General features: G+C 47.2%; 2 protein-coding genes across 10 annotated transcripts; both read right to left on the bottom strand.

Annotated features, from left to right (window-relative positions):
• Positions 1-75,731: 75,731 nt before the first annotated feature.
• On the bottom strand, positions 75,732-90,592 carry LOC139052168 (uncharacterized). Of its 7 annotated transcripts, none has more exons than XR_011509757.1 (5): positions 90,244-90,592; positions 88,213-88,473; positions 79,301-79,453; positions 76,809-76,910; positions 75,732-76,032 (listed from the first exon to the last, which is right to left on the bottom strand). XR_011509757.1 is itself a non-coding variant. In XM_070529248.1 (5 exons), exons 1-4 carry the CDS (start codon positions 90,555-90,557, stop codon positions 76,836-76,838), a joined length of 834 nt encoding a protein of 277 aa, XP_070385349.1. In that variant the 5' UTR covers positions 90,558-90,592; the 3' UTR covers positions 75,732-76,032; positions 76,809-76,835. The 7 variants fall into 7 exon arrangements, 3 of the variants coding, with proteins under 3 accessions (XP_070385349.1, XP_070385350.1, XP_070385351.1); XR_011509758.1 differs by having other exon boundaries at positions 88,213-88,419; XM_070529248.1 differs by having other exon boundaries at positions 90,213-90,592.
• A 9,689-nt stretch (positions 90,593-100,281) lies between these two features.
• On the bottom strand, positions 100,282-140,695 carry LOC139052166 (uncharacterized). Of its 3 annotated transcripts, XM_070529246.1 has the most exons (8): positions 140,311-140,695; positions 138,257-138,571; positions 128,596-128,748; positions 125,155-125,345; positions 112,748-112,954; positions 103,796-103,948; positions 101,354-101,455; positions 100,282-100,582 (listed from the first exon to the last, which is right to left on the bottom strand). In XM_070529246.1, the coding sequence occupies exons 1-5, from the start codon at positions 140,653-140,655 to the stop codon at positions 112,750-112,752; spliced, it is 1,209 nt and encodes a 402-aa protein (XP_070385347.1). In that variant the 5' UTR covers positions 140,656-140,695; the 3' UTR covers positions 100,282-100,582; positions 101,354-101,455; positions 103,796-103,948; positions 112,748-112,749. The 3 variants fall into 3 exon arrangements, 1 of the variants encoding a protein (XP_070385347.1); XR_011509754.1 differs by lacking the exons at positions 112,748-112,954; positions 125,155-125,345; positions 128,596-128,748; positions 138,257-138,571; positions 140,311-140,695 and adding an exon at positions 112,694-112,712; XR_011509755.1 differs by lacking the exons at positions 112,748-112,954; positions 125,155-125,345; positions 128,596-128,748; positions 138,257-138,571; positions 140,311-140,695 and adding an exon at positions 104,001-104,063.
• Positions 140,696-144,179: the final 3,484 nt, after the last annotated feature.

Below are 144,179 nucleotides of genomic sequence, written 5' to 3'. Positions count from 1 at the left end.
GTGAAGTTACCTGGCGTCCCGACACTGGACGTGAACTTGGACGAGCCTGACGAACGTGCGCGCCTGGCATCCGAGCCACGTGGAGGCAGCTCGTCTTCCCGGCGCCTTATCTGAGGGCGGGGATGCTGTTGTGCCATCACCACAAGCCCGGATTCCGAATCTGCAAGATGCAGAATCTATCCTGCGAGCGCCCTAATTCTCCCTTCACAAGTCAAGATGCTGAGCCGTCAGGCAGCGGGGTCCTGCGGGAGAAGCCTCGGCGAGCCGCATGTTTGGACGTGTCGGCGTGTGCCAGACAGCCCGGCGCCGCACCTCCCTTTGCCTGGAGGTCACCACGCGCGCGAACTTTGAACCGGGTGGCCAGCGCGGTCGCTGGTTGGACCCCTCGGACGACCGTCGTGTGCTGACTTTGTATTGGGCCGTTTGAGTGACAATGGTTCCTCGGGGATTATAAAAGCAGCGACGCGCTGGCTGAAAAACAGGATCCGCCGACCCACCGGGAGAGAGTGTCGCTCCCGACTGGGGTGAGATGTGTCACGCGTTTTCGCCGGACGCCGTCGTGCGGGAACAGTCGCGTTTGTGTGAGCTCTCGGCCCCAGTGCCGATCCGATCTTGTCCTGTACAATGACCTGTATATAATGTATAAAATCCCTTTCGTTATTCTCATCGACGCCTGGCTCGGAGTCTTCGCTACCAACGCTCTGTCACGAAACGGGTGACGAGCGCTACGGGACCACAAAGTCGTAATAGTGGTGCAGCGGTGCAAGTTCGTAACACTCCATAATTTCTCTCTGTCTTGTAGACACCCTGCAAGGCTTTGATCTAACTGGTTCGGTTGATGTCAGCTCTATTTCATGCGTTATTAGTTTGGTTCTACCTGGCCCATCGCTGAACCTGTCGATATATTCCCCTAACAACCCTTTTAGCTCATCTAGTTGCTCGGGTCTTAGAGCGTGCGAGCTTACTGAGTGTTCTACTACATCTTCTAGGCCGATTTCAGAGTTGGAGGTCGCCCTATACTCCTTAAACTTGGTACCAGTGCCATCCTGATCTTTGATGGTATAGTTAACGACTCCGCTCCGCTCTATATACGGCTTCATCAAACTGCAGTGATATATCCTCACCTCCTTCCTGCGACCGGGCATTCTCAAAGCATAGTTAGTTTCTGAAAGTTTGTGCAACACTTTAACGGGCCCGTCCCAGTGAACTTCAAGCTTGTTATTTCTTGAAGGTTTGAGGATCGTTACCTGGTCTCCGGCGTTAAACGTACGAAGCCTCGTGTTCTTGTCGTAATAGAATTTGGCGTTCTTTTGAGCTACTCCCATGTTCTTTCCTACTAGGTCTTGGGTTGCGCTTAGCCGTTCCAGCAAATTTAGCACATATTCAACCACTGTTGGACTCTCCCCTCTTTCCTCCCACATCTCTCTTAACATTCTCAGTGGAGAACGGAGTGTCGTCCTCCCATACACTAGTTCTGCTGGCGAGAACCCTGTCGCTTCATGTGGAACCGTTCGCAAAGCGAACAAAGTTGCCGGCAGACAGTTCTCCCAGTCCTCCTTGTGCTCGTAACAGAGCGCACGCAAAACTCGCTTAAGCACCGAATGCCACCTCTCTACACTGTTTGACTGAGGGTGATAGACAGAACTGTGTATTAACTTTACCCCGCACTTTTGCAAGAATGTGGAAGTCAGTGCGCTCGTGAATACTGACCCTTGATCTGCCTGAATTTCGGCTGGAAACCCAACTCGTGCAAACACTGTCAAAAGCGCGTCTACTACTTCGGTGGAGCTAGGCTCTTTCATGGAGATTACTCCTAGAAACTTTGTAGCCGGACACAGCATGGTAAACAAGTACCTGTAGCCCGCTTTTGTTTTTGGAAGAGGCCCTACCGTGGCTATTACAAGTCGTCTGAAAGGCTCTGTTATTAAGGGCACTACGTTCAGGGGAGATTTCCATGTCTCTCCTGGTTTACCAGAACGCTGGCAGGCATCGCATGATCTTACAAAGTCTTCTACGTCTTTAAAACAGCCAGGTCAGTAGTATTCCATAAGCAATCTTTCCTTTGATTTGTTTATGCCTAGGTGGCCGGACCATCCATTTCCATGACAGAGACTCAAACGGTCCTCCCTATACTTAGTAGGTACGACTAACTGATCTAAAATTCCACCTTTCGATCTCTGTAGTGCCGATACAACAATCCTCCTCTCTCATGTATCGTCACGTTTCGCCTACCAATGCCTTCTTTGGTTGTGTGATGTAATTTAGCTAAGCTCTCATCATTCTTTTTCTCGACTGCCAATGACTCTCTTCCACACGTAAGAGCTGATCAAAGTTCTTTGAGGCCGGTGATAATAGCGACCCTGTCTCGCTAGTGAGTGCGTCGGCTTGCTCTTCCTGCAGCCTTGAACTTTGACACTCTAGTGCTACGCTCTCATTGAACTGGTCAGCTGGCAGGCTTTCCTCAACTGCTTTTTCATCACTCGAGCCTATCTCGGATTCGATTATTGCAGTTATCTCCTTTGCTACTTCCGCTGGAGCAGCTTGTGCATTTTCGGCCGAAAGCGACGCAATTTTACGAGCTTGGCCTCGCGTCAATGCCTGTACGTACTACGCCCTCTCCCAGTTTAAGCCCTTTTTCACGCAGTAACTGATTTGAACGATTCGAAAAGATGTAAGGGTACTGCAGTGACAAAAATTTGGAAACTGCAGCCTCAGTCTCCAGCTCCCCGAATGGTCCACTGATTTTGACTTTGGCCATGGGCAGACACACGCTTTGTTCTTCTACAACCTGTTTATCCATGCTACTTCTCCTGTGAAGTCATTTACCGTCACGTAAGACGGATGGACAATGTCCATCGTGGCGGCACTGTCTCTCAGCACTCGGCATGGTTTTCCATTAACTTGCAGGTCGTGAAGCTATAGGGCCTTAAAAGTTCCATGTTCTCGTCTTTTTCCTCTACGTTCTCGTCTTTTTCCTCTACGTAGGAAAAAACTACGCTAGGCTTCCCGCAGTTTAGAGCTATAAGTCCCAGTTTCTGGCATTTACAACAGCGGATTGGCCTAAAAGGTTCGAATTTTCCTTACTGTTCTTTGTGTGCGGTTTCTCCGTTAAGTTTCTCCTCGCTCTTTTCAACAGGCTTTTCCTCCATGTCTACAGGCTCCGATCGTCTAGTCTGCGAACCCCTTTTGAACGGAAATGGTTTCCGCGGTCCATTTCGACCATCCCAGTTTCCGTCCTCGGTGTTCAACTTTCTACGCGCTGCGTACTCTTCCCCTAATTCAGCCGCCCTTTCCACAATGTTTACATTCCCTCTGTCTTGCACCCACAGTTTCACAGCTTGTGGGATGGTTTTGTAAAACTGCTCTAGACACATGCATTCTATGATCATGTCTCTGCTGTCGTACGCTTCCACGCTTTTCAGCCACTCGACTAGGTTGGGCTTTAAGCCGTATGCAAACTGCGGATACCCCTCGCTATCTTTCTTGCCTGTGCTTTTAAACCTTTGCCGAAAAGCTTCGGCTTTTCGGCAAAGGAGCTTATCGGCAAGGGAGACTAGCCTTAACTTTTGCATAATCATATGCATCCTATGCACTCAGTCTGGCGATTACTTCCGCCGCCTCACACGGCAACATAGACAGCAACCGCTGCGGCCATGTACTCGGACCGAAGTTCATCTTCTCGCAAGTCCTTTCGAAATTGCTTAGGAACAAGCCTATGTCGGTCCCGACCTCAAATGGCTTTAATAGCCTGTCCATGCGGTACGATTCTGCCTCACCTGGTCGTCCCAGAGCACCTTCACTTCCTTGAGACAACTCCGAACGTTTGCTTTCAAGTTCAAGTTGCATTTTTCTTAACTCACGATCTTTATCGCGTTCCTCTCTGTCTTGTTCTTTTCTCTCTCGTTCTTCTCTCTTTTTCAGAAGTTCAAACCCCATTTCAATTTCTTCCTCACTGGCCTGATCGGAAATTAGCTCCAATAATTCCGATTTTAGCATTTCCTTGCGTACATCTAGGCCCAGTACCTAACCAGCAATCAACAACTCGTCTCTCAGCAATGTCCTTAACTCCATGATTGCTGCTTTACTGCCTTGGTCCTGCTCGCTAAATCTAGCTAGGAAAACACAACGTAGCTAACAATCAACAATCTAGCTTCCCTACAGTTCTAAACAGAACAGCCACAAAATGAAGCCTAGAGAGTCAAAGCAAGAACCAAGCACTCACCGCAGATACAGCACCACGTCGCAAAGTCCATCTCACCGCTGTCAGCCAGTTGTTATGATTGGGGGTTCAATCCCATCGCTCGTGATCCGTTGTCCAGATTGGAGTCGGGCATGAATTAGAAGGTAGCTGGCCCTTGCCGTCGTCCAACTTATCCACGCTGAGGACGTTGATGAAGGGAAGGACTGCTTCTCATCGAGAACGAGGAATATGGGTTTATTTACAGTATTTATATCAGTCTAACATGACTGCTTGAGAGAGAGTGTCTGTCTAACATGACTGCTTAAGAAAGTGTGTTGAGCATCCGCACAACAGCGGCTTATAAGCACTCGGTCCCCCCTTGACTCCAAGGGGACGGAAAACGTTCGCCCAGTCATTTTAAACAGGCCGCCTCTCCACCGGGACGGGTTACACACACACACGCACACACACACACAAGTGAAATGACCCGGAGCTGACGTCAGAGGGGCTGCGTAGAACTCAGAGCCGTCCCGAGTAGCGTGCCCGGGTAGCACATTGTCTTGCGTCTTGGTCGGCGCGTGGCAAGGAGTGTCAGCAGACGTTCTGGCGGCTCAGTAACAATAGTTGGTCCGCCGAGCCCGTTTAGTTACAATGGCGACTTCTTCGAACTCGGCTCCAGCGACGGAGAGTCGACGACACACGTATTGTTGTTCACACACAGTCGACTTAGTCACGCCGTGGCTTGAGGTGTGCGGCGACGCTCCCGGCATGTTGCCTCCACAGTCGCAACTGGTTGGCAAAACTTGCACTGCAGCTGGCCGTTCTTAACAACGTGCAAACATTTCATTACCGAACTGCAAACGCCATCGTTGTCCCATACACCACACGACAGCCTAGGTATGTACGATTATATACCACGTAGTCACTGATGACGTCACAATCCGCGTTTCTCTCGCTTACGTTCATCAAGTGCCTATGGAGAACCCGCCAATCGGCATAGCTGTTCGTCTTTCACGAATACTGTAGACAGTCTGGTAACAATTTCGCGTCAACCCAAACCGTGCTCGGTAGCCAGCCACTAGCAAAAGGCTTCGCACAATATCGATTCCAGGAGTGCGTCGGATCTATATTTTTCGTGTTTCTTTCCGCAAATACACGGATTGCTTATTTCTACTCAGAGGGCTATCTGCCCCAGTTTATGATTGCGAATCCTGCCGGTGTTATTGGCGGCTCGTGCGAACGTTTAAAGGGTCCCTAAACCAGCTCCAATATTTTTTTTTTCAAATTTTCATGTAAACACGCCCATCGAGTTCAGATGCCGTCACGACCAATGATGCCAAACGCATCCGCGTAACGCGCCGCGGTTTCTCCACGAAATCGAAAAAGCAATCCCCTGCTCCCCTCTGTGCCTTTCCGCTAACCCCAGCGCTCGTCGTGACGTCACTAGGGTGCATCTCGTGACGTCACCAGGAGCAGACGCTGTCGACTGGTCGAAATACGACTTCCCGTTAGTCTGCTACCAGGTACGCGCGCTCCAAGTTCTCCCTCGTCGTGTCGCTTGCTCGTGAGCACTTGCTAATCGGTAACTACGGCCCGCAACGCAAGTGCCAAATCGCTCGCGTTCCAGCGCAGTCGTGCTCAGAGGTCCGCTGATCAGCTGCGCGAACAGAGTCCGACAGTGCTTTGCGAAGGCTAGAAGGCGTCCGCGTGGGGTGCTTGGCTGCAAGAGCGCCGACTGGAAGAACGAAACGACGCGGCACCGGCTGCCTCGTGATGACGACCTGCGCAATGCCTGGCTCCAGCGCATTGGAGCTGTTTCAATTAGTTAACTCAGTAGCGTTGTAATGAACGCACGCTTTGTTCACTTGTGTAACTCTTCATCCGTTTGCATGCCGAGCTCCCGGAAAGCGTAGTACGCCGTGTCGAGGACACCAGGATTCAGACATATGCTAGGAAAATATGGTTGCCGTGTAATGTAGAGATCGTTTGCTTGAGCAACTTGTGAATTCCCTGCAGGGAACCTGATGCTCTTTAGCGCAAAAAAACTAGGAAAAAAACGGTGAGATTGTTTTGCCCTAAAAAGCACCACGTTGAGTGAACACCAACTCGCCCGAGAAGAAGTTATCCTGCAGTAGACGTTCTCCCCTGCATATGCATTCGCCACGTTTGGACCGCACGCGCACCTACATTGATGATGCCATATAGCGCGAAACGGGCTAACAGCCAGTGGGCGAAAGCGTGCCTACCCGTATCGTCCCCACGATCTGGGGAAGGCGGCGACGGCGGCTGTTCATCTCCAGCGGAGCTGCTTCGGCACGGCGCGTCACCGCACGGACCCATATATGTTGGAGAACCTGTCTAGGCTTTTCCGCAACACCGGATGTGCATCGCGGCACGCTTCGCACCAGCACGGTCCGACACGCCAGCAAGAGCGGGTTGCCGAGAAACGCCGAGTAGCGGTAAGCAGAAGTGGACAGCGTCTCGCAAAGCGACGACCTACGCCACGTGACACTTGACGGATCACTCGGCGAGAAAGAGACGGAGAGGGAAGCGTAGAGTTAAACGAGCGAGCGCCACGCCCGGATCGCAGAGACAGGAATGCTTCGATCATCAAACGCGTGCAACTCCGCTATTACGGCACCATTTCGACAACAATCTCGCGGCTACGTGCTCGCTGCAGGCTCGTGCACAACTGAAAAACAGCACAACTCAATTTCGACCTCTGGGTGGTTCAGGGGCCCTTTAATAGCAAAAATAATCATATCTACAGTGTGATTGAATGATCCCTGGAAGGCTCAAACTTCGTACGTAAGCAACAGGCACCGCGCTTGCTCTGGGCGCCTCCATCTCACAGCTGCGCCTACCTTCGCAAACGTAAACCACTTCGTAAACCAGTGGCGCGATATCTGTCAGAATTTAGGCGAAACGCGAGGTATGAATGACTCTTCTCGCTGAACCGCTGGCTCGTTGCCACTCAAATGCCGTAAAAAAAATTTTTCTTTCAGTTATGGGGCTTTCCTTGCCAAAATCACGATCTCATTATGAGGCACGCTGTAGTGGGTAACTCCGGATTAATTTTGAACACGTGGGTTCTTTTCAAAGGCCGCAGCTTTACCACGGCCGCAACTACGACGCGGCCTCTTCAAATACATGTAAAACGCAAAAACGTTTTTTTCTGATATAACCCCTGGAGCGATTTTGATTAAATTTATGGCGTTTGAGAGATACAGTTAAATTCTAGTGACACTTGGAAGCGTAATTTCGATTTAGGGCCTGAATTTTGTTACAGGGATATTCAAAAAAAAGTGGCTGTGGCTTAGGTAAGGTTAAGCCCAGGATGCGAAGCATACTAGCCTTTATTTTAGTTGTTGAACCACTGTTTAGCTTGGTGAACTGCTGTTGCTTGGCTATATTTGGTTCGGCTAGACGAAGAAACAACTCATGCTTTACTCTGCTTCGCCTTGGACGCCCCGCATTGGACGCGGTGAGCGTCGAGCAACGCAGCGTTCGGCGTGGCAACGAAATGTGCGCCTGAGCAAGCGACGCACGCCTGAGCCTTAGAAACAGCTCGTTTCTAAGGCAACACCGCATTCACTAGAGGCGCTTTTGTACCGCTTTGAAGCATCGTACTCGTGGCTCAGTGGTAGCGTCTCCGTCTCACACTCCGGAGACCCTGGTTCGATTCCCACCCAGCCCATCTTGCAAGAGTTGAACCAAAGCCACTTCTCCTCTGTCGTGACGTCACGGTGTCACGTGCTTTTCAAGGCGACACCGCCGCGCCTGAGGAGCTGGGTTGAGCCCTCGTAATATGCTTCGCATAAAATTCGAAAATATAGAAGCATGAAGTTTACAAATTAATAGCTCTGCATCGAGAACTGACACCGCAGTTCTGTAAACGGAATCCATTAGATCATTCAAAGCGGAGAAACATACCACAAGTCGCCCTTAAGGTCATAGGCGACACATTGAATGAAGATCATGCAATTTTATGGTGTCCTGGCCACGAGGGTATCTCGGGAAACGAACAGGCACACACTGGAGATACGCACAACGATGAAAAAGACGATCACTGGTCCGTGATATACTGGAGCACCAGCGAAGAACCCGGCAACAGTACGCCCCGCCCCACAAACTACTCAATGTAGAGGAGGCGCAGAAATATAGAAGAATACAGAAGGATACCTACCCACTTTTGGGTAGATACCATAAAATAAACCCAACCTTGTACACAAACTCTTGCCTGTGGTGCGGGTCATGGCCTTCATTGCCTCACGTAGCATGGGAGTGCGCCAAAAGACCTCATGCCATTAATTCACCTTTGGTACTCACCTTGCTAAGGGAGCCCTGGGAGGCCATCCTCGCTCTTGCTGACCTCGAGGCCCAGAAGGGCCTCCTGGACCAAGCTGGGCGGGTCGCGATGGCCACTGGAGTCTTGGAATAGGGACCCACCCTGCACCGCTCCCTTCCACCATTTTTTTTGCCTCATCAATAAATGTTTATTCCTCCTCCTCCTCCTCAAAGCCGGCAAATTCTATATGTGATTTTATATCTTACATGAATTTGTCACGTTGTCTATAAGGGTGCTGCAAAAGCTGTATTTCCATACTACTTTTTTTCTGGAGATTCACGTGTAACATATCAATTTTGTCCGCTTTAGATGCACTATTAGATGCAATTCACAGAATTGTGATATCATTTGTCGTTGCTGAGTTACCGAGTTGTAAGCTTGATAGTATCGTTTTCTGAAAATTTGGAAATTTGCGCATTTTCAATAAAATATTGGCAGTCTAAATAAAGAATTCGAGAGGTACAGTCACTAGATTTTAAGTTTTCCTTTTAAATGAAACAAACGTCGTCAAATTTGGTATAGTGGTTGCCGAGAAAAACGAATTCTCCTTTTACATGTATTTAGACAGGAGCACCCGAGCTAAAGCTGCTTAATACCGTGTCAGAGTAGAATTTGCTGTCTCTAGACCGTCTCGCCATCTGATACTATAAAGGCGAAACAAGAGGCTTAAGGGTGCGCCCTGTTTCGCTATTACAAAGACAGAGGGAACAACTGTGGTTCCATTGTAACTCGGGTCCCTAGATGAAAAAAAAAAAAAGGCGTTATATCTAGGCACCTCAATTGTAGAAGTATACGCTCACCAAGGGTGTACAGGTGCACCAGCTGTCACATCAACTACACTATCTGCTATGCACCGAATTAAGCAACGCGCATTTCGATATATCTTGAACGACACAAGCAATAGTGCACCTAAATGTGGTACTAAAATGCGTGCACCTCGAAATGATTTCCTTGGGTAAAATTTGATCGCTAACGAGCGAGCAGTTTAATAAGGAGTGATGCATACCAGACAGTCTCACCTTGCAAAATAGTCTGTGATCTTCTATACACCACCTTTATTTCTCAGTAAAAGACTGACGGGAATGCAGTGTATAACATATTTTATTTCTGGCAGTACGTACGCTTTAATTGCGAGCAGACAATTTTGTGTCACGAACGGTGCTACCGCAAACGCTAAAGTCATGGCTATAATTAATCCTTCTATGTTTCCGACATTCGTACCCTTACGTGTACCGTGTTTACGTGCAAGCGACAGTTTCAGCAAGACGAGTGTCCGTGCTCGAGCCAGCAGCGCATGAACGCACTTAACATCACGATGACCAGCCAGTATTCAACTGGCGCACTGCTGGTTGTACGAACAGAGTGCGTAGAATGCGCGCTGCAAGTTGAAAACGAATGCTATGCTAACATACCACAAGTCCCAAACCACTGAACAACTCAGTCGTCTGCTATAAGCACCACCGATGTCTTCGCGTTCAAATAATCGGATGCTCACAAGTAGGCCTCTCGCTACAACCAAAACACAGGGCCGTTTTGTCGAAGCTTTTCCACTCACGCACTTCACGTCGCTGTCAGACCGGTACGGCACACACACGGACACACCACTGCAATTTTTGAGCTTACAGATGACAACACGTCGGCATAATTACCACGCAACGAGGTTGGAACCCCACACAGGGATGCCGCATCAGGCCCGCGTCCGCTGCTAGCATTGGTGACCTACCGACTGCGGTGCATGGAAGAGCTCCTTTGTTCCTCACATTCTCTCGTTGGGGTGGAGATGGCGTATGAAATCACCTCGCAGTGTAGCATCATGATCCCAGCGTCTTTGGCCATTGAAAGAAAACCTTCCAGTTGGGTCCAGCTCGGTGAACCGAACCCGAGGCGCAGTACAGACCGCAGCGATTTCACGACCATGTTAACAATGCTGCTAGGTCTGTTTCTCAGCGTTCCTAGCCTCGGATAGAATCATGCCGCTTCAGTAGTCGAAAAATGTCGCAGAAACACATCACGCAAAGATAACTCAGCTTGTGTTGCGCCATCTATTGCTGAAAATAAAAACAATTTGTTTCAAAACATTTGCGCCTTTATTACAAATTGTTTTTGTTTAGCAGCTTCCAGAGGATAAATTTGACGGTCCCTTGGAAAAGTATCATGCAAGTTCAACAATAATGTGTAAGAAGTGGTACAAATATTGCACTATTTCTTATATTTAACTGTTGGCCGGGTACAAACTTGCAGTAATCTAGGGAGCGTTTGATAACATAGCATTAAAACAGTGATTAATTTTGTTATTAAATTGTCCTTCAAGTCGCCCACCAAGAGCGATAAGTGCAGATCTCGGAGGCATATGGCGGGGACGGAGTGGGTGACTCACGGGCGCTGCTAGTATCAGCGTTGTTTAATTTTGAACGAGAATTGAGCATGTTCTGCTATTTTGTCCTGTTTCGTGTCAGTTGTGAAATCATAGAGACATTATATTGTCGCGACACTGAACAAAATATCTATTTACGCTGCCTGGATTTCATGAATTTGTGTATCTAATCGTACGTTGCGGCCTGCGAGTAAACTAATATATTTTTCATTTTCCAAAACAGGATACATCTCGTCTACAAATTCTTTACTGTCGCGAAACTCTTGTATGTAATATTGAACTTTAGCGTACATGCAACGCCGTTAGAATAGTAAAAAAAAAATAATGAATCTGCTTTGTGGCCAGACTTTAGCGAAATTTTTATGTTGCCAGATTTTTGAAAATTCAGAAACAAAGTCAATTTATTTTGGCGTAAATTAATCTATTATTGTCCAACACTCAAATTATTACGTATTGCAACTAATTTAATGTTATTAGAAAAATATATTTTGAGTTATCAGTGTTTGCTGACTGCTGTTTTGTGAAATTTACATTGTTGCCAAGATAGTTATTTATCAGTTGCATTTTTGGACAATTTAGAGATAGCGTCAAAGAAGATGGCGCCTATGACGTATTTTCACCTCGAAACTGCTTTTGTGCGTATATATTCTAGCGAGAGAAACCATAGTGTTCGAGATTGTTGTTGTTATTTTGTCACTTGAACAGAGCAGTCGGTGGGGCGGGGGTTTGGACACGACCTATTCGTTATATTTCAGTTTATTTCTGCGCATAATAATAGTTCCGAACTTGGGGAGCTGTTGAATGTTTATTTTAGTGCAAATGGAACGAAATAATGCTTTGGGTCATTGTGACTAGGCATTTGTTACGCGATTGACTAGCATTCTGTGAAAGCATGTTTACGCCCAACTGCTCAACATTAAAACTTTATTATATATATTTGCACAACTTACCTTCTAAGCTGTTGTGTCTAAACTCTCGGGCAGTCGAGTGAGACGAAAATAACCTAAAATACAGTTCTGGGCGTAGCGCTTAACCATTCAACTACGTTCCACGATCTCGCCCCGCGTTCTCGCCTACGGTGCTATACAGAATACCTACGTACCTACCAGTTGCTCGAGTGAATGCGGTACTGTACGTTGGACATTTGTGATCGCGTAAGCAAGACCAGGATGCGCCGTTGTGGATAGTTACCACGGAGCGCACTTGTCGAATCCTGCTGTGTACATGCGTAGCCTAGAAAACGTCGTAGACGGACAGCTGCTCGCTGCAGCTTCGTATTCGGGGTAAACTGAAGTGGTAGCGCACATGTCTTGCAAACTTTGCGTGCGTGTGTGTCTGTGTGTGTGTGTCGGGGGGGGGGGGGTATGTGTTGTGTGTGCGTGCGTGTGTGAGCAACCTATCGGGAGTGGAGATCGCTGGCGCAGCTTTTCCCCTGTAACCGATCTCGCATCGCTTCGACTTATTCAGTGAGAGAAAGCTTCCTCGCACGTTCAGACGCCTCAGGTATAACTGCACGTACCATAGCGCAATTGGTTTACGTGTGATTTATACTTTTTAGTGGCTATGCAGGTGCACATGTGGATAGGGGAAATATCAGCCGAAGTGAGTTCGTGGTTGAAAGTTCGAAAGTTCTGTTAGCATCAGCTCACTCCAACTGTTCCAGTTCCTATTTCGCACCGGTAGTTGTTCTGTCTAATTGTGGCATATGCGCAAGTCTTAATTGAAATCTTGTTGCAGAATTATTCCAGCCGGTAACGGTTATACGAATTGTTGATTAAAATAATGTAATTGCATACGATATATATGACTCTTGGCTCGCAACCCCTGTCTCTCCTTGCCAGCCGTTAGCACGACTCAAAGGGGGGCCAAATGCGAAATCACCCGTGTACTTAGATTTAGGTCCACGTTAAAAAACCCAGATGGTCCATATTTCCGGAGTCCCCCACTATGGCGTTCCTCATAATCAAATCGGGGCTTTGGCACGTGAAACCCAATAAAGAAAGCATGATTCAATGCTACACGTCCCTGCCCCAAGCATCTTTTTTTTCTTTTTGTCTTCATTTGTTCTTGTCTTTTTTTTTGCGCTTAAGCGAAAGTCATCTTCTTTTGCATTTGTTTCGCTTGTCAGGGTCTCCAAGGCACTGGCTAAAACTAAAAATTATGGAATGAACTTAGGGTCATTGCAACTGCAAGCCGAATGCTGTAAAATTGGGATTACTTTTCAGAGCTCATGTGTCTGAACGACTGGTTGACTGTACCTTCTAAAATTTATTTATTTAAATATATTTTTTAGCCTTTCTATTGCAGAACTGAGTAGTCCGGCATTCTTCAGGACGATTTCATTCGCTTTTCATAGGCTGGAAGGACGCTGGTCTAAATTACGAACGTCGCATCGTGCCGACACACACCTGTTTTGCTTTTGTCCTGCGTACACAAGGACGGTAGAATGGGGTCTCTTCAATCGCGCACGTCGATAGGAGACCATTGTCGAATGAGCTTTTTTTTTTTTTTTTGGTGTGACCGCACGCAAACAGCACAGCCGTGATTATATAAGGGCAGCTGTAGCCATTTAATACGAAAGTGTTTTATGTAGGGCAACACCGAAAATCTGTCCGATGTACGTACGTCGCGCAATTTCCGTCACGCAAATCCGCAAGATGATGATACTTTTCCGTCTTGTGTCTAAGCAATGGTCAGAAAAGTAGGCATTGAAAAGTTAGAAAGACTTCCTTTATCAAAGGAATTGTACTCTTGATTGCGCATAAGTTTTGAATGAGAATATTTAGCTGTCATCTGTTTTCATGCGTAAGCATTCTTCGGCGAGAACTCCAACAAAATCTGTTCGTCACGCGAAGAGCGTAATGCCTTGTATCTGCACTAAAATGCTTAATTTGCGAAGACATTTACTCTATATAGTAGTGAAAATTACGATGTTTGATACCTGTATAATCGAGAAGGAATAATTGAAATTGAAAAAAATTGATCAGACAATACCCATATGATCAGATTTATCTATACCCATAGGGATGCATAGCGCTCCATAGAAAATGCACAGGGAAGCCTATAGTAGATGGCGTAGCCGGGGGGGGGGGGGCGCTTAGGGGGCTCCAGCCCCCCCCCCCCCCGAATTTCTTTCGTGCTGTCATGCACCGCCGACCAAACCAACCGCGGGGCCTGAAATTATTCTGGATTTAGTCTAGAATGCATTTTTCACGCTCGAAAAGACATTTCAGCACGAACATTGTGAACTCGGGCAGGATTTCGTGGCAACGCCCATGCACCTGCCGGAGTCACATAACGCAAAGGTCCCCATTTGGGCACAAAGTTTCAAGGGCACTTCGATGGCGAGTGGCCTCGTCGCGGCATCTCGCGGAGGCCGCGGAATCTACGGACTGCATGGACTTCAATTCCGAAATTTTATGGGTATAAAGATCACATTAAGTGTTGATATAAAAGGTGCATTGACATTTCCAAAGTGGTGCTTTACATTTACGATGCCGGATCTTTGTGAGTTTAATGTTGTTATAAACATTTGACGCCAACGCTGCACTGACTTCTCTAAAGTCGTACATCCATGTCAAAACGCTAAAGCCAGCAAAGGTAATTGCGTTCGTCTTTATTTTTTTCTACCTTGAGTTTTATTCGCAAGGACACATTGAGCTTCTTCAATTTTCTTGTTATCGCTACCCGCGGGCTGCCAGAGCCAGCCAGATATCATGCGTTTTTCACGTACGTGTTGCCCTGACAACCGCGCGGCGCAATTCGGTGCGCGCGTTTGTTTTTCTCTGGCCGAGTGGATTTTGGCCTTAGAGAGGGTTGGGTGATTTCTGGGTAGCCGACAACGAAAAGAAGCAGTCGTCGCTCGCCGCCACCGTTGTGGGGACTCGACAGATTGCAACGCGTTCGCCTGAGGGCATCACCATGATTTCGATGTTACGGCAACGTGTACGGAAAGCCTTTTATCTCACCAGTGTAGGATAACAAGCAGCATGCACATGGCTCTCTGTGGACCAAGTGTCTCACGTTTTCTTCAATATTCCTTGCGTAGCTACATTAGGTGCCCCAAGTAGGCATTCGATTGTGGCCAACGTACTTTCCTTTGCGCTTCTTCATTTCCATGGCCCCGCCCCGCACACATACGCAAAAAAAAAAAAGACAATGTCGCGGCGCAGCGAATTGTCGCATGGTGAAAGTTCGATTTTGTTACTTCTTTTGCGAAAAGTAATGGGCCACGGGACTCTTCAGTTCCCTGGTACTCTTATTACGGTATATTATTGCGATAGCAATCGTACGGACACTCAAGGCGCATACCTGTCGTCGTCGTCATGTTCCGTATGAAGTCCAGGGAGGATAACATCGCCAGCGCTCGCCGCACGCTGCATGTGCGAGTGAAAGAGCCGAAAGAGCAGAGGGGGGGGGGGGGGGTGAGCCGACGACGGTGGGTCACAGTGGCGTAGCCAGACATTTCGTTCGTGGGGTGCTCACTTTGCAGCTCGGCCGCCCCTTATAATTTAGTGGAGGGATTAAAAAAAAAACATATATATATATATATATATATATATATATATATATATATATATATATATATATATATATCTGTCATTCAACAACCTTGTTTACATTTTCGTACATATGCAACGACCAGGGGATAATCTCAATGACGCTGTCCTTTGTTAGAATGTATTGAGCAGGAGCAGCTGTCACCGGTTGTGTATTGCGAGTAATTGCTCGGAAATTATAGTTAGAGAGCACATGTAAAAAGCAGGAGTTCTGCAAAACATACGAGGGCGAGTCAAATGAAAGTGAGCCAATGCGAATATATGAGAAACGGGGTACTTTATTTAAAAGTAGTCACCATGAGTATTTAGACACTTGTCCTACTAACGAGTCGCGTGATTCCTGTCTCATAACACTCCTTGGGTTGCTGCCTCAAAAATCTGTATATGACTACACGTCATCTTCCGGCACGAATGTGGTTCTCTTGAGCACTTTTTTTCAAATTTTACCAAATGTGGAAGACGCAAGGCAACAGGTCTGGGCTGCATGAGGGATGTTGCAGCGTTTCCCACTTGAACTTTGCCACTTTTGTATTAACCACATCAGCGACGTGGGAACGGGCAATGTCGTGAAGCAAGATGTTCCCAATGCTCAATTTTCCACGTCGTTTGTTCTTGATTGCGACACGCAGTCGATACGACCTTTCACAATATCTGAAACGATTTAGAGTTTCTCCAGATTTAAAAAATTCGATCAATAATGGCCCCTAACGATCTAAAAAGAAGTCAACATGACGGCCCTTGTTTTCCTTGGGAATGGGGAATTCAAATGTTTCCACTGTACGCTTTGCCATAGTGTTTCAGGCTAGTAGTAGCGGCACCACGAATCATCCCCGGTCACAATTGCAGACAAAAAGTCGTCACCCTCATCTGGGGTTCTTTGACGTGCACCTAAATCTATGTACACCGGTGTTCTCGCATTTCGCCTCCATCGAAATGCAGCCGCCGTGACCGGGATTCGATCCCGCGAACTCGTGCTCAGCAGCCCAACACCATAGCCACTGAGCAACCACGGCATTTTCAATTGTGTTGGGGGTGATTGCACGGTGGCTTAGGCCCGGCCATGGATCATCTTTGTAACTTTCATGCCCTTCTTTGAACAGTTGGCTACAACGCTTCGCAATGGCCAATGAAACGCAATGTTCAACGTATACGGCAGCCATACGGCGAATAATTTCTTTTGGGGAAACATCTTCATTTGTCAAAAACCTCATGACATCAAGCTGTTCAACTTTTGGAGTGTCCATTATGCCACGCAACCATGTTCAACCCAGTGTATGAGAGCATTAAAGAACATTTAACCTCACCTCTGCATGTCACTTGTAAATGAGATGCGTATGTGCTACGCGCATGCCTTGAAAATAATGAACCGAACCATTATTGCGCGGGGTGAAGATACAGCTTGATACAGGGCAAAAAATTGTCACTGGAAACAAAGTTCACTGCGCATACACACAAAACCTCGCAACAAGATATTTAAATATACGTATAAGTCTCCAATAAATCTACGTACCTAAGAAAAAGTCACTATATATAATGCGTCAAACAAAGCAGATAAACAGGTTGCGCAACTACAGATTCACAGATCACCCCCCCCCCCTCCCTCCACTCCCAATATGTATCGCGTGCGACGGAAGGCGGCGCGCTTCATCCCCGCTTTTCTCTCTTGCGCACACAAGACTCATCGTCGGCTCACCCCCTGCCCTTCCCCCCCACGCTTTCATTCGCACATAGAGCATGCGGCGCGTGGTCAAGATGTTATCGCCCTTGGCCTTTATTTATACGGAAAATGCGGGCAACAGCAGGAATGCGCCTGGAGTCTTCATATAGCTGCTATCGCAATAATATAATAGTATCCGGCAACTGAAGCGTCCCGTGGCCCATTACTTTCCGCAAAAGAAGTTACAAAATCGAACTTTCACCATGCGACAATTCGCTGCGCCGCAACAATGTCTTCCTTTTTTTCTTTTGTGGGGCGGGGGGCGGCGAAATGGAATAACGCCAAGGAACGCATGTTGGCTACAATCGAATGCCTACTTTGGGCACCTAGTGTGGCTACCGAAGGAATATCGAAGAAAACGTGTGACGCTTGGTCCACAGAAAACCATACGCATAATGCTCGGTATCCTACACCGGCGAGACAAAATTTTCCGGAGAGGTTGCGCTCAAGCGAACTCGTTACAATCCGTCGAGTCCCCGCAGTGCTGGCGGCGAGCGACTATGCATTGTTTCTTTTTCTCGTCTGCTAGCCAGAAAGCGTCCAAATTTCTGCCAGGCGAAAATGCAGTCGGCCAGAGAAAAGGAACGCGCATCCAAGTGCGTAGCGCGGTTGTCGATGCAGCACGAGAAAAACGCATGCGATCTGGCTGGATCGGCAGCCCGCGGTTTACGAGAACAAAAGAAAAAAAGAAGAGAAAGGGGCTCAATGTATCCTCGCGGATAAAAGTCTAGGTAGAAAAATAAATAAGAACTTAGTTACAATGATGGATTTAGTGTCTTGACATGGATGCTTTGGCGCAGGTGGAAAAAAAATGTTCATATTCTTTTCTGTGACCTGACGGCACAAATGAACCACCACAACGCTTTGTCTCATCGGACCTATCGCCACCCACACTCTCACGTGGTTCCCCGCTGACATGGGATCCATCATGGGAGGCCCCACAAACCTCAACGAGCTGGCCCACTCCAAGGCGCGAGGTCTCACTTTCCGCGACCATAGAGAACCCCAACGTCGGCCCGCAGTGGTGGAGAACAGAGATCAACCGACCACATACAACGAAATTGCGCAGCACTTTCATCTCGGCAGGAGAGACTTTCCCCTTCCACACAAGAAGTTAAATAGAGCGCAGGCATTGACCCTCAGATTATTGCAAACAGGCTCATATCCCAACCCGGCTTTATTCCACAAAATTTATCCCGACACCTATGCCACTAGTTCTTGCAGGCACTGCAATGACATCGCTAGCCTAGACCATATGCTCTGGCGTTGCCCCTCGTTACGAGGCACAGAACAAATCAACGAGGACAAGTGGCTTTCCGCTATCATGAGCCCCGATGCCGGGGCGCAACTATGGGCTGTCCAGAGGGCCCACGATGCGGCGGTCGGGCAAGGCCTGACGGTCCCAACGTGGGAGCGGCCCGCAGCGCGCTGAGTCACGTACCTCAGGACCTTATTAAAGTTTTGCATCCATCCATCCATCGGACCTCGCTGCGTGCTTTGTCAACTTGTCTGATAGTATGTTGATTTGGCTTGTCTCGTTGTATGGCCCGACGTACGACCTTAGAAAGGTCGATGCACCTTTGGCGTCAAAGGTTTACAACAGCATTAAACCCACAAAGTTCCGTAATTGAAAATCTAAAGCACGACTTCGGAAATGTCAATGCATCTTTCGCATCAAAATGTTATGATAACTTTACACCCACAAAGTTTCAGAATTGAAATCCAAGCGCTCCGTAGATTCCGCGGCCTCCGCGAGAAGCTTTGTATAAGAGCATGGCTGCATTCCGCCACCCTTCGGATACCACCACCGCACTGGGAATTGAACCAAGGTATTCGTGCTCAGTGTAGATCAGCTTAGCCACTGAGCCATTGTAAGGGGTGCGACATGCGTTGAAAGCTGGTCCTGAAAAAAAAAATATGCAGCTGTCTTTGACGAAGGAGCTTTTGACCTAATATGTACAAAAACTTCTAAAGACTACTTCTGGATGTACATTCCTCGCAAATGAATACTTTCCTACGTCAGCTCCTATTGTTTCCATAGGCTTCCGGTATTAAAATTTTGAAAGTGTTAAGAAAAGAAATTTCTGTTACCACTTATGAAATTTAGACCATACTAACCTGTACTTGCATTCGTTAGGTCATGACGCATGTACCTGCACTTCTAGCGAGACCAAGTTCCAGAGGGAGAGACCGCGGGGCCGCGGTTCTGGAGAAAATAGTTTTTTTTTTTCTGACTGGCGATTGCTTCTTTTCCTTCCTATTAATGTTGCTTGTATTTGATACTGTAGTTATCTACGTTCCTGCAGCACACCAAGCTCGACGAGCGGCTCTAGCGAGGCAACTGTCTCATGTACATAAGCACTCACCACTTCTCTTATCATCATCATCCATCCCAATACTTTCACTCCCCTTCCCTTTTCCCCAGTGCAGAGTAGCAGACTAGAGCGCACTAGCTCAGGTCGACCTCTCTGTCTTTCCTATCAATAAATTCTATTCATTCAATACGTTTAATTTATCAACATCAAGCACATCATTACGTGCGTGTCATTTGTGTGCCGCCAATTACAGCATCATCTCTGCTGAAGTTCATTGAAACGCCGCGAGTGGGCCGATCGTGATGCAATTATTATTTCTCTTTGCGAAGCACGCCTAATCAAAATTGTGCTGTCAGTATGTCAACCAAAGCTTCCTTGTTTGATTGCTTCTTGCATTTGTCATTGTGGGTCATTTGTCCTTGTCATCGCATTCGGTGCGACCAATTTCCGTCGCGAGTGTATGAGCCATGTTTTGCTGCTACAATGACAGCATTTTCTGCAGGACCTGGGCTCCCGGAGAGCCCCCAGTGTTGCAGGAGCGCCGGTGGCAATGAACACTCGGCCGCTTGCAAGTCACTCTTAAAGTAACACTTTTAAGCTTAGATGCTGTCAGTGGTTTAGGCTGAGCCTTGAGGACCTCCCGTGCCGAGTTTCAGGAAATGTTGGGCCGTTTGCTTGCGGCAACTATTATAAAGATAAATTCACTACTCAAAGCAAATTTACCAAGTGTCTGACGGAATTTTAGAAAATTTGTGCGGCATAACAGTCAATTACCGGGAATATATTTCTCTAGCATTTTTTTTTCCTAACGCGGACTTTATTCCTGCAAAGTTTCATTGTGAAAAGTTTAGTAGTTCGCAAACAACAAACGTTTTGGTCCTCCGGCAAGCATCGAAAGTTAATACAAATTTTGTAATATTCTACAGCACGTACAAAGCATACCTACGAATTTGCAATTTCTCTGACATGTTTCTCTCGAGAAACTGTAATCCTAGCAAGTTTTATCTTGATTTGCGCGATAGTTCTGTAACGAAATACCGTTGTATACTTCATGACACTCAGATGCGGAATTGGTAGAACTTTGGTGATATTCCACAAGGGTGTCTAAATTTAAGGCATACTTATGTTACTCGCACATTGCCCATAGCAGACCCAACATCCCCTCCAAATTTAGCTGCTCGATATAAGAAAATTGCTTGTATTATTTTCGTAGAGTGCTGGATCTGCTGTTTTGGAGCAGAAATTATTCACCGCATCTAATGGCCAGAATAGCAGCGTCTTTGTAAAATAAACAAGAAGAATGGAAGCAGAAGTGCACTTTATTACTGCTTGCTGCATTTTTTCTTGGCATTGCCACTAAGAACATGTGCTACTGCGAAACAACACCACGGGGTGCACATGGGGTTACGTTGCAATAGGAAACCAATAAGATGCTGCACTAATACTGGAAATTTGAATGGTGGTGGCAGGCTTGAGGCCTTGAAGTTACCATCCCACGTATTCTTTTTGTACGCACTAGCCAAGTTAGCAAATCCGAGAAAAAAAAACAAGAAAAGAACAACAGAAGGAGCCGAATTAGTCACTTTCAGGGATGGCCAATGACAGGCAGATTTGTCCCTCACGACGCCCTCGCCACATTATTCAAACAACCATCACGAGAGTCTCTTCGTCCTTCGTTGTTCGTGGCAGAACAAAACAAACAAACAAATAGAAACAACAACAAACGAGTCCTTATTTCCTCTACTTGGAATTCCGCCTTCACGTAAACAGACGAAATGATTATAGGCACGGAAGTACATTTTGTTACGTGAACGACTTTTTTCTTTAAAGCATGTCGGCTGGATCAGTAATACGGATGAACAGTGACATGCAAAAGAAGAAACAGTACTCCTACCAGAACTTCTGCCTTTACGCCTTCAGAAAACAGATTAATCACGCACAAATTGTAGAAAAATACCATTCTTTACGCCTTACAAAGCTAACAGACAACTCAGGCAATATGCCAATGAAAACATATTTTTAGAATAAATTTACAGATCGCACGCAGTGTGGGAAACCACATTAGGTGAATAATTGTGCAGGTAGCTAGCTGTCGAGCATCCTTTGCGTTTCTGCGCAGCTTCACCCGGTGGACAAACATGTTCTTGTTAACTACACAGTCCTGCGTGTGACGACAGCGGCAAGACAACGACCATAATGTGCCAACGATCGGCATGATGACTTATTTATTGTGCTTCGCCAATGAAAGGGCGGGCTCATGTGCATAGGGCATCGTGCTTCAATCGAACAATCGGACACGTAAACATTTTAAAGAGAAGCTTGCTTTGCCTGCTTGCCAGAGTTTGGCGTGGTTGCTGCGGACTGCCGCTGGGTTGATCGGAATTTTGGCGGATGTATTTGTACATATGTACATGAAGGATATGTGCGCGGCGAATGAACGCTACAGAAGACGGGCTTAAATATGGGCTATCTTTCCTTTTGTCCCACAGAAGTGCTAATGAGCGCACCTCTGTATATATATATATATATATATATTGTTGCGGTTCAACGTGCACCGAAAACAAGGAGACGTTCTTCAAGAACAACGGGACAACCTGTTCAAAAACAAACGGCACAGAGGCACGTCTTCTTCGTCCTCGCCCAATCTCAGCCACCCACTAGACGGAGTCCGTTAATGCCGCCATCGTCGCTGTCTTCTGCGTAGAAGACGCGCGTCATTAGTCCCTCCCTAAAAGAGCATCGCCCCGATGTGAAACCAGAAATGTCACTCGCGGAAGTAAAAGTATCTCGCATAGTTATTCGCTCACATGCGGCTTCATGCCCACAACGTGCACAAGTTCAGGACGGTGCGTGCGTCGCCGCGTACAATTGGGACAATCAGGGACGACCTCGTACGTGACATCACTGAGTCGGCGTAATACTCGATGTGCTCTGAAGTATCGTTTTAGCAGCTTCTCGGAGAGGCCTCGTTTCCGTATGGGTGTCCAAACCCACCCTCTGTCACCGACGTCATAGATTACCATTCGACGGTTAAGATCATAGCGCCCTGCGTCGTAGTCTTGCTGCTGGCAGATCCGCAAGCGTGCGAGCTGCCGAGCCTCTTCTGCGCGTTGCGTAAACACATCGGCGTCCGTATCAGTGTCGTCAAAGTCGTGTGGAAACATTGCATCCAACATCGTTCGTACATCCCGTCCGTGAATAAGGGTGAACGGAGTCTTGCGCGTTGTCTCTTGTTTCGCCGTGTTATATGCAAAGGTGACATAAGGTAGGATGTCGTCTTAATTTTTCTGTTCAACATTCACGTACGTGGAGAGCATGTCTTCAATTGTTTTGTTTAGGCGTTCTGGTTATCCGTTGGTTTGTGGATGGTAGGCGGCTGACATCCGATGAGCCGTTCCACTTAGCAGCAAGACGTTATCTAAAAGTGCAGCCGTGAATGTGGTTCCTCGGTCTGTTATGACGACGGTTGGTGCGCCGTGTCGTAACGCAACATGCTCAATGAAAAAACACGCCACCTCGGATGCTGTGCCGTGTTCTCTGTAATCATTCGGCGCTTTGTTAGAGGTGTCCGACCGACGCTGGACGTCCAAGCAAAACAGTCGCTGAATTTGGCCAGTAGCGTAAGAAGGCGCTCTCGTTCGTGCGGCGACAAAGCAGTGCTGACGTCAAGTACAGGAGCTGGGTTTTGCGTAGGCGCTCCTTCGAGTAGTGAACAGCAGCCGCGGACATCCGCAGCACCGTCAAAATAAGCCACAGCCGTGCCCTTCGGAAGGCGCCGTCGCTCTGTGCTAAAATTTGTTAGCAACAGGTTCGTGCGCCCGTCGGTGACATTTACGATTCCTCGTGCGGCCGAGATACCATGAGTGAACAACAACGTGCTTATTTGGTCGGCAACGTCTTCGCAATAAAACGGTACGTCACCTGCTACCGAAACAAGGGTACATGATCGAGGTGGGATGACAACGCTGTCTTCTGTTAGACGAAAGGAGTGGTGTTTCGGCGATAAGCAATAGACTAAACCAGGACTCTTATAAAACGTCTCCATGCGATGCGGGATGTTAATTACGGTGCCATATTCTTTTAGAAAATCCATTCCAATAATCAAATCCTTACAGCACACAGGCAGAACGATGAAAGTGGCCACGAAAGAAGAATCCCCAATATTAATTCTAGAAGTACATCTTCCAGTAGGCATCAGTAATTGGCCGCCTGCCGTCCTTATGGGAGGTTCCGTCCATGGCGTCTTTACTTTCTTCAGGCGGAGGACGAGTTCCTGACTCATCATAGAGAAGTCGCCACCAGTGTCGACTAACGCTGCCACTGGTTGTCCGTCCACCAAAACATCAATGTCGGCACTCACAATTTCTTCGGTTTTTATCGGGTTCACAGCGTTCTACAGCGGGAGTTTTGGGGCCTTTTTATTTTCTTGCGGCGGGCCTGCAACCTTACCCCCAGAGGTCGCCGCCTTCTGTTTCCCCTGCCTGGGCTGGGCGACCTTCGTCCTCGGAGGTCAGCAAAAGTACGTCCAGTAGGTGAAGCCATCTGACATGGAGGGGTTGGAGAACGCGACCGACGGTCGTAATCGGACCTATCATTGGGCACGGATTTGTCACTCGGGTGCGCTTTTGGCTTTCCGAAAAGTAGCGTCGTCGCGGCGCAGCATGAACTCGTAATTTGCACGTCGACCATAGGACCATGGACGATGAGGTCGAAATGATGTGTCGCGATGCCAGCAACTACGCGAAATATAGCCGGCGCCTCCGCAGAGAAAACAAAGTGGTCGCCTATCGACGGTGCGCCATTCGTCGGTTCTCCGAAATTGTGGCCGTCCGGTAGCGTCGTTTTGCGGCATTGACCAAGGGGCGGCGAACGACGGCTGCTGGTGTGACTGCAGCGCCACAATGGGTGCGCGCTTCGAAGCATCATCTTGCGGCGGCGACCAAGGAGCGGCTGTCGGAGGCTGGTGGTACGGTGGTGTGGTTGTGACGGGTGGTGGACATCGGACAGCAGCGTCGTATGTCATGGGACGCTGGTGATCTTGAAGATCGGCTGCCGGGAACGCCTGCCTGATTTCGTCGCGCACCACTTTATTTATTTATTTATTGGTACCTCAAATACCCCATTTGGGGTTTTACATGAGGGGTGGGCATATTTACATAATATTTTCAATAAATGCCTTGAACGATGAATGACTGGAGTGGTGCACCGCTTCAGCAGGCAGATGATTCCAGTCTTTCGCTGTTTGAATGAAGAAAGAGTTAAGATGAGCGGAGGTGCGAGCTGGAGGGGGATAAACAGCCTTTGAATGGCCATGACGGGATGAAGTGCGATGCGCAGGCGTGATGTCGGTCTGATGAAGTAGTGAGTGATAAAATTTGTAAAAGAGGCACAGTCTTGTTGTTTTGCGGCGCTGCTCGAGGGTTGGAAGTTTCAGAGATGATTTAAGTTTAGTAACGCTAGTGTGGTAAGAGTAGTCAGAATGAATGAACCTTGCTGCACGATTCTGTATGGATTCTAGTGCTGTTGCCAGGTTAGATTGGTGTGGGTCCCACACTGAGCATGCGTATTCTAGTTTGAGTCGAACGATTGTTAAGTATGCGAGTAGTTTTACTGAGTGCGGAACAAGACGTAGATTACGGCGCAGGTAGTTTAGTACACGATTGGCATCATTGCTAATGTTGCAAATGTGTGAGGACCAACTGAGGTTATTGGACAAGTTAACGCCTAGGTATTTATATGAAGTTACAGCACATATTTCCGAACCGGCGATAGTGTAATTAGCTGACATAAATGATTGGCGACGATGGAAAGTAAGTAGTGACGTTTTGTTGATGTTGAGGGACATTAGCCAATTATTACACCATGTTTCAATGACGTTAAGGTCGGACTGGAGGGCGCGAGAATCAGCGTCGTTAGTAATAGGACGATAGATTACACAGTCATCGGCAAATAAACGAATTTTGGAAGAACAACCTATAGGTAAGTCGTTAATGTATATTAAGAAGAGTAGTGGTCCCAGGACTGTGCCTTGTGGCACGCCAGAGATAACGGGTGATAAGGTAGACGAGCATTGGTTAGCGTAAACGAACTGTTGACGGTTAGTGAGAAAGTTGCGTATCCATTGAAGAACATGAGGGTTAAGATTAAGACATGATAGTTTTAGAAAGAGCCGTTCATGAGGAACCTTGTCGAAAGCCTTTTGGAAATCTAGGAAGAGGGCGTCTATGGGTATGTTTTGATCAAGATGCGAGCTGATGTCATTAACGAATAGGGCTAGCTGAGTCTCGCAGGACATGCCTTTCTTAAAACCGTGTTGATTTGGATTAAAGAAATTAGCGGATGTTAGGAAGTTTACAATATGAGAATAAATTATATGCTCCATTAGTTTAGAACAAACACTGATGAGGGAAATTGGACGGTAATTGTGGCACGATGATGATGATCCTTTTTTTTGGTACTGGAATTATCTTACCTATTTTCCAGTCTTGCGGCACCACTCCAGATGATAATGATTGCTGAAAGATATGACACAAAAATACACTAGAGATGTGCGCGGTGTTCTTAAGCATTTTGGAATTGATGCCGTCGATGCCGGCTGAGGATGTTAATTTGAGGGATTCGATTAGCTTCGTTATACCATGTGCTTCGATTGTTATGTCAGGCATCGTTGGGTTGTTGAGGTAAGGACAGTCTGGGAGGTCAGTGTTAGGTTCAGAAGTGAACACGGAAGAGAAGACAGAGTTTAGTACTTCAGATACTTTATGGTCTGGAACACGGTTATTATCGTTATCACATAATAGTAATGGTTTACGGTTATTTGGGTTAATGTATTTCCAGAATTGTTTGGGATTGTTTTGCAGCAAGTTAGGGAGTGTAGTTGAGTAGAAGGTTCGTTTAGCTGTTGCGGCCAAGGAATCAAACTCCTTTTCAGTGACGTAATATTTTTCCCAGGCCGGAGCGGTATTGGAACGCTTGGCTTTACGAAATAATCTTTTCTTTTTATTATTTAGTCGTTTTAATGTTTTGTTGAACCATGGGGACGAAGGTCGCTCTGTTAAAATGATGGTTGGTATGTAAGTCGTAGTGAGTTCGATCATTTTATTTTTAAAAAGCGTCCAGTTGGCGTCTACTGTGCGCTTCGGGAAATCTATAATTAACCAGTTGTAAAACTCGGTTAGTGCATTGTTGATGCTGATGTAATCACCTTTATCGTAGAGTGTTATTTTCTTTTTTGATTTTTTGCAATGAGGTAGCTGCCAGGATAATTCTGCATGTAGTACCGAGTGATCACTTAGTTCTGGTAGATGTGTTATAGAAGAAACACTGTCGGGATGGGATGTTAAGATAAGGTCGAGTATGTTAGAGCACTGTTCGTTTTTCCGCGTTGGGTAGATACTAGCTGTGTCAAACCAAAGGTGAGGCATGTGTTAAGAAAATTACATTCAAGGTTATTTTTAGACAGTGTTATGGCTGGTTCGGACCATGTTATATCAGGAAAGTTAAAGTCACCTAAGAGGAGTAGTTGCGCATGATTAAATGACTTAGTAACAGTTTGCAGTGCCTCGTGGAAGTGAATAGTGAAGGAAGCATCTGCATCGGGGGGTCGATAGCATACACCGATAATAGTTTGTAGGTATGAAGAACTGCACAATACGAATAATATTTCCAGAGGTGAAGTGATATTGATAATGGAGCAACAAAGGCTACGATGGGCAGCTATCAGAACACCTCCTCCGCGTTTGCCTACACGATCTCGCCTAAAAATGTCAAAATCAGGAAGGAAAGAATTAAGCTCTGTGTTATCGACGGTAGAATTCAGCCACGTTTCTGTTAGTACAAGAAGCTTACAATCAGAGGAATCGATAAGGCTACAGAGTGCTTCGCGTTTGGGCAACAAGCTTCTAATGTTAGTATAAACGAATGATACAGGGGTGGTATATGGTTTTGCGATAGCGCGTGATGGTAGCTATGAAGTTGAGGTAACTCTATTTGTAGTGTTATCATACTTGTAAGTTCTGTTATCCACGATTAGTTTATCGTACCGGAGTTTGAAAGGTTTCTGTTGCGACTTGCCGAACTCGATTAGTTGTTTACGTGCATGCCGGGTGTTAGCTGAGTAGTCTTCCGATATGCTGTAGCTGGACCCTCTAAGTTGTTTAGCATTTGAAAGAATGTGTTGTTTTACTTTGAAATGAGCTAATTTGATAATTATGGGTCTGTTTCTATTAGAGCTATATCTGCCAATTCTATGAGCGCGCTCAATATCTAAGGGATCCAACTTGACATTAAGGTTAGAAGCACAAAGTTCCACAATTTTCTTCTCAGATTCTTGCCACGTTTGACGCTCAGTATCAGATACCCCAAAAAACACAAGGTTAGAACGACGAGCCCTATCTTCTGAATCGTTTAGTCTTGATGAAATGTCGGAAATGGCTTTAGTGTTTGTATCGACCACTGTCCTGATGCAATTAACTTCGGTTTTTAGTGCAGTTATGGCGGAAACATCACCTTCTATTTTTGTTAGTCGCCTTTTAATGTCGTCAAACATTTTGTCGTTCTGCGATAGTTTATTTCGAATTGATTTCATTTCACTTAGAAGGGATGCCTGACCTGAGTTTATTTCCTCCAATGCAGCCATTATGTCACAGGATGCCTGCGTAGAAGTGGAACGGGTGTTAGGGCCGGGATTTGATTCTATGTCGCCAGAGAGAGAAAGAAGTTGTAAGATGACATGCGTGCAGTCGCGAACAATGGTAATGCAGCAGCCTGGGCTTGGCAGCACTAGCAAAGCGGCATAGCGGGAACGACGCGCATAAATAGCGTAATTGGTTGTTACCTGTAATGCGAAGAGGCGTCGGGCGTCAGTAAACCGCATTGTCGGAGTGCTGCCAAGCCCACTGATGAGAGCGAGGGGGTGACGTGTTTTATGCGTGAAGGTTGATGTCTGTTTCGATGCGTCGGCTGAGGCAAGGTTGTATGAAAACGATAGATGCGATGAATTTCCGTTCAGGGGCGGTGCGGCGCAGTAGTCAACGGCGCTTGCGTCGTTTTCGGAGCACTGGAGGGTAGACGAAGTTGGCCCGTCTGTAACACCAGCGCGCTCAGGGTAGGGCAAGCCTACACCACGCACGAAGGCATACAGCAGACTGTAGACGTGAGGTGGCGCTGAACGTCGGTCGGCATTGGCATTCCCGGGCAGACGGTAGAGGATGCTCCGCCAGGTAAGTGTATCCCGCAAGCCAACACACCGTAAGCCGGGCGTGCCCGCAGGCCTCGTGACGGCACCAGGAGAACAGCAGGTGCCAATGGGGAAGCAGAAGCCTGTGAGCACCTGTAATGCGAAGAGGCGTCGGGCGTCAGTAAACCGCATTGTCGGAGTGCTGCCAAGCCCACTCCTCCACTTCGGTGATTGATGCTACACGTCTATCCAATGTCGGTGTCAGAATCTTTTGCACTTCCTCTCTGACAAGCTCTCTGATCAATTCACGCAAGGAATTCTGATACTCGGTAGTCCTCGCGGCGACATTGATTGCAGTGCTGGTGGACAGTCGATCGTACTGCCTCTACCGTCGATGAAGGGCCCGCTCAATAGCCGTAGCCTCTTTGATAAAGTCAGCGACAGTGACTGGTGGATTCCGCACAAGCCCCGCGAACAACTGCTCTTTTACACCTCGCATTAGGTAGAGCAACTTCCTATTGTCGGTCATGTTCGGGTCAGCTCTACGAAAGAGGCGGGTCATGTCCTCGGCGAACATTTTGACCGACTCATGGGTTGTTGCACCCGTAGCTCCATCATCTGCTGGGCGCGGTCGCGTTGGTCGACACTTGCAAAAGTATCAGTTTCAGCCGAAAGTCATTCCATGTCGTCAAGTTAGCTTCACGGTTCTCGTACCAAGTGCGGCCACTATCATCAGTCAACTGGTTAATCTGTGCGACGCGTTCATACTTGTCAAGCCAGTCTTCAATGTCTTCGAAGACTGCATTGCGACAACGCTCGGGAACCAGTGGATGCAGAACGGTTACCTGTTGTGGACTGGGAAACCAGGTACTTTGGGGTGCTTGCGGTGAGCTGGTTTCGGCCATTGCGAGATGTGTGCAGCTCCCGGAGAGAGGGGGTTGCAGAGGGGAAAACTCCGGGGCAAAGCCTAGCAGTTGACGACTAAAGCGATGCACGGGTGTCGTAAGTGGAGACAATGCGTCCGGGCTAGATGAACGACTCCCGGAGCATCAAGCGAACTCCGTACCCAGCGCCTCCACTAGTGTCGCGGTACAACGCGGACAGAAGACAGGGAGACGTTCTTCAAGAACAACAGGGCAACCTGTTCAAAAACAAACGGCACATACGCACGTCTTTTTCGTCCTCACCCAATCTAGGCCACCCGCTAGACGGATTCCTTTAAAGCCCCCATCGTCGTTGTCTTCTGCCTAGAAGACACACGTCAATATATATATATATATTGCTAAGAGATTTATTAGCAACGGGCGCGAACGGGTAGCTGTCACAAGCGTTCGGCGAAAGACAGCAACCACGAGCTCATGCCGGTAGCGATGGTGCTGTGGCGCAGGCGGCTACTCTTCTTCGTTACAATCGCCCTCCGCAGAAAAAGGCGCCATCCTGGCGGCTCAAGGCGAAGAGACTACTATTGGGTCGTAGTACGGCTTAAGGCGAGAGACGTGGACAAGTTCGCGGCCGCGATGGCGTAGGTCCGTCGATGGCGTGAGGGGCTCTACGATGTAATTGACGGAGGACGTTTGCTCGAGAACGCGGTAGGGTCCTATGTACTTTGCGACAAGTTTTGAGGAGAGGCCGGGTGTAGTAGCGGGTACCCGAAGCCATACGAGAGAGCCAGGCAAAAAAGTTGGTGCAGAACGGCCGGCAGGTTGACGGGATTGCTGCTGCCACTGGTCCTCGGTGGAAAAAGAGCGGGCAAGCTGGCGGCATTCCTCAGCATGACGAGCAGCTTCAGATAGCGGAGTACTTTCGGACGCGTCAGGTGTATATGACAGAATAGTATCGAGAGTAGTAGAAGGTTCTCGTCCGTATAGGAGAAAGTAAGGGGAAAAACCAGTAGTTGCTTGGGTCGCAGTATTGTACGCATACGTCACGAAAGGGAGAACTTGGTCCCAGTTTGAATGATCAGAGGCGACGTACATGGAGAGCATATCGCCAAGAGTACGGTTGAAGCGCTCGGTCATGCCGTTAGTTTGCGGATGGTACGCTGTACTGGAGCGGTGAACGATTCGGCATTCGTCGAGTAGTGCCTTCAAAGCATCGGAAAGAAAGGCGCGGCCTCTGTCGCTCAGAAGTTCGCGAGGGGCACCGTGGCGAAGAACGAAATGTCGTAACAGAAACGAGGCAACGTCGCGGGTGGTGGCAGTCGGCAGAGCAGCTGTTTCAGCATAGCGGGTTAAGTGATCCTCTGCAACAATAATCCAGCGGTTGCCTGCTGGTGTGGAGGGTAGCGGTCCGTAGATGTCTATGCCAACACGATCAAAAGGCCGACGAGGGCAGGGAAGGGGTTGTGACGGGTAGACTTGTCCGGGAGGTAATTTTCGGCGTTGGCACGGAGCGCAGGAGCGAATGAACTTTCTGACGTAGTTATACATGCCTCGCCAATAAAATCGGATGCGTAGTCGAGCATAGGTCTTGAAGAGGCCGGCATGTGCGCACTGAGGGTCTTCGTGGAAAGCGTCGCAGATAAGGTCACGGAGATGGCGGGGTATCACGAGAAGCCACTTGCGACCGTCAGAGAGGTAATTACGACGATAAAGAAGGCCGTCGCGAATGCAGAAGTGGGTAGCCTGGCGGCGAAGAGCGCGCGATGGTGATGAGGTGGATGGATCAGAAAGGATGCTGATGAGAGCACTGATCCAGGGATCCTTGCGCTGCTCCGACGGCATGTTGTGCAATGCATGAGATGGAACTGTGGGCTCAAGGGCGGATAGGCAAGCGCAGTCAGCGGAGACCGGTGAGCGAGAAAGGGCGTCAGCGTCCGTGTGTTTGCGGCCGGAACGGTAGAGGACGCGGATGTCGTACTCCTGTAGCTTAAGGGCCCAGCGAGCAAGTCGGCCAGATGGGTCCTTAAGGGTAGACAGCCAACAAAGGGCGTGATGGTCAGTGATGACATCGAAAGGGTGACCATACAAATAAGGACGGAATTTTCCAAGGGCCCAAATAATGGCTAAACACTCTTTCTCTGTAACAGAGTAATTAGCCTCGGCCTTTGTCAGAGTTCGGCTCGCGTAGGCAACGACATATTCATCAAAGCCCGCTTTTCGTTGTGCGAGTACGGCGCCAAGTCCGATGCCGCTGGCATCGGTGTGGACCTCTGTGGGCGCTGCAGGATCGAAGTGGCGGAGGATAGGTGGCGAGGTTAGCAGGCGGCGTAATTTCGTGAAGGCGTCATCACAGGCGGGCGACCAAGCGGAAAGTGCTTTGTCGCCACTTAGAAGGGCTGTCAAGGGTGCACTTATGGAAGCGAAATTTCTAATGAAACGTCGGAAGTATGAGCATAAACCAAGAAAACTTTGAAGCTCTTTTAACTTCTTTGGTTGCGGAAAGTCGGTGACAGCGCGGAGCTTGGCTGGATCCGGAAGGACGCCGTCTCGTGATACAACATGGCCAAGAATAGGGAGCTTTCGGGCACCAAAACGACATTTTTTTAAGTTAAGTTGAAGTCCCGCGACAGTAAGGCATTTGAGAACTTGCTCGAGACGGCTGAGATGGGTTTGGAAATCAGCGGAAAAGACAACTACGTCATCCAGGTAGCATAAACATGTGTTCCATTTGAGGCCGCGTAAAATATTATCCATCATTCTCTCAAAAGTGGCGGGAGCATTGCACAGGCCGAAAGGCATTACGATGAATTCGTACAATCCGTCAGGTGTCACAAATGCTGTTTTAGGTCGATCAGATGGTGCCAAGGGGACTTGCCAGTATCCGGAACGTAAATCCAGCGAAGAAAAGAATTCAGCTCCCTGCAAACAGTCGAGGGCGTCGTCGATGCGCGGTAACGGGTAAACGTCCTTGCGCGTTATCTTGTTCAGACGTCGGTAGTCGACGCAGAATCGAATAGAGCCATCCTTTTTCTTAACGAGGACGACCGGTGATGCCCAGGGACTGTTGGAAGGCTGCACAACGCCACGCTTGAGCATGTCAGCAACCTGGTGGTCAATGACACGGCGCTCAGAGGCGGAAACTCGGTAAGGGCGCTGCCGTAAAGGTGCGTGACTGCCGGTATCTATTTGGTGAAAAACGGTCGATGTGCGGCCCAAACCGGAAGCATGGCTGTCGAAAGAAGCGCGGAACCTCTGCAGGAGAGCAATAAGCTGGCTTCGTTCTGAAGATGACGTGCCATCGTCGATGGAGCAGTGGAAAGCGTCGAGGAGTGACTGATCAACCGCAGAGTCACAAGTAAGTGCGCCAAGGCCCGCAGAAGTAGAAACGGCAGGAGTGTCAAAGATGCAAAAGGTGTCGACTGGTTGAACAAGGCCTAGGCATTCACCATGAGATAAAGCTAAAGGGCAGGCTGTGGAATTGTCGACGACCATTTTCGTGACGCCATTGCGAAGAGTAAGGAGAGCAAAGGGCAGCGGAGAACATCGGCGGCGAATGAACAGCTCAGAGGGCGTAAAGAAAACAGTGGCATCAGAAATAGCGGCGCACGACACAGGCACAAGCAGGGAAGAGCGTGGAGGGACGGAATTGTCTTCGGAAACAAACAGTTTAACACTGGAAGGGTCGTTGTCGATAGGCTCGACGTCTGGAAGTGCAGAAAGTTCGAGTTCGGCGTGACAACAGTCAATAACGGCGTTATTATTTGCAAGGAAGTCCCAGCCTAATATGATGTCATGGGAACAAGTGGGCAGCACGACGAATTCGACGGTATACAGTAGACCTTGAATGAAGACGCGAGCAGTACAGGCAGCGAGAGGCGTTATATTTTGAGCGTTCGCGGTTCGAAGGGAGAAGTCGGAGAGAGGCGTCAAAACCTTTCGTAGTGTGCGGCAGAGTTCGGCGGAAATTACGGATACGGCGGCTCCTGTATCTACAAGCGCCAGGACGGCGATTCCTTCGACAGAGACTTTGATGACGTTGGCTGGAGAGGGACGAGGACTTGGGCATTGCGACGTGGACGCAGTTCGTGCCTCGGGAACTGCGGCCATCAGTTTTCCTGCTCGGTGGACACGGGACGACGCCGCATCGGAGAAAGCGAGCGACGGCGGGGAGATGGTGAGCGGCGAGTAGAGGCGGTTGGGCGGTCAGGGGAAAAGGAAGAAGTAGGAAGGCTGGAAGGCGACGAGGAAAACGGAGCGGGGAAAGGTGGCGCCCGCCGGATGTTCTGAAGAGGAGGCAGGCCACGACGACAATGGCGCGCCACGTGACCAGCACCACCGCAAGCAAAACATATTGGGCGGTCATCGAAGGTGCGCCACTGGTGGGGGTAAGGTCCGAGTCGCGGTTGAGGATTCGGAAAAGGCTGTCGGTCGGGCAGCGGCATAGGAGGAAAATGCCGGCGGTCGTGAAGCGGCATAGATGGCGGCAAAAATGTCGGTGGTCGATGCATAGAGGGCGGCAGGGGCGCTTGTGGACGAGATCGGGAAACTGCTTCAGCGTAAGTGAGAGGAGCCGTGACTGGTGGCTGCTCAACGGCTGGAGGAACGGCTTGAGAGACTTGTTCTTGAATGAAGTCGCGGATCGTAGGATGCAAAGCAGGGGGTGGTTCCTGGACAGAAGATATCAACGATAGCTGGCGGGCGACCTCTGCGCGAACGAATTCCTGGATTTTTATGAAGAGAGTAGCATGGTTGTAGTCGTCGACCCCAAGGCTGGATAGAGAGTCGGCGGGCGGGGTGGGACGTCGGGTGTGAAGCCGTTGCCTGCGCAACTCGTCGTAACTCTGGCACAATTCGATGACTTCAGCGACAGAGTGAGGACTCTTCGATAATAACATTTGAAATGCGTCGTCCTGAATACCCTTCATTATATGTTTGATCTTCTCCTCCTCTGACATTGACGCATTCACCCGTTTGCAAAGGTCGACAATGTCCTCAATGTAGCTCGTGAAGTTTTCTCCGGTCTCTTGGGAACGTGTGCGCAAACGTTGTTCTGCACGAAGCTTTCTTACTGCAGGCCGACCAAAAACTTGGGTAAAGTTGGTCTTGAAGACCAACCACGAAGTGAGGTCGGCTTCATGGTTGAGAAACCATAGTTTCGCAACGTCCGTAAGATAAAAGGCGACGTTTCTTAACTTGGTAACGTCGTCCCACTGGTTATGGGCACTCACTCGCTCATAAGACGAGATCCAATCTTCAACGTCTTTGTCATCTGTGCCGGAGAAGATAGGGGGATCTCGCTGACGCAAGGCACCGGCACAAACCAAGGTGGCCGGCGCCGTTGGAGGAGCTGGAGGAGTGCGTGCGTCGTCGGGCATGATGGGGGGTAGAGTGCGACTCCGAAGTTCCAGGGTGGTCGAAACCCCGCACCTCCACCACTTGCTAAGAGATTTATTAGCAACGGGCGCGAACGGGTAGCTGTCACAAGCGTTCGGCGAAAGACAGCAACCACGAGCTCATGCCGGTAGCGATGGTGCTGTGGCGCAGGCGGCTACTCTTCTTCGTTACAATATATATATATATATATATATATATATATATATATATATATATATATATATATATATATATAGTATATATATATATATATATATATATATATATATATATATATATATATATATATATATTGACGCGCGTCTTCTAGGCAGAAGACAACGACGATGGGGATGTATTATATGTTACGGTGATTATTATGATGGTCATTGTGATGGTTCTGATGATGGAAATAACAAGACAGAGACAGACACAAAGCAGTAATATCTGCTTGCAGACTGTTTAATAAGGAGGTAGACGTAACATTGACACGTGTACTTATCTTTATCGGGCGACCACGTTTCGCTGCTTAACAACTGTAATCGCACAGCGAGGGACGCGCCTGCATGTATCCGACGTTTCTGGAAAGTTATCGATGCTTCTACCCGGCTGTCTGTTGTCGCAGATCCTTGTGTTATCTGATTTCATCGCGTAACGCTTTGTGGAAGGCACGCGGGTCCGAACGATTAGTCTGGAACATTCGACGACTGCTCTATAAAAGCCGACGCGCTTGACCCGCTGATCAGATTTACGACGATCGCCGACTGTGTTCGCCGCTCTCGTTGTGCTTTAAGTGTAGCCTGTTTTGTGGACACAGGTTCACCCAATAAAAGCTAGTTTTTGCCTTTCGCAGTATTGCTACTGTGTTCTTTGACGTCACGACCACGTGACATCTGGTGGAGGTGCTTTGCGTTCACGTACCGGATGCCCCCACAAAGCCGTGACCCAAGCCGTCACTCGGAAGACACCAACGTCGCCAAGAACCAGCGAGGTAGCCGCAGGCTGCAAGGACTGCCCCCGGAGCACGGACTTTTCCCTGAGACGACTAGGAAGATCGCCACCAAGTTCACCCCAATGCCAGCCCCAGCGTCACCCGCCGGACTGCAGCAGCCCAGGGAGCCTCCGACGTTCCGCGGTTCAACTTTCGAGGACCCGGAAAGCTGGCTTGAGACGTACGAGAGAGTCGCTACCTTTAACCACTGGAACAGCGACGACAAACTGCGATATGTCTTCTTCGCTTTGGAAGACGCGGCCAGGACGTGGTCCGAGAACCGAGAAGCCACCTTAACGACCTGGGAACTTTTCCGAAGCGGCTTCCTGCAGCCATTCGCAAGCGTGGTATGCCGAGAACGAGCCCGAGCGCTATTAGAAACACGGGTGCAGCTACCTAATGAGACGACCGTGATCTACACGGAAGAAATGAGCCGTCTCTTCCGCCACGCCGACCCTGAAGTACCCGAGGAGAAGAAAGTCCGCCTGCTGATGCGTGGTGTGAAGGAGGAACTTTTTGCCGGAATGGTACGAAGCCCACCGAAGACGGTCGACGACTTTCTTCGCGAGGCCACCAGCATCGAGAAGACACTCGAGATGAGAAACCGGCAATTCGACCGCCGCCGAACTCGACAAACTACGCCGGAGTTCAATCACCGGCCACCGACGACCTGCGCGAGACTATCCGAGCGGTCGTGCGGGAGGAGCTACAAAAGCTGTTCCCACCATCACAGCCTCAAGTGGCTTCGCTTGCCGACGCCGTGCGTGAGGAGCTCCAACAACAACTTGGAGTAGCCCCTGAATCGCCCCAAGCCTGAGCCGCAAGCGATGACCTACGCCGCCGTCGCACGCCGTCAAGGGCCCCCTCCGCGACCACGCCAGGGCCCTGTCACGCCGCAGTTCCGTCGTCCGCCGCCGCCACCGCCAGCACCACCACCCGTCGCCCAGCGCACCTACGCGAGGAAGACGGACATTTGGCATGCTCCTGACCACCGCCCACTCTGCTACCACTGCGGAGAAGCGGGTCACGTCTACCGACGATGTCCATACCGGGAGATGGGACTGCGAGGTTTCGCCGTGAACGCTCCGCGCCCGCAGCAAGGTGAACGCCCCCGCGATATCGCCGATTACCTCGCCGCTACTCAGTGGAGCTCTCGACGACCATCGCGTTCGCCATCACCAGGCCGCTACCTGTCGCCGCAGCGCCGACCATACACTGGCCCAGCCCGGGGCCGGTCAGCGAGCCCACATCCGGAAAACTAAAAGCAGCAACCGATGGAGGTGCGGTTGCTGTTCGTCGAACTGACGAAGATCCTCCGCCGCCGACGAAGACACCGAAGAAACTACCTCGACGACATATACCGCCGTGCCGACGAAATCAGGAAGCCAAGACTACACCGATGAAAGACGACTTGACGACGCGACGTTCTAGCTTCAGTTCAACGCGACGCAGCCGTGATCCGACGCCAAGACCTAACTGCAACGCCAGACAAAGGACCACCGACCTCGACGTACTTCTCGACGGCCACGCAGTGACTGCCTTAGTCGACACAGGGGCCGATTACTCCGTAATGAGTGGACACATCGTCCCAGTTAAAGAAGGTTAAGAAGGGAGGGGCCCCAAATTCGGACCGCTGGAGGACACCTCAATACGCCGACTGGAATCTGCACGGCAAGAATTACCGTTCATGACCGGACTTACCCTGCCACCTTTGTTGTCCTCCAACAGTGTTAACGAGACGTCATTCTCGGCATGGACTTCCTGAATCAACATGGCGCAGTCATCGACCTGAAGTCGAAATCGATAAGGCTGTCACAAGATCAAGCGATACCGCCGGACAGCTGTCGTAGTCACCACGCCTTGAGTGCGCTCGAAGATCAAGTGAGCATCCCGCCGCGCTCCAGCATTATTATTTCCGTCGGCACTGAAACACCCGCTGACGTAGAAGGCGTCATCGAGGGCGACCAACATTTACTGGTCGACCGTGAAATTTGCGTCGCAAGAGGGATCGCTCGACTCCACGGTGGGCAACTGGAAACTGGAAGTTATGCTAACCAACTTCAGCGAAGAGTTCAAGCACAATAAAAAGGGCGCGACAATCGCATACATCGAGGAAATTGTGGAAACCAGCAATGCCTTTGTCCTCTCGGATTCAGCCGCATCTACCCCGATGAGCATTGTCCCCGAACCATACTTCGACGTGAATCCAAGTCCTCCTATGAGTAAGCAGCAACAGATCAGAAGCCTTCTCCGACGATACAAGGACTGCTTTTCGACGTCATCGAAGATTCGACAAACACCAGTTGCAAAGCATCGCATAATAACCGAAGAGAGCGCTCGACCACTCCGCCAGAGCCCTTACCGAGTTTCGACGCGAGAACGTGAAGCTATTAGGCAACAAGTCGACGAAATGCTGCGCGACGACATCATCCAGCCGTCGAAAAGCCAGTGGGCCTCTCCTGTAGTCCTGGTAAAGAAAAAGGACGGAACCCTACGCTTCTGCGTCGATTATCGTCGACTGAACAAGATCACGAAGAAGGATGTGTACCCCCTTCCACGGATAGGCGATGCATTGGATCGGCTCTGCAACGCTAAATACTTCTCGTCGATGGACCTCAAGTCTGGCTACTGGCAAATAGAAGTCGACGAGAGAGATCGCGAAAAGACTGCCTTCATCACGCCAGATGGCCTCTACGAGTTCAAGGTCATGCCATTCGGACTATGCTCGGCGCCTGCAACGTTTCAGCCCGTCATGGACACGGTGTTAGCCGGACTGAAGTGGCAGACGTGCCTTGTTTACCTAGATGACGTCGTTGTCTTCGCCGGAAATTTCGACGATCACCTTAGGCGGCTTGCGACAGTGTTAGAAGCCATCAAGTCATCAGGGCTCACTCTGAAGCCGGAAAAGTGCCCTTTCGCTTACGATGAGCTTTTGTTCCTAGGCCACGTGATCAACAAATCAGAGGTACGCCCCGACCCACAGAAGACAGCTGCCATCGCAAAGTTCCCGCAGCCAACTGACAAGAAGGCAGTGCGCAGATTCCTTGGCATGTGTGCCTACTATAGGCGCTTTGTCAAGGACTTTTCACGCATCGCGGAGCCGCTAACACATCTAACCAAATCTGATGTCGCGTTCAAGTGGGAATCGCCGCAGGCCAAGGCATTTCAAGAACTCAAACGACGCATGCAGTCGCCGCCGGTACTTGCACACTTCGACGAGGACGCCGATACCGAAATCCACACTGACGCCAGTAGCCTAGGCCTCGGTGCCGTCCTAGTCCAGAGTAAAAAAGGACTTGAAAGGGTGATATCGTATGCTAGCCGGTCGCTGTCAATAGCGGAAAGCAACTATTCTACGACTGAAAAGGAATACCTCGCCATCATTTGGACTACAGCTAAATTCCGCCCTTACCTCTATGGCAGGCCATTCAAAGTCGTCAGTGACCATCACGCATTGTGTTGGCTAGCTAACTTAAAGGACCCTTCAGGACCGCTGGCGCGGTGGAGCCTCAGACTACAAGAATATGACGTCACGGTAATCATATCCAGCTTTCCTGGACACGTACCAACTAGCGCCCCAAGCGGTCCCGGCACGAAGCTAGCGCGTTTTCAATGGAACGAGCGGGTTTTTCGCGAATAACAAAAGCTGCAGGTCGATTATCAAAAAACGCAGGTGACAGACGTGTTCTGGAAGACAATCCACACGAGCCAAATGCAGTGATCACTCTATGGCACGTAAGAATTTTGTTCCCACAGCGGTTAAAGATTTAGCAATGGAAGCCTATGGAAACGACGAAAATTTGTACTCCATTTTCGAGGCAAGAACCGTGGCTGTGATTACACTACGGTGTCTATCGTAATACGCAGTGCAGCGCATGTAGTCCGGAGACTCAGCGTTCGATTGATGCCTAGCTCGACTCTCCACACATGGCGTAACATTGTTCCCAAAAGCGTTTTTTGTAACACTGTCGTGAAAATTCACGTGGTATCTATAAAAAGATGTTCTATAAAAGATGTTATAAAAAGATGGCCTAAGCGAATCATCTGGAGACCTGTTCGCGGACATGTTACGTAGCAAAAGATTGGCTACCGCTGAGCTGAAGCTACCCGAGCACTTCCCCGCTCCGGATCTAAAGCTCAAAAATCTATGCGCTGCCCGTAGAAGAGCGGAACGGAGGCTGATGAGGACGAAGGGCGACCCACCAATGAAGACTATATATAACAGGATTAACGCAGTAATTCGACGTTATACAAGGAAACTAAGAAGAGATCAATGGGCATCATTTTGTGCAAGCTTATCTGTCTTCACGCCAGTTCCACGGATATGGTGGGTCGTTAATAACCTTGCTGGCACCTTTCGACCAAACAAGCCCTTTGAAGCCCTAGCATTGAGGTTAGGCAAGACACTCGCTTGTCTTGCGAATGCCTTCGCTGAAATATACTCTTCCGGAAGGTCAGCCGGCACAACCAACCTACCCCCGCTGCTATCGTCGTCTCTAATGGATGCTCCTTTCACACTCAGAGAGCTGGAACTAGCTATGAGCAGCCTACGACGTCGCTGTGTGGTGGGACCTGACCTTATCAGTAATCAGATGCTGACTAACCTGCCGGTTGAGAGACGGCGTGATTTGCTGGCATTATTTAACCAAGTCTGGGCCAGTGGGGCTATTCCACATTTATGGAAGGTAGCATGGGTGGTACCGGTTCTGAAGCCTGGAAAGAATCCTGCAGCTCTGGACTCATACAGACCGGTATCACTGACCTCGTGTGCAGCGAAGCTAATGGAGAAGATGGCGTGCACAAGACTCACTTGGTATGTCGAGCAGGGTCGAAAACTACCATCGTGCATGACTGGGTTTCGGCAGCGTCTAAGCGCTCAAGACAATGTGCTGGACCTGCTAAGCCACATAGAACATTACAGTGCGGATGGCCTGTCGACACTTGCTGTTTTCATGGATGTTTCTAAGGCTTACGACTACGTGTCCCAAGGAGCCATCATCAGCGAGTTGCAAGTTATAGGCGTCACGGGGCATCTCTTGCGCTTTATACATACGTTCCTCAATGATCGTCGCATCAGAGTTCGTCTTGGCGACACTTTGAGTGATGAAATACGTATATTTCGCGGTGTGCCACAGGGGAGTGTTTTATCTCCCTTATTATTTAACATTGCCATGAGTAGCCTCCCAAGAGTACTAAACCATCGAACACCAGTGAAGATATCCATATATGCCGATGATATCTGCATATGGGTCTCCGGCTACCAGCATCGCCGCCTTGCACGAATAGCCCAGGGAGCAGTAAAAGCCATTCAGGGCCACTTGGCAACGATTGGGTTATCACTATCAGCAGAGAAATCATCATTCGTACTGTTTCCTGGAGTGAAAAGAAAATCTACACGCTTGACGCTGAATTTGGACGGATACCAGATTCGACAAGTCACCAACGTCCGATTTCTGGGCGTTACCTTAGACCACAGGCTACTCTGGCGCCGCGGTGTTGACCACGTTGTGGCGTCATCGTCACCCAGGCTACACGTGCTCAAGCGAGTCGCTGGCATACGCTGGGGCAACCACCCGACGTCGATGCTACGACTACATACAGCGTTGGTTACCAGTCGAATCCTATATCAGCTACCTCTGATGTCACCCTCAGACAGCCAATACGAGCGCTTAGAAGCCATCCACAGAAAAGGTATCCGACTTTGCCTTGGAGTCCCTCAGCCAGCGTCAAACGAGAAAGTGCTCTACGAAGCTGAGACACGCCCTCTACGACTTCAGGCTTCCCAGGCTCCGATGATCCAGCTCCTACGATTGAGTGAGTCTACGCCCGGTAGAGCCCTCTTAAGACGTATAGGTAACAGGCCACGCTCACATTTTTATGCAGCATTGAACACGCTTCGCGTATTAGGATTGCGCTGCTCGAGACAGAGGGAAAGGATAGAACCACCCTGGACATTCGAGGACATCACATGCAACTTAGGTGTACCACGATTGCAATCAAAGAGCTGCATTCCATCTGCAGAAGCCAAGTCATTGGTCCTGGAGCACCTGAGCACGCTTTACCCGAATCACCTACAAGTATACACAGATGGCTCTGTCAAGGCAGACGAAGACCGCTGTGCAGCTGCATTCTATATTCCCTCTCTAAGATATACGTGGTCTGGCCGTCTGGACTGTATAGCCTCGTCGACAGTTGTGGAAGGCGTAGCAATCGCTTCTGCTCTGCGCAAACTAAAGACTTTGCCTCCACAGAATGTGGTGGTCCTTACGGACTCAAAGGCCGCATTAGAGCAAATATACCGTGGTTTGCTATCCCTCAAGTTCCCACGCAAATCACTAGCCATCGTGAGAGAACTCAACAACAAAGGCTTCACCGTAAAGTTTCAGTGGATTCCTTCCCACATTGGCATCTCAGGAAACGAAAAAGCTGATGCGCTTGCATACGCAGCACTCTATCATCCTCCCAAAATCAAGGCTCCAAAGAGTAATCAAGTGCAAAAATCTGACGTTCGAAATCACTTTGCGTCGCTTTGGATTCCACCGCATATGCCCTGCGTAACCAAGAGATTGCACCGAGAGGAAGCCACACTTCTATATAGAATAAGGACAGGATCTGCTTATACACCGGCCTGGTTATTTAAAACGGGGCGAATCAATTCTCCGAACTGTACGGCATGCAACGAGACAGGAGACATTGAGCACTTTTTGTGGTCCTGCCAGCAATTCCAAGATGAAAGAGACACTCTCCTGAAAAATCTGCAAAACAAGGACCTTCCGCATGCACGCCTGCAAGACCTTATATTTCCTGAGGGATCAGTTATAGCCCGCAAAGAAACTTCACGTCTCCTCATCGACTTTTTAAGGGAGACCGGTCTGATGGACCTTTGGTGAAACCCTTCAGCGGTATTGTGCGAGACGCTCGGGCGGAGCAATTGCCGGCCTTGTTCGCCAGGCTAAACCCGCCTGTTGCTACAATTCACCACCACCACCACCACCACCACCACCACCACCACCACCACCACCACCACCACCACCACCACCACCACCACCACCACCACCACCACCACCACCACCACCACCACCACCACCACCACCACCACCACCACCACCACCACCACCACCACCACCACCACCACCACCACCACCACCACCACCACCACCACCACCACCACCACCACCACCACCACCACCACCACCACCACCACCACCACCACCACCACCACCACCACCACCACCACCACCACCACCACCACCACCACCACCACCACCACCACCACCACCACCACCACCACCACCACCACCACCACCACCACCACCACCACCACCACCACCACCACCACCACCACCACCACCACCACCACCACCACCACCACCACCACCACCACCACCACCACCACCACCACCACCACCACCACCACCACCACCACCACCACCACCACCACCACCACCACCACCACCACCACCACCACCACCACCACCACCACCACCACCACCACCACCACCACCACCACCACCACCACCACCACCACCACCACCACCACCACCACCACCACCACCACCACCACCACCACCACCACCACCACCACCACCACCACCACCACCACCACCACCACCACCACCACCACCACCACCACCACCACCACCACCACCACCACCACCACCACCACCACCACCACCACCACCACCACCACCACCACCACCACCACCACCACCACCACCACCACCACCACCACCACCACCACCACCACCACCACCACCACCACCACCACCACCACCACCACCACCACCACCACCACCACCACCACCACCACCACCACCACCACCACCACCACCACCACCACCACCACCACCACCACCACCACCACCACCACCACCACCACCACCACCACCACCACCACCACCACCACCACCACCACCACCACCACCACCACCACCACCACCACAGATGTTCGTACCGTTGCGCGAACCCTCGGAAGCCGTGGCCGAGCGGTAGAATTGCGCGCACCTTTAGTCACGCTCCGCGGTGGCCGAGGTTCGATTCTCGCTTCGGACTTTTTTTTTTTAGCCGCATAGGACCTACTTTTGTAGTCTCTCACTAGATGGCAGAAACACAAAACCCAACATTTGCTTTCGGTTCTGATTTTTCAGCGGCGCAGTTTTTTTTTTACAGCCGCATTGGACTTAGTTTTATAGTCTCCCACCAGATGGAAGAAACACAAAACTCATGATTTGCTTTCGGTTCTGGTTTTCCAATCGTGGTCTTGAAATCTTATCTTTTCTATTTTTCCTTCCTAAAACACAACAATGTCGTGTTCATTTGTTAAGTCATCGCATTTATGAAGGTTTTATTCACGAGACATCCTAACTAGAAGCTTGCGCAAAGCTTTGTGCTATGCAAAAAAAAAACTTTCGTGCTTTGTAGCGTGGAACCTGGGAGAACAAAATGGCTATTCTTATTGCGTCCTTCTGGAAGGTGCGTTTTCTTCGACTTTCCCCTGTCCTTAATGGCACATACTCCGAGCGAATGAGGTCCACCTGGGCCACAATGCCACCCGGTGGCCGGTGCCATTCCTATGCAACATACGTGCGGAACAAAGTGTCTGCTAAGCTGAGTCGCTGCCCGAACGTTAATTATTTTTAAAAATTCATCCAATTAAGAAATGCACCAAATAGGAGAAGATGTGCAGCGTGTGGATTCATAGCTACTGGTAATGTGTTCCCTACAGCCAAGTGGTATGAATCCGTAAGTGTGGCCGTAAAAAAACAATTTGAATAAATGTCCCGTGCTGTGTCTACCCCGGTCGCTCTACAGAGAAGCTAGCTTGGCTAGCCGTCAGTATTTAGGATCAACATATGGCGTCGCTCGTTCGGTGCAGTTGCTTTTAATGCGAAGCATACTTTGGTGAGTGCCCCAGTGATCTGGTAGCAAAATCGTGCGAAAGCGTGTCTGTAACGCCAAAAATCTTAACGCATTTCCCATATGAATACATAGGTCTTTATAAAAAGGGGTGGGGTGGCCAACTTGAAATTGGAAGTGGCGTCAGCATAAATTTGGCCGTGATACATGGATTGGTCAAGTTGAATGTGGTAGTGATATGGGAGTGGCCCAACCTAAATTTGGGGTGAAATGGTACTGAGCCAAGCTGAATTTGAGGCTGCTATGAGGGTGGCTCAACCTAAATTTGAGGTGATATAGGGGTGGGTAAGCCTAAGTTTGGGGGAATATGGGGGGTGGGCCATTCTGGATTTGGGGAGGATACGGGGGTGGGAGAACCTAAATTTGGGAGGGATATGGGGGGTGGGCCACCCTAACTATGGGGCTGATATGGGGCTGGGCGAAGCTGAATCGGGGGTGCTACGGGGGTGGGCTAACCTAAATGTGGGAGTGATTTGCGGTGGGCCATCCTAAATTTGAGGTGATTGAGGGGTGGGCTAGGCTAAGTTTGGGGCTGATATGGGGGTGGGCGAACCTGGATTTGGGGATGATATGGCGGTGGGCCAACCTAAATTTGGGGCTGACATGGGGACGGGCTAACCTAACCATGGGGGTGATGCGCGGCTGAGCCAAGCTGAATTGGAGTGTGGTATATGGGTGGACTAACCTTAGTTGGTGGGCGATTTGCGGTGGGCCATCCTAAATTTGAGGTGATCAAGGGGTGCGCCAGCGTTAGTTTGGGGCGGATATGGGGGAGGGTCAACCTCGAGTTGCAGGTGGTATTGGAGTGGGCCAACCTAAATTTGGATGTGTTGTGGAGGCGGGCCAATCTGTATTTGGGGGTGATATGGGATTGGTCCTACCTAAATATGGGAACAATCTCGGGGTCGGCCAATCTGAATTTGGGGGCGATATAGGGGTGGGGCAACGTAAATTTTGGGGTGCGTCGGCTCGAAATTTGGAGGACGATTTATGGAAATTCGTCTGTGGACCAACTTGAAAATTAGGGGTGGCCCAATTGAAATTCGGGGTTGTGCCAACTTGAAGTTTAAGGCTGGGCAAAAAGAAAATCGGGCGTGGCCGACATTGAATTTGGGGGTGGGCCAATTTAAATTTGAGGGCGTGCCAACTTGAAATTTGGGGGTGGGCCTACTTAATGTTTGAGGTGGGCCAATTGAAATTTGGGGGCCTGTTAACGAATAGTTAGACAACACCAGTGGTATTTCTGCATATTTTTCATCATCGCAAAGTACGTATATCAATAATTGTTACCTATATCTCTCAAGATGAGCTACCACTCGAGCCTTCCCAGCCCACTGAGCTAATGATGTCACGGGAGTGCTCTCATCGTGACGACTGCGACGTTCAATGTAGAGATCCACAAAAACAAATCGCAGACCGAGCTGACCATTTTCACACCAATGACATCGCTAACACTACTCGCTCATGCTAGACGCAACACAAGCTTACAACGATCATAATTCAACTTTCAATCACACGCTAGTCGACACGTTCTCAGTGCAGAATTTCGTCAATCATCTGGATAGAAACCATGCTGGATGTTTTACTGTTATGTTCGGCTGTTTTTCACGAAAGCCTTCTCCCACAAAGACAATACATGTTTGAGATTGACGAGGCAAGCTAGTACATAACTCATACGAAGCAAACGTATAAAGGGTTATAGTGATTTCTCAAAAAATGTGTTAGGTAAATAAGATTTCAGACGGTATTGTTTCGACCGGGCACGACAACGATTTCTTCCCGCCTGTCACAGCGCTTTCACCGAAAACCTCATCATTTTGCTCAAACGCGTTGCCCCAATACTACATGTGCTGAATGTGCAAAAGTGCGGTGGGTGGTCACAGCTTCAAAGCCAGTCTATTTTGTGTACTGTTGTTGATATTGAAGTAATGTGGAGTTTTCCTCTTCATAAGAGCACAAAAAAAATATTACAGATAGTAGCTGAGCGCAAAGTACATTGGAAGATCTGAAACCAGCAATTATATTTAATTTGCGGGTTGGTCTTCTCTGCTGGTAGATCGCTGTCCGATCACTTCAACGAATTTTGTTTGTGTGCAACTGCAGCAAAAACAAAGATACTACTATTTCATTGCGAGGACCTTTATGTCATTCACACGCACAATAAGGACACCAGATAAATGGCACTATCAGTTTATAAACTGATATTGTTTTGCTAATTTCAGTGTATCGTGGTGTCTGCGAACAGAGAATTTTCTTAGTATCAGTCCAGTGTTAGCAGTGAGAAGCAGTTCGGTCTATCATCTCCGTGAGGCGATACTAGCCATTGTAGCGCTTTACTCTAGGCCAAGTGCTAAAAACTTGGTGTGTTTCGTCCTTTCCGCAGGTCGTCCATCCATTCTGTTATGGTGGCCATCAACGTTGCGACCGTCAGGCCTCCTCCTCATTTTAGCTTCACGATCGCGAGAGTGGGCAGAGAAAGGAAGCTTTCTTCACAATCAGCCCCAGCGGGGTTCCACCACTCGTAAATGCTGCAATTTGCATTAAGTGGCTGGGCATGCTAACTACATCCTTAGTTTCACAATGGCTAGCGCGCGCAAAAAAAGTAGAGCTGTGGTCGCTATCACTACCACGAACCCATGTCAATGCAGATGTAAGTACGTGGAGGGGCTGGGCATGCTAACTTCTGTGCTACGACCTGCCGCCACCACCTCAGATTTTCTATGCATACCTGCTTCTTGTTTCTATCGCACACGCATGCAGGACAAACGCGGATAAGTAATTGGATTAGATTGGGAAAACGTTTATTGAGCCCGCAGTAAAGCGCGAAGGCGCGCTTCGGACGTGGCCTACGTCGTCATCGTGTCGGTGTTAGGAATGGCCGTACGGGGTGGCAACGTGCCAGCTTTCAGGCCGCAGCACGTGTTCCAATCCCACCAGACGGGGCGCAATTCAGAGAACTGCGGATGACCGGCAGCCACGTGGCGCGCGGTCAACTCAGGAATGTGGTACTCGGCTGCGCCACCCGAGACAAAGCAGAGTTCTACGAAGCCCTCTGACGTCGGCTCCGGACCCTTTTCCACTGTGCGTGTGTGTGGCACGTGTTTGTGAGCCCTCCGCCAGAAGGGCTGGTCCACGGGGACATCGAACGGTGACGTCGAACGATGACGTCGAACTATGACGTCGAGCGGAGAGCTTATAAACAGCGTTTACCGGCTGCTAGAGCGTGCTCGTCGTCGGGAGCTGAGTGCTCGTTGTCATGCTAGAAATGTACCAGTGAGCTGTGTGCTCGTAAGCTGTTTGCTGTATGATAGTCTTGCGGGCTCCATATGAGAGTCGCGCTAAACTGCCAATGTATCTTGCTTAAAATGTTAATATGTAAATAAACCCTGCTCGCCTAGTCCTGTCGCCACAAGGTCCTCCGTACAGCTACGACTGCCAACTCTTACAGCGGGTGCTCTGCGAGGATCCCCGCTCGCCGTTGCCGGTTCGCCAGGCTCCTGCCTAGCCATCGCCTCGATGATCTGCTGGACGGCCTGTAGTTGTTTTTCTTGGTCTTCGCTCCACGTTGCTTCCTCAAGCTGCGGCGGTATATGTCCTGAGTTAGCTTGGCTTGGATGTTTGGAGCAATCCCATAGCATGTGCTCGAATGTGGCCTTCTCCCTGCAGCACGCTCTGCACTTGTCATGGGGGTTCGATTCTGGGTACATCCTATGCAATAGCGCCGGGCTTGGAAGTGTTCTCGTTTGTAGTTACCTGAACAGCACGGCCTGCGACCTGCTCAGCCCTTTGCAGGGCGGCGGGAGAAGTCTACGGGCCAGCCGAAAGTCTTGGTAAGTTCGTTATAGGTGGTCATCCGGTCTTTGGCGCTGAAACACAGCGGGCAGCCATTGCCTTGGGCGCGGTCGGTTAAGCCTCGCGCTCGGGTGTGTGCCGTTTTGTTGCGATTGGCATGCTTCTCCGACGCTTGTCCTGCGTGCTCCGGGAACCACTTGATTCGAGTCCTCTTGTCGCGGTGTGGCTGTCGGAGCAGGACGCGTGCCGACGTTGGGGCAATTCTTCCTTTGGCGTAGTTCTTCACCGCCTGTCTGGAGTCGCTGAGGATCATGTGGTATTCTCAGGCTACGATGGCCAGGGCGATGGCTATTTCTTCTGCTTCCTCCACTTGCTTGCTCGATGTGCTGGTAGTCGCCCGCACGGAGTCGACCACCGCGATCGCGAAGCAGTTGCGGCCGGCATATTCGGCTGCATCCACGTATCTGGCACCGGTGTCTTCCACGTGCAGGTCCGTCAGTGCCTTGGCTATAGCGCGTCTTCTGCCTTCGTTGAATTCCGGGTGCATGTTCTTCGGCAAGGGGTCAACCCGCACGTTTCATCGTACGTGGTCGGGGACGGGGCATTTTTGTTCCTGCTGTTCGTGATAACCGATGCCTAGACTGCACAGGATCGTTCTGCCGGCCTTTGTTGATGACAATCTTTCCAACTGAGCGGCTCTTTGCGCTTCGAAGATCTCGTTGAGCGTGTTGTGTATGCCCAGCTGGAGGAGACGTTTCGTGTTGGTAGTTTCAGGTAGACCGAGGGGTGTCTTGTAAGCCCTCCGGATTAGGATGTCTAGCTTGTTCTTTTCGCTTTTCACCCACTTGTGGAAGGCTGCCACGTACACTGGCAGAGTACGAAGGAGTGTATAAGCCTGATGAAGTTTTCCTCCTTCATGACTCCCTTCTTGGTGGTAACGCGCTTGAGCAGTCTGCTGGTATTGGACGCCTTACACATGATGCGGGTGATGGTGTCTCCGTTCCTGCCGAGCGCTTCGATCATACCCAGGACTCGCATATTGCTGACCGTCGGTATTGTGTTACCATCCCTGGTGCGCATCTTGATCTTTTCGTGTTTCCTTTACTTCTTGATTCTGTGCGTTTTGATCGGTTGGTAAAGCAGGAGCCCCAACTTACTTGGGGAGCAACGCAGTCCCGTACCTTCCAAGCTTTCTTCGATCGTGTCGACTGCCGTCTGTGGTGTGGATTTTGTGCGGGCATCACTGCCCCCGTCCACCCACAGCGTAATGTCGTCCGCGTATATCGTGTGCTTCAGTCCTTCAAGCTGGCATAGTCTTTTGGCAACTTGAATCATAACAAGATTAAATAGCATGGGTGAGATGACGGAGCCTTGGGAAGTGCCCTGGCTCCCTAATGTCATCTCGTCCGTCTTCAGGTCGCCGGGTCTGAGCTCCGCCATCTGCCGGTGAGGAAGCCTTTGAAATATTCGTACGACCTGTCGGATGGCAGACTGCGTAACCTTGTCGAAGGCGCTTTCTAGGTGGAGCCCGAGGACGGCTTTGGTGTCCCTGGTTTCGCCGTCGATGACCTGATGTTTGATAAGTAAAAAATCTCAGTGCCCTCCCACTCTGTGAAGAAAGATGACCAGCAGAGCTGTGTATGTGGGCCCCTTAATGGCAAACTGCACGTCCGTCGTATGTGGGCACCGCGTTGCACGGCCTTCGGGATCGGCCCACGTATGGGGAGTGCTTAATGCCTGCTTCACCTCCGCCGCTGGTCGGCCTGGCATGGCGTTACATTCGGGATCAGCCCACGTATGTGGAGAGCTGAACGCTTGCCGCACCTCTGCTGCGAGTCAGGCCGGTATTACGCTATCTTCGGGATTTTGCTCTATACGCTGTTAGGAATGGCCGTACGGGGTGGCAACGTGCCAGCTTTCAGCCCGCTGCACGTGTTCCAAGCACCTCCCCCTCAGTCGAGGCGCCTTCCGAGAACTGCGTATGACCGCAAGCCACGTGGCGCGCGGTCAGCTCTGGAATGTGGTACGCCGCCGCGCCACCCGGGACGGAGCACAGTTCTACGAGGCCCTCGGTCGACGACACCGCGAGCTATGCTGTACCGAGAGTTCTACAAAGCCTTCTGACGTCGACTCCGGAGCCTTGGTGTGTGGGCTCGAACTTGTGTGCATTAGTGTGTGTGGGCCAAACGGCGGGGCGCTGGCAAGTTTACAATGATTGGACGAACATTCCCGACCACTCGTGCTCCATCCATGCTGAACGATGACGTCAAGCGGAGGCTTATAAGCAGCGTTTGCCGGCTGCTAGAGTGTGCTCGTGTGGTGCTCGTCGTTGGGAGCTGAGTGCTCGTTGTTATGCTCAAAATGTAGTAGTGAGCTGTGTGCTCGAATGCTGTTTGCAGAATGTTAATCTTGCGGGCTCCATATGGGAGTCGCGCTAGACTGCCTTTGTATGTCTTGTCTTAAAATATGTTAATCTGTAAATAAATCCTGTTCACCGAATTCATCTTTACGACCTTCGACTCCTTCAAATGGTGGCAGCGGCGAGGTAGTCCGACGACTCCTACATCTGCTTGACAGCCGTAGGATCGTCCGACGAATCTAATAACGCGGACGCGATAGTGGGGAAAGTAGCCCTTAAGAGGAACCTTTAGCTCTGGTGGTCCTATATAAATACATGTAAAAGGAGAATTCGTTTTCCTCCACAACCACTGCATCAAATTTTACAAGGTTTGTTGTACTTAAAAGAAATACTTAAAATCTAGTGATTGTTGGTTTAGAATTTTTTATTTAGGTCATCATTTGTTTATTCAAAACTGGCAAAAATCACAAATTTTCAGAAAACGAAACCATCAGTTTACAACTCTGTCTTTCGGCAATGAAAACTGATATCACAATTCTGTACATTGCATCTAACAGCACATCTAAAGCGGACAAAATTGATATATTACGCATGAATCTAAAAAAATTTAGTAATGTGGAAATACAGCTTTTCCACAACCCTTGTTCACAACGTAACGACTTCACGTAAGATATAAATCGGCATATTGTATTTGTCCGCTTTGAATTGTCTAAAGGATTCTGTTTACATAACCGCGATATCAGTTCTTGATGCGGAGTTATTATTTTTGTAAACTTCGTGCTTCTGTATTTTTCGCACTTTCGAATTTTTGAAAATCTTTTACCAGAATTCAAGCCCTAAATAGAAATTCCGCTTCCAATAGTCACTAGAATTTACCTTTCTCTCCCGAATCCAGCAAAATTTAATAAAATCGGCCCAGGGGTTATCTCAGAAAATCGTTTCGGCGTTTTACATTTATGTGAATAAGCCACGTCGGAGTTGGGCCCGAGGTAAAGCATGCTCTTAACGACTTCGTTGTAAAAAAAAAGGAATAAATGAAAAAAAATCGCCTCAGCCGTTAATATCACCGCCTCAGACTTTGTCATGATGGCGCCGCCACCATCGGCACGGCTCCCTGAGCAGCTACCAGGCTGTTCACTTTCGTCATCTTCCTTCCCTCAGCGGCAGTGCACTGTCTTGATGGCGACGACACGCTAAATATGCCCCATCATTCCGTCATGCATCGCTTCTGCGACCAAGCAAGCTTTCGGCGGCACACGTTCACTGCCGTATTGACATTAATGGTATCTTCGACTGGTCGCCTGTATGCCCCGAAGCAGAGGCGGGTAGATCGCGCGTTTCCCGAGCTCAAGGGTAGAGGACAAGCGCGCAAGCCGAACGTGCGACTCACTCTCGGAGGAGGAAATTGCCGATGCGAAACCACGTGACTACTGCCAACGTCCGATGATTCGCCTATCCAAAGCTCCCGGCGCTGCCGGAAAAGCCGGTGGACGTGCCGGCGGGACGAGCGTTCGTCGAGACGCCAGCATGCAGTGGCCTAGGTTGCCAAGGTTACGGTGGGCCGTCGCCAACAGCAGCGACGCGGCGCTGCGATGACGTTTCAATCTCGATGCCTGCTCCGACGACAGGGCTCTGAGCGCCTCGGAGCGCTCCAAGATGGAGGAGAGCAATCGAGAAGAACCAGCCGGACGCAGGGCGCGCACCCTCTTTCAACCAGCCGAAGACAACGCCGCTCGCGAGAGCGCTCTATAGCGCTCAGAAACGACCAGCCGAAGATAGCATAAAACTTTAAAATGCTTGCCTTCGAGAAAGCAGCGTGAATAAAAATGGAACGCGACTATGTGACCATGGGGAACATGTTCACGGGGCCATACTATTGATGACAGCATCACAAAAGGCTAGATGTGGTCAGGTTGACTTTACAGGTTTGGAAGGAATGACTGACGGGCTAGTTGCTTCATTATCACATAAAGAACAGCGCTTAATGTTAGCGCAGTTTGTGTGTGGTTCCCCCTGTGTGTGTCCCGTCGTCAAGTGCTGTTCTTTCTTTGACTTTACAGATGTTCTTTTCCTGCGTCAGTTACGTCTTCCAACAGTGTTTACTTGGAAAATTTTTGTTCGCCTTGCTCTTACAGAAGCATACTTAGTCAAAATTTGTTCGCTTGGCTATTTAATCTCGAGAACGGGCTCCAAACTGCTCTTTTCTTTAACCACGTAAAATCCATTACTGAAAATTTAATTAACATAGCTTTGTTAATTACGCAAACAACTTCTCAACTTACTCAGGATCTAGAGGTTACCGATCTGAAAACTTGAATGATAAAATGATGTTAACATTGTTTGCATCGTTCGAATAGTTTTGTTTCGTGCAGTTAAAAGCAGCCGGTATATTGATGGTGCTGTAGACTTCTTATAAAGTAAGTGTGAAAGTTTGGACAGGTTATCTTGGCACAAATCAACTTCATGAGCTTAAGCACATGACCCAACCTTGCACGTCTGTCTTTACAACCGATTCTCATACATTATACAAGAAGCACCTCAGCGCTACGGTACATCCCTCAAGGTGTGCGAGGACATTGTGCGCGCTCCCGATTAGGTTTCTGAGCGTTGGTGGCATCAGACTCGGTTTCCTGGCATCATAAGGAATAAAAACAGCTTCCTGGAGGAAAGCATTGGGTACATTTTCAGCACTTTGTAACATATAGATCGGCACGGATATGTACGTTAGAACGAAAAGTACTGAAATATTAGGGTGAGGGTTTCGCTGCATGTATTTTGGCTGTCTAATGTTAAGATCTAAAGAAAGAATGCTTTGATTTTGTGACAAATAATGCTGACATGAAATATGAGCTCCGACACAGTACCCGTGGTAGAACTGGCCCCTGGAATACAGGGATACATTAAACCACGATATGCTGGTTTGATAAATACCAGTAATTGTAAAGGGGTTCGCTCTTGAATTTCCTGTATGTCTATCGGCGCCGCTGTGCAGTGTTGGGGGCCCTTTTTATACCACCAGCACTATGTTTCAGCTAATATTGAAAGCAACTGTATTCTTTCCTTTAAGGGGGGGCGAGGGGGGCTTTTTTTTGGCGTCTAACCACAGTTCCAAAGTCATCAGTTAGCTCAAGATGCGCCTGCATGTGTTTCTAATATCTAGTATGTTGGCACGGATTCAATAGCGAAAGTGCGCTATCTTATCAGATTGCGCGCGTGAAGCGAATACTGGCGTACATTCTCCATCACATATGCCGACCCGACATTGCGCTGCGATGTACGAGCATTCCAATCTGACGAACCGACGCCTTGATTCGTAGATCGGAATCAGAGGAAGCACTTTGCGCGCAGCCATCGGTATCCTTGAGTGTTATTTTCTTTTCCAGCGCAAGCTCATCTTATAATGAGTAACATTCGTGACTTACTCTTTTGGAAGTGTTTTGTTCTTGACATTACTACAACGTGAGACTATAGAGGTGCTCCATCTTTATTGAGAGAATACTGGGAAATGGACTAGGCCTTTTATTGCGTCTGCGTTTGCACATTTACCGCACCAATTTATTTTACATAACTCACGTTTTAATTTAGGAGGCTGTAAAGCACGGCAACCTTTTACTAACAGGATGTTTTAATAACACAGAAAATTTAAATGCTTATTAGTCTGCTTTCACTTCATGGTAAGGAATTTCAATAAAGATCTACTTACGATAATTAAAAGCCTATCCGTTTGACAACGTTTCATCTGAGTTCCCCTTTGCAAGGTGATACGGACTTGCAGATTGTTCGTATTGGGCACCTTCGACATATGCCCAACCGCCAAACAAATGGTTATTCCGAATGTTTCATTTCAGGAAGGCGTGTTACCCTCCTGTCTTTCCTTCCCGTTCGCAAACACGCATAAGACGAAAGTGCTGCGTGAAGAGCGTCGTTAGTCCAAGCCAACTAGCTACCGTAACTCACCTCGCCTATATCGCTGTCATTTAGGCTTAGATAAGAAATATTATTTTAAACCGACGCATCACGAATCCAAAAAGAGCTGCGCGCGACCAGCCCAGCTAGGTTTCTTTCATTTCGTACATCGTAGAAGCGGCTAATAGTAGCTCACGAAGCAGAGCACTGAGTGTGGATATGGCAGAGAAGGTGTTCTATATAATGTCTCGTCACCCACCGAAAATTGCCGGTCGTGCTACTGGCCATTCCTAGAAAATTGTATATGTGACGCCCAGCCATTTGGAACACAGCAACTTTGTTTTGCGATGGGAGAGTCCAGGTGAGAGACAGTGTGGTTATGGAGATAAAGACACGCTATTTTCTGCACTTAGGCATGCATGGATGAATGCCTTTATTTATTGTGAAAAAGGAGGAGCAAGCATCAGTGGAAGCACGTCTCAGCAGACTGGGAAAGAAGCGGGGGACAAAGAGGAAAAGCTGGGGCCTGGGTGGCAGGCGAAGTCGCAGCTTAGAGGCGAGAGAATATAAGCAAGATTTGGCGAAACCAGTTGAATTCCAGTGCACATGTGTGATGTGCCGAGTAAATGATTGGAGTCACCGCCCAGCATCCGTCCTTTGCGGCAGTATAAGCTCCCACCGTTCTTAGAACAAACCTTTACTGAAAACCAATCTTCGCAATTACTTATTCATCAGCCATGCCTAGCCACGTATTCCTTAGTGGCAAGGTCTGTGGATTACAACTACGCTGTCCCGACAAGTTACGACCATAACGTGGCGCTTGCAGTTACGGATGCCATACTCGTGACTCTTACTATACTACTACTATACTGCGCGAATACTATAAACATGGGTTTACTGCACAAGTTAGTGAACAGACATTTTAGAACCGCGTTTTTCGCCTTACATACGCCCAACGCAAGCACCATTGTAGCATGTTACGGTGTGAGTCCCTTCAAGACAGAGACGCGAACGCAAACATAAGAACATGTTAGAAGGCAGGGTCTTGGGCCTCGTGCCAAACATATCCAAGCCAACAATATGTTAACGATCATGCCGTGGTTTCTTTGCAAAGAGGTTGTGTATTTAAACTTCTGGAGTGACAGTCCAATCCGCCACCTACGGGAGCGCGTGAAGCCGAAGAGGGCCACATTGTTAGAGGTAAAGGAGTGCGGCCACATTACGTGGCTGCGGTATACGCGCGACGCAACCTGTGCTTGCGGTTCTGCGATGAAAAACTAAAATTAAACCCCTTTAGGAAGTATATCAGTCCGCCATATTGTGTCGCAGTTGTCAAAAATAAAATATCATGGTGGTGGGTGCCTTGTGTTCTGTGTACAATATTGTTACGAGGAGTTGCGAAGATATGGTATTATTTACAGGAGAATTGGACGATGATGGTGGCGTGATCGTAGCGCAGCCCGGCCTCTCTAACTCCTCGCTTTCTTCATCCTCTCTTTCTTCTCTTCTTGTCCGTGCCTTCGTATCTGTTACATTTCCCCACATACAGACGAAGCCCGTGGGGCGAGTCAGGATGTACAAGCAGGGTAGAAAGGCTGAGCAATATGAGTCAGCTGAGTTCTGCTTGATCACCGACCATTGCATAGGAGGCGAGCTATGACGTAAGTGAGTTCGCTCAGGTGGTCCACAACTACAAATGGGCCTGAATATTGTGACAAGAAGTTTTGGCGAAATCCACGCTTGCGTTGTGGTGTCCAAAGGAGGAATAAGTCACCTTTTTGCAGCAATACTTGTACGTGACGGTTGTCGTATCCGTCTTTCGAACGACTTTGCGAGGCCAGAGTACAAAGACGAGCTATTCGACGCGCTTCTTCGGCGAGACATAAAGTCTTCCAAACAGAATCATCACTGTGCAGAACGAAGGGTAAGGAAGTGTCGAGAGGGCTTTGCGGTAACCTTGCATACAGGAGATAAAATGGGCTATAGTTTGTGGTTTCCTGCTTCGCCGTGTTGTATACATTAGTGATGAAGGGCAGCACGTCGTCCCAGTTCTTATGATTGGAGGAAACGTACATGGCAAGCATGTTAGTCAGCGTTCTGTTTGTCCTTTCAACGAGGCCATTTGTCTGTGGATGATACGGCGTGGAATGACGGAACTGTGAAGTGCAGAAACGAAGTAACTAACTTCAATGGCATCAGCCGTGAACTGGCGACCACGGTCGCTGATGATGACACGTGGTGGGCCATGACAAAGGACCACGGAACGGAGCAGGAAGGCCGCCACGCAAGCAGCGGTGGAAGACGGTATGGCTGCAGTTTCTGCATACCATGTAAGATGGTCTACGCAGACAGTTATCCAGTGGTTCCTGTTGTTAGATAACGGGAATGGACCCAAAAGGTCAATGCCTACTTGCTCGAACGGCGTACTGGGTGGTGTCAATGGCCGAAGGGGACCCGGGGCTGCGGTGGTCGGTCGCTTGTGACGTTGGCACGTTTCACAACTAGCGACATAGCGCTTGGTTGTTTCGTACATCTTGGGCCAGTAAAAGCGCTCCTGCATGCGGTGCAGCGTTCGTACGAAGCCGAAATGGCCGGATGTCACATCGTCGTGCATGGCGCGTTGAACGTCGGAGCGGAGACTCTCGGGGACAAGAAGCAGAAAACGCGCTCCATGCCCGGAGTAATTAGTTTTGTACAGCAATTTATCACGGGCAGGAAAGCGACCGCTGCCTTTAGAAGTACGGGCGGCGACAAAAAGCGGATCAAGGGAAACATCATCCCGTTGCTCTCGCTGAAAGTCTGCCGCCTCAGGGAACGTAGGAGTAACAGCAGCGAGATACTCGTCAAAATTCTCAGCATCGCAGTCGGTAGTCGCAAGAGGAATCCTAGAGAGGCAGCCTGCGTCAGCGTGACGACGGCCACTCTTGTACGATACCACAAAGTCGTATTCCTGGAGGCGCAGCGCCCAATGTGCGAGGCGACCAGAGGGATCACGCAAACCGACCAGCCAGCATAAAGAATGATGGTCGTTGATAATCTTGAATGGTCTAGCGTAAAGATAACATCGAAACTTTTGTACGGCGAAAATGGCTGCGAGGCATTCCTGTTCCGTAACCGTATAATTGCGTTCAGATTTGCTCAGACAACGGCTGGCATATGCGACAACATGTTCTGCGCCACTGTGACGTTGTACAAGCACCACTCCTATCCCGATTCCACTCGCATCAGTATGAACTTCAGTCGGGCGAGATGGTTCAAAGTAACGCAAGAGGACTGCTGACGTTAGTATAAATTTCAGTTGAGAGAATGATGCGTCATACTCTGGTGTCCAATTGAAGGATGCATTTTGTCGCAAAATACTTGTCAAGGGGTAAACGATGTCGGCAAACCGGGGAAGAAAACGACGAAAGTACGAACATAGGCCAATGAATGAGCGGAGTTCTCGTGCTGACTGCAGTGGCGTGAAGGAGCTCACTGTTTCAATCTTACAAGGATCGGGTCTGACGCCATCCTTGTCGACTAAGTGTCCCAGGACCAGTGTTTGACGTTCGCCGAACCGACACTTTTTTGAGTTTAGGACCAGTCCAGCTTTCTCAATGCAGTCGAGAACGAGGCTGAGGCGTTCGTTATGTTCTTCAAGCGTGCGGTCAAATATTACAACATCATCGAGGTAACACATGCATATCTCCCACTTTAGACCACGTAGTACTGTGTCCATGAATCTTTCAATGGTGGCAGGAGCATCGCAAAGGCCAAAAGGCATAACACTAAATTCCAATAGGTCATCTGGAGTCACGAAAGCGATCTTTTCGTTGTCGGCAGGGTCCATAGGTATATGCCAGTACCCCGATCGCAAATCAAGTGTTGAGAAGTAAGAAGCAGCGTGTAAGCAATCAATGACGTCATCGATTCGCGGTAGTGGATAGACATCCTTCGTCGTCACTGCGTTTAGATCTCTGTAATCCACGCAGAATCTCTAGGAGCCATGTTTTCTTTCGGACCAGGATTACTGGGGCTGCCCATGGACTAGATAACTCTTGAACGACACCTTTGTTCATCATCTCCTTGACTTGCTCGGCAATAACTTTGCTCTCGGACGATGACACTCGGTAGGGCTTCTGGCGGATGGGGTGTGCTGAGCCGGTATCTATTCTGTGACGAGCGCGGGACGGCGGTAAATGAAGTGGTACATCTCCATGCGTGAAGTCGAATGCGGCCTCATGCCTGGCAAGGACTTGTACCAGTGCTTGCCGTTCCGATGTACCGAGAGCCTTGCTGATCATGCCAAGCATTAGCTCTTCAGAATGGCGATTATCGCAAGGAAAGCAAGCTGTAGAGACGTCCGTAGTTAGTGCCGCCATTGAACTACATGCGACTTCATAGAAAAGAGCGATTTTCATACCGCGAGGAAGGACAACCGGCGTGGCGGAACAGTTCAGCGCCCACAATGTGGCGACTCCTTTCGTCATTCACACGACAGAGCAGGGCACAAGAATATTTTTTAGCACAGTTTATGCGGAGAGGCCTAACTACAAGGTCAACACAATCAGCATCAACAGCAGTTGTAGAAACACGAACGGGCGTCAGGCACCACGATGGTACAATCACTTCATCAAGAACACTGAGTGTGTCTGTGTCCCCGTCTTCAAAACCCAAGCTTTGTTCGGAATGTGCTGATATAAATAACTTGTTCAATGAGATTTCGCCACAACCACAGTCCACGGAAGCGCCACACTGTTCAAGAAAATCGATACCAAGAATAATGTCGTACGAACAACGAGAAAGAACAAGGAATTCCGACACAAACACTTTCCCAGCCAACAAAACACTCACAGCACAAACACCAAGGGGGTGAAGCCACTCGCCGCTTACTCCACGAAAGGTAATGCCGTCGTTCCAAGAAAACATAACTTTGTGGCCTAGCCGGTTTTTGAAAGCGAGGCTCATCACAGACACAGTCGCCCCAGTATCAACTAACGCCATGGTCGGCATTCCGTCAATCGAGACATTCACTGTGTTTTTGAACATCACAACAGGCAGAGGTATTTCTTGCAAAGACCGTCCGGCGACCACACATCCACTGGCCGCGGATGCTAGTTTCCCGGGGGCGGTGAGGAAGAACGGCGCCGAGGGGACGGAGAGCGACGAGGATGGCTATTTGGTGGCGTCAAACTCCGCTCAAATTCTGGCGAATCACTGCGTCTGGTTTCGTGTGAGAAGTGATCCCTTGGAAGCAAATCGGTCGTCCGCAGGTCATATGAAGTACGGGTTCTGGGTGGCGAGAACATCGATGGCCTCCTACGTGATTGACGGGCTTGGCGACAATACCGAGCTATATGGCCTGTGGAACCGCAGTTCAAGCACGCGGGAGGGTCGCGGTTCACAGCGTCTTCCTCGAAACGAATGGTAGACGGCTGCGGGCGACGAGAAAGTTCGTGGTCATGTGGATAACGTGTCTCTGGTGCTTGCTGAAATCCGTTATATCTTTCATAAGTCGCGTCGTGGTAGTAGGGTCGGTGCTGTTCTTGTCGTGGCCTGACAGATGTCGCAGGGCCTCGGGGGTAAAAACGCGGCTGCTCTCGTTGTGGCCGAGCGTTATAAGTAGGGCCTCTGTGGTAGAGACGTGACTGCTGTCGGGGCGCGAGTTCATAATCCTCAGTGCCCCTTGCCGCAGGATAGGGGGAGAAGGATGCCACGTTTGGCTCAAAATCTGGTGGTAGGCGGCAGCTATGAGTGCCTGGATGTGTCACTTGCGCGGGCAGGCCGAGTTCTTCTCGAACTATTTGTCGGATCGTTGATTCAAGATCAAGGGGCTGGTTGCTGTGCACGCTTGCAACTGTTGTTACAATGGCTAGCCTGCCAAACTTCGGCGTTATGCGCCTCGTCTTTAGTTGCTCGAAAGTACGACAGTGCCGAATGATGTCAGTGACGGAAGCCAGGTTGTCTTTTGTGACGAGGAAGTTATAAACATCCTCGGCAATTCCTTTTAGAAGGTGCCCGACTTTGTCTTCCGCGGACATTCCAGAGTCCACCATCCTACACAGTTTTATTACTGCCTCCATGTAGGTCGTGCAGGTTTCGCCTGGCACTTGCGTACGTTGCAGTAGCGTCTGTTCTGCCCTTTTCTTTTTCGTCGCGGAGTCGCCTAATCGCTCTTTGATTTCCGAAACAAATCTTCCCCATGTTGTGAAGGTTTCCTCGTGGTTATCGAACCACACCAACGCAGTATCCGTTAGTAAGGAGGACACGCCGTTCGAAAGCTGAGTAGCGCTGTTCCACCTGTTGACGGCACTCACCCGGTGATAATGGATGAGCCATTCCTCGACGTCTTCGTCCGATCTTCCGGCGAAGGGACGCGCATCTTTCAGTTGCAGAACAGAACTTGTTGGGGCAGCAGTTGGAAAGGGCTGTTGTTCTTCTGCGCCGTGGGACATGTTCAGCTCCGGTGAATTCGGTGGGAGTCCAGCAAGGCGACGGCTCCGTCGAAGAACTTGTGGTTCAGCCTCCGTCTTCGGGTGTCGATTACGCAGCACCTTCCGCCACAACTGTTACGAGGAGTTGCGAAGAAATGGTTTTATTTACAGGAGAATAGGACGATGATGGTAGCGTGATCGTAGCGCAGCCCGGCCTCTCTAACTCTTCGTTTTCTTCGTCCTCTCTTTCTTCTCTTCTTGTCCGTGCCTTTCGTATCTGTTACAATATGTTGCGAGAACTGAAAAACAGTCGCTTCCTGTTTTCTTCATTCTGTAACCTGCCGCGTGCATCGGCACTGTGATGCCCTTTCGTCGATATGTGGTGCCGGCCCGTATTGACACAACGACATGACCTCGAAATGTAGTATTCTTATGCCATTTCTTAAAAAGATCACTATTTGTGTAAATCAGCGTTTTTGGTTGAAACCAAGAAAACAAGAAAAAATATTCAACGGTAGGTATCATTTTTGTCCGGCATTTGAGTTCTAGCTGAAAAGAGTCGGTGAAAGCAAATTTACAATAAAGCTAAGGTGACCCACAATCTGCACACAGCCGCAAGCCTACATGCGCTCCAATGAGAATAACCTGCCAAAGTTAAGGTCATGTGTCAGCTGGCCGCTCAAGCAATCTTTACTTTTTTTTCGTTTCTGCATCCATTCTGCCTGCGTCTGCGGCAAAAACGTGAAGTGGGATGGTGGTGGTGGTGGTGAATTGTAGCAGCAGGCGGGTTTAGCCTGGCGAACAAGTCCGGCAATTGCTCCAGGCAGATAGATAAACAGAAATTGGTGGAGGCAGGTAGTAGCGTAATGGTTAGCGTGCCCATTTCCCAAATGCAAGATGGAGCATTTGGGAGATGGGCTCGAATCTCGGTGGTTTGTTTGTGAAGACAGCTTTCTGTGCTCTGTGGTGACTGCGAAGCTCAGAATGAGGTGGCATCCTGAAGACAATGGTCACCGTCAACGTAACAGAATAAGCGGGCTTGCAAGGTCCCACTTAAAGCCTAAAGCACATTCAGAGGAAATACACTATACTCTTGCCGACGAAAAAACGTGATGAGTAACGAGCGGTGTTGTTGAGCAAGGCTGTGGACGGATAATGTCACCATAGACAGGACAACACTCCAATACCGGTGCTCCGCGGAAATATACGTCGACAGTGTGCCAACTAGCGTGTAATTGATACTTCATTAAGGTCGTTGCGTGTTTTTGTTATGTCTAGCAGAAGCGACTAGTGTAAGAGATGACACTGGAGAGAAGGCGGTGAGCGAAGTCCGCGAAAAGTAATCGAGGGCAGCCATATCGAACGTCGACGCCATCTTGGATAAAGTCTGCGACTTCAGTTGCTCAGCTGCCAGAAACTTAAGGCTTGTGTCGTGGCATACCGGTGGGCATATTTGGTATCCACAGCGATAAACACACATTTTGCAGAAGTAAACAGAGGAAAGGGACGTAGCGAGTTGGCCGCCCTTTTCGAGCTCTGGCATAGTTTTAAAAATGAATGTGGTGAAGTAGGACGCACAAAATAGTATATGTCAACCCAAACGAATCAGCGTGGTCATACTTGCGCGACACGCCATGGTGGCCTGCCACCAATACATCATGAACTTGCAGCGATGAGAGTTTTCATTGCGTACTTGAGAATATAAACGAGCACATCAGAGACGTCCGAGTGACATGTCTAGGGTACAAGAGCACAACGCCCCCCCCCCCCCAAAAAAAAAATCACGTATATAAGCTTACGAATATGGGCGTCGTAAGATCGAGCACTACGGCGCTTGTTGATCTTGTTTAGGATCACGTCAGCATTTCATTCAGCGTTGATTTCTGAGAAAAAGAGTTGAAGGCGCCCGTTTATTTGCATAACATAGGCAGGCGTAATCAGGCAAACATTGGCAGCATTTCATTAGAGAGTGACTGTCTACTCTGTGGAGATTACGCATGACAATGACAACAAACGCACAAAGCTTTGCTTACATCGATTCGCACATACATAGGATTCGCATAATTTTTTCACTCATTGAATACAGTGCATAGTACGGTGTAATTCTTGGACAGATGGTACCCATTCTCGCGCAATGAGGATGCGAACAAATTGTCTCACATGCCGGCTGTCACCTTCCTCCTACTGCCAACATTCCTTCCCCTCCGTAGTTGCTTAGCTTTTATTGGGTTCGGCTGCTAATCACGAGGTCTCGAGACTGAATCACAACCACGGCAGTGGTATTTCAATGGGTGTGAATTGCGAAAACCCGCGTACTTAGGGTTAGGCACACGTTAAAAAATCCCAAGTGGTCTAAATTATTCTCGAATCCTCCACTACGGCGTGCCTCATAATGAAATCGTGGTTTGGGCAAGTAAAACCTCATAATGTGTTATGTAACATTCGTTAAGGATGTCCTAGGCAGTCGCACAACTCTTGAATACAATTAATCGTCAGGAGTTGTGCGCGAGGTCTTTGAGTGTGTGGATAGCCTTTATGGCGTTCGATAGCTGCTACTCTACATTGCGGCTATATAATAAAGGCGGAACGGCAACATGGTAGAGAATGTGGAGAACACACAAATCCCGCATATATTACTGCACAATAATTTTAAATATCGTTCTTGCTTCACGCACGTGGACAACCGCCATAGGAGACTACTTTGTAAACTAACTGCAAGTGCTGTATATGTCGTACCCAATGGTGTACCTGGCCTAGTGGCCAGTAAATGGAGGCGTAATATTGCGAACAGCTTCGGCTATAGCATGCTAACGGACGACGACACAAACTGAAGTGACAAGTGCAGGAGTGGACAGGGAACACTAAAGACGCTACAAGGACAAGCGCCCAGTTGGGTGTTTGCGCTTATCCTTGTCGCCTCTAGTGTCCCGTGTCCACTCTTGCGCTATTCACTTTAGCGTGGAATACCAACTAGCCCGGTCTCACACCCTGCGACGACACAGGGACAGTTTGCTCAACTCTTGTATCGTGACTTTTGTATTAAAGTGAAAAACCAACTTATCCATGTTTATGTCTTAATGCTTAAGCACATCTAGATTTGCAGCTGCGGCGGTAGCCCATGAGTGCGCATTGCATATGTCGCTAGTGAAATAATTGTGCGCACCTTAACGAATTCGATAGTGGAAAAGCAAAATCCGTCCTCGACGGCGTCTGTAGTAGACGCTGTGCGATGTGCGGACGTTAACTATGTGTGCCGACTGCAGAAAGGCTGCCCCGAAGTACTTCTGAGGATTAGGCTAGCTTCTTTACTCCGTAGAATGAAAAAAAAGAAAAAGAAAAGGAAAAGAAAAAAAGAAAATAAAAGAACCGCATCAAAAGCCCAGAATCAACCATGCTCGTCGCGACTAAATACTCTTGGGATGACGAGTAATTTCTAGGCGACGAGCGAATACGCTTGATCAAGAACACTGATAACACCGGCGGGACAAGCATTGTGGCGAAGTTCAATGCGCAGGGATAGCTTTTTTTTTTGGTTGACGTCATCACGCGTCACCGCGGGAAGTTTGAAAAGTTTAAGGTTTAGTACGCCACGTGGTGGCACTCACGCGAACTAAACCCTCATGTCCAGAAAAGCTGGATGCGCACATGTTAGTGGACGCAAAAGTCAGCCAATGTCATTCCCCCTAAATAAAAGCGTGTTGTTTCCCCAGGTGTAAACCTGCAGGCACCTTCAAAGTGACATTAAAATAAAAGCAGCGCAAGTAGTCCTACATATGAAGTGAGAACCAGATTTCCTTGTAAAAGTTCGGATGCGATTTATATGCTTTAATGTTCCTTCTATTAGAAGGAACATTAGCCGATATCCTGGTAGCTGAAGCTAACAAAGAAAAATTCCCTCACGACATAAACATTCATTTCTTACTTTAAAAAAAAGAAAAAAAAACGTGTCTGTGTTGCTTCTTGTATGCTTTTTTTTTCTTTTTTAGAATTATTTACTTGGTGTAAACTTGACCCTTCGTTGTGTTTTTATTAACAAAGCATTGTATAATTGTATAATTTTGCATAATTGATTGCTCTTTATACTGTGTCAATTTTTCCCCCCTTACCCAATGCCCATTCTTCGGGCCTGTAAGGTATTTTGAATAAATGAATAAATAAATTAGTATATCGGTGAAACGGGACTACCAATGAACGTCAGATTAAACGGACATCGCGCTGACACAGCTAAAGAGCTTCCCAAAGCCGTTGCCGAGCATTTCAACCAACCAGATCAAAACTTTGATGAACTTAATATCTACACCTTATGGTCAAATTTCCGTTCTGAACGAGAAAAAAAATAGAGAGAATCCTACCTAAACTCATAAGTTCAAGACATTGGAACCAATAGTCATAAATGTTTCAAAGGGAGCTTTAGAATCTATTCGATATGCTGAATTTCAAGCTATAGGCAACAATACTTAGTTTGGTTGCATAGTGGTTCTTGCTATATTCTTTTATTTATTATTTATTCTATTTCAGTAATTTTTGTATAATTTTTTTTCGCGCGAACTGTTTTCTGCCGCTCCTTATATTATCTCTTTCAGAGACACGATAGCCCACGACCACCAGCGAACCATGTAATAGAGAGTTGCTGCGCAGACGGCCGTGTCACCGGCCTTGTGCACAGCACTCCTTTGTTCCCAATTCCACACCCTCGCCACTAACACACCTTCGGTCGTTGCCGCACCCACCCGCCGTACCGCCTCTCCCCGTTAGAAGAACCCTACCTAATATATATGCTGTCCCGAGGAAGACATATGTCACCTTGAAAAAGACACGTGCACTTGTCGAAAAGTTGGCCCCTTCTTTTACTTTGTTCTCGTTTTGCTCTTGAATTTCCATCTCCCGCCTTACTCATGTTTTAGCTGAAATCATTATCTCAAGGCGCTCTAACTAAACGGGACGTGTAGATGCAAATGGTAAATTCACACGCAAAAATTCTACGTAAGTTTAATTGCCGGTGACCTTGAGAAGTGGTGGAACGCTTCTTCGAACAAAAATGGAAAACTAACAGCAACGCGGCGACAACAGTAACGAATGAAAGTCGGACGCAAAAAAGGGTGTGCGTCTTGTGGCAGGGCTAAAAGCGCGCGCAGTTGCTCGCACGCACGCACACACGCACACACACACACACACACACACACACACACACACACACACACACACACACACACACACACACACACATCAATTCATATTACGAGTTAATCAGAGAGAACAGAGGCATGTATGCCAATCTGACAGCGCTTGTACTTGTTTTGGCCTAACTTGCCGCAGCTCTTGTCGAATATATCGCTTCTCTTTCACTGCGAGAAAAATTGAAGGGTTGCTGACGTCACCGTTGTACGTCTCCACTCGCCATGGCTTCCATTATTTCAATTGACAGGTGACCTTTGTTACGAGCGAAGAAAACACTTGGTGCTATGAAAATGGAATTGGAATTTGCACTGTCATACATGGCTAGACAAATGGCCCGCCGAATCTGACCTTACTTATAAACTGCGTGCTGGCTAGCTCGTTCATTAAAGACATTACGGTTTGTGCAAATGTGAGTTTTACCATACGACAAAAGGTGTCCGGTAAACGACGCCTCAATGACAGGACGTAAAAACTTGTCTGCGCGCTTTCTTGCAAGTTTATTGCGCAAGAGCATTTGCCAGATGGTCTTTATTGCCAGCATTCCAGAGCCTCCCTGCCTGCCCTCCTCTTGCCGACTGATGACTTCTTGATTGCAGACGACACAATTTTAACAGGGCTATTTGAGCTAGAGCTTGCTAAGGTACGACTGAGACCGAAAGGGAAGAGAAGACGGAAACGTGTAAACTCTGCTATAGAAAAATAGAGAAATTCGTATAAGAATAAAAATGGCAGTAACTTTCTCACCTGTGATCGACACGTCGACCAAATCTTCATCCCGTCAAATTCCGTGAACCAGAACTCCATCCCGTCATCGCCATTCAAAGGCTGTTTATCCCCCTCCAGCTCGCACCACCGCTCATCTTAACTCTCCCTTCGTTCAAACAGCCAAAGACTGGGATCATCTATCCGATGAAGCGGCGCACCACTCCGGAAACCCAAGAGCTGGTGGGATGAGGTGGTTAAGAAGGCCATAGAGAAAGGTCAGGAGGCATCCAGGGAACATAGATATTCTAAGCAGAGTGGTGAACAAGAACCTGATACCGACATAAAATGGCATAACTTCTTAAACTGTAGAAGGGAAGAATCCCATTTGATCAATGAGAAAATTAGAAGAAAGAGCACCCAATGGTTGTCGGAAGTAAACAAGAAGAATAGAAAAGCAGCTAAGAAATCCTTCAGTAATGAAACAAACTAGCCTACATGAGCAGCTCAAGGTGTTTGGATAGAAGGAGAAGCAATTGAACATAAAAGAACAATGGTGAGAGAAAAGTTTAAAGGACAACGAAATGGTGTGTGTACTCTCAGAGACGAGGACAGAACGATTAGTTCAGTGGCTCCACTTGAATAAAGTGAATGGGAAAGGGCAGCGAACAGGGTTCCTAGTAGCACGTCGAGAGGACCTGATGGTTTCCCAATTATATTAATAAAGACACTGGGCCCAAAATCTATGCAAGCATTAAGAGAGGTAGTGAGCAAAACGATGGCGGCCGGCCAGGCCGCAATTGGAATACGAACCTGGCAACGTTTAACGCTAGAACGTTATCTAGTGAGGCGAGTCTAGCAATGCTGTTGGAGGAATTAAAGGGCAGTAAATGGGATATGATAGGGCTCAGTGATGTTAGGAGGACAAAAAAAAGCATATATATAGCTAAAAAGCGAGCAAGTTCTCTGCTACCGGGGCTTAGCGGAGAGACGAGAACTAGGAGTCGGATTCCTGATTAATAATCATGTAGCTGGTAACATACGGGAATTCTATATCATTAACGAGAGGGTGGCAGGTCTTGTTGTGAAACTTAATAAGAGGTACAAATTGAAGGTCGTACAGGTCTACGCCCCTACATCCAGTCATGATGACCAGGAAGTCGAAAGCTTCTATGAAGACGTGGAATCGGCGTTGGGTAGAGTCAAAACAACATACACGATACTGATGGGCGACTTCAATGCCAGGGTAGGCAAGAAGCACACTGGAGACAAGTCAGTGGGGGAATATGGCATAGGCTCTATGAATAGCAGGGGAGAGTTGTTAGTTTGGTTTGGAGAGCAGAATAATATGCGGATAATCAATACCTTCTTCCGCAATCGGGATAGCCGAAAGTGGACGTGGAGGAGCCCGAATCTCGAGACAAGAAATAAAATAGACTTTATACTCTGCGCTAACCCTGGCATCATACAAGATGTGGATGGGCTCAGCAAGGTGCGCTGCAGTGACCATATGATGGTAAGAACTCGAATTAGCCTAAACTTGAGGATGCAACGGAAGAAACGGGTACATAAGAAGTCGATCAATGAGATAGCGGTAAGAGGGAAAATAGAGGATTCCGTATCAAGCTACAGAACAGCTATTCAGCTTTAGCTCAGGAAGATGACCTTAGTGTTGAAGATATCAACAACAATCTAATGGGCATCATTAAGGAGTGTGCAATAGAAGTCGGTGGTAACTCTGTTAGACAGGATACCAGTAAGCTATCGGAGCAGTCGAAAGATCTGATCAAGATACCCAAATGTATGAAAGCCTCTAACCCTACAGCTATAATAGAACTGGCAGAATTTTTCCAAGTTAATCAACAAGCGTAAGACAGCTGACATAAGGAAGTATAATATGGATAGAATTGAACATGCTCTCAGGAACAGAGGAAGCCGAAAAACAGTGAAGAAGAAACTAGGAATAGGCAAGAATCAGATGTATGCGTTAAGAGACAAAGCCGGCAGTATCATTACTAATATGGATGAGATAGCTCAAGTGGCTGAGGAGTTCTACAGAGATTTATAAAGTACCAGTGGCACCCACGACGATAATGTGAGAGAGAATAGTCTAGAAGAATTTGAAATCCCACAATTAACGCCGGAAGAAGTAAAGAAAGCCTTGGGAGCTATGCAAAGGGGAAGGCAGCTGGGGAGGACTAGGTAACAGCCGATTTGTTGAAGGATGGTGCGCAGATTGTTCTAGAAAAACGGGCAACCCTGTATACGCACTGTCTATTGACTTCGAGCTTATCGGAATCTTGGAATAACGCTTACATAATCCTAATCCATAAGAAAGGGGACACCAAAGACTTGAAAATCTATACGCCAATCAGCGTATCGTCCGTTGCCTACAAAGTATTTACTAAGGTAATCACAATTGCAATCAGGAACACCTTAGACTTCTGTCAACCAAAGGACCAGGCAGGATTCCGTAAAGGCTACTCAACAATAGACCATATTTACACTATTACGCAGGTTATAGAGAAATGTGCGGAATACAACCAACCCTTATATATAGCTTTCATTGATTACGAGAAAGGGTTTGATTCAGTCAAAACCTCAGCAGTCAATAAGGCATTACGGAATTAGGGTTAGACGAGTTGTATGTAAAAATGCTGAAAGATATCTATAGCGGCTCCACAACCACCGTAGTCCTCCATAAAGAAAGCAACAAAATCCCAATAAAGAAAGGCGTCATGCAGGGAGATACAATCTCTCCAATGCTATTCACAGCGTGTTTACAGGAGGTATTCAGAGACCTGGATTGGGAAGAGCTGGGGATAAGAATTGATGGAAAATACTTTAGTAAGTTGCCATTCGCTGATGATATTGGCTTGCTTGGTAACTCAGGGGACCATTTGCAATGCATGCTCACTGACCTGGAGAGGCAAAGCAGAAGGTTGGGTTTCAAAATTAATCTGCAGGAAACTAATGTTTAACAGTCTCGGGAAGAAAACAGCAGTTAAGCATAGGTAGCGAGACACTGGAAGTTGTAAGGGAATACATCTACTTAGGACAGGTAGTGACTGCGGATCCGGATCATGAGACTGAAATAATCAGAAGAATGGGCTGGGTTCCATTTGGCAGGCATTCTCACATCATGAACAGCAGGTTGCCATTATTTTTCAAGAGGAAAGTGTTTAAAAGATGTGTCTTACCAGTACTCACGTACGGGGCAGAAGCGTGGTGGCTTATGAAAAGGGTTGTACTTACAATTCAGGACGACGCAACGAGCTGTGCAAAGAAGAATGATGGATGTAATGTTAAAGGATAAGAAAAGAGCAGATAGGGTGAGGGAACAAACGCGAGTTAATGACATCTTAGTTGAAATCAAGAAAAAGAAATGGGCATGGGCAGGACATGTAATGAGGAGGGAAGATAACCGGTGCTCATTAAGTGTTACGGACTCGACTCGAAGGGAAGGGAAGCGTAGCAAGGGGTGGCAGAAAGTTAGGGTGGCGGATGAGATTAAGGAGTTTGGAGGCACAACACTGCTACAAATGGTACGTTATCGGTGTAGTTGGAGAAGTATGGGAGAGGCCTTTGCCCTGCAGTGGGCGCAACCAGGCTGATGATGACCTGGTAGTTGAAGTATGGGAGAGGCCTTTGCCCTTCAGTGGGCGTAACCAGGCTGATGATGATGATGAGCAAAACGATAATGGACGGTAATGCCCCCGATGTGTGGAGGCAAAGCAGGATGAACATGACATATATAGGGGAAAGGGGGACAAAGCCGACATAGACAACTACCATCCCATAACAGTGATGTCAGTGATTTACAGGGTGGTGATGTAGATTGTAAAGAACAGACTGCAGGAATGGGTGGAGAGCGAGTAGGTTCTGAGGTAAATACAAAACTGGGTCCGGAAAGAAAGGAGGTTAGAGGACAATCTGTGCACATCGACGCAATGTGTTTAAATAGCAGAAAATGGGCACAAGCTCCTATGACTAGCATTTCTTGATATCAAAGGAGCCTGTGACAGTGCAATCCAAGATCATATGGGGGACATAATGGGCAGACTAGTTGTGGAAGATAGAGCAAGTAATCTTTTAAAAGATACCAATAAAAGTAGCAAGGCGCTTGTAAAGTGGCAAAAAAAGATGTCTGAGCGTACAGAGATACAGCGGCGGCTTAGGTAAGGGTGCCCCCTGTCGCCTTTGTTGTTCATGTTGTATATACAAGGATTAGAGACCAAAGCAGAGATGAGTGGATTTGGCTTCACCGTTTCTTTTTACAGGCAAGGAGAAGGTATTGAACAGTAAATACCAGGACTGATGTAAGCGGATGGCATTGCACTTAGGGCAGAAAACATGGAAGATTTGCACGGGTTGATAGACACTTGCAGTAAAGAGTGACATAAGTTAGGTTTAAAGTTTAGAAAAGAAAATCGACAGTCATGATTTATAATGATAATCAGGACAGCCAGCATAGGATACAGGAAGTTGCACTCGAGGTAGTGGATAAGTATAATTATCTGAACGTATGGACAAACAACGAGGTGGAGTAGCTATTGAAACATGGATAATATGCAACAACTAAAGTTAGCTGGAATGCAGCTGCAATGAAGAATAGCGCGCTGTGGAACTACAATAGGTACGAGGTGGTTAGAGGGATCTGTAAAGGGGCGATGGTGGCTAGCGGGAATTCCGGCTTTGCGGTCTTGTGCATGAGATCAGAGGTTCGAGCAAAGTTGGAAATTAAGCAACAATGGTTAGGTAGGCATTCTTTGAGAGCACACGGAAATACACAAAATCAACGGGTGCAGGGTGACATGGGATGGACATCATTCGAGATCAGGGAAGCTAGCAGCAAGATTGAATTGGAGGAGCGATTGAGAGAAATGGCAGGAAAGCCGTGGGCAAGGAAAGTTTTCAGTTATTTGTACATGATAAAAGTTGACATACAATTGAGGAAGCGAACCAGAAAATTGTCAGGCAAATATTTGGATAACCACAGGGAAGCATGCCAAAAAACATCGTTGAAGAGAAAGGTTAAAGGTAGAAAAAGGGTTTTCTCCCTCGCCGCCGCTCAACGGAGTGGTTGCAAGGGAGAAAACACCCTTTGCTGACGGCGTGGTGGCCGTAGATATGCTTGGAGAGATGCGCATTTCACTTCGTGGACGTGGTGAAGATCAGACGATCGTTGGCCCAAAGATGTATTATCAGCTAGAGGAAGCTGCACGAGAATCGAGGTAAGTGGTTATATATTTTTATGTCGGCTTTACACACCGGGCGTTTCTCTGTAGCGTAGTACGATCGAGATGCAGCTAAGGCAGAGGCAGGCTGTTTACGAGACTTTGTGTGGCACATTGCATATGCCTTGAGATGTGGTATTCGGCCGAGTGAGTGGATGGTGCACCTAAGCGCTTTCCCATACTACGCTTGTCATTTTTTTGCGCTCGCTTTTCCTTACAAACAAACGCATTTCATCTCCGTCGTCACTGCATGGCTACGTTCTCAGGCCGAGCGCTAAATTCACAGACGTCTTCATGTACAGACATCATCGTCGTAATAACTACTTTGCAGTGAATTTTATCCGGCCTGATGTGCCACCCAAATAAATTTATTTGGGGCGCTCGCACGCATGTCAGTTATCCATTCTGAAATTCCCTCTGCATCGGTGGTTCTAAAGCGACTTTTATTAAAGCCTCGTACAGCTCAGTCTGTCCCTTGGAAGTGTTGCTGCTGAAGGCCCTCTGCGACTCGCATATATGGTGACTTGCGACAAGTGATTTGTTTTTACAATCTGTCCTGAGTTGCCGCGTGTGATTTACCGTATTTTTCAGAAGTACGCCGTACTGCTGCGTGCCGTGCTCTAAATCGAGCACCAAGAAAAAGGTTAGTCTAAACTTTCACTAGTTTCCAGCGGATGAAACTCTCCGGCAAAGATGGCTTAAAGCCATATCCAGGGCAAACATTTATTTCCCGACGAAGGGTGCGCCAGTAACGTCGTCTCCTCAGTAAACCCTCTCCTTGAGCACTGACTGCAATTCCGAGTCCGCAAATTAGAACCGGCGCCTGAATGTCCCTAGAGTTTTTCCTGGCTACCAGTGCTATACGCAGTCACAGATACCACAAATCATACACAAATGTGTGCGGGCCGAAGATATTCTAAAAAGAACACACACACACACACACACACACACACACACACACACACACACACACACACACACACACACACACACACACACACACACACACACACACACACACACACACACACGCACACACACACACACACACATACATGCACACACGCACACACATAGTATGACGATATAAAGGAAGCCGACAACGAAGCCAAGGAAAGCAACGGGGAAATTAGCTGTGGCTGGAATTAGGCCAGAATTTTAGCCCTCTATTTGTGATTTTATGACACTGTTATAGTTAAAGTGAACTTCAGATATGTTCCAGAATTTATTCCGTGTAATGCAGTATTTAGCCATTGTAGTGATGTGTAAACACATACTGAAAATAACGAATAACACAGCATGCCTTCTTATAATTGTCTGGTACTGTATGTAGTACAATCTCACTGCAACCTCGGAATGGATTCCTGCTCCCGGCCACTATTCTTCAACAGTTTTCACCGCTCTTTCGTGTTGTCTGAAGTTTTGAGCCATGTGAATCGTTAAAGCTTTTTTGGTTTAAGTAACCTTAAGTTAATCTCCCCATTAAGTGCCCTCATAATTTCATGCACCCGTGGCTTTTGACTTCTCCTGTAGGAAACACGATGGAAATGTAGTTTTTAATTAGCTTTCTAGCATCGTTATTCAACCAAGGCTTTTCTTGACGCCTATTTCGTGTTATGACTTTAGAAGGGACAAAAGCGTTTTTGAACGAAATGAATGTATTTGTCAAAGCAGTCACATGCTATGGCAATCTCTGGAACATTCTGTATTCAAGAACTTAGGGAAATACAATGTAAATTCGCATGTTAATGGTGCAGATGGTTCTCTGTCTTCATTATCATAAAGATAAACCTTCCTGGGCCCTCTATATATGGTGCTCTGGCGGCGAAATGCGTACTCACTAGTTAGTGAGTACAATAATGTCCCCTATGTTTGCCTTGGTGTAACCGTTTCTGCGCTACTCATGCTATGATTACCCGTATGTAGCTTATCATAGTGAAGCTGTAATGACGCCTCCCCCTTCCCCCACCCCCCCTGTTCCTCCGGTGCTGCAGCAGCTTTGACCGTGCATGCCGAACACAAGGGGGGAAATCTTCGCGTATCACTTATTGCGACACTTTCAACTTCCGCCTTCAGACACAACAAGCATTACTAATCTTTGTATTGAATAATACCATAATCACTGGTCCATTCTTATTTCCGCCGAACTTTCGCCCTGTGCGCATGCTCAATTCTGCCTTGAGGAAAATATTCGCCTAATTCCTTCTGGAAAAAGGTCAGGTCTTTATTTCCAGAGTTAGTCCAACTTTCGGTCGCGCCATTGGGTAGGCCGAAAATACATTTTTCCGTAACCTATTGCTATTATCAAGCGACGCTTTTATTTCGCTTCAGTCACGAGCGAGTGATTTGTTTTTTGCACTTTTAGCGGCACCATGTTTAACTATGAGTAAAGCCCCTTGCTGAAGGATTATTCTGCGCAACACACTTTGCGTTTACGATTGTTTACCAACGTTTGCGTATGCACCTTGCTGTAATGGTACCCGATGGCAGAGACTTTACCTTCGCTTGACCGCGTAACGGGCCGTCGCTTCATGCTCAGATGATGCTTCCCACAGATGTCCATCACATTCACATAACACGCGACGCAACCCTCAACGTGCTTTCTTTTATTGCACATTCGACCTGACGCATAATATAGCATTCACACAATGGCATGTAGGGAACGCAGAAACGCAAATGAAAAGCATGCCTCGTGATAGGCGAGTCTATTCTCTGTACGCATGTCAAAAGTGCGGAACCTTAACGGACTCACTTAGAAACTGCAGCGGTTTGAGCGCGTTATTGGAGGTTTATGTTTTAAACTATACGGTACGTTTTTAAAAGATGCCTGCGGCGTTTTAACGCAATTCCACTTCTTCAACTGGAAAAATGGAAGAGCCTGATATCTGCGCGAGAAATGTAATTCCGTAACTGTCTCATTACCCAAAAAATCCATAAGGAAGTTTTTAACGGACTGATTCAAGCGGCACATATTCAGTTTAAGAATGGTTGCTAGCGCTTTTGCAAGGAATATTCATTTTGATCGAATACTAAGGGTGGCACCGTTTTCCAGATATCCACCGCAAAAGTTGCGCTATGACACCTGTGTTGCTCTTGCTCTTACTTTTTTAACACCGTTTGATGCATTTAAGTACAAGACTACCAGAACATCGCCGTACACGTACACGACCGCGAAGCACACTGTAATCATTTCAGTAGTTCACTCACTATTCGTGAGCGTTGATAGTAAGGGCAAGAGATACTTAGGCACACCTTGTATTCATCTCTTCTCGGATCCGAAACGACAGCTTTTTAGCATAGACCTCACGCGAGTAGACAATCAAAGCCATTTTTATTGATATATTACAGAAGTAATAGAACAAAAAGTGACTAATCACGAAAGCAAAAGCGTTAACATAAACGTGCTGACCACGCGCGCGGACTCTTTCTGCGGAACCAGTAGCCCACGTGACCCCGCTCGGCAATACTGGATCGCTGGAGGCGCAGCAGCTGCAGCATGCAATGCACGTGGCGATGCCAGCGCTGCTCGTGGCGGTGCTGCTGCGTGCGATTCTCCGGCATCGAGCAGCCACCGCAGCGTCGCCGAAGGGCAGCACGCCGGCAGGTCGGGGCACTGCGAGGGTCAAATGTTAGCCAATCACCCCTGTGGGTCTCACATTTAGTAAAACAATATAAAAACCGCTGTTCGTTGGATTACAATCTCGCTCAAGGACGGTGACGAGGGTCGAAGTGCGCAGGCCAGTTGCAACAAAATTGGGCCGAGAAAACTCACCGATTTTTTCCGCATGCAGGTAACCGGGCATGCGCGCATGGTCGTTAACGAGCAACATGTCGTTCTAGCAGTTGACTACAATTCTCCCTCGCCTACCATTGTTACTTAGTGTCTATGGTATTGGGCTGCTAAGCACGAGGTCGCGCGACCGAATCCCGGCCACGGCGGCCGCGCATTACGAAGGGGACGAAATGCGAAAACGCCTGTGTACTTAGATTTGGGTGCACGTTAAAGAACCCCAGCTGGTCAAAATTTCGGGAGTCCCCTCGTACGGCTTGCATCATAATCAGATCGTGTTTTTCGCACCTAAAACCCTGCATTACATTTTTTCAATGATTCTCCCTCAGTCTTGCGACCCTTGCTGCCTCATGTCTTCCTCTACTGTAGAATGTGTTACTCGGAAGCAGTCGTTTCCGAAACATGACCGCGACCTATCCCAATGGCAACGCTTCCAAAAGGAATTGGACAAACGTTCTACATTTCCCATCTTGGTTTGCAAAGGTTAATCGTAAAATGTCATTAAATTCTGCTGAAACACTCACACGCCAAATAATGGATAAGTTAGTTCTAACGTTCGATTCGCAGTAGAATGTCGCCAATGGCCGATGTGCACATACCATACATCACCTCCTGCGTGATGCCAGTTATGCTGCAGCGTGCGATTCTCGGGCGTCGATCAGTTTCTGCAGCTTCGCCGAAGCACAGCGTGGCCACTGGTCCTGGCACCGTGAGGGCAGAAAACAAGCCCTTTGTAATCCTTGCGTGGCACTTGTATTGTGTGACAAATCCACTAACATTGCCCAGGCTGACTCGAAGTGCTCTACAGAGGCAGGTATGAAATTATCAGCTCCGGGGCAGTCGGGCGACGGCAAGAAAATATTTCCTAGTGAAATAATCCAATTTAAACAAGAACACGTCCACCATGAACACCAAAACTCCTACTTTATTCCTGTTGCGTCCAGCGTTCCTCAAGGGAGTGTGCTTTGTGCTTTGCTTTTTAAAGTCTGTATTATTTCTTTGCCTGACTGCATGTCGTCCCGAATAAGATGGTTCACCGATGATTCAGCAATTTTCCGTAAAATTTCTACTGAGCCTAACCGTGAAGCGTTGCAACCACACCTAAACGCTTTGAGTACATGGTGTTCAGACTGGCAAATGGTCTTTAATTATGCTAAAGCTAAGTGCATGTCATTTTCACGCTCCTCGTTTCGTATTGCAACGTCATAATCTCTTGATAAAAAGATTGTTGAGGAGTCAATTTTCAATGGGATCCAATATGTTCATCATCAAATCAACGTTACACTTGCATCTGTTACCCGCAAATTTGAAATAATAGGACACAGACTAAACAAAGCGTTTTTACACTTAAAGAAAGATCTAGCATATATACCGCATTAGTCATACCTCAAAGTCGAATATGCATGCGCCACCTGGGGTCCGAACCAGGACTCCATCGTGAGTAACCTTGAATCCTTGTAAGCCACGCTGCTTGCTTTATCTTTACAGATTATCCCCCGCACTAGTGCTGCGTGTTTAAAGAATCGTGCCGAATTGCATCCGCTATCACTACGCCGCCAACACGCGCGCCTATCGCTCTTTCATAAACTTCACCATCACGAGCGTTTGCATTGATGACTTCTTTCACTCACGCTCTGTCATTTTCTCTCGCCGAGATCACCCTCTCTAAGTCAAAGCCCGGCGTGTATCACTCAGATCTTTGCGCCCAGTCATTTATACCCAGATTCATACTTCGCTAGAATAATCTACCATCAGGCATTGCCTACTGAAGTTCACCCCGACAAATTTCAACAAATCCTGCGTACGTATGTCATAATGGGATGTCTCTGTGCAATGTGGAAGTTTTTTTTCTATTCTTTTTGAATGAGATACATTCTATGTTGTGTTCCTTCGGTACCTTTGCCATCCGGTAGATTTTGTTTTCGAATTATCCTCTTTGATTGCCTTTTATGTATTCTGAGTTCTAGGTGCTTCAATGTTTGAATTTATTCTAATATACCTTTAATTTCGTTTTATCCATCTTTGATTTTACTACACATACGGTCGTGTCGGCGTATTTAGTCGCGTATTTAGGCGCGTTTGTTGTATTCTTTAGAAATTGTTATGACTGTATACTCGTGTGCCCCCTCCCGCAATTCTAATACCCTCTTCTGCAGGGCGTTTATGGGTGTTCTTTAATAAATAAATAAATAAATAAATAAATAAATAAATAAATAAATAAATAAATAAATAAATAAATAAATAAAGGTCATTTACACTATATTTCTTTTCGTACTTACACGTAAGAATTCCTTAGGGACTCTAAGTCACTGTTCAACTGTTTGGCTGAAACAGCGCAGCCTTCATCAGCTGCTATTCGAAATTCTATTGTTCGTGGGCGAAGTTGTGATTACGCTTCCATACACTGTTTCAATTGACGCAACAAAAACGTGAAAACTGCCTCAACTGGTTTTGTTTTTTTCTCGCGGGTAACATGTGAAAAGTGGTTCCGGTGATTTCACAAATGATCGTTCACACACAATACCACGACCGAAGAAGCGCGTGCTGTTGAATGAGCGGCCATGGCTGAATACAATGAGGTGGCGCCACTAGCAATTTCCCCGACGTTGTACAGTTTCCGCTATACGGAAAATAATGAGTTGTGCACACATTTGCTGTGCTGGTACAATGTACTGTATTTTGAACTGTGCTATACGCTACGTCAAGGGATGGGGGAATAATTTACGTATAAAAATTGAAAAGAACACACCGTGGAACGGTGCCCTTTGGTACACTCATTTTTTGTTGTATTTAGTGCTGAGGAAGTGAAGTCTTTCGTTGTAACACGTTACCGTCTGTTTGAAAGGCAAAGCGTAATCCTACACTTTGGATGATTCTCTGTAAGAATGTCATAACAAACCGTGTCAGTTTATTTATATCGATAAATATTAGGACTGCAATTCGTCTGTAGTGGAGTTCTTGTTCTCTGGGTGAGAAGAAGATCAGCTTTAGCAGTTTGCCTGCTGGTGGGTAGTGCTGATGTTATGCCTAATTGCAAAGCCTTTTATATATGTACAGAATACTTCCTCGAAAATCTGATAGAATTGATCACCTTTGATGGAAGCCAGCGGGGCGATGGCTTAGAGAGCAGAGGAACAATGGGCGCTGTCGTCAGCGCCATCTCGGGGGATCGCGTTGCACCAGCAGGACGCGCCCAACAGCAGAGCCGCCGTCCCCACCGTCGACCACGCACAGGCGGACCGGGCTGCAAAGTTAGGAAGTTAGGAACATGTTCAAGGCGTGCCTATCTTTGTCACCTTCCTTATCTTGCTGCCCTCAGAACATCATGTAAGTGCTTGAACCATGCCACTGCAGGCCACCTCTGAATCCTTGTGGTAGAAAACCAGACGGCAGCACAAGGCCATCGCTCTCTGGGCTGGAACGGCTTCTTTTGACTAGTGGCCATTCTTAATGAGTAACGCGCTTCACCGGAGTAAACTTTTTCAGTGCTTCGCAGCTGCCCAATGGTAATGACATGGCTGAAGAATGCGGCAGCGGTTACGAAGGACAATTACCGATGCTTCAGTACACAGGTTGATGGTAGCCCACAATAAGTCAAAGTTTAATGGTAATTTTTTTCGCTGGTCAACCAGACGCCCCTGTTTTTCATTAGTCAGCAATGTCCCGTGTTACTATAGTTCGGAACAATTTTCAAGAGGCTTGTCTTTCTCTCGCGAGGAACGCAAAGCGTGAGTCTCGGGAGCGGCAGTTAGGCAAGACATGGCCTCAGAGATCGAACCCTCTTGCTCCGCTACGATCAGGGAGACTGTGGACAACCCTGACCGCGTGCTGCAGGTGCCAAGCCATGCACTATGAAGCGGATCAGCTCGCAACATTTTCTTTCGTGTTTCACGCTTCTTACTTGCTTAGAGTCTTCCAATACTGCTGAAATACTCTCCCATTGTAAACCAAGGTGTAATGCGTTCGCCTTCCATTTCGGGCAGGAAAATTAAGCATGTGCGAAGGACTCCCGTTGAAAACGGCAAGAAAGCTGAAGGCATCACTGGCGATCGAATGAAGAGGCTAGTGGGCTTCAATGACACACACATCCTGTGTTTTTCTTTTTCTTTCTCGCGCTGCGTTTCCGCTTCTAGGCACACACTGAAGTTGGATTAAAGTGACGGAACAAATTGTGCTGACGAGCATTAGGTGACTCTGTGTTGCCCAATCACTGCGCACACAAGTACGAAGCAGATAAGCAGCTGGCGGAACAGTTCGTTGCGGCTCAGTCACGTGATGCTTGTCAGAGGGTTTTGCTGCGTTGTGTGAAGCCAGCTTGACTCGCTGGCGAAGAGAGGAATCCTAGTAAATAAAGATGTCACCGTGTAGGTGGTCGCGGACAGATTCGTTTAATGGTCACTACGTGCGCGAGTGAGTAATGCCGGCAGTGTAGCTACACTGGTGGACAAGCTGGATAGTTTGAACACGGTCGTTTGCCGAGTCTGTTGACAGGGCGACTTACGATGGCATACAGTGCGAAAAAATGACTGAAATAAGGATGACAGATGACACGGGCCACGGAGATTGTATTTCCGTGTATTGTGGCCAAATCCTTCGGCGTGTATGATTCCGAGAACCGGGAATGGAAACAATTATCGGTCCCTTTTGTGAAAGCGCGCTATAATCCGAGGCACAAAAACCATCACTTTTCCTTCCGATGATATTCCTTATATGTTGTGGAGGTTGATGATGTCTAGAGGAAGGGACAAAGTGTTAGGAAGTAACACTTTGTCCAAAGAATTAACAAAGTGTTAGGTGTTATGAGATAAAGCCGGAGTGGCAGACAACCCTACAGGAAGGCTACAGGAAGGCGCGACTCGACGGAAATGTGCGCGCGAAAGGAAGGGGGCATCACCGCCTATCACGTCAACCTCGCTCTCGCTCTCGGAAGACTGTGTTATCAGCGCGTTCCTTGGCCGCGGAAGCTGTCGCCTGCGTCCTAACTTCATTTCGGTAATCGCTATGAAGAAATTAAAACAAGAAAACAGAATAAAGTAGAAAGGAAACACATTGGTTGTGTTTAGTTTCGAACGTACGAACCCACGTTCAGAAGCCGCGCGTGTTACCCACTGGGCGGTTCCTAGGCCTTTGTACTCTGCCTCATGAAATCATGATTGCCAAGCCCGGAGTGACGAATGCAACGACATCAACATCACCGTGACTTACTCGAGAGCGTCTCCATTAGATTCCATGGCAGGGGGGCAAGATAGCATTATGTCACGGATCAAAGTCCACCAGCCTTGTGCTAGGCCATGCGTCTTAACGCGCTCGCCTTAAAGCTCATGAAGTGCTCATAACTGGAAGGACTACTCAGCGGTGTTCAATTGTACTTTAATGTTGCGCATTGGCAACTCCTAAATGCTTAGGTGCGCTAAGATTTTTTACGGTGATGTTGCTAAGGGTTAGTTCCCCAAGGTTCGTATCCGTGTGTTAAGAGAAAACTATCGTCATCAGGATTGGTTCCAGTGTCATCGCCGTCTTCCACAGCTGGCTCGTTAGCGTCCGTTGGCGCTGCCGTATGAACGCGCTCGTGCGACTCCTTCCGCGTTCGTAGTCCCCATTAATTATTTCGTTATTAATTAAAAACAACAAGACGTAACCAATTTTTCAGCGAATTATACCGAAGCTCTTTACGGCTAGTTCCCCCAGCATCGTGTCCGTGTGTAGATAGAAAACTCCGATTACGCTGTACGATCCCGAAGATAGTGCAATGCCGGACCGACCCGGGCGTAGGCGTAGTTCGCCATTAAACGGCCCACATACACAACCTCGCTGGTCATACTTCTTCACAGAGTGGAAGCACACCGAGCCTTTGTTGTTGATGGTTTCAACACAAATGGAGTCCTAGCTGTTCCTAATACTCATCGACCACTGAGGTAAGACGACAGTTGAGAATAGCGCACTTTCATTATACTTGCTTTAGAAGGACATCACATATGGCCGAATATTTGATTTAGTCGTATATTTTTTTTTATTCTTATGCGGCGAGGATGTCTTTTTATGCATTTCACTTAACTTATGCGTTCAGCTATCTCAGACGTTGTTGAAATACGACTGTATCATGTTGAAATTCCGAGTTTTCTAGGAAGTTGCTAATCATAGCGAAGTTATTGCTTATAATGGATTGCGTGCAGAATACCCACAGTGTACATTTGCTGGTAATTAACGCTTACAAAACCATCGGAGCAAAACTCCCGCAACACATTGGTGGCACGTTGGCCGTCAGAGATTAGAACGCTTAGGGATGTGTGCGCGCCACCACTTTAGTCTTGGCTGCTTTACTGCATGCTTAAATGATTTGAGTGCCCCGACGAGCACGTCATAAAATGAGAAGTGCTGCTGGTAAATTTAGTCAGACTGTGCAACCACAGCAGAGTACATCCGTTTTCAGAGAATTCCTCTGGTATTCGACTAAATTACGTTTGTGTCCGTTGCGCAGTCTTTTTTTTTAAATTCAATTCGGCCATTTTACCAGCCAAATCTACGATATTATTATGAGTCACGCCGTAGCGAGCGTCCTTCGGAGTATATTTCAACCCGGTGGGGTTCTTCATCGCGCACCCAAGTGACGGCATGCGTGGCCGTTCTTGCATTCCGCCCTACTTCGGAAAGCGTCCGCCTCTGCGAGGATCGAACCGGCGACCTCGCACTCAGCAGTGCAACCCCTTAGCCACTGGACAACCACTGCGGGTAATTATTTTTTTATTTAACACATAGTGCAAGCCTCCATACGGAGGCAGTTATTGGACATCGGGCAATACATTGCATCGAAGTATGAAGGACAAGCTTATACACTTGTTAATATTATACGCGTAGTTAAACAGTACACTTAAGGGTTGTGACCTTCCTGGGCCAGCACTTAAAATGAACAACAATAAAGTAGCAGGAAATGAACCACAAGAAGTACATCGAAACCAATTCACACTCAATACTACTCGCTGACAACTATTCTGTGGCACGAAGCGAAGGCTACGGGTTTTCAGTTTTCTGCACGTGTATTTGTATGCAGCGGAGTCCCGGCGATTGAGTGTGGCACAGTCTTCGGCTTTGATTTCTTCCGACGTTGCATGACTCCTTCATTTCAGTTCTGGGAGATACCATTATCTCGGCGTAAATTTCAGACGCTAATCGATATTTATACAGTCGATATCTATCGATTTCTGAGCAGGCAGTCAAGCAGCCTGTACCCGAGCCGCGAAGTGACCGTATGATGTCGAACGCGCAACCGACGCCGGCGTCGACGGTTGTGAATCCCAGACGGGTTGACCTGGTTTCCGCGTGGATGGTGTAAAACCTTGTTTTGTTCGCCTGCACAGTATTTTGTTTTTCATGTTGGTCATCAGTCTCTCTCCGTAAGGTCAGAGGCGGAATAAATGAATTCTGGGGTTTTACGTGCCAAAACTTCGATTTGGTTATGAGGCACGCCGTAGTGGCAGACACTCCAGATTCATTTTGACTACCGGGGAAGATATTAATAATCGGGGCAGAAGCGACGAACAGACAACAGAAGGCACCACCGCAATTTTGCGTTTGACAATTTGACTTTGACTGACGCCCAAATGGGCTCTTTTCTCGGGCATGGGAGAACTGAACAAGGCGAACTAACTTTGTATCGATAATACTACGTATATTTACGACAGTTCTGATTCTGTAGTACCTGCTCGATAGCTAGTTGCCGATGTGCGCAGTGCTAAAGTCCAGCGGATATCAACTACACGTGCACCTTCACTTTCAGTATGATTTACTAACATCCGCAGTCTGTTGCCAAAACCTGTCCTGCTTGAATCATATCTTGGAGATAGCATGTCTGATGCTGTATTGCTAACCGAGACCTGGCTTAATGCAGATGTAGGTGACTCCGAGTTATTTCGTTCTTCTAATCAGTACGCCATTTATCGCCATGATCGTCCACATAAGAAGGGGGGTGGCGTGTTGGTGGCCATCAATAAAACTATTCCTTCTTTTCTCGTTGACACTGACACGGCTCTTGAGGTAGTTTGGGTGGCTTGTCCTACTTTATACGGGAAGTTACTGATGGGTGTTTGTTGTCGCCCACCTGCCGCTGACCGCTTGTTCGTGTCCGATCTTCATAAAAGTAGTACCAGGGCCTTTGAACAGTTTCCCACTAATAAAATCTACCTATTTGGGTATTTTAATTTCCCTGATAGTAATTGGTCTCGCTTGTCTTGATGGAGCATTGATTCAGGTGATTTTATTGAGCTGTGTTTAGAGTTCAACCTTACGCAAATCGTCTCTGAGCCTACCCGTGGTACCAACATATTAGACCTTATTCTCGCAACAGAGCCACATAGCATAAGCCCTGTCATGCAACTTGATGGTTTTAATGACCATAATCTACTGCAGTTCTCAATTGAAATTCGCTGGTGCTGAACGTAAGGATATCAGGGATTATAGCAAAGCAAATTACGAACAAATGAACAATGAACTTGAGGTTTTCGTTCTGAAAACGTTTCTTCCATCATTTACAAATAAGTCTGTTGAAGCGAATTGGAATTCATTTAGAAATATTATGTCACTCCTAGTAGACAACTTTGTGCGACTAGTCACTGTATCTAATGACAAACGTAACCCATGGTTTAATAAATCACTTAGATCACTCTGAAATAAAAAGAAAAGGTTATACCCTGCTGCTGCTAAACGGCTATCATGTCCCTCGGCATGGTCTAAATATAAGGATTGTTTAAAATTTTACTGCCTAGCAATATGTGAAGCCAAAAAGAAGTATTTTTCCAAAGATCTGTCCTCACTTCTACACACTAACCCTAGAAAGTTTTCGCAAGCTATCTCTCCTGACCGTGACGGTAATACAGTAACTTACCTGACGCTGACAATGTTCCTGTCCCTACATCTGAGTATGCTTCAACTTTCAATTCGTTCTTTAGCTCGGTCTTCACCAATGAAGACTGCTCCTCCGTTCCCTGTGTCTCCGATTTTCATTACCGCTTCATGTCCCCTATAAATATTAGTGTTGAAGGCATTTCATAACTAATACGCGATCTAAAGCTGTCTACCTCATGTGGCATTGACAATATTAATTCTAAAATTCTAAAAAACACGTCAGCTATATCCAGTCAGATGTTGTACTACATCTTTCAGCAGTCTTTATCAAGAGCTCTTCTTCCTGCTGAATGGAAGATAGCCAAAGTTATTCCTATATTCAAAGATGGAAACAGACACTCACCTAGTAAATACCGCCCCATTTCACTAACATGCATTCGTTGTAAGCTTCTCGAGCACAGCACTGCCTCCCATTAATCCCACCATCTTGAATCTAATAACTTTTTCTTTCAATATCAACATGGTTTCCGTAAAGCGTTGTCTTGTGACACCCAACAATTAGAATTTACGTCAGATTTACATTATGGTATGAATAATAGCAAAATTATTGATTGCATCCTTCTCGGCTATGCAAAAGCCTTTGACAGAGTTGCTCACTGCCGTCTAATAGCTAAATTAACTGCTCTTAGGATCGGCTCATTAACATTATCTTGGCTTCGCAATTTCTTGTCTAATCCGCACCAGTTCGTATCTGTGAATAACTTTAGCTCCTCCACGTCTGTTGTGTAACGTCAGGTGTACCCCAAGGTAGTGTGCTAGGCCCTCTTCTTTTCCTAATTTTTATAAATGACTTACCGAGCAACATTTCCTCCTGCATACGACTTTTTGCGGATGACTGCGTCATTTACTGAACGATTAACTGTCATGATGATCACCTATTTTACAAAATGACCTTCACCTAGTTAATCAGTGGTGCGACCGTTGGCAAATGACACTTAACACGTCTAAGTGCTGCGTTCTTTCCTTCACTCGTACGAAATCATATACTAAGTTTCCTTACAAAATCTGCTCGTCGGAAGTTCCCCGTGACTCTACTTACAAATATCTTGGCGTTTATTTTTGTACTAACCTAGCCTGGGGCTTTCACAACGAGAAGATATGCGCTAAAGATAACAGAACTTTACGGTTTTTACGTCGTCATCTGCACCTCTCGCCATCTACCATCCGTCAACAGGCCTACCAAACTTTTGTACGCCCTCAACTTGAATATGCCTCATCCATCTGGTCTCCTCATCAACAATACCTAATAGATAAATTGGAATCCATCCAAAATCGTGCTGCTCGCTTTATAAGTTCTAACTACAGTCGTCAATCTAGCATTATCAAAATTAAACGCCATGTTCCCCTGCCGGACATGGATTCCCGCCGCTCTGTTGCTCTCCTATGCCTCTTTCATAAATACTACAATAACTCATGGTCCAGCCGCTTGTCGCTTGAAACTCCTTCTCGCACATCTACTCGACTTCATAATCATCTCAGCTTTAGGCGCATTTTTGGCCGCACACAGTCATTCAATAACTCTGCATTACCGCACGCCATCGCACTATGGAATAGCCTGCCAAATAATGTGTCAATAAAAGATCCTGCCAAGTTTCGTGAACATTTGGAACTTCACATGTTCACTTGACTTTGTTGTACGACTTTGTATTGTATTCGCCTTTGTATTGTTTTTGGACTTTGTTTTCCGTTGTATTCCCTTGAATTTGTATGTATTTTTTCCAATGTTCAACAGTGTTCCTTTTTTTCCAATGTACAAACTTATTTGTTTCTCTTATTATGTAGTTCCCTTTCTGCGTTAAATATTTGTCATTTTTCTGTAACCCCCCCCTCCCCCCTACTCAATACTCCCCCGAGCCTCTAAGGTAAACTAAATATATAAATAAATAAATAAATAAAATAAATAAATAAATAAACAAATAAATAAAGACAGTAAAATATCAGTCGCTTACTGTTGGCTTTTACACATTGTTCCAATTTTATGCTTTGAAAGAACAAGACAGTGTTTTCCGAACATAAGAAAACGTCAGCAGTACTGCGGGACTTCTTGCTGCGGCGGTGCAAAAGTCGCGATTTGGTTCTGTAGCCTTCGTTTTAAGTTGTCGACAAAGATAAATATGCTAGCATTATTAATTTTTTTTTCTTATCGTGCAGACCGACCTTCATTCAATGGAAGAAAGATATGTAAAGAAGGCGTATAATATTGACTGGACAAACAGGTACTTTTTCTATTTAAGGTTCCTTTGTCCAACCGTGATAATGACTTATACATTCTCTCTGTAACCCGCCGTAGTTGCTTAGTGGCTATGGTATTGCGTTGCAAAGCAGGAAGTCGCGGGAACGAATCCCGACCATGGTGGGCGCATTTGGATGGGTGCGAAACGCGAAAAAAACCCAACTGTTAGGCTTAGCTGCACGTCAAAGACCACCAGCAGCTGAAAACTTTTGCGGAGTCCCACACTACGGCATGCGTCATAATCATATGTTGGTTCTGGCATGTAAAACGCCATAATAAAAAAACATAATGAATGTTCTCTAACGAAAGCACCAAATTCTAAAAATATACTTGAACGCTTGAAATGCCTCTCAGTTTTTCCTGGTAAGTAGAGGCCTTTTAATCCAAATAGTTTAAGGAAAATAGGCCAACAAGGTGCCTCTTAAGGTTTACTCGACTGGTTCCTACGGCGCCCCAAGTCGGCTTACAGCGATACTAGAAATAGTATACTGCTAATTAATATACTAATAGTAAACAGTAGAAATACTGCCCCAGCAGGACGTGCTAACTTCTGCCACAGCCATCAGAGTAGCCGCGTGATGGAGGTTCTTTCGGATATCGGTCGCGCTCTCAGGTTCAAGGCATACAGCAGTGCGTCCTAACGCTCTCTGCTGGAGCGCGGCGCTCTGAATAGACCACGCGAATGTGTTCAGTACGCCTGATTTCGACCAGCCGAATGCAAACTGCATCCCGAGAGCGCCCCAAACAGACCACTACCCTGTAAATTCGATATAGAAATATCACGTGACGCACTGTACTATGGGCGCCTATCAAATCACCTTGACGGCAGCACAGCTACTGCCACTGATGGCGAATGAAGAAACACGACTTGCCATCACTCGGCAGGGGCAGGGACTTTCGAGCCGGAGCCAGATGCACGGCAGGATGCTGGAGTTGCCGCCTGCTGCTCCTGCTGATCCCAGAGGGCAGCCCGACATGGCGTCATGGTGGCAGTTGCGCTGGCAGACGTGGCCAGGAGACCTGCCACAGTCCTTGTGGCACCCGGGCAGCCGGAGAGAAAACTGGTCGGTTGATGCCCGCTGGGTAACCCCGCCCGCATAAAGTCGCCTTCTATGTTTGGTGAGTTTGCGCAACTGCATAATGAAACAGCCAATTACACAAAATTATTTTGTCGTTCATCTAAATGATTCAGTTAGCTACCAGGGGTGCTATAACGTAAAATTATCCGAAACATTTCTAATCCAATTCTGAAATCAGTCCTCCGCGATCGGTCAAACACTTTTTTGGACCACCCCCGCTTCACCTGTCTGTCACGCGACTTCACGAAAACCGCGGATTGCTCCCCATCTCATATGACGTGTACACAGTGATTATGCATGATTGAGCGAACAAAAGAAAAATTGTAACTTCCGATTCGACGACTTTTCGCTATTAGCACTCGGCTATTCGACAAAACTGTTCGGGCTGCACCCTCTTCACCTGCTTGTCACGCGGCGTCAAGAAACCGCAAGAACTCACCGCGTCAAAGTGACGCGTACGTGTTAAAGATGCATTAATATGCCGAACAAGTCTGAATTTTCTTCTGAATAGCCGCAGCCTGCCCCGTTGCCAAAGGAATAAAAGATGGCTGCCGCCGATCCTTCAGGCACTGGCTACTCGCACCTGCCAGAGAGCATGGTTTTTTTCGCGTATAATAAACTGCTTGCGTGGTCGTGTAACGTTTTTGAGCACTTTCGGACGTTAACGATCGCGCTGTTCCAACTCTTCTTTGCTGAGGATTCGTTTTAGCGGCATTCTTAATCTTCCGTTGCACGACGTCGCGATTTTCGACCAGCCACCGCAAGCTAAGCAAGAGAAAGCGGACCAATCACAAACGCCGACACCACCCTCTTCATCTGGTTATTTCTTCCAGTGCGGTGGCTCGGTCCCATTGAAGCGCTGTCCACTTGAGCGTGCTCCTCGCCTCCTGGCAGCCAATTACAAGTGAAACACACTTCAACGTAGACAATGATATTCATTTCGAAAGCAAAGAAAAGTAGGAGTGTTTGATTGGGCTCTTCAGGCAGCGCCGCGAGTCACCGCGTGATGCTTGCGTCGGCGGTTGCGCAAACTTGACCTCAGAAGATTGCAATAAAAACGTATTGGAAACGTTTTACGTTATAGGGCGCCACGTCTTTTCTTTTTTTTTGCGTGGGTTGGGCGGGAGTTAGTTGTCGGAACTGCAATTCAATGATGAGTCGCACTACTCTGGTAATAATATTACCGCCGCGGTTATTTACCGTGCTCCGAATCCATCTTGCACGAGCGTTTTTGATGCCACCCCCGATAGGAATTTTTACCCCCCCCCCCTCCCCGTCCTTTCTAGGACCTAACACATGACGTGGACCTCTAGAGAGTGACAGGATGGCTACTGGGCTCCCATGACTGCTTATTACCTCATCAAATTTTAGTTTCTACTATTATTCACTCTTTATTAAAAACATGGAACAGCGGCCACTGCGTGGATAAAATATACGCACAAAAAATATGGATACAAGGGTGCACACAGAGGCACTTCGAATATACGTTTCTTGTGATTTAATATTTCTAAAACTTATATCTGTAAAACGTACTTACAATTGCCTACGCGAGGACTCCAACGTTAGCATTAAAATGAATAAACAAAAATACAGGAGAGACCGTTCCATTCTTACTGATGAATATTGTGAGGAGGTTTTCAATCCAGACTGATAAAGGACAGAAAGGCAGCATGGCCCATCTTATACTCAGTATGAAGATATCTCGAGACGTAGCGTGCTATCTGCGTGTATGAAATAATACTGATGGCCGGGCAGCTAGATACACTCACGGCGAATGAATAAACATCACTTGCCAGGGCTCTGCAGGCGCGTAGCCTTTCGTACCGGAGGCAGAAGCACGGTAGGAGGCTGCAGTTGCCAGGTGCTGCTGCTGTCCCCACAGCGCAGCCCGACATGGCGTCATAGCGGCACTTGCGCTGGAAGACGCGGCGAGGGGACCTGCTGCAGTCCTTGTGGCGCCCAGGCAGCCGGACAGATAATTGGTCGGTCGAAGCCCGCTGCGCAGCCCCGCCAGCGCGACGTCGGATGCCGAGTGAGACCGGACGGCGGACCCGATTAATGCGCCGTTGACGTCTTGCGTGAGGGTGCCTTGGCATCCGGGAACGCGTTGAGAACTTCAGAGCGGCTGAAGGGGCCATCGTCACCGACGTGCTCGCTCGGTTGGCTGGTTGATCTCGTGCAGCGTCTCGTGCAGCATCGAACGGAGAAGGGCGCTTCGTCTTCGTCTTTTACTCGCGCGTGATCCTCGCACACAGGCGACGGGCATCGCTATGAATATGCTTCTGAATACGAAAATGCAATGTGTTTATTGTCACGAACATCCGCTCAGAGGTACGATAGTTCTATACCCACTTGTAGAAAAGTGGCACTTTCGGGGACTCAACTGATATATGCCGGCCGGCTTTCTTAAACGATGTTCATATTTTTACGCTTGCGCGCCGCAGCGTGAGGGAACAGTATTTTACAAGTACGGTCCTTTCATCGACAGTCGTGGTGGCGTTTTTTGTCATTGAATTGACCAGCTCTTCCGCTTAGGTTTAATTCGTAAAGAAGCAAAAAGAAAGGAATCTGTAAAAAAAAATATAATCAAGCTGGAAGCCAGAATAAAGGAGACGACATACAGGGAACGTAATACGTGGCAGAATTCAATCATTGTCTCCGCCTCTGCTGCCGATGTATTACGACCGTGCGCAAGAGATGTTGGTAATCAGACAATGATGTTGCTGTCATTCCAGAAAGGCAATGCTACTTAGAGAATATGTTGACAATATTTTAAAATATCTTCTAGTGCATCTCATGTGCACCGCTTTCATGCTTTAATTGCTTCGAATTATCCTTAACATATGAGACCGAAAAATAATGAAAGAAAAATCCGGCAGAACCTTTTTATTTATTTATTTTTTTATAGTAAGCGTTTAGGGCTACAGACAACGGCAGAGCGGGGCGAGTGCGAGCACCACCACCAACAACAACAGTCTTCTTCCTCTTCTGCTGGCGCCCATATTTCTCACTGCATTCACTCCCCGCCGAAAAAGGAGCCGTCCTGGCGACCTCGGGAACAGGCAGCACTGGTGGGTCGTAGTGCGGCTTCAGTCGGCGGACACGAACAGTTTCGCGTCCGCGATGCCGCTCGTTCGCAGATGGCTCCACAGACTCATTGACGTGACCGGGGACGTCTGCTGTGGAACCCGGTAAGGGCCGTAATATTTTGAGCTGAACTGTGTGGAAAGGCCAGGAGTAGAGGAAGGAACACGCAGCCATACCAACGTTCCTGGTGAATATGAAGGCAAAGTCAAGCTTGTGTCACGGCCGTGTTTCTGGCTGGCATGAGTTTGCGCGGTAAGTGGGCGAGCGATCTGACGAAATTCTGCGGCATAAGTGGTGGCTTCAGGTAGAGTCGTAAATTCGAAAGCGTTGGGGCGATACAAAATAATTTTGTCCATAAACGAGGACCGTCTTGTCTTGTATTATCTTGTATCCTAAAGAGCGGCGCATACCCGCTATGGGATTGGCCAAGAAGCAGGCGGTTTTCCGCATGCTTAGAAATTAAGCAGAAGTAGTTTTGAATAGTAGAGCGTGGCACTATACAACTGTAATTTTGAAGTGCAATAAAAATATGGGTAAGAATTTTAATAAAATAAATAACATAAAGAAATAAAGTAATAGCCATAATCAACAACCGCCTTTTTGCTCTTCGTCTTCTGCTGGCGCCCGTATTTCTCTCTACCAATTATTTATTTATTTATTTATTTATTTATTTATTTAGTATGCGTCAAAAGTCCCTAAACAGTACATTACATGAGGGTTGGTCACATATTGAAAAATGATAAATATCTACGTTAATGTGATTAGCGTTCAAACTATCGCTTTGAGCTACTAAGCTGGTATATTGAGCACCGGAGAGACATTCAATGGCGCGTTTCATGCTGGAACTTTGGTGTCAGACTTTCATGACAGTTTTAAAGGGACAAATAGAGAAGCAAAATAAGGTTGGATATGTTTATTTCACCATAAATAATTAATGCAGGTCTGGCGGAAAATCCCGATGATACAGATTTTAATCGGGAGGGAGCATGGGGCAATTTTCAATGACGGAAAGATGAAGAGGTCGGCCTGAGGGAAGTGCCTCTAGTCTGCTACTCCCCACTGCTGAAGGATTTTGTCTGAATGACAGAGTTGGGATGTGAAATGGAAGGAAGGCGGTTGTGTGCTGAAGATGATGATGATGGGAGCTGCACAGCATACTGTTGCTGTGCTACGGGTACATGCATACTTCACAGCGAAACCCACACGTCTTCGCGGACAGCCGTAGAGGATACGGCAATGTGGTTAGGGGAATGTCTATAGCTTGCATGATTTTTGCAGCTCTTGGAGCCGCTGGAATGTTAAAACCAGACTGGAGCGGCTGTAGGATGTCGAATATTTGTCGCAGCATGACATTGATGCGAGAGCTCTGTGGTGATTTTTCGTTGCACTGCCGTTCCTGGCGCTCACAGTCCAAGCCCCTGTGCGTGGCAGCAGGCGTGCCCATACATTCGATTCCAGGCTTGTGCTGCTCGCTTGAAGCAATGTGGCTTGGAGAGGCCCACCGATGACGATTCAAATACCTTGCACTGGAACTGGGGGATGAGAGCCACGGAGATCTCGGTTGGACCGGCAGCTTGTTCATGTCGACGACGCGATAGTCTCCTCCGGTGCTCCGCTTTCGCTGCTGTACCTTTGTGTGACATACTTCTCTTGCTCGTTTGGTTCAATATTTTTATCTTCTCTTTCTGTTGAGGACAATCTCTGAAATTTACCTCGTGTGGTCCGTTCTAAATCAAGCACTTCATTTTTTTCCTACCGTGCATAAAGACATGTCGTGGCTGCCTGCGAAGTGAAGTCATGCCGTCTGACATATGAACGCAGCGCTGGCATGACCAAGCTTTTGGGACTTGCGACATCACAGTGGTTGGGGCACGTAGGGACCCACAGAGTGTCTCGCATAACCCACCTTGACGTGATCAGGTATCGTGTGTCCCTCGAAAAGAAGCTTGAAGCTCGTCAATGGCCTTCACTGTTGAAGACAGAAGCTCTTGGAATACTTCATCGGCGATGTCAATGACGACATCGTAATTAACGCTTGCGTTTTTCTTAGCGTTGAAAGCTACCTCATTAACTCCTTTCAGAGCCACATTAACCAAGGTAGGTCTTGAGAATCTGTTTTCAGGCACAAACGCAACATTGTAACTTGCGAGTAGACGGTCCTTTGGGGCCGTGCTCACTCACGTCCTTAGTTGTCTTGCGGCATTTGCTCTTCAATCGCTTCACCTCCACGATGGTGTAGTTGTTGTACGAGTCCATGGATATACTGTTGGAGAAGCAGGAGCCGGACGTCTCCACATCCATGTGATGAGTGTTGCACAAATATCGCTGGGCGCCAAAGTGCAAAGAGGGGTGCCCGGCACAAGTGATGGCGAGCCGTCTGTCATCGCCTCGGACGGCTTTTCGTCCAGGAAGCACAATTAGGCCTCAACTGTAACAAAAATCTCAGCAAACTTTAAAAGCTACGATAGCTCAGCTCTTGCAGTTAATCAACCTACCCGTGACAATAAAAAAACGGGCTCCGTATAATACCCTTGAACATATCGCTTTCCTTCACATACCTGAAGAAAGGTGCATGATAAACGTGAATGCACGGACCCTATAGATAGACGTCCACCGCAGCCCGGCTAAACCTGAAAGACCCGAGTCTTTGAGTGGTGGAAACAGGTTATTCGAACCAAGATTTCTACAAAATATGGAGATAATTCGCATTCGATAAAAATTGCAGGACGCTTAAGCTTCGTTTACAAGAGTGGAATGCGATAGCGTTATCGCACGCCGTTCGCGCCGCCCACTCATTCGCTCGGCATGCAATTGACGAGACGAAGGAGAGAAGCGCACGTGGGGTGCGCCAGCTGTCGGTTCCGCGCCGTACATTGCGAGGAGGGGGTCTACTGTGTTTGCCGCAAGATGGCTCTACGTGTGCGCCAAACGTAGAAGAAATGTAGGGGAAACGTACTTAGCTACTCGTTTAACTGCGACTACTGTAATTTAAATGCCCATAATTACCGTGATACCGCAATATAACTTTCTACGGCACATTTCTAAGGCAACAACGCATTCACTAGAGGCGCTTTTGTCCTGCTTTGTACCATCGAACTCATGGCTGAGTGGTAGCGTCTCCGTCTCAGACTCCGGCGACCCTGTTTCGATTCCCACCCAGCCCATCTTGCAAGTTGCTTTTATTTATGAATTGCATTTCGGAATTTTTCGCTCACCGACAACGCCACCGACGCCGACGACACCGGCTTTTCTACGACACGAGCTCCTCAACGCTGTCTCATTAAAAAGAACAAATTTGAACGGTTGCTCGTGTGTCCCGTACACCCCATTTGATGTCTCAGTGCGACGTTCTGCTTTTTAGCTCGAAGACGCGTGTTAGGTTCCCTTCCGCAGGGGCGGAAGCCGGATGAGGTTTGAATCAATAAGGCACCAGCCTTTTCAATGTGCCAGTGGCGTGTTCGAAATGGAAAACGAAGTGTTGAAATTACTGAGCAACCATTCCTCATGTCACCTCTCGCACCCCCTTCGTTCTTCGACAGTTGAAACTGGCAGGTTGAACGAAAGCGTCCGCATGTGCTTGCTTCCGCCATTTCTGCCTCTGATCTCTTCGTAACGTTTACCATTACCAATATCCTCGTTTTAATTCCTTTTAAAAAAACGCTCGCGCACAAAAAAAAAATGCGCTGGGCCTGTCCCCCTCCACCTCCGCAGTGAAACTACTCAAAATTGCAGTTCACTACACGTAGGAAGAGCTCGTGGAAGCGCACAACGTCAACCACCTAGAGAGACTATAGCTAACAAAAACGGTAAGAGCTCTGGTCCAAGATCTGGGCTACCAAGTCAAGGATGGGAGACACCAACCTGAGCGAAACCCACACGAGATCAGAGACAAGCTACACATAAGTACCATTCCCAGAAACATGCATCCCGAGTACGACAAGGAAAGGAGACAGGCGAGAGTACGGGCGCTCAAGCGCATAATGGAATGCACCAACGGCGAGGAAGAAAATGTGAGATACTCGGACGCTGCCGCGTACAAAACAAACGACTGATTTTCAATCAGCGTGGTCGAATAGAAGGGCGAACAACTTACATCCACATCCATACGTGATAAGGACGCGAGCACAGCGGAAGAGCTGGGCGTAGCCCTGGCCATCGCAACGTGCAAGAAGACCCTGCTTACCGTGATGACGGACTGGCAAGAAGCATACAGAAGGTATATGAACAGAAGGATCGGAAAGGCAGCACTCCAAATCCTGCCCAACACCGAGATAGAAACAGGACAAATCCTCTGGACAGCGGAACATGAGTCTCTCGCGGGGAACCAGGCGGCGCACGCCGCGGCTCGAGATCATGCACGTTGAGCCAACTCCGACACGCAGAGAACACGGATAAAACGAAAGAAAAACACATTATAGAGGGATTTGAACTTCCGACTACGGCAGCCGAACATTCAACATAGCTCAGTCAGATAATCCCATAGGCACCGAGGCTACCTTATCACCGACAAGTACAGCCCAGAGGGTCCTACATGCCTAAAAACTTCTTTGATTTATTGCGATCGATGTATTTTCCTGATCGCGATGAGTAACTAAATATGGAACGACTTCTAAACGGTTCTGGTCTCGTAGTTGCGGAATCGCAGATGGCCGTGAACTAGGCTAGGCAAACCCTACAGGTGCACCGACGACCATTCACAGTTCCGAATACATGCTCGTGATAAACAGGGGTACAAATGAAACCCGCGAGAACGAATATAAAGGCAAATGTAGAAGAAACAGCGGGACGCAAACTACGACTTCTTTTTTACTTGATGAAAATCGGTATGTGAACTTCGCAACTGTTGACGTTACGTTTTTTATTTCTTATTGTTTACCACTGCAATTTTTGTTTTTCCTTTGGAAAGTCAGCACTAGGCATGCAGCTATAGTCAGTTTAAGTCATTTAGTATATCTCAAATGCCTGAAAACATGCTTGAATTATCCGCGGTATTCGGGTTTTGATGATCGCAGCAGGTGACACGGAATAGTATTTCCGAATGATTCTAACATCGTCATTTCGGAGTCTCCCGTACGCAAGCGGCCATGAACGCGTCTGAACAGCATTGAAATGAAGAGCACGTAAAAGTAGTGTGGAAAACAAAGAAGATTAGAAAATGAAAAAAAATTTCAGCGCTTACCGTGAATTCACTGGTCGCGTCTGGAGGGATTTAATAAAATCAACACTATCCAAGTGTCGATGCTAAAATAAAAGACAAGGTCGGCCTATGAGGTGCTTCAAATGATAAGATGAAATAATGCTGAATAAACTGCGCATCTCTATTCTGTCTCTTTCTGTCTATTTTTCGTGTTCGTCATACTTTCATATCGCAAATTATTCGTATCGTATTTCGCGCGCATTTGCGTCCACAAGGGTGGCGATGTGGGCTTGGCGTTGCATCTTGACTAAAGATGGTTGAGCTCAGGAAAACACGAGGATAAAAGAAGGCGCATTGCACGCAGGCGCATGTGCGTCCAATCTACCTTCTGTTATCATTGTGTTCGCATGCGCTCAACTACCTTTAGTCAATTAACCGGTAACAGCGGAGGTTGCGTGCCGGTTAATGTGCCGTATTGGCAATGGCTAGTTAGGAAAATTTATAGCTCGGTGGCTGTCCTTTTTAAATCAATCTGTTTCTAGGAATAGAAACATTAAACGAACGTTAAAACAAAACGCTAAATCAGTTTAGGCAGATAAAGTGTTCTTAGGTTTATGATTAGCAGATAAAAAGGTGAAGGTTTCAGTTTTTGAACTCCGCACCGAATCGCCAAAGCCTATACATCAACGTAACGTGAATTTTATCCGGCCTGATGTGCCACCCAAATAAATATATTTGGGGCGCTCGCACGCATGTCAGTTATCCATTCTGAAATTCCCTCTGCATCGGTGGTTCTAAAGCGACTTTTATTAAAGCCTCGTACAGCTCAGTCTGTCCCTTGGAAGTGTTGCTGCTGAAGGCCCTCTGCGACTCGCATGTATGGTGACTTGCGGCAAGTGATTTGTTTTTATAATCTGTCCTGAGTTGCCGCGTGTGATTTACCGTATTTTTCAGAAGTACGCCGTACTGCTGCGTGCCGTGCTCTAAATCGAGCACCAAGAAAAAGGTTGGTCTAAACTTTCACTAGTTTCCAGCGGATGAAACTCTCCGGCAAAGATGGCTTAAAGCCATATCCAGGGCAAACATTTATTTCCCGACGAAGGGTGCGCCAGTAACGTCGTCTCCTCAGTAAACCCTCTCCTTGAGCACTGACTGCAGTTCCGAGTCCGTAAATTAGAACCGGCGCCTGAATGTCCCTAGAGTTTTTCCTGGCTACCAGTGCTAAGATATTCTAAAAAGAACACACACACACACGCACGCACGCACGCACGCACGCACGCACGCACGCACGCACACACACACACACACACACACACACACACACACACACGCACGCACGCACGCACGCACGCACACACACACACACACACACACACACACACATGCACACACGCACACACATAGTATGACGATATAAAGGAAGCAGACAACGAAGCCAAGGAAAGCAACGGGGAAATTAGCTGTGGCTGGAATTAGGCCAGAATTTTAGCCCTCTATTTGTGATTTTATGACACTGTTATAGTTAAAGTGAACTTCAGATATGTTCCAGAATTTATTCCGTGTAATGCAGTATTTAGCCATTGTAGTGCTGTGTAAACACATACTGAAAATAACGAATAACACAGCATGCCTTCTTATAATTGTCTGGTACTGTATGTAGTACAATCTCACTGCAACCTCGGAATGGATTCCTGCTCCCGGCCACTATTCTTCAACAGTTTTCACCGCTCTTTCGTGTTGTCTGAAGTTTTGAGCCATGTGAATCGTTAAAACTTTTTTGGTTTAAGTAACCTTAAGTTAATCTCCCCATTAAGTGCCCTCATAATTTCATGCACCCGTGGCTTTTGACTTCTCCTGTAGGAAACACGATGGAAATGTAGTTTTTAATTAGCTTTCTAGCATCGTTATTCAACCAAGGCTTTTCTTGACGCCTATTTCGTGTTATGACTTTAGAAGGGACAAAAGCGTTTTTGAACGAAATGAATGTGTTTGTCAAAGCAGTCACATGCTATGGCAATCTCTGGAATATTCTGTATTCAAGAACTTAGGGAAATACAGTGTAAATTCGCATGTTAATGGTGCAGATGGTTCTCTGTCTTCATTATCATAAAGATAAACCTTCCTGGGCCCTCTATATATGGTGCTCTGGCGGCGAAATGCGTACTCACTAGTTAGTGAGTACAACAATGTCCCCTATGTTTGCCTTGGTGTAACCGTTTCTGCGCTACTCATGCTATGATTACCCGTATGTAGCTTATCATAGTGAAGCTGTAATGACGCCTCCCCCCTCCCCCCCCCCCCTGTTCCTCCGGTGCTGCAGCAGCTTTGATCGTGCATGCCGAACACAAGGGGTGAAATCTTCGCGTATCACTTATTGCGACACTTTCAACTTCCGCCTTCAGACACAACAAGCATTACTAATCTTTGTATTGAATACTACCATAATCACTGGTCCATTCTTATTTCCGCCGAACTTTCGCCCTGTGCGCATGCTCAATTCTGCCTTGAGGAAAATATTCGCCTAATTCCTTCTGGAAAAAGGTCAGGTCTTTATTTCCAGAGTTAGTCCAACTTTCGGTCGCGCCTTTGGGTAGGCCGAAAATACATTTTTCCGTAACCTATTGCTATTATCAAGCGACGCTTTCATTTCGCTTCAGTCACGAGCGAGTGATTTGTTTTTTGCACTTTTAGCGGCACCATGTTTAACTACGAGTAAAGCCCCTTGCTGAAGGATTACTCTGCGCAACACACTTTGCGTTTACGATTGTTTACCAACGTTTGCGTATGCACCTTGCTGTAATGGTACCCGATGGCAGAGACTTTACCTTCGCTTGACCGCGTAACGGGCCGTCGCTTCATGCTCAAATGATGCTTCCCACAGATGTCCATCACATTCACATAACACGCGACGCAACCCTCAACGTGCTTTCTTTTATTGCACATTCGACCTGACGCATAATATAGCATTCACACAATGGCATGTAGGGAACGCAGAAACGCAAATGAAAAGCATGCCTCGTGATAGGCGAGTCTATTCTCTGCACGCATGTCAAAAGTGCGGAACCTTAACGGACTCACTTAGAAACTGCCGCGGTTTGAACGCGTTATTGGAGGTTTATGTTTTAAACTATACGGTACGTTTTTAAAAGATGCCTGCGGCGTTTGAACGCAATTCCACTTCTTCAACTGGAAGAATGGAAGAGCCTGATATCTGCGCGAGAAATGTAATTCCGTAACTGTCTCATTACCCAAAAAATCCATAACGAAGTTTTTAACGGACTGATTCAAGCGGCACATATTTAGTTTAAGAATGGTTGCTAGCGCTTTTGCAAGGAATATTCATTTTGATCGAATACTAAGGGTGGCACCGTTTTCCAGATATCCACCATAAAAGTTGCGCTATGACACCTGTGTTGCTCTTGCTCTTACTTTTTTAACACCGTTTGATGCATTTAAGTACAAGACTACCAGAACATCGCCGTACACGTACACGACCGCGAAGCACACTGTAATCATTTCAGTAGTTCACTCACTTTTCGCGAGCGTTGATAGTAAGGGCAAGAGATACTTAGGCACACCTTGTATTCATCTCTTCTCGAATCCGAAACGACAGCTTTTTAGCAAAGACCTCACGCGAGTAGACAATCAAAGCCATATTTATTGATATATTACAGAAGCAATAGAACAAAAAGTGACTATTCACGAAAGCAAAAGCGTTAACATAAACGTGCTGACCACGCGCGCGGACTCTTTCTGCGGAACCAGTAGCCCACGTGACCCCGCTCGGCAATACTGGATCGCTGGAGGCGCAGCAGCTGCAGCATGCAATGCACGTGGCGATGCCAGCGCTGCTCGTGGCGGTGCTGCTGCGTGCGATTCTCCGGCATCGAGCAGCCACCGCAGCGTCGCCGAAGGGCAGCACGCCGGCAGGTCGGGGCACTGCGAGGGTCAAATGTTAGCCAATCACCCCTGTGGGTCTCACATTTAGTAAAACAATATAAAAACCGCTGTTCGTTGGATTACAATCTCGCTCAAGGACGGTGACGAGGGTCAAAGTGCGCAGGCCAGTTGCAACAAAATTGGGCCGAGAAAACTCACCGATTTTTTCCGCATGCAGGTAACCGGGCATGCGCGCATGGTCGTTAACGAGCAACATGTCGTTCTAGCAGTTGACTACAATTCTCCCTCGCCTACCATTGTTACTTAGTGTCTATGGTATTGGGCTGCTAAGCACGAGGTCGCGCGACCGAATCCCGGCCACGGCGGCCGCGCATTACGAAGGGGACGAAATGCGAAAACACCTGTGTACTTAGATTTGGGTGCACGTTACCCCAGCTGGTCCAAATTTCGGGAGTCCCCTCGTACGGCTTGCATCATAATCAGATCGTGGTTTTCGCACCTAAAACCCTGCATTACATTTTTTCAATGATTCTCCCTCAGTCTTGCGACCCTTGCTGCCTCATGTCTTCCTCTACTGTAGAATGTGTTACTCGGAAGCAGTCGTTTCCGAAACATGACCGCGACCTATCCCAATGGCAACGCTTCCAAAAGGAATTGGACAAACGTGCTACATTTCCCATCTTGGTTTGCAAAGGTTAATCGTAAAATGTCATTAAATTCTGCTGAAACACTCACACGCCAAATAATGGATAAGTTAGTTCTAACGTTCGATTCGCAGTAGAATGTCGCCAATGGCCGATGTGCACATACCATACATCACCTCCTGCGTGATGCCAGTTATGCTGCAGCGTGCGATTCTCGGGCGTCGATCAGTTTCTGCAGCTTCGCCGAAGCACAGCGTGGCCACTGGTCCTGGCACCGTGAGGGCAGAAAACAAGCCCTTTGTAATCCTTGCGTGGCACTTGTATTGTGTGACAAATCCACTAACATTGCCCAGGCTGACTCGAAGTGCTCTACAGAGGCAGGTATGAAATTATCAGCTCCGGGGCAGTCGGGCGACGGCAAGAAAATATTTCCTAGTGAAATAATCCAATTTAAACAAGAACACGTCCACCATGAACACCAAAACTCCTACTTTATTCCTGTTGCGTCCAGCGTTCCTCAAGGGAGTGTGCTTTGTGCTTTGCTTTTTAAAGTCTGTATTATTTCTTTGCCTGACTGCATGTCGTCCCGAATAAGATGGTTCGCCGATGATTCAGCAATTTTCCGTAAAATTTCTACTGAGCCAAACCGTGAAGCGTTGCAACCACACCTAAACGCTTTGAGTACATGGTGTTCAGACTGGCAAATGGTCTTTAATTATGCTAAAGCTAAGTGCATGTCATTTTCACGCTCCTCGTTTCGTATTGCAACGTCATAACCTCTTGATAAAAAGATTGTTGAGGAGTCAATTTTCAATGGGATCCAATATCTTCATCATCACATCAACGTTACACTTTCATCTGTTACCCGCAAATTTGAAATAATAGGACACAGACTAAACAAAGCGTTTTTACACTTAAAGAAAGATCTAGCATATATACCGCATTAGTCGTACCTCAAAGTCGAATATGCATGCGCCACCTGGGGTCCGAACCAAGACTCCATCGTGAGTAACCTTGAATCCTTGTAAGCCACGCTGCTTGCTTTATCTTTACAGATTATCCCCCGCACTAGTGCTGCGTGTTTAAAGAATCGTGCCGAATTGCATCCGCTATCACTACGCCGCCAACACGCGCGCCTATCGCTCTTTCATAAACTTCACCATCACGAGCGTTTGCATTGATGACTTCTTTCACTCACGCTCTGTTATTTTCTCTCGCCGAGATCACCCTCTCTAAGTCAAAGCCCGGCGTGTATCACTCAGATCTTTGCGCCCAGTCATTTATACCCAGATTCATACTTCGCTAGAATAATCTACCATCAGGCATTGCCTACTGAAGTTCACCCCGACAAATTTCAACAAATCCTGCGTACGTATGTCATAATGGGATGTCTCTGTGCAATGTGAAAGTTTTTTTTTTCTATTCTTTTTGAATGAGATACATTCTATGTTGTGTTCCTTCGGTACCTTTGCCATCCGGTAGATTTTGTTTTCGAATTATCCTCTTTGATTGCCTTTTATGTATTCTGAGTTCTAGGTGCTTCAATGTTTGAATTTATTCTAATATACCTTTAATTTCGTTTTATCCATCTTTGATTTTACTACACATACGGTCGTGTCGGCGTAATTAGTCGCGTATTTAGGCGCGTTTGTTGTATTCTTTAGAAATTGTTATGACTGTATACTCGTGTGCCCCCTCCCGCAATTCTAATACCCTCTTCTGCAGGGCGTTTATGGGTGTTCTTTAATAAATAAATAAATAAAGGTCATTTACACTATATTTCTTTTCGTACTTACACGTAAGAATTCCTTAGGGACTCTAAGTCACTGTTCAACTGTTTGGCTGAAGCAGCGCAGCCTTCATCAGCTGCTATTCGAAATTCTATTTTTCGTGGGCGAAGTTGTGATTACGCTTCCATACACTGTTTCAATTGACGCAACAAAAACGTGAAAACTGCCTCAACTGGTTTTGTTTTTTTCTCGCGGGTAACATGTGAAAAGTGGTCCCGGTGATTTCACAAATGATCGTTCACACACAATACCACGACCGAAGAAGCGCGTGCTGTTGAATGAGCGGCCATGGCTGAATACAATGAGGTGGCGCCACTAGCAATTTCCCCGACGTTGTACAGTTTCCGCTATACGGAAAATAATGAGTTGTGCACACATTTGCTGTGCTGGTACAATGTACTGTATTTTGAACTGTGCTATACGCTACGTCAAGGGATGGGGGAATAATTTACGTATAAAAATTGAAAAGAACACACCGTGGAACGGTGCCCGTTGGTACACTCATTTTTTGTTGTATTTAGTGCTGAGGAAGTGAAGTCTTTCGTTGTAACACGTTACCGTCTGTTTGAAAGGCAAAGCGTAATCCTACACTTTGGATGATTCTCTGTAAGAATGTCATAACAAACCGTGTCAGTTTATTTATATCGATAAATATTAGGACTGCAATTCGTCTGTAGTGGAGTTCTTGTTCTCTGGGTGAGAAGAAGATCAGCTTTAGCAGTTTGCCTGCTGGTGGGTAGTGCTGATGTTATGCCTAATTGCAAAGCCTTTTATATATGTACAGAATACTTCCTCGAAAATCTGATAGAATTGATCACCTTTGATGGAAGCCAGCGGGGCGATGGCTTAGAGAGCAGAGGAACAATGGGCGCTGTCGTCAGCGCCATCTCGGGGGATCGCGTTGCACCAGCAGGACGCGCCCAACAGCAGAGCCGCCGTCCCCACCGTCGACCACGCACAGGCGGACCGGGCTGCAAAGTTAGGAAGTTAGGAACATGTTCAAGGCGTGCCTATCTTTGTCACCTTCCTTATCTTGCTGCCCTCAGAACATCATGTAAGTGCTTGAACCATGCCACTGCAGGCCACATCTGAATCCTTGTGGTAGAAAACCAGACGGCAGCACAAGGCCATCGCTCTCTGGGCTGGAACGGCTTCTTTTGACTAGTGGCCATTCTTAATGAGTAACGCGCTTCACCGGAGTAAACTTTTTCAGTGCTTCGCAGCTGCCCAATGCAAATGACATGGCTGAAGATTGCGGCAGCGGTTACGAAGGACAATTACCGATGCTTCAGTACACAGGTTTATGGTAGCCCACAATAAGTCAAAGTTTAATGGTAATTTTTTTCGCTGGTCAACCAGACGCCCCTGTTTTTCATTAGTCAGCAATGTCCCGTGTTACTATAGTTCGGAACAATTTTCAAGTGGCTTGTCTTTCTCTCGCGAGGAACGCAAAGCGCGAGTCTCGGGAGCGGCAGTTAGGCAGCACGCTGCCTCAGAGATCGAACCCTCTTGCTCCGTTACGATCTGGGAGACTGTGGACAACCCTGACCGCGTGCTGCAGGTGCCAAGCCATGCACTATGAAGCGGATCAGCTCGCAACATTTTCTTTCGTGTTTCACGCTTCTTACTTGCTTAGAGTCTTCCAATACTGCTGAAATACTCTCCCATTGTAAACCAAGGTGTAATGCGTTCGCCTTCCATTTCGGGCAGGAAAATTAAGCATGTGCGAAGGACTCCCGTTGAAAACGGCAAGAAAGCTGAAGGCATCACTGGCGATCTAATGAAGAGGCTAGTGGGCTTCAATGACACACACATCCTGTGTTTTTCTTTTTCTTTCTCGCGCTGCGTTTCCGCTTCTAGGCACACACTCAAGTTGGATTAAAGTGACGGAACAAATTGTGCTGACGAGCATTAGGTGACTCTGTGTTGCCCAATCACTGCGCACACAAGTACGAAGCAGATAAGCAGCTGGCGGAACAGTTCGTTGCGGCTCAGTCACGTGATGCTTGTCAGAGGGTTTTGCTGCGTTGTGTGAAGCCAGCTTGACTCGCTGGCGAAGAGAGGAATCCTAGTAAATAAAGATGTCACCGTGTAGGTGGTCGCGGACAGATTCGTTTAATGGTCACTACGTGCGCGAGTGAGTAATGCCGGCAGTGTAGCTACACTGGTGGACAAGCTGGATAGTTTGAACACGGTCGTTTGCCGAGTCTGTTGACAGGGCGACTTACGATGGCATACAGTGCGAAAACATGACTGAAATAAGGATGACAGATGACACGGGCCACGGAGATTGTATTTCCGTGTATTGTGGCCAAATCCTTCAGCGTGTATGATTCCGAGAACCGGGAATGGAAACAATTATCGGTCCCTTTTGTGAAAGCGCGCTATAATCCGAGGCACAAAAACCATTACTTTTCCTTCCGATGATATTCCTTATATGTTGTGGAGGTTGATGATGTCTAGAGGAAGGGACAAAGTGTTAGGAATTAACACTTTGTCCAAAGAATTAACAAAGTGTTAGGTGTTATGAGATAAAGTCGGAGTGGCAGACAACCCTAGAGGAAGGCTACAGGAAGGCGCGACTCGACGGAAATGTGCGCGCGAAAGGAAGGGGGCATCACCGCCTATCACGTCAACCTCGCTCTCGCTCTCGGAAGACTGTGTTATCAGCGCGTTCCTTGGCCGCGGAAGCTGTCGCCTGCGTCCTAACTTCATTTCGGTAATCGCTATGAAGTAATTAAAACAAGAAAACAGAATAAAGTAGAAAGGAAACACATTGGTTGTGTTTAGTTTCGAACGTACGAACCCACGTTCAGAAGCCGCGCGTGTTACCCACTGGGCGGTTCCTAGGCCTTTGTACTCTGCCTCATGAAATCATGATTGCCAAACCCGGAGTGACGAATGCAACGACATCAACATCACCGTGACTTACTCGAGAGCGTCTCCATTAGATTCCATGGCAGGGGGGCAAGATAGCATTATGTCACGGATCAAAGTCCACCAGCCTTGTGCTAGGCCATGCGTCTTAACGCGCTCGCCTTAAAGCTCATGAAGTGCTCATTACTGGAAGGACTACTCAGCGGTGTTCAATTGTACTTTAATGTTGCGCATTGACAACTCCTAAATGCTTAGGTGCGCTAAGATTTTTTACGGCGATGTTGCTAAGGGCTAGTTCCCCAAGGTTCGTATCCGTGTGTTAAGAGAAAACTATCGTCATCAGGATTGGTTCCAGCGTCATCGCCGTCTTCCACAGCTGGCTCGTTAGCGTCCGTTGGCGCTGCCGCATGAACGCGCTCGTGCGACTCCTTCCGCGTTCGTAGTCCCCATTAATTATTTCGTTATTAATTAAAAACAACAAGACGTAACCAATTTTTCAGCGAATTATACCGAAGCTCTTTACGGCTAGTTCCCCCAGCATCGTGTCCGTGTGTAGATAGAAAACTCCGATTACGCTGTACGATCCCGAAGATAGTGCAATGCCGGACCGACCCGGGCGTAGGCGTAGTTCGTCATTAAACGGCCCACATACACAACCTCGCTGGTCATACTTCTTCACAGAGTGGAAGCACACTGAGCCTTTGTTGTTGATGGTTTCAACACAAATGGAGTCCTAGCTGTTCCTAATACTCATCGACCACTGAGGTAAGACGACAGTTGAGAATAGCGCACTTTCATTATACTTGCTTTAGAAGGACATCACATATGGCCGAATATTTGATTAAGTCGTATATTTTTTTTATTCTTATGCGGCGAGGATCTCTTTTTATGCATTTCACTTAACTTATGCGTTCAGCTATCTCACACGTTGTTGAAATACGACTGTATCATGTTGAAATTCCGAGTTTTCTAGGAAGTTGCTAATGATAGCGAAGTTATTGCTTATAATGGATTGCGTGTAGAATACCCACAGTGTACATTTGCTGGTAATTAACGCTTACAAAACCATCGGAGCAAAACTCCCGCAACACATTGGTGGCACGTTGGCCGTCAGAGATTAGAACGCTTAGGGATGTGTGCACGCCACCACTTTAGTCTTGGCTGCTTTACTGCATGCTTAAATGATTTGAGTGCCCCGACGAGCACGTCATAAAATGAGAAGAAGTGCTGCTGGTAAATTTAGTCAGACTGTGCAACCACAGCAGAGTACATCCGTTTTCAGAGAATTCCTCTGGTATTCGACTAAATTATGTTTGTGTCCGTTGCGCAGTCTTTTTTTTTTAATTCAATTCGGCCATTTTACCAGCCAAATCTACGATATTATTATGAGTCACGCCGTAGCGAGCGTCCTTCGGAGTATATTTCAACCCGGTGGGGTTCTTCATCGCGCACCCAAGTGACGGCATGCGTGGCCGTTCTTGCATTCCGCCCTACTTCGGAAAGCGTCCGCCTCTGCGAGGATCGAACCGGCGACCTCGCACTCAGCAGTGCAACCCCTTAGCCACTGGACAACCACTGCGGGTAATTATTTTTTTATTTAACACATAGTGCAAGCCTCCATACGGAGGCAGTTATTGGACATCGGGCAATACATTGCATCGAAATATGAAGGACAAGCTTATACACTTGTTAATATTATACGCGTAGTTAAACAGTACACTTAAGGGTTGTGACCTTCCTGGGCCAGCACTTAAAATGAACAACAATAAAGTAGCAGGAAATGAACCACAAGAAGTACATCGAAACCAATCCACACTCAATACTCGCTGACAACTATTCTGTGGCACGAAGCGAAGGCTACGGGTTTTCAGTTTTCTGCACGTGTATTTGTATGCAGCGGAGTCCCGGCGATTGAGTGTGGCACAGTCTTCGGCTTTGATTTCTTCCGACGTTGCATGACTCCTTCATTTCAGTTCTGGGAGATACCATTATCTCGGCGTAAATTTCAGACGCTAATCGATATTTATACAGTCGATATCTATCGATTTCTGAGCAGGCAGTCAAGCAGCCTGTACCCGAGCCGCGAAGTGACCGTATGATGTCGAACGCGCAACCGACGCCGGCGTCGACGGTTGTGAATCCCAGACGGGTTGACCTGGTTTCCGCGTGGATGGTGTAAAAACTTGTTTTATTCGCCTGCACAGTATTTTATTTTTCATGTTGGTCATCAGTCTCTCTCCGTAAGGTCAGAGGCGGAATAAATGAATTCTGGGGTTTTACGTGCCAAAATTTCGATTTGGTTATGAGGCACGCCATAGTGGCAGACACTCCAGATTCATTTTGACTACCAGGGAAGATATTAATAATCGGGGCAGAAGCGACGAACAGACAACAGAAGGCACCACCGCAATTTTGCGTTTGACAATTTGACTTTGACTGACGCCCAAATGGGCTCTTTTCTCGGGCATGGGAGAACTGAACAAGGCGAACTAACTTTGTATCGATAATACTACGTATATTTACGACAGTTCTGATTCTGTAGTACCTGCTCGATAGCTAGTTGCCGATGTGCGCAGTGCTAAAGTCCAGCGGATATCAACTACACGTGCACCTTCACTTTCAGTATGATTTACTAACATCCGCAGTCTGTTGCCAAAACGTGTCCTGCTTGAATCATATCTTGGAGATAGCATGTCTGATGCTGTATTGCTAACCGAGACCTGGCTTAATGCAGATGTAGGTGACTCCGAGTTATTTAATACTTCTAATCAGTACGCCATTTATCGCCATGATCGTCCACATAAGAAGGGGGGCGGCGTGTTGGTGGCCATCAATAAAACTATTCCTTCTTTTCTCGTTGACACTGACACGGCTCTTGAGGTAGTTTGGGTGGCTTGTCCTACTTTATACGGGAAGTTACTGATGGGCGTTTGTTGTCGCCCACCTGCCGCTGACCGCTTGTTCGTGTCCGATCTTCATAAAAGTAGTACCAGGGCCCTTGAACAGTTTCCCACTAATAAGATCTACCTATTTGGGTATTTTAATTTCCCTGATAGTAATTGGTCTCGCTTGTCTTGATGGAGCATTGATTCAGGTGATTTTATTGAGCTGTGTTTAGAGTTCAACCTTACGCAAATCGTTTCTGAGCCTACCCGTGGTACCAACATATTAGACCTTATTCTCGCAACAGAGCCACATAGCATAAGCCCTGTCATGCAACTTGATGGTTTTAATGACCATAATCTACTGCAGTTCTCAATTGAAATTCGCTGGTGCTGAACGTAAGGATATCAGGGATTATAGCAAAGCAAATTACGAACAAATGAACAATGAACTTGAGGTTTTCGTTCTGAAAACGTTTCTTCCATCATTTACAAATAAGTCTGTTGAAGCGAATTGGAATTCATTTAGAAATATTATGTCACTCCTAGTAGACAACTTTGTGCGACTAGTCACTGTATCTAATGACAAACGTAACCCATGGTTTAATAAATCACTTAGATCACTCTGAAATAAAAAGAAAAGGTTATACCCTGCTGCTGCTAAACGGCTATCATGTCCCTCGGCATGGTCTAAATATAAGGATTGTTTCAAATTTTACTGCCTAGCAATATGTGAAGCCAAAAAGAAGTATTTTTCCAAAGATCTGTCCTCACTTCTACACACTAACCCTAGAAAGTTTTCGCAAGCTATCTCTCCTGACCGTGACGGTAATACAGTAACTTACCTGACGCTGACAATGTTCCTGTCCCTACATCTGAGTATGCTTCAACTTTCAATTCGTTCTTTAGCTCGGTCTTCACCAATGAAGACTGCTCCTCCGTTCCCTGTGTCTCCGATTTTCATTACCGCTTCATGTCCCCTATAAATATTAGTGTTGAAGGCATTTCATAACTAATACGCGATCTAAAGCTGTCTACCTCATGTGGCATTGACAATATTAATTCTAAAATTCTAAAAAACACGTCAGCTATATCCAGTCAGATTTTGTACTACATCTTTCAGCAGTCTTTATCAAGGGCTCTTCTTCCTGCTGACTGGAAGATAGCCAAAGTTATTCCTATATTCAAAGATGGAAACAGACACTCACCTGGTAAATACCGCCCCATTTCACTAACATGCATTCGTTGTAAGCTTCTCGAGCACAGCACTGCCTCCCATTAATCCCACCATCTTGAATCTAATAACTTTTTCTTTCAATATCAACATGGTTTCCGTAAAGCGTTGTCTTGTGACACCCAACAATTAGAATTTACGTCAGATTTACATTATGGTATGAATAACAGCAAAATTATTGATTGCATCCTTCTCGGCTATGCAAAAGCCTTTGACAGAGTTGCTCACTGCCGTCTAATAGCTAAATTAACTGCTCTTAGGATCGGCTCATTAACATTATCTTGGCTTCGCAATTTCTTGTCTAATCCGCACCAGTTCGTATCTGTGAATAACTTTAGCTCCTCCACGTCTGTTGTGTAACGTCAGGTGTACCCCAGGGTAGTGTGCTAGGCCCTCTTCTTTTCCTAATTTTTATAAATGACTTACCGAGCAACATTTCCTCCTGCATACGACTTTTTGCGGATGACTGCGTCATTTACAGAACGATTAACTGTCATGATGATCCCCTATTTTACAAAATGACCTTCACCTAGTTAATCAGTGGTGCGACCGTCGGCAAATGACACTTAACACGTCTAAGTGCTGCCTTCTTTCCTTCACTCGTACGAAATCATATACTAAGTTTCCTTACAAAATCTGCTCGTCGGAAGTTCCCCGTGACTCTACTTACAAATATCTTGGCGTTTATTTTTGTACTAACCTAGCCTGGGGCTTTCACAACGAGAAGATATGCGCTAAAGATAACAGAACTTTACGGTTTTTACGTCGTCATCTGCACCTCTCGCCATCTACCATCCGTCAACAGGCCTACCAAACTTTTGTACGCCCTCAACTTGAATATGCCTCATCGATCTGGTCTCCTCATCAACAATACCTAATAGATAAATTGGAATCCATCCAAAATCGTGCTGCTCGCTTTATAAGTTCTAACTACAGTCGTCAATCTAGCATTATCAAAATTAAACGCCATGTTCCCCTGCCGGACATGGATTCCCGCCGCTCTGTTGCTCTCCTATGCCTCTTTCATAAATACTACAATAACTCATGGTCCAGCCGCTTGTCGCTTGAAACTACTTCTCGCACATCTACTCGACTTCATAATCATCTCAGCTTCAGGCTCATTTTTGGCCGCACACAGTCATTCAATAACTCTGCATTACCGCACGCCATCGCACTATGGAATAGCCTGCCAAATAATGTGTCAATAAAAGATCCTGCCAAGTTTCGTGAACATTTGGAACTTCACATGTTCACTTGACTTTGTTGTACGACTTTGTATTGTATTCGCCTTTGTATTGTTTTTGGACTTTGTTTTCCATTGTATTCCCTTGAATTTGTATGTATTTTTTCCAATGTTCAACAGTGTTCCTTTTTTTCCAATGTACAAACTTATTTGTTTCTCTTATTATGTAGTTCCCTTTCTGCGTTAAATATTTGTCATTTTTCTGTAACCCCCCCCCTCCCCCCTACTCAATACTCCCCCGAGCCTCTAAGGTAAACTAAATAAATAAATAAATAAATAAATAAAATAAATAAATAAATAAATAAATAAATAAATAAATAAATAAATAAATAAATAAATAAATAAATAAATAAAGACAGTAAAATATCAGTCGCTTACTGTTGGCTTTTACACATTGTTCCAATTTTATGCTTTGAAAGAACAAGACAGTGTTTTCCGAACATAAGAAAACGTCAGCAGTACTGCGGGACTTCTTGCTGCGGCGGTGCAAAAGTCGCGATTTGGTTCTGTAGCCTTCGTTTTAAGTTGTCGACAAAGATAAATATGCTAGCATTATTCATTTTTTTTTCTTATCGTGCAGACCGACCTTCATTCAATTGAAGAAAGATATGTAAAGAAGGCGTATAATATTGACTGGACAAACAGGTACTTTTTCTATTTAAGGTTCCTTTGTCCAACCGTGATAATGACTTATACATTCTCTCTGTAACCCGCCGTAGTTGCTTAGTGGCTATGGTATTGCGTTGCAAAGCAGGAAGTCGCGGGAACGAATCCCGACCATGGTGGGCGCATTTGGATGGGTGCGAAACGCGAAAAAAACCCAACTGTTAGGCTTAGCTGCACGTCAAAGACCACCAGCAGCTGAAAACTTTTGCGGAGTCCCACACTACGGCATGCGTCATAATCAGATGTTGGTTCTGGCATGTAAAACGCCATAATAAAAAAACATAATGAATGTTCTCTAACGAAAGCACCAAATTCTAAAAATATACTTGAACGCTTGAAATGCCTCTCAGTTTTTCCTGGTAAGTAGAGGCCTTTTAATCCAAATAGTTTAAGGAAAATAGGCCAACAAGGTGCCTCTTAAGGTTTACTCGACTGCTTCCTACGGCGCCCCAAGTCGGCTTACAGCGATACTAGAAATAGTATACTGCTAATTAATATACTAATAGTAAACAGTAGAAATACTGCCCCAGCAGGACGTGCTAACTTCTGCCACAGCCATCAGAGTAGCCGCGTGATGGAGGTTCTTTCGGATATCGGTCGCGCTCTCAGGTTCAAGGCATACAGCAGTGCGTCCTAACGCTCTCTGCTGGAGCGCGGCGCTCTGAATAGACCACGCGAATGTGTTCAGTACGCCTGATTTCGACCAGCCGAATGCAAACTGCATCCCGAGAGCGCCCCAAACAGACCACTACCCTGTAAATTCGATATAGAAATATCACGTGACGCACTGTACTATGGGCGCCTATCAAATCACCTTGACGGCAGCACAGCTACTGCCACTGATGGCGAATGAAGAAACACGACTTGCCATCACTCGGCAGGGGCAGGGACTTTCGAGCCGGAGCCAGATGCACGGCAGGATGCTGGAGTTGCCGGCTGCTGCTCCTGCTGATCCCAGAGGGCAGCCCGACATGGCGTCATGGTGGCAGTTGCGCTGGCAGACGTGGCCAGGAGACCTGCCACAGTCCTTGTGGCACCCGGGCAGCCGGAGAGAAAACTGGTCGGTTGATGCCCGCTGGGTAACCCCGCCCGCATAAAGTCGCCTTCTATGTTTGGTGAGTTTGCGCAACTGCATAATGAAACAGCCAATTACACAAAATTATTTTGTCGTTCATCTAAATGATTCAGTTAGCTACAAGGGGTGCTATAACGTAAAATTATCCGAAACTTTTCTAATCCAATTCTGAAATCAGTCCTCCGCGATCGGTCAAACACTTTTTTGGACCACCCCCGCTTCACCTGTCTGTCACGCGACTTCACGAAAACCGCGGATTGCTCCCCATCTCATATGACGTGTACACACTGATTATGCATGATTTGAGCGAACAAAAGAAAAATTGTAACTTCCGATTCGACGACTTTTCGCTATTAGCACTCGGCTATTCGACAAAACTGTTCGGGCTGCACCCTCTTCACCTGCTTGTCACGCGGCGTCAAGAAACCGCAAGAACTCACCGCGTCAAAGTGACGCGTACGTGTTAAAGATGCATTAATATGCCGAACAAGTCTGAATTTTCTTCTGAATAGCCGCAGCCTGCCCCGTTCCCAAAGGAATAAAAGATGGCTGCCGCCGATCCTTCAGGCACTGGCTACTCGCACCTGCCAGAGAGCATGGTTTTTTTCGCGTATAATACACTGCTTGCGTGGTCGTGTAACGTTTTTGAGCACTTTCGGACGTTAACGATCGCGCTGTTCCAACTCTTCTTTGCTGAGGATTCGTTTTAGCGGCATTCTTAATCTTCCGTTGCACGACGTCGCGATTTTCGACCAGCCACCGCAAGCTAAGCAAGAGAAAGCGGACCAATCACAAACGCCGACACCACCCTCTTCATCTGGTTATTTCTTTCAGTGCGGTGGCTCGGTCCCATTGAAGCGCTGTCCACTTGAGCGTGCTCCTCGCCTCCTGGCAGCCAATTACAAGTGAAACACACTTCAACGTAGACAATGATATTCATTTCGAAAGCAAAGAAAAGTAGGAGTGTTTGATTGGGCTCTTCAGGCAGCGCCGCGAGTCACCGCGTGATGCTTGCGTCGGCGGTTGCGCAAACTTGACCTCAGAAGATTGCAATAAAAACGTATTGGAAACGTTTTACGTTATAGGGCGCCACGTCTTTTCTTTTTTTTTGCGTGGGTTGGGGGGGAGTTAGTTGTCGGAACTGCAATTCAATGATGAGTCGCACTACTCTGGCAATAATATTACCGCCGCGGTTATTTACCGTGCTCCGAATCCATCTTGCACGAGCGTTTTTGATGCCACCCCCGATAGGAATTTTTACCCCCCCCCCCCTCCCCGACCTTTCTAGGACCTAACACATGACGTCGACCTCTAGAGAGTGACAGGATGGCTACTGGGTTCCCATGACTGGTTATTACCTCATCAAATTTTAGTTTCTACTATTATTCAGTCGTTATTAAAAACGTGGAACAGCGGCCACTGCGTGGACAAAATATACGCACAAAAAATGGATACAAGGGTGCACACAGAGGCACTTCGAATATACGTTTCTTGTGATTTAATATTTCTAAAACTTATATCTGTAAAACGTACTTACAATTGCCTACGCGAGGACTCCAACGTTAGCATTAAAATGAATAAACAAAAATACAGGAGAGACCGTTCCATTCTTACTGATGAATATTGTGAGGAGGTTTTCAATCCAGACTGATAAAGGACAGAAAGGCAGCATGGCCCATCTTATACTCAGTATGAAGATATCTCGAGACGTAGCGTGCTATCTGCGTGTATGAAATAATACTGATGGCCGGGCAGCTAGATACACTCACGGCGAATGAATAAACATCACTTGCCAGGGCTCTGCAGGCGTGTAGCCTTTCGTACCGGAGGAAGAAGCACGGTAGGAGGCTGCAGTTGCCAGGTGCTGCTGCTGTCCCCACAGCGCAGCCCGACATGGCGTCATAGCGGCACTTGCGCTGGAAGACGCGGCGAGGGGACCTGCTGCAGTCCTTGTGGCGCCCAGGCAGCCGGACAGATAATTGGTCGGTCGAAGCCCGCTGCGCAGCCCCGCCAGCGCGACGTCGGATGCCTAGTGAGACCGGACGGCGGACCCGATTAATGCGCCGTTGACGTCTTGCGTGAGGGTGCCTTGGCATCCGGGAACGCGTTGAGAACTTCAGAGCGGCTGAAGGGGCCATCGTCACCGACGTGCTCGCTCGGTTGGCTGGTTGCTCTCGTGCAGCGTCTCGTGCAGCATCGAACGGAGAAGGGCGCTTCGTCTTCGTCTTTTACTCGCGCGTGATCCTCGCACACAGGCGACGGGCATCGCTATGAATATGCTTCTTGGCGTTGGCAGGTGATGGTTCTCGAGGTGAACAGTGGTGGCAGCGAATGCTGCACAGTGAAGTGCTGGCGGACCAACTCAGGGCTGTCCAGAGGGCCCGTGTGATAGCAGAGGGGCTCGGCCTCTCTGTACCGACGTGGGAGTAGCCCGCATCAGTCCCAGACTGATCCCTCAGGACCTAAATAAAGTTCTTCATACCATACCATACGAAAATGCAATGTGTTTATAGTCACGAACATCCGCACAGAGGTACGATAGTTCTATACCCACTTGTAGAAAAGTGGCACTTTCGCGGACTCAACTGATATATGCCGGCCCGCTTTTCTAAACGATGTTCATATTTTTACGCTTGCGCGCCGCAGCGTGAGGGAACAGTATTTTACAAGTACGGTCCTTTCATCGACAGTCGTGGTGGCGTTTTTTGTCATTGAATTGACCAGCTCTTCCGCTTAGGTTTAATTCGAAAAGAAGCAAAAAGAAAGGAATCTGTAAAAAAAAATATAATCAAGCTGGAAGCCAGAATAAAGGAGACGACATACAGGGAACGTAATACGTGGCAGAATTCAATCATTGTCTCCGCCTCTGCTGCCGATGTATTACGACCGTGCGCAAGAGATGTTGGTAATCAGACAATGATGTTGCTGTCATTCCAGAAAGGCAATGCTACTTAGAGAATATGTTGACAATATTTTAAAATATCTTCTAGTGCATCTCATGTGCACCGCTTTCATGCTTTACTTGCTTCGAATTTTCCTTAACATATGAGACAGAAAAATAATGAAAGAAAAATACGGCAGAACCTATTTATTTATTTATTTATTTATTTATTTATAGTACGCGTTTAGGGCTACAGACAACGGCAGAGCGGGGCGAGTGCGAGCACCACCACCAACAACAACAGTCTTCTTCCTCTTCTGCTGGCGCCCATATTTCTCACTGCATTCACTCCCCGCCGAAAAAGGAGCCGTCCTGGCGACCTCGGGAACAGGCAGCACTGGTGGGTCGTAGTGCGGCTTCAGTCGGCGGACACGAACAGTTTCGCGTCCGCGATGCCGCTCGTTCGCAGATGGCTCCACAGACTCATTGACGTGACCGGGGACGTCTGCTGTGGAACCCGGTAAGGGCCGTAATATTTTGAGCTGAACTGTGTGGAAAGGCCAGGAGTAGAGGAAGGAACACGCAGCCATACCAACGTTCCTGGTGAATATGAAGGCAAAGTCAAGCTTGTGTCACGGCCATGTTTCTGGCTGGCATGAGTTTGCGCGGTAAGTGGGCGAGCGATCTGACGAAATTCTGCGGCATAAGTGGTGGCTTCAGGTAGAGTCGTAAATTCGAAAGCGTTGGGGCGATACAAAATAATTTTGTCCATAAACGAGGACCGTCTTGTCTTGTATTATCTTGTATCCTAAAGAGCGGCGCATACCCGCCATAGGGGATTGGCCAAGAAGCAGGCGGTTTTCCGCATGCTTAGAAATTAAGCAGAAGTAGTTTTGAATAGTAGAGCGTGGCACTATACAACTGTAATTTTGAAGTGCAATAAAAATATGGGTAAGAATTTTAATAAAATAAATAACGTAAAGAAATAAAGTAATAGCCATAATCAACAACCGCCTTTTTGCTCTTCGTCTTCTGCTGGCGCCCGTATTTCTCTCTACCAATTATTTATTTATTTATTTAGTGTGCGTCAAAAGTCCCTAAACAGTACATTACATGAGGGTTGGTCACATATTGAAAAATGATAAATATCTACGTTAATGTGATTAGCGTTCAAACTATCGCTTTGAGCTACTAAGCTGGTATATTGAGCACCGGAGAGACATTCAATGGCGCCTTTCATGCTGGAACTTTGGTGTCAGACTTTCATGACAGTTGTTAAAGGGACAAATAGAGAAGCAAAATAAGGTTGGATATGTTTATTTCACCATAAATAATTAATGCAAGTCTGGCGGAAAATCCCGATGATACAGATTTTAACCGGGAGGCAGCATGGGGCAATTTTCAATGACGGAAAGATGAAGAGGTCGGCCTGAGGGAAGTGCCTCTAATCTGCTACTCCCCACTGCTGAAGGATTTTGTCTGAATGACAGAGTTGGGATGTGAAATGGAAGGAAGGCGGTTGTGTGCTGAAGATGATGAGGATGGGAGCTGCACAGCATACTGTTCCTGTGCTACGGGTATACATGCATACTTCACAGCGAAACCCACACGTCTTCGCGGACAGACGTAGAGGATACGGCAATGTGGTTAGGGGAACGTCTATAGCTTGCATGATTTTTGCAGCTCTTGGAGCCTTTGGAATGTTAAAACCAGACTGGAGCGGCTGTAGGATGTCGATTATTTGTCGCAGCATGACATTGATGCGAGAGCTCTATGGTGATTTTTCGTTGCACTGCCGTTCCTGGCGCTCACAGTCCAAGCCCCTGTGCGTGGCAGCAGGCGTGCCCATACATTCGATTCCAGGCTTGTGCTGCTCGCTTGAAGCAATGTGGCTTGGAGAGGCCCACCGATGACGATTCAAATACCTTCCACTGGAACTGGGGGATGAGAGCCACGGAGATCTCGGTTGGACCGGCAGCTTGTTCATGTCGACGACGCGATAGTCTCCTCCGGTGCTCCGCTTTCGCTGCTGTACCTTTGTGTGACATACTTCTCTTGCTCGTTTGGTTCAATATTTTTATCTTCTCTTTCTGTTGGGGACAATCTCTGAAATTTACCTCGTGTGGTCCGTTGTAAATCAAGCACTTCATTTTTTTCCTACCGTGCATAACGACATGTCGTGGCTGCCTGCGAAGTGAAGTCATGCCGTCTGACATATGAACGCAGCGCTGGCATGACCAAGCTTTTGGGACTTGCGACATCACAGTGGTTGGGGCACGTAGGGACCCACAGAGTGTCTCGCATAACCCACCTTGACGTGATCAGGTATCGTGTGTCCCTCGAAAAGAAGCTTGAAGCTCGTCAATGGCCTTCACTGTTGAAGACAGAAGCTCTTGGAATACTTCATCGGTGATGTCAATGACGACATCGTAATTAACGCTTGCTGTTTTCTTAGCGTTGAAAGCTACCTCATTAACTCCTTTCAGAGCCACATTAACCAAGGTAGGTCTTGAGAATCTGTTTTCAGGCACAAACGCAACATTGTAACTTGCGAGTAGGCGGTCCTTTGGGGCCGTGCTCACTCACGTCCTTAGTTGTCTTGCGGCATTTGCTCTTCAATCGCTTCACCTCCACGATGGTGTAGTTGTTGTACGAGTCCATGGATATACTGTTGGAGAAGCAGGAGCCGGATGTCTCCACACCGATGTGATGAGTGTTGCACAAATATCGCTGGGTGCCAAAGTGCAAAGAGGGGTGCCCGGCACAAGTGATGGCGAGCCGTCTGTCATCGCCTCGGACGGCTTTTCGTCCAGGAAGCACAATTAGGCCTCAACTGTAACAAAAATCTCAGCAAACTTTAAAAGCTACGATAGCTCAGCTCTTGCAGTTAATCAACCTACCCGTGACAATAAAAAAACGGGCTCCGTATTATACCCTTGAACATCTCGCTTTCCTTCACATACCTGAAGAAAGGTGCATGATAAACGTGAATGCACGGACCCTATAGATAGACGTCCACCGCAGCCCGGCTAAACCTGAAAGACCCGAGCCTTTGAGTGGTGGAAACAGGTTATTCGAACCAAGATTTCTACAAAATATGGAGATAATTCGCATTCGATAAAAATTGCAGGACGCTTAAGCTTCGTTTACAAGAGTGGAATGCGATAGCGTTATCGCACGCCGTTCGCGCCGCCCACTCATTCGCTCGGCATGCAATTGACTAGACGATGGAGAGAAGCGCACGTGGGGTGCGCCAGCTGTCGGTTCCGCGCCGTACATTGCGAGGAGGGGGTCTACTGTGTTTGCCGCAAGATGGCTCAACGTGTGCGCCAAACGTAGAAGAAATGTAGGGGAAACGTACTTAGCTACTCGTTTAACTGCGACTACTGTAATTTAAATGCTCATAATTACCGTGATACCGCAGTATAACTTTCTACGGCACATTTCTAAGGCAACAACGCATTCACTAGAGGCGCTTTTGTCCTGCTTTGTACCATCGAACTCATGGCTGAGTGGTAGCGTCTCCGTCTCAGACTCCGGCGACCCTGTTTCGATTCCCACCCAGCCCATCTTGCAAGTTGCGTTTATTTATGAATTGCCTTTCGGAATTTTTCGCTCCTCAACGCTGTCTCATTAAAAAGAACAAATTTGAACGGTTGTTCGTGTGTCCCGTACACCCCATTTGATGTCTCAGTGCGACGTTCTGCTTCTTAGCTCGAAGACGCGTGTTAGGTTCCCTTCCGCAGGGGCGGAAGCCGGATGAGGGTTGAATCAATAAGGCACCAGCCTTTTCAATGTGCCAGTGGCGTGTTCGAAATGGAAAACGAAGTGTTGAAATTACTGAGCAACCATTCCTCATGTCACCTCTCGCACGGGCCCCTTCGTTCTTCGACAGTTGAAACTGGCAGGTTGAACGAAAGCGTCCGCATGTGCTTGCTTCCGCCATTTCTGCCTCTGATCTCTTCGTAACGTTTACCATTACCAATATCCTCGTTTTAATTCCTTTTAAAAAAACGCTCGCGCACAAAAAAAAAATGCGCTGGGCCTGTCCCCCTCCACCTCCGCAGTGAAACTACTCAAAATTGCAGTTCACTACACTTAGGAAGAGCTCGTGGAAGCGCACAACGTCAACCACCTAGAGAGACTATAACTAACAAAAACGGTAAGAGCTCTGGTCCAAGATCTGGGCTACCAAGTCAAGGATGGGAGACACCAACCTGAGCGTATCCCACACGAGATCAGAGACAAGCTACACATAAGTACCATTCCCAGAAACATGCATCCCGAGTACGACAAGGATAGGAGACAGGCGAGAATACGGGCGCTCAAGCGCATACTGGAATGCACCAACGGCGAGGAAGAAAATGTGAGATACAGGGACGCTGCTGCGTACAAAACAAACGACTGATTTTCAATCAGCGTGGTCGAATAGAAGGGCGAACAACTTACATCCATACGTGATAAGGACGCGAGCACAGCGGAAGAGCTGGGCATAGCCCTGGCCATCGCGACGTGCAAGAAGACCCTGCTTACCGTGATGACGGACTGGCAAGAAGCATACAGAAGGTATATGAACAGAAGGATCGGAAAGGCAGCCCTCCAAATCCTGACCAACACCGAGATAGGAACAGGACAAATCATCCGGACAGCGGAACACGAGTCTCTCGCGGGGAACCAGGTGGCGCACGCCGCGGCTCGCGATCATGCACGTTGAGCCAACTCCGACACGCAGCGAACACGGATAAAACGAAAGAAAAACGCATTATAGAGGGATTTGAACTTCCGACTACGGCAGCCGAACATTCAACATAGCTCAGTCAGATAATCCCATAGGCACCGAGGCTACCTTATCACCGACAAGTACAGCCCAGAGGGTCCTACATGCCTAAAAACTTCTTTGATTTATTGCGATCGATGTATTTTCCTGATCGCGATGAGTAACTAAATATAGAACGACTTCTAAACGGTTCTGGTCTCGTAGTTGCGGAATCGCAGATGGCCGTGAACTAGGCTAGGCAAACCCTACAGGTGCACCGACGACCATTCACAGTTCCGAATACATGCTCGTGATCTACAGGGGTACAAATGAAACCCGCGAGAACGAATATAAAGGCAAAAGTAGAAGAAACAGCGGGACGCAAACTACGACTTCTTTTTTACTTGATGAAAATCGGTATGTGAACTTCGCAACTGTTGACGTTACGTTTTTTATTTCTTATTGTTTACCACTGCAATTTTTGTTTTTCCTTTGGAAAGTCAGCACTAGGCATGCAGCTATAGTCAGTTTAAGTCATTTACTATATCTCAAATGCCTGAAAACATGCTTGAATTATCCGCGGTATTCGGGTTTTGATGATCGCAGCAGGTGACACGGAATAGTATTTCCGAATGATTCAAACATCGTCATTTCGGAGTCTCCCGTACGCAAGCGGCCATGAACGCGTCTGAACAGCATTGAATTGAACAGCATTGAATTGAACAGCACGGAAAAGTAGTGTGGAAAACAAAGATTAGAAAATGAAAAAAAATTTCAGCGCTTACCGCGAATTCACTGGTCGCGTCTGGAGGGATTTAATAAAATCAACACTATCCAAGTGTCGATGCTAAAATAAATGACAAGGTCGGCCTATGAGGTGCTTGAAATGATAAGATGAAATAATTCTGAATAAACTGCGCATCTCTATTCTGTCTCTTTCTGTCTATTTTTCGTGTTCATCATACTTTCATATCGCAAATTATTCGTATCGTATTTCGCGCGCATTTGCGTCCACAAGGGTGGCGCTGTGGGCTTGGCGTTGCATCTTGACTAAAGATGGTTGAGCTCAGGAAAACACGAGGATAAAAGAAGGCGCATTGCATGCAGGCGCATGTGCGTCCAATCTACCTTCTGTTATCATTGTGTTCGCATGCGCTCAACTACCTTTAGTCAATTAACCGGTAACAGCGGAGGTTACCGGTTAATGTGCCGTATTGGCAATGGCTAGTTAGGAAAATTTATAGCTCGGTGGCTGTCCTTTATAAATCAATCTGTTTCTAGGAATAGAAACATTAAACGAACGTTAAAACAAAACGCTAAATCAGTTTAGGCAGATAAAGTGTTCTTAGGTTTATGATTAGCAGATAAAAAGGTGAAGGTTTCAGTTTTTGAACTCCGCACCGAATCGCCAAAGCCTATACATCAACGTGACGTGAATTTTATCCGGCCTGATGTGCCACCCAAATAAATTTATTTGGGGCGCTCGCACGCATGTCAGTTATCCATTCTGAAATTCCCTCTGCATCGGTGGTTCTAAAGCGACTTTTATTAAAGCCTCGTACAGCTCAGTCTGTCCCTTGGAAGTGTTGCTGCTGACGGCCCTCTGCGACTCGCATAAATGGTGACTTGCGGAAAGTGATTTGTTTTTATAATCTGTCCTGAGTTGCCGCGTGTGATTTACCTTATTTTTCAGAAGTACGCTGTACTGCTGCGTGCCGTGCTCTAAATCGAGCACCAAGAAAAAGGTTGGTCTAAACTTTCACTAGTTTCCAGCGGATGAAACTCTCCGGCAAAGATGGCTTAAAGCCATATCCAGGGCAAACATTTTTTTCCCGACGAAGGGTGCGCCAGTAACGTCGTCTCCTCAGTAAACCCTCTCCTTGAGCACTGACTGCAATTCCGAGTCCGCAAATTAGAACCGGCGCCTGAATGTCCCTAGAGTTTTTCCTGGCTACCAGTGCTATACGCAGTCACAGATACCACAAATCATACACAAATGTGTGCGGGCCGAAGATATTCTAAAAAGAACACACACACACACACACACACACACACACACACACACACACACACACACACACACACACACACACACACACACACACGCACACACATACACACACACGCACGCACACACACACACACACGCACACGCACACACGCACACGCACACGCACACACACACACACATACATGCACACACGCACACACATAGTATGACGATATAAAGGAAGCAGACAACGAAGCCAAGGAAAGCAACGGGGAAATTAGCTGTGGCTGGAATTAGGCCAGAATTTTAGCCCTCTATTTGTGATTTTATGACACTGTTATAGTTAAAGTGAACTTCAGATATATGTTCCAGAATTTATTCCGTGTAATGCAGTATTTAGCCATTGTAGTGCTGTCTAAACACATACTGAAAATAACGAATAACACAGCATGCCTTCTTATAATTGACTGGTACTGTATGTAGTATAATCTGACTGCAACCTCGGAATGGATTCCTGCTCCCGGCCACTATTCTTCAACAGTTTTCAGCGCTCTTTCGTGTTGTCTGAAGTTTTGAGCCATGTGAATCGTTAAAGCTTTTTTTGGTTTAAGTAACCTTAAGTTAATCTCCCCATTAAGTGCCCTCATAATTTCATGCACCCGTGGCTTTTGACTTCTCCTGTAGGAAACACGATGGAAATGTAGTTTTTAATTAGCTTTCTAGCATCGTTATTCAACCAAGGCTTTTCTTGACGCCTATTTCGTGTTATGACTTTAGAAGGGACAAAAGCGTTTTTGAACGAAATGAATGTATTTGTCAAAGCAGTCACATGCTATGGCAATCTCTGGAATATTCTGTATTCAAGAACTTAGGGAAATACAATGTAAATTCGCATGTTAATCGTGCAGATGGTTCTCTGTCTTCATTATCATAAAGATAAACCTTCCTGGGCCCTCTATATATGGTGCTCTGGCGGCGAAATGCGTACTCACTAGTTAGTGAGTACAACAATGTCCCCTATGTTTGCCCTTGTGTAACCGTTTCTGCGCTACTCATGCTATGATTACCCGTATGTAGCTTATCATAGTGAAGCTGTAATGACACCTCCCCCCTCCCCCACCCCCCCTGTTCCTCCGGTGCTGCAGCAGCTTTGATCGTGCATGCCGAACACAAGGGGTGAAATCTTCGCGTATCACTTATTGCGACACTTTCAACTTCCGCCTTCAGACACAACAAGCATTACTAATCTTTGTATTGAATAATACCATAATCACTGGTGCATTCTTATTTCCGCCGAACTTTCGCCCTGTGCGCATGCTCAATTCTGCCTTGGGGAAAATATTCGCCTAATTCCTTCTGGAAAAAGGTCAGGTCTTTATTTCCAGAGTTAGTCCAACTTTCGGTCGCGCCTTTGGGTAGGCCGAAAATACATTTTTCCGTAACCTATTGCTATTATCAAGCGACGCTTTCATTTCGCTTCAGTCACGAGCGAGTGATTTGTTTTTTGCACTTTTAGCGGCACCATGTTTAACTACGAGTAAAGCCCCTTGCTGAAGGATTACTCTGCGCAACACACTTTGCGTTTACGATTGTTTACCAACGTTTGCGTATGCACCTTGCTGTAATGGTACCCGATGGCAGAGACTTTACCTTCGCTTGACCGCGTAACGGGCCGTCGCTTCATGCTCAAATGATGCTTCCCACAGATGTCCATCACATTCACATAACACGCGACGCAACCCTCAACGTGCTTTCTTTTATTGCACATTCGACCTGACGCATAATATAGCATTCACACAATGGCATGTAGGGAACGCAGAAACGCAAATGAAAAGCATGCCTCGTGATAGGCGAGTCTATTCTCTGCACGCATGTCAAAAGTGCGGAACCTTAACGGACTCACTTAGAAACTGCAGCGGTTTGAGCGCGTTATTGGAGGTTTATGTTTTAAACTATACGGTACGTTTTTAAAAGATGCCTGCGGCGTTTTAACGCAATTCCACTTCTTCAACTGGAAGAATGGAAGAGCCTGATATCTGCGCGAGAAATGTAATTCCGTAACTGTCTCATTACCAAAAAAATCCATAACGAAGTTTTTAACGGACTGATTCAAGCGGCACATATTTAGTTTAAGAATGGTTGCTAGCGCTTTTGCAAGGAATATTCATTTTGATCGAATACTAAGGGTGGCACCGTTTTCCAGATATCCACCATAAAAGTTGCGCTATGACACCTGTGTTGCTCTTGCTCTTACTTTTTTAACACCGTTTGATGCATTTAAGTACAAGACTACCAGAACATCGCCGTACACGAACACGACCGCGAAGCACACTGTAATCATTTCAGTAGTTCACTCACTTTTCGCGAGCGTTGATAGTAAGGGCAAGAGATACTTAGGCACACCTTGTATTCATCTCTTCTCGGATCCGAAACGACAGCTTTTTAGCATAGACCTCACGCGAGTAGACAATCAAAGCCATATTTAATGATATATTACAGAAGTAATAGAACAAAAAGTGACTAATCACGAAAGCAAAAGCGTTAACATAAACGTGCTGACCACGCGCGCGGACTCTTTCTGCGGAACCAGTAGCCCACGTGACCCCGCTCGGCAATACTGGATCGCTGGAGGCGCAGCAGCTGCAGCATGCAATGCACGTGGCGATGCCAGCGCTGCTCGTGGCGGTGCTGCTGCGTGCGATTCTCCGGCATCGAGCAGCCACCGCAGCGTCGCCGAAGGGCAGCACGCCGGCAGGTCGGGGCACTGCGAGGGTCAAATGTTAGCCAATCACCCCTGTGGGTCTCACATTTAGTAAAACAATATAAAAACTGCTGTTCGTTGGATTACAATCTCGCTCAAGGACGGTGACGAGGGTCGAAGTGCGCAGGCCAGTTGCAACAAAATTGGGCCGAGAAAACTCACCGATTTTTTCCGCATGCAGGTAACCGGGCATGCGTGCATGGTCGTTAACGAGCAACATGTCGTTCTAGCAGTTGACTACAATTCTCCCTCGCCTACCATTGTTACTTAGTGTCTATGGTATTGGGCTGCTAAGCACGAGGTCGCGCGACCGAATACCGGCCATGGCGGCCGCGCATTACGAAGGGGACGAAATGCGAAAACACCTGTGTACTTAGATTTGGGTGCACGTTACCCCAGCTGGTCCAAATTTCGGGAGTCCCCTCGTACGGCTTGCATCATAATCAGATCGTGGTTTTCGCACCTAAAACCCTGCATTGCATTTTTTCAATGATTCTCCCTCAGTCTTGCCACCCTTGCTGCCTCATGTCTTCCTCTACTGTAGAATGTGTGACTCGGAACCAGTCGTTTCCGAAACATGACCGCGACCTATCCCAATGGCAACGCTTCCAAAAGGAATTGGACAAACGTGCTGCATTTCCCATCTTGGTTTGCAAAGGTTAATCGTAAAATGTCATTAAATTCTGCTGAAACATTCACACGCCAAATAATGGATAAGTTAGTTCTAACGTTCGATTCGCAGTGGAATGTCGCCAATGGCCGATGTTCACGTACCATACATTGCCTCCTGCGTGATGCCAGTTATGCTGCTGCGTGCGATTCTCGGGCGTCGATCAGTTTCTGCAGCTTCGCCGAAGCACAGCGTGGCCACTGGTCCTGGCACCGTGAGGGCAGAAAACAAGCCCTTTGTAATCGTTGCGTGGCACTTGTATTTTGTGACAAAATCCACTAACATTGCCCACGCTGACTCGAAGTGCTCTACAGAGGCAGGTATGAAATTATCAGCTCCGGGGCAGTCGGGCGACGGCAAGAAAATATTTCCTAGTGAAATAATCCAATTTAAACAAGAACACGTCCACCATGAACACCAAAACTCCTACTTTATTCCTGTTGCGTCCAGCGTTCCTCAAGGGAGTGTACTTTGTGCTTTGCTTTTTAAAGTCTGTATTATTTCTTTGCCTGACTGCATGTCGTCCCGAATAAGATGTTTCGCCGATGATTCAGCAATTTTCCGTAAAATTTCTACTGAGCCTAACCGTGAAGCGTTGCAACCACACCTAAACGCTTTGAGTACATGGTGTTCAGACTGGCAAATGGTCTTTAATTATGCTAAAGCTAAGTGCATGTCATTTTCACGCTCCTCGTTTCGTATTGCAACGTCATAATCTCTTGATAAAAAGATTGTTGAAGGTCAATTTTCAGTGGGATCCAATATCTTCATCATCACATCAACGTTACACTTGCATCTGTTACCCGCAAATTTGAAATAATAGGACACAGACTAAACAAAGCGTTTTTACACTTAAAGAAAGATCTAGCATATATACCGCATTAGTCATACCTCAAAGTCGAATATGCATGCGCCACCTGGGGTCCGAACCAGGACTCCATCGTGAGTAACCTTGAATCCTTGTAAGCCACGCTGCTTGCTTTATCTTTACAGATTATCCCCCGCACTAGTGCTGCGTGTTTAAAGAATCGTGCCGAATTGCATCCGCTATCACTACGCCGCCAACACGCGCGCCTATCGCTCTTTCATAAACTTCACCATCACGAGCGTTTGCATTGATGACTTCTTTCACCCACGCTCTGTCATTTTCTCTCGCCGAGATCACCCTCTCTAAGTCAAAGCCCGGCGTGTATCACTCAGATCTTTGCGCCCAGTCATTTATACCCAGATTCATACTTCGCTAGAATAATCTACCATCAGGCATTGCCTACTGAAGTTCACCCCGACAAATTTCAACAAATCCTGCGTACGTATGTCATAATGGGATGTCTCTGTGCAATGTGAAAGTTTTTTTTTCTATTCTTTTTGAATGAGATACATTCTATGTTGTGTTCCTTCGGTACCTTTGCCATCCGGTAGATTGTGTTTTCGAATTATCCTCTTTGATTGCCTTTTGTGTATTCTGAGTTCAAGGTGCTTCAATGTTTGAATTTATTCTAATATACCTTTAATTTCGTTTTATCCATCTTTGATTTTGCTACACATAGTCGTGTCTGCGTATTTAGTCGCGTATTTAGGCGCGTTTGTTGTATTCTTTAGAAATTATTATGACTGTATACTCGTGTGCCCCCTCCCGCAATTCTAATACCCTCTTCTGCAGGGCGTTTATGGGTGTTCTTTAATAAATAAATAAATAAATAAATAAATAAATAAATAAATAAATAAATAAATAAATAAAGGTCATTTACACTATATTTCTTTTCGTACTTACACGTAATAATTCCTTAGGGACTCTAAGTCACTGTTCAACTGTTTGGCTGAAGCAGCGCAGCCTTCATCAGCTGCTATTCGAAATTCTATTGTTCGTGGGCGAAGTTGTGATTTCGCTTCCATACACTGTTTCAATTGACGCAACAAAAACGTGAAAACTGCCTCAACTGGTTTTGTTTTTTTCTCGCGGGTAACATGTGAAAAGTGGTTCCGGTGATTTCACAAATGATCGTTCACACACAATACCACGACCGAAGAAGCGCGTGCTGTTGAATGAGCGGCCATGGCTGAATACAATGAGGTGGCGCCACTAGCAATTTCCCCGACGTTGTACAGTTTCCGCTATACGGAAAATAATGAGTTGTGCACACATTTGCTGTGCTGGTACAATGTACTGTATTTTGAACTGTGCTATACGCTACGTCAAGGGATGGGGGAATAATTTACGTATAAAAATTGAAAAGAACACACCGTGGAACGGTGCCCTTTGGTACACTCATTTTTTGTTGTATTTAGTGCTGAGGAAGTGAAGTCTTTCGTTGTAACACGTTACCGTCTGTTTGAAAGGCAAAGCGTAATCCTACACTTTGGATGATTCTCTGTAAGAATGTCATAACAAACCGTGTCAGTTTATTTATATCGATAAATATTAGGACTGCAATTCGTCTGTAGTGGAGTTCTTGTTCTCTGGGTGAGAAGAAGATCAGCTTTAGCAGTTTGCCTGCTGGTGGGTAGTGCTGATGTTATGCCTAATTGCAAAGCCTTTTATATATGTACAGAATACTTCCTCGAAAATCTGATAGAATTGATCACCTTTGATGGAAGCCAGCGGGGCGATGGCTTAGAGAGCAGAGGAACAATGGGCGCTGTCGTCAGCGCCATCTCGGGGGATCGCGTTGCACCAGCAGGACGCGCCCAACAGCAGAGCCGCCGTCCCCACCGTCGACCACGCACAGGCGGACCGGGCTGCAAAGTTAGGAAGTTAGGAACATGTTCAAGGCGTGCCTATCTTTGTCACCTTCCTTATCTTGCTGCCCTCAGAACATCATGTAAGTGCTTGAACCATGCCACTGCAGGCCACCTCTGAATCCTTGTGGTAGAAAACCAGACGGCAGCACAAGGCCATCGCTCTCTGGGCTGGAACGGCTTCTTTTGACTAGTGGCCATTCTTAATGAGTAACGCGCTTCACCGGAGTAAACTTTTTCAGTGCTTCGCAGCTGCCCAATGCAAATGACATGGCTGAAGATTGCGGCAGCGGTTACGAAGGACAATTACCGATGCTTCAGTACACAGGTTTATGGTAGCCCACAATAAGTCAAAGTTTAATGGTAATTTTTTTCGCTGGTCAACCAGACGCCCCTGTTTTTCATTAGTCAGCAATGTCCCGTGTTACTATAGTTCGGAACAATTTTCAAGTGGCTTGTCTTTCTCTCGCGAGGAACGCAAAGCGCGAGTCTCGGGAGCGGCAGTTAGGCAGCACGATGCCTCAGAGATCGAACCCTCTTGCTCCGTTACGATCTGGGAGACTGTGGACAACCCTGACCGCGTGCTGCAGGTGCCAAGCCATGCACTATGAAGCGGATCAGCTCGCAACATTTTCTTTCGTGTTTCACGCTTCTTACTTGCTTAGAGTCTTCCAATACTGCTGAAATACTCTCCCATTTTAAACCAAGGTTTAACGCGTTCGCCTTCCATTTAGTGCAGGAAAATTAAACATATGAGAAGGATTCGCGTTGAAAACGGCAAGAAAGCTGAAGGCATCACTGGCGATCGAATGAAGAGGCCAGTGGGCTTCAATGACACACACATCCTGTGTTTTTCTTTTTCTTTCTCGCGCTGCGTTTCCGCTTCTAGGCACACACTCAAGTTGGATTAAAGTGACGGAACAAATTGTGCTGACGAGCAAAATAGGTGACTCTGTGTTGCCCAATCACTGCGCACACAAGTACGAAGCAGATAAGCAGCTGGCGGAGCAGTTCGTTGCGGCTCAGTCACGTGATGCTTGTCAGAGGGTTTTGCTGCGTTGTGTGAAGCCAGCTTGACTCGCTGGCGAAGAGAGGAATCCTAGTAAATAAAGATGTCACCGTGTAGGTGGTCGCGGACAGATTCGTTTAATGGTCACTACGTGCGCGAGTGAGTAATGCCGGCAGTGTAGCTACACTGGTGGACAAGCTGGATAGTTTGAACACGGTCGTTTGCCGAGTCTGTTGACAGGGCGACTTACGATGGCATACAGTGCGAAAACATGACTGAAATAAGGATGACAGATGACACGGGCCACGGAGATTGTATTTCCGTGTATTGTGGCCAAATCCTTCAGCGTGTATGATTCCGAGAACCGGGAATGGAAACAATTGTCGGTCCCTTTTGTGAAAGCGCGCTATAATCCGAGGCACAAAAACCATCACTTTTCCTTCCGATGATATTCCTTATATGTTGTGGAGGTTGATGATGTCTAGAGGAAGGGACAAAGTGTTAGGAAGTAACACTTTGTCCAAAGAATTAACAAAGTGTTAGGTGTTATGAGATAAAGCCGGAGTGGCAGACAACCCTACAGGAAGGCTACAGGAAGGCGCGACTCGACGGAAATGTGCGCGCGAAAGGAAGGGGGCATCACCGCCTATCACGTCAACCTCGCTCTCGCTCTCGGAAGACTGTGTTATGAGCGCGTTCCTTGGCCGCGGAAGCTGTCGCCTGCGTCCTAACTTCATTTCGGTAATCGCTATGAAGAAATTAAAACAAGAAAACAGAATAAAGTAGAAAGGAAACACATTGGTTGTGTTTAGTTTCGAACGTACGAACCCACGTTCAGAAGCCGCGCGTGTTACCCACTGGGCGGTTCCTAGGCCTTTGTACTCTGCCTCATGAAATCATGATTGCCAAGCCCGGAGTGACGAATGCAACGACATCAACATCACCGTGACTTACTCGAGAGCGTCTCCATTAGATTCCATGGCAGGGGGGCAAGATAGCATTATGTCACGGATCAAAGTCCACCAGCCTTGTGCTAGGCCATGCGTCTTAACGCGCTCGCCTTAAAGCTCATGAAGTGCTCATTACTGGAAGGACTACTCAGCGGTGTTCAATTGTACTTTAATGTTGCGCATTGACAACTCCTAAATGCTTAGGTGCGCTAAGATTTTTTACGGCGATGTTGCTAAGGGCTAGTTCCCCAAGGTTCGTATCCGTGTGTTAAGAGAAAACTATCGTCATCAGGATTGGTTCCAGTGTCATCGCCGTCTTCCACAGCTGGCTCGTTAGCGTCCGTTGGCGCTGCCGCATGAACGCGCTCGTGCGACTCCTTCCGCGTTCGTAGTCCCCATTAATTATTTCGTTATTAATTAAAAACAACAAGACGTAACCAATTTTTCAGCGAATTATACCGCAGCTCTTGACGGCTAGTTCCCCCAGCATCGTGTCCGTGTGTAGATAGAAAACTCCGATTACGCTGTACGATCCCGAAGATAGTGCAATGCCGGACCGACCCGGGCGTAGGCGTAGTTCGCCATTAAACGGCCCACATACACAACCTCGCTGGTCATACTTCTTCACAGAGTGGAAGCACACTGAGCCTTTGTTGTTGATGGTTTCAACACAAATGGAGTCCTAGCTGTTCCTAATACTCATCGACCACTGAGGTAAGACGACAGTTGAGAATAGCGCACTTTCATTATACTTGCTTTAGAAGGACATCACATATGGCCGAATATTTGATTTAGTCGTATATTTTTTTTTATTCTTATGCGGCGAGGATCTCTTTTTATGCATTTCACTTAACTTATGCGTTCAGCTATCTCAGACGTTGTTGAAATACGACTGTATTATGTTGAAATTCCGAGTTTTCTAGGAAGTTGCTAATCATAGCGAAGTTATTGCTTATAATGGATTGCGTGCAGAATACCCACAGTGTACATTTGCTGGTAATTAACGCTTACAAAACCATCGGAGCAAAACTCCCGCAACACATTGGTGGCACGTTGGCCGTCAGAGATTAGAACGCTTAGGGATGTGTGCGCGCCACCACTTTAGTCTTGGCTGCTTTACTGCATGCTTAAATGATTTGAGTGCCCCGACGAGCACGTCATAAAATGAGAAGTGCTGCTGGTAAATTTAGTCAGACTGTGCAACCACAGCAGAGTACATCCGTTTTCAGAGAATTCCTCTGGTATTCGACTAAATTACGTTTGTGTCCGTTGCGCAGTCTTTTTTTTTAAATTCAATTCGGCCATTTTACCAGCCAAATCTACGATATTATTATGAGTCACGCCGTAGCGAGCGTCCTTCGGAGTATATTTCAACCCGGTGGGGTTCTTCATCGCGCACCCAAGTGACGGCATGCGTGGCCGTTCTTGCATTCCGCCCTACTTCGGAAAGCGTCCGCCTCTGCGAGGATCGAACCGGCGACCTCGCACTCAGCAGTGCAACCCCTTAGCCACTGGACAACCACTGCGGGTAATTATTTTTTTATTTAACACATAGTGCAAGCCTCCATACGGAGGCAGTTATTGGACATCGGGCAATACATTGCATCGAAGTATGAAGGACAAGCTTATACACTTGTTAATATTATACGCGTAGTTAAACAGTACACTTAAGGGTTGTGACCTTCCTGGGCCAGCACTTAAAATGAACAACAATAAAGTAGCAGGAAATGAACCACAAGAAGTACATCGAAACCAATTCACACTCAATACTCGCTGACAACTATTCTGTGGCACGAAGCGAAGGCTACGGGTTTTCAGTTTTCTGCACGTGTATTTGTATGCAGCGGAGTCCCGGCGATTGAGTGTGGCACAGTCTTCGGCTTTGATTTCTTCCGAAGTTGCATGACTCCTTCATTTCAGTTCTGGGAGATACCATTATCTCGGCGTAAATTTCAGACGCTAATCGATATTTATACAGTCGATATCTATCGATTTCTGAGCAGGCAGTCAAGCAGCCTGTACCCGAGCCGCGAAGTGACCGTATGATGTCGAACGCGCAACCGACGCCGGCGTCGACGGTTGTGAATCCCAGACGGGTTGACCTGGTTTCCGCGTGGATGGTGTAAAAACTTGTTTTGTTCGCCTGCACAGTATTTTGTTTTTCATGTTGGTCATCAGTCTCTCTCCGTAAGGTCAGAGGTGGAATAAATGAATTCTGGGGTTTTACGTGCCAAAACTTCGATTTGGTTATGAGGCACGCCGTAGTGGCAGACACTCCAGATTCATTTTGACTACCGGGGAAGATATTAATAATCGGGGCAGAAGCGACGAACAGACAACAGAAGGCACCGCCGCAATTTTGCGTTTGACAATTTGACTTTGACTGACGCCCAAATGGGCTCTTTTCTCGGGCATGGGAGAACTGAACAAGGCGAACTAACTTTGTATCGATAATACTACGTATATTTACGACAGTTCTGATTCTGTAGTACCTGCTCGATAGCTAGTTGCCGATGTGCGCAGTGCTAAAGTCCAGCGGATATCAACTACACGTGCACCTTCACTTTCAGTATGATTTACTAACATCCGCAGTCTGTTGCCAAAACGTGTCCTGCTTGAATCATATCTTGGAGATAGCATGTCTGATGCTGTATTGCTAACCGAGACCTGGCTTAATGCAGATGTAGGTGACTCCGAGTTATTTCGTTCTTCTAATCAGTACGCCATTTATCGCCATGATCGTCCACATAAGAAGGGGGGTGGCGTGTTGGTGGCCATCAATAAAACTATTCCTTCTTTTCTCGCTGACACTGACACGGCTCTTGAGGTAGTTTGGGTGGCTTGTCCTACTTTATACGGGAAGTTACTGATGGGCGTTTGTTGTCGCCCACCTGCCGCTGACCGCTTGTTCGTGTCCGATCTTCATAAAAGTAGTACCAGGGCCTTTGAACAGTTTCCCACTAATAAAATCTACCTATTTGGGTATTTTATTTCCCTGATAGTAATTGGTCTCGCTTGTCTTGATGGAGCATTGATTCAGGTGATTTTATTGAGCTGTGTTTAGAGTTCAACCTTACGCAAATCGTCTCTGAGCCTACCCGTGGTACCAACATATTAGACCTTATTCTCGCAACAGGGGCGCGATCGGAGATATTTTGTTCGCTGCGCGTTCTGTCCAGTTGCTGCAACGTCACAAAGTTGCAGTATGCAAAATTTGTGACAGCGGGGCGGAGAGAGCAGCCAATCAGGAAGCGGTGACCTCCCCGGAAGTTTACTTCCGTCGTTTCTCGTCTGCTTGCAAGCAGTATACTACAAAACCAAATGTTTCTCGTCTTCCAAATGAATTAAATCTTTATCTAAAAAAATCTATTTTTCTTCTCAAGCCCAAACACGTTTTCAAATAGTAGTACGTGTGACTACTGCAATTTATAACTACAAGGTTCTTTGCGTCGTCCCTAGGGGGTGTCGCGCACAGCGAGAAGGAAAAAGAAAAAAAAAACGACGGGAAGAGTGGCGCACTTTTCAAGAGGCAGCGACAACATCCCAGTGGCTCGCTGGCACCGATGACGTTGTCGATTTCTCTGTGCAACCAACGAATTATTTGTTTCGAGAAAGAAAAACGACGCCGGAATTCACTTTCTGTCATTTCTTCAAACGCGTTTCGCAAACGTGCCATTCTGCAGCCGCAAAGGCCGCCTGTTGGATCCAATCCAATCCACCAGACGCGCCATGCGAAGCCGTATGATCGCTCCAAACTTCTCAACTCCCGTCGCGTTCGGACGAAATGCTCGGTGGGCGGATGATTGACAGGAGCGTGTCGTCATTTTGACGTCACCAAAAACGGGGCGGCGCCCCGCGGCTGGCGACGTCGGCGCGGAGTAGGCCAATCGCGCGCGCCGGTAACCGAACGAACGCGCCGAACAACCATCTCCGATCGCACCCCAGAGCCACATAGCATAAGCCCTGTCATGCAACTTGATGGTTTTAATGACCATAATCTACTGCAGTTGTCAATTGAAATTCGCTGGTGCTGAACGTAAGGATATCAGGGATTATAGCAAAGCAAATTACGAACAAATGAACAATGAACTTGAGGTTTTCGTTCTGAAAACGTTTCTTCCATCATTTACAAATAAGTCTGTTGAAGCGAATTGGAATTCATTTAGAAATATTATGTCACTCCTAGTAGACAACTTTGTGCGACTAGTCACTGTATCTAATGACAAACGTAACCCATGGTTTAATAAATCACTTAGATCACTCTGAAATAAAAAGAAAAGGTTATACCCTGCTGCTGCTAAACGGCTATCATGTCCCTCGGCATGGTCTAAATATAAGGATTGTTTAAAATTTTACTGCCTAGCAATATGTGAAGCCAAAAAGAAGTATTTTTCCAAAGATCTGTCCTCACTTCTACACACTAACCCTAGAAAGTTTTCGCAAGCTATCTCTCCTGACCGTGACGGTAAAACAGTAACTTACCTGACGCTGACAATGTTCCTGTCCCTACATCTGAGTATGCTTCAACTTTCAATTCGTTCTTTAGCTCGGTCTTCACCAATGCAGACTGCTCCTACGTTCCCTGTGTCTCCGATTTTCATTACCGCTTCATGTCCCCTATAAATATTAGTGTTGAAGGCATTTCATAACTAATACGCGATCTAAAGCTGTCTACCTCATGTGGCATTGACAATATTAATTCTAAAATTCTAAAAAACACGTCAGCTATATCCAGTCAGATGTTGTACTACATCTTTCAGCAGTCTTTATCAAGAGCTCTTCTTCCTGCTGACTGGAAGATAGCCAAAGTTATTCCTATATTCAAAGATGGAAACAGACACTCACCTGGTAAATACCGCCCCATTTCACTAACATGCATTCGTTGTAAGCTTCTCGAGCACAGCACTGCCTCCCATTAATCCCACCATCTTGAATCTAATAACTTTTTCTTTCAATATCAACATGGTTTCCGTAAAGCGTTGTCTTGTGACACCCAACAATTAGAATTTACGTCAGATTTACATTATGGTATGAATAACAGCAAAATTATTGATTGCATCCTTCTCGGCTATGCAAAAGCCTTTGACAGAGTTGCTCACTGCCGTCTAATAGCTAAATTAACTGCTCTTAGGATCGGCTCATTAACATTATCTTGGCTTCGCAATTTCTTGTCTAATCCGCACCAGTTCGTATCTGTGAATAACTTTAGCTCCTCCACGTCTGTTGTGTAACGTCAGGTGTACCCCAAGGTAGTGTGCTAGGCCCTCTTCTTTTCCTAATTTTTATAAATGACTTACCGAGCAACATTTCCTCCTGCATACGACTTTTTGCGGATGACTGCGTCATTTACTGAACGATTAACTGTCATGATGATCACCTATTTTACAAAATGACCTTCACCTAGTTAATCAGTGGTGCGACCGTTGGCAAATGACACTTAACACGTCTAAGTGCTGCGTTCTTTCCTTCACTCGTACGAAATCATATACTAAGTTTCCTTACAAAATCTGCTCGTCGGAAGTTCCCCGTGACTCTACTTACAAATATCTTGGCGTTTATTTTTGTACTAACCTAGCCTGGGGCTTTCACAACGAGAAGATATGCGCTAAAGATAACAGAACTTTACGGTTTTTACGTCGTCATCTGCACCTCTCGCCATCTACCATCCGTCAACAGGCCTACCAAACTTTTGTACGCCCTCAACTTGAATATGCCTCATCCATCTGGTCTCCTCATCAACAATACCTAATAGATAAATTGGAATCCATCCAAAATCGTGCTGCTCGCTTTATAAGTTCTAACTACAGTCGTCAATCTAGCATTATCAAAATTAAACGCCATGTTCCCCTGCCGGACATGGATTCCCGCCGCTCTGTTGCTCTCCTATGCCTCTTTCATAAATACTACAATAACTCATGGTCCAGCCGCTTGTCGCTTGAAACTCCTTCTCGCACATCTACTCGACTTCATAATCATCTCAGCTTTAGGCGCATTTTTGGCCGCACACAGTCATTCAATAACTCTGCATTACCGCACGCCATCGCACTATGGAATAGCCTGCCAAATAATGTGTCAATAAAAGATCCTGCCAAGTTTCGTGAACATTTGGAACTTCACATGTTCACTTGACTTTGTTGTACGACTTTGTATTGTATTCGCCTTTGTATTGTTTTTGGACTTTGTTTTCCGTTGTATTCCCTTGAATTTGTATGTATTTTTTCCAATGTTCAACAGTGTTCCTTTTTTTCCAATGTACAAACTTATTTGTTTCTCTTATTATGTAGTTCCCTTTCTGCGTTAAATATTTGTCATTTTTCTGTAACCCCCCCCTCCCCCCTACTCAATACTCCCCCGAGCCTCTAAGGTAAACTAAATATATAAATAAATAAATAAATAAAATAAATAAATAAATAAATAAATAAAGACAGTAAAATATCAGTCGCTTACTGTTGGCTTTTACACATTGTTCCAATTTTATGCTTTGAAAGAACAAGACAGTGTTTTCCGAACATAAGAAAACGTCAGCAGTACTGCGGGACTTCTTGCTGCGGCGGTGCAAAAGTCGCGATTTGGTTCTGTAGCCTTCGTTTTAAGTTGTCGACAAAGATAAATATGCTAGCATTATTAATTTTTTTTTCTTATCGTGCAGACCGACCTTCATTCAATTGAAGAAAGATATGTAAAGAAGGCGTATAATATTGACTGGACAAACAGGTACTTTTTCTATTTAAGGTTCCTTTGTCCAACCGTGATAATGACTTATACATTCTCTCTGTAACCCGCCGTAGTTGCTTAGTGGCTATGGTATTGCGTTGCAAAGCAGGAAGTCGCGGGAACGAATCCCGACCATGGTGGGCGCATTTGGATGGGTGCGAAACGCGAAAAAAACCCAACTGTTAGGCTTAGCTGCACGTCAAAGACCACCAGCAGCTGAAAACTTTTGCGGAGTCCCACACTACGGCATGCGTCATAATCAGATGTTGGTTCTGGCATGTAAAACGCCATAATAAAAAAACATAATGAATGTTCTCTAACGAAAGCACCAAATTCTAAAAATATACTTGAACGCTTGAAATGCCTCTCAGTTTTTCCTGGTAAGTAGAGGCCTTTTAATCCAAATAGTTTAAGGAAAATAGGCCAACAAGGTGCCTCTTAAGGTTTACTCGACTGGTTCCTACGGCGCCCCAAGTCGGCTTACAGCGATACTAGAAATAGTATACTGCTAATTAATATACTAATAGTAAACAGTAGAAATACTGCCCCAGCAGGACGTGCTAACTTCTGCCACAGCCATCAGAGTAGCCGCGTGATGGAGGTTCTTTCGGATATCGGTCGCGCTCTCAGGTTCAAGGCATACAGCAGTGCGTCCTAACGCTCTCTGCTGGAGCGCGGCGCTCTGAATAGACCACGCGAATGTGTTCAGTACGCCTGATTTCGACCAGCCGAATGCAAACTGCATCCCGAGAGCGCCCCAAACAGACCACTACCCTGTAAATTCGATATAGAAATATCACGTGACGCACTGTACTATGGGCGCCTATCAAATCACCTTGACGGCAGCACAGCTACTGCCACTGATGGCGAATGAAGAAACACGACTTGCCATCACTCGGCAGGGGCAGGGACTTTCGAGCCGGAGCCAGATGCACGGCAGGATGCTGGAGTTGCCGCCTGCTGCTCCTGCTGATCCCAGAGGGCAGCCCGACATGGCGTCATGGTGGCAGTTGCGCTGGCAGACGTGGCCAGGAGACCTGCCACAGTCCTTGTGGCACCCGGGCAGCCGGAGAGAAAACTGGTCGGTTGATGCCCGCTGGGTAACCCCGCCCGCATAAAGTCGCCTTCTATGTTTGGTGAGTTTGCGCAACTGCATAATGAAACAGCCAATTACACAAAATTATTTTGTCGTTCATCTAAATGATTCAGTTAGCTACCAGGGGTGCTATAACGTAAAATTATCCGAAACATTTCTAATCCAATTCTGAAATCAGTCCTCCGCGATCGGTCAAACACTTTTTTGGACCACCCCCGCTTCACCTGTCTGTCACGCGACTTCACGAAAACCGCGGATTGCTCCCCATCTCATATGACGTGTACACACTGATTATGCATGATTTGAGCGAACAAAAGAAAAATTGTAACTTCCGATTCGACGACTTTTCGCTATTAGCACTCGGCTATTCGACAAAACTGTTCGGGCTGCACCCTCTTCACCTGCTTGTCACGCGGCGTCAAGAAACCGCAAGAACTCACCGCGTCAAAGTGACGCGTACGTGTTAAAGATGCATTAATATGCCGAACAAGTCTGAATTTTCTTCTGAATAGCCGCAGCCTGCCCCGTTGCCAAAGGAATAAAAGATGGCTGCCGCCGATCCTTCAGGCACTGGCTACTCGCACCTGCCAGAGAGCATGATTTTTTTCGCGTATAATAAACTGCTTGCGTGGTCGTGTAACGTTTTCGAGCACTTTCGGACGTTAACGATCGCGCTGTTCCAACTCTTCTTTGCTGAGGATTCGTTTTAGCGGCATTCTTAATCTTCCGTTGCACGACGTCGCGATTTTCGACCAGCCACTGCAAGCTAAGCAAGAGAAAGCGGACCAATCACAAACGCCGACACCACCCTCTTCATCTGGTTATTTCTTCCAGTGCGGTGGCTCGGTCCCATTGAAGCGCTGTCCACTTGAGCGTGCTCCTCGCCTCCTGCAGCCAATTACAAGTGAAACACACTTCAACGTAGACAATGATATTCATTTCGAAAGCAAAGAAAAGTAGGAGTGTTTGATTGGGCTCTTCAGGCAGCGCCGCGAGTCACCGCGTGATGCTTGCGTCGGCGGTTGCGCAAACTTGACGTCAGAAGTTTGCAATAAAAACGTATTGGAAACGTTTTACGTTATAGGGCGCCACGTCTTTTCTTTTTTTTTTGCGTGGGTTGGGCGGGAGTTAGTTGTCGGAACTGCAATTCAATGATGAGTCGCACTACTCTGGTAATAATATTACCGCCGCGGTTATTTACCGTGCTCCGAATCCATCTTGCACGAGCGTTTTTGATGCCACCCCCGATAGGAATTTTTACCCCCCCCCCCCTCCCCGTCCTTTCTAGGACCTAACACATGACGTGGACCTCTAGAGAGTGACGGGATGGCTACTGGGCTCCCATGACTGCTTATTACCTCATCAAATTTTTGTTTCTACTATTATTCAGTCTTTATTAAAAACGTGGAACAGCGGCCACTGCGTGGACAAAATATACGCACAAAATATGGATACAAGGGTGCACACAGAGGCACTTCGAATATACGTTTCTTGTGATTTAATATTTCTAAAACTTATATCTGTAAAACGCACTTACAATTGCCTACGCGAGGACTCCAACGTTAGCATTAAAATGAATAAACAAAAATACAGGAGAGACCGTTCCATTCTTACTGATGAATATTGTGAGGAGGTTTTCAATCCAGACTGATAAAGGACAGAAAGGCAGCATGGCCCATCTTATACTCAGTATGAAGATATCTCGAGACGTAGCGTGCTATCTGCGTGTATGAAATAATACTGATGGCCGGGCAGCTAGATACACTCACGGCGAATGAATAAACATCACTTGCCAGGGCTCTGCAGGCGCGTAGCCTTTCGTACCGGAGGCAGAAGCACGGTAGGAGGCTGCAGTTGCCAGGTGCTGCTGCTGTCCCCACAGCGCAGCCCGACATGGCGTCATAGCGGCACTTGCGCTGGAAGACGCGGCGAGGGGACCTGCTGCAGTCCTTGTGGCGCCCAGGCAGCCGGACAGATAATTGGTCGGTCGAAGCCCGCTGCGCAGCCCCGCCAGCGCGACGTCGGATGCCTAGTGAGACCGGACGGCGGACCCGATTAATGCGCCGTTGACGTCTTGCGTGAGGGTGCCTTGGCATCCGGGAACGCGTTGAGAACTTCAGAGCGGCTGAAGGGGCCATCGTCACCGACGTGCTCGCTCGGTTGGCTGGTTGATCTCGTGCAGCGTCTCGTGCAGCATCGAACGGAGAAGGGCGCTTCGTCTTCGTCTTTTACTCGCGCGTGATCCTCGCACACAGGCGACGGGCATCGCTATGAATATGCTTCTGAATACGAAAATGCAATGTGTTTATTGTCACGAACATCCGCTCAGAGGTACGATAGTTCTATACCCACTTGTAGAAAAGTGGCACTTTCGCGGACTCAACTGATATATGCCGGCCGGCTTTTCTAAACGATGTTCGTATTTTTACGCTTGCGCGTCGCAGCGTGAGGGAACAGTATTTTACAAGTACGGTCCTTTCATCGACAGTCGTGGTGGCGTTTTTTGTCATTGAATTGACCAGCTCTTCCGCTTAGGTTTAATTCGTAAAGAAGCAAAAAGAAAGGAATCTGTAAAAAAAAATATAATCAAGCTGGAAGCCAGAATAAAGGAGACGACATACAGGGAACGTAATACGTGGCAGAATTCAATCATTGTCTCCGCCTCTGCTGCCGATGTATTACGACCGTGCGCAAGAGATGTTGGTAATCAGACAATGATGTTGCTGTCATTCCAGAAAGGCAATGCTACTTAGAGAATATGTTGACAATATTTTAAAATATCTTCTAGTGCATCTCATGTGCACCGCTTTCATGCTTTACTTGCTTCGAATTTTCCTTAACATATGAGACAGAAAAATAATGAAAGAAAAATACGGCAGAACCTATTTATTTATTTATTTATTTTTTTATAGTACGCGTTTAGGGCTACAGACAACGGCAGAGCGGGGCGAGTGCGAGCACCACCACCAACAACAACAGTCTTCTTCCTCTTCTGCTGGCGCCCATATTTCTCACTGCATTCACTCCCCGCCGAAAAAGGAGCCGTCCTGGCGACCTCGGGAACAGGCAGCACTGGTGGGTCGTAGTGCGGCTTCAGTCGGCGGACACGAACAGTTTCGCGTCCGCGATGCCGCTCGTTCGCAGATGGCTCCACAGACTCATTGACGTGACCGGGGACGTCTGCTGTGGAACCCGGTAAGGGCCGTAATATTTTGAGCTGAACTGTGTGGAAAGGCCAGGAGTAGAGGAAGGAACACGCAGCCATACCAACGTTCCTGGTGAATATGAAGGCAAAGTCAAGCTTGTGTCACGGCCATGTTTCTGGCTGGCATGAGTTTGCGCGGTAAGTGGGCGAGCGATCTGACGAAATTCTGCGGCATAAGTGGTGGCTTCAGGTAGAGTCGTAAATTCGAAAGCGTTGGGGCGATACAAAATAATTTTGTCCATAAACGAGGACCGTCTTGTCTTGTATTATCTTGTATCCTAAAGAGCGGCGCATACCCGCCATAGGGGATTGGCCAAGAAGCAGGCGGTTTTCCGCATGCTTAGAAATTAAGCAGAAGTAGTTTTGAATAGTAGAGCGTGGCACTATACAACTGTAATTTTGAAGTGCAATAAAAATATGGGTAAGAATTTTAATAAAATAAATAACGTAAAGAAATAAAGTAATAGCCATAATCAACAACCGCCTTTTTGCTCTTCGTCTTCTGCTGGCGCCCGTATTTCTCTCTACCAATTATTTATTTATTTATTTATTTATTTATTTATTTAGTATGCGTCAAAAGTCCCTAAACAGTACATTACATGAGGGTTGGTCACATATTGAAAAATGATAAATATCTACGTTAATGTGATTAGCGTTCAAACTATCGCTTTGAGCTACTAAGCTGGTATATTGAGCACCGGAGAGACATTCAATGGCGCGTTTCATGCTGGAACTTTGGTGTCAGACTTTCATGACAGTTTTAAAGGGACAAATAGAGAAGCAAAATAAGGTTGGATATGTTTATTTCACCATAAATAATTAATGCAGGTCTGGCGGAAAATCCCGATGATACAGATTTTAATCGGGAGGGAGCATGGGGCAATTTTCAATGACGGAAAGATGAAGAGGTCGGCCTGAGGGAAGTGGCTCTAGTCTGCTACTCCCCACTGCTGAAGGATTTTGTCTGAATGACAGAGTTGGGATGTGAAATGGAAGGAAGGCGGTTGTGTGCTGAAGATGATGATGATGGGAGCTGCACAGCATACTGTTGCTGTGCTACGGGTACATGCATACTTCACAGCGAAACCCACACGTCTTCGCGGACAGCCGTAGAGGATACGGCAATGTGGTTAGGGGAACGTCTATAGCTTGCATGATGTTTGCAGCTCTTGGAGCCGCTGGAATGTTAAAACCAGACTGGAGCGGCTGTAGGATGTCGAATATTTGTCGCAGCATGACATTGATGCGAGAGCTCTGTGGTGATTTTTCGTTGCACTGCCGTTCCTGGCGCTCACAGTCCAAGCCCCTGTGCGTGGCAGCAGGCGTGCCCATACATTCGATTCCAGGCTTGTGCTGCTCGCTTGAAGCAATGTGGCTTGGAGAGGCCCACCGATGACGATTCAAATACCTTGCACTGGAACTGGGGGATGAGAGCCACGGAGATCTCGGTTGGACCGGCAGCTTGTTCATGTCGACGACGCGATAGTCTCCTCCGGTGCTCCGCTTTCGCTGCTGTACCTTTGTGTGACATACTTCTCTTGCTCGTTTGGTTCAATATTTTTATCTTCTCTTTCTGTTGAGGACAATCTCTGAAATTTACCTCGTGTGGTCCGTTGTAAATCAAGCACTTCATTTTTTTCCTACCGTGCATAAAGACATGTCGTGGCTGCCTGCGAAGTGAAGTCATGCCGTCTAACATATGAACGCAGCGCTGGCATGACCAAGCTTTTGGGACTTGCGACATCACAGTGGTTGGGGCACGTAGGGACCCACAGAGTGTCTCGCATAACCCACCTTGACGTGATCAGGTATCGTGTGTCCCTCGAAAAGAAGCTTGAAGCTCGTCAATGGCCTTCACTGTTGAAGACAGAAGCTCTTGCAATACTTCATCGGTGATGTCAATGACGACATCGTAATTAACGCTTGCGTTTTTCTTAGCGTTGAAAGCTACCTCATTAACTCCTTTCAGAGCCACATTAACCAAGGTAGGTCTTGAGAATCTGTTTTCAGGCACAAACGCAACATTGTAACTTGCGAGTAGGCGGTCCTTTGGGGCCGTGCTCACTCACGTCCTTAGTTGTCTTGCGGCATTTGCTCTTCAATCGCTTCACCTCCACGATGGTGTAGTTGTTGCACGAGTCCATGGATATACTGTTGGAGAAGCAGGAGCCGGACGTCTCCACATCGATGTGATGAGTGTTGCACAAATATCGCTGGGCGCCAAAGTGCAAAGAGGGGTGCCCGGCACAAGTGATGGCGAGCCGTCTGTCATCGCCTCGGACGGCTTTTCGTCCAGGAAGCACAATTAGGCCTCAACTGTAACAAAAATCTCAGCAAACTTTAAAAGCTACGATAGCTCAGCTCTTGCAGTTAATCAACCTACCCGTGACAATAAAAAAACGGGCTCCGTATTATACCCTTGAACATCTCGCTTTCCTTCCCTTCACATACCTGAAG

This window comes from Dermacentor albipictus, unplaced genomic scaffold (genome assembly GCF_038994185.2).
Source record: "Dermacentor albipictus isolate Rhodes 1998 colony unplaced genomic scaffold, USDA_Dalb.pri_finalv2 scaffold_19, whole genome shotgun sequence".
Classification (NCBI taxonomy): Eukaryota; Metazoa; Arthropoda; class Arachnida; order Ixodida; family Ixodidae; genus Dermacentor; species Dermacentor albipictus.
Note: the sequence above shows the minus strand (reverse complement) of the source record. Positions and strands in the feature narration are given on the sequence as shown.

Bases quoted from the DNA above. Each gene is read 5' to 3' on its own strand.
- LOC139052166 (XM_070529246.1), bottom strand. From the start codon at position 140,655: ATGGCCCCTTCAGCCGCTCTGAAGTTCTCAACGCGTTCCCGGATGCCA. The intron at 138,572-140,310 runs GCAAGTGATGTT...TTCATTATGCAG, and splicing joins TACGCGCCTGCAGAGCCCTG to TTGCGCAAACTCACCAAACA. The intron at 128,749-138,256 runs GTGATTTGATAG...CTAACTTTGCAG, and splicing joins GTAGCTGTGCTGCCGTCAAG to CCCGGTCCGCCTGTGCGTGG.
- LOC139052168 (XM_070529248.1), bottom strand. From the start codon at position 90,557: ATGGCCCCTTCAGCCGCTCTGAAGTTCTCAACGCGTTCCCGGATGCCA. The intron at 88,474-90,212 runs GCAAGTGATGTT...TTCATTATGCAG, and splicing joins TACGCGCCTGCAGAGCCCTG to TTGCGCAAACTCACCAAACA. The intron at 76,911-79,300 runs GTGATCAATTCT...TCACGGTGCCAG, and splicing joins CCCGCTGGCTTCCATCAAAG to GACCAGTGGCCACGCTGTGC.